The 144179-nt window shown below is 43.4% G+C and overlaps 7 protein-coding genes across 7 annotated transcripts; 5 read left to right on the top strand and 2 right to left on the bottom strand.

Annotated features, from left to right (window-relative positions):
* Window positions 1-558: 558 nt before the first annotated feature.
* On the bottom strand, window positions 559-3403 carry vash1 (vasohibin 1; the record flags this gene model as incomplete). The annotated part of the gene is made up of 7 exons (XM_079231452.1): window positions 559-687; window positions 846-955; window positions 1454-1835; window positions 1979-2053; window positions 2351-2407; window positions 2784-2872; window positions 3182-3403. The coding sequence occupies 7 exons, from the start codon at window positions 3401-3403 to the stop codon at window positions 615-617; spliced, it is 1008 nt and encodes a 335-aa protein (XP_079087578.1). The 3' UTR covers window positions 559-614.
* Window positions 3404-5636: 2233 nt separating this feature from the next.
* On the bottom strand, window positions 5637-7847 carry fcf1 (FCF1 rRNA-processing protein). Its single transcript, XM_079217123.1, has 7 exons — window positions 7788-7847; window positions 7542-7613; window positions 7295-7443; window positions 7107-7179; window positions 6892-6979; window positions 6020-6114; window positions 5637-5883 (listed from the first exon to the last, which is right to left on the bottom strand). The coding sequence occupies exons 1-7, from the start codon at window positions 7820-7822 to the stop codon at window positions 5835-5837; spliced, it is 561 nt and encodes a 186-aa protein (XP_079073249.1). The 5' UTR covers window positions 7823-7847; the 3' UTR covers window positions 5637-5834.
* A 1731-nt stretch (window positions 7848-9578) lies between these two features.
* Window positions 9579-18039, top strand: arel1 (apoptosis resistant E3 ubiquitin protein ligase 1; the record flags this gene model as incomplete). Its single annotated transcript, XM_079218613.1, has 21 exons — window positions 9579-9726; window positions 10157-10325; window positions 11603-11823; window positions 12431-12502; window positions 12768-12994; window positions 13160-13397; window positions 13512-13681; window positions 13876-14056; window positions 14155-14396; window positions 14523-14600; window positions 14691-14832; window positions 14916-15037; window positions 15140-15215; window positions 15314-15423; window positions 15513-15692; window positions 16011-16136; window positions 16574-16703; window positions 16812-16870; window positions 16957-17046; window positions 17137-17312; window positions 17937-18039. The coding sequence occupies 21 exons, from the start codon at window positions 9579-9581 to the stop codon at window positions 18037-18039; spliced, it is 3060 nt and encodes a 1019-aa protein (XP_079074739.1).
* A 19758-nt stretch (window positions 18040-37797) lies between these two features.
* Window positions 37798-109832, top strand: LOC306740571 (latent-transforming growth factor beta-binding protein 2-like; the record flags this gene model as incomplete). The annotated part of the gene is made up of 41 exons (XM_079222782.1): window positions 37798-38258; window positions 40807-40880; window positions 51258-51519; window positions 64574-64827; window positions 65775-65975; window positions 68763-68966; window positions 70162-70445; window positions 71537-71639; window positions 80703-80777; window positions 84195-84317; window positions 84403-84567; window positions 85907-86203; window positions 86873-86892; window positions 87127-87163; window positions 87600-87674; window positions 88496-88621; window positions 89147-89275; window positions 89436-89555; window positions 89802-89921; window positions 92193-92312; window positions 92497-92619; window positions 92751-92876; window positions 92971-93096; window positions 93288-93413; window positions 93550-93675; window positions 94190-94315; window positions 95290-95415; window positions 95686-95805; window positions 95957-96082; window positions 97773-97895; window positions 98560-98688; window positions 103770-103895; window positions 104151-104285; window positions 105277-105483; window positions 105600-105692; window positions 105964-106092; window positions 106270-106410; window positions 106584-106757; window positions 106851-107120; window positions 107740-107889; window positions 109576-109832. 41 exons carry the CDS (start codon window positions 37798-37800, stop codon window positions 109749-109751), a joined length of 6228 nt encoding a protein of 2075 aa, XP_079078908.1. The 3' UTR covers window positions 109752-109832.
* Window positions 109833-113189: 3357 nt separating this feature from the next.
* Window positions 113190-120051, top strand: pomt2 (protein-O-mannosyltransferase 2; the record flags this gene model as incomplete). Its single annotated transcript, XM_079215300.1, has 21 exons — window positions 113190-113491; window positions 113576-113660; window positions 113747-113851; window positions 113996-114104; window positions 114242-114350; window positions 114776-114935; window positions 115041-115147; window positions 115231-115313; window positions 115656-115765; window positions 115865-115931; window positions 116027-116087; window positions 116237-116315; window positions 116651-116802; window positions 117540-117631; window positions 117730-117806; window positions 117898-117969; window positions 118071-118130; window positions 118214-118319; window positions 118412-118552; window positions 119016-119127; window positions 119313-120051. 21 exons carry the CDS (start codon window positions 113190-113192, stop codon window positions 119416-119418), a joined length of 2295 nt encoding a protein of 764 aa, XP_079071426.1. The 3' UTR covers window positions 119419-120051.
* A 705-nt stretch (window positions 120052-120756) lies between these two features.
* lin52 (lin-52 DREAM MuvB core complex component) lies at window positions 120757-131212 on the top strand. The gene is made up of 6 exons (XM_079227486.1): window positions 120757-120802; window positions 121856-121930; window positions 122027-122064; window positions 122180-122246; window positions 122365-122448; window positions 130810-131212. The coding sequence occupies exons 1-6, from the start codon at window positions 120784-120786 to the stop codon at window positions 130863-130865; spliced, it is 339 nt and encodes a 112-aa protein (XP_079083612.1). The 5' UTR covers window positions 120757-120783; the 3' UTR covers window positions 130866-131212.
* A 5486-nt stretch (window positions 131213-136698) lies between these two features.
* On the top strand, window positions 136699-141199 carry vsx2 (visual system homeobox 2; the record flags this gene model as incomplete). Its single annotated transcript, XM_079226102.1, has 5 exons — window positions 136699-137122; window positions 137429-137513; window positions 137976-138099; window positions 140333-140513; window positions 140883-141199. The coding sequence occupies 5 exons, from the start codon at window positions 136699-136701 to the stop codon at window positions 141197-141199; spliced, it is 1131 nt and encodes a 376-aa protein (XP_079082228.1).
* Window positions 141200-144179: the final 2980 nt, after the last annotated feature.

Genomic DNA, 144179 nt, shown 5'->3' with positions numbered 1-144179 from the left:
ACTGCTTTGTGTTTAGTTAGACAATGAGAATAATGGGGTGATTATAAAAAGTTGTTTTCTTCTCTTTGAGTTTTCATACAAGGCACAAGGGTAGTGGTTTGCAAACTAGTCACTACACAAGCAATTGCTGCCCAGCAGAGCCTAAGTGGATTTATAAGTACATGACATGAATTTGCACACGTTACAGTACGACGATACAGATTGCAGAAGAGCATTTGTTTAACATAATAACACCACAGAAACCTATGATATGTCCAATAGCACATTTACACTGAGTGGTAGTCACATTTTAGGTTAAGTTACGCTTTCTTAAAACTGCAGTTATTTCAAATGTTTACAAAGTGCTGCACTCTTGTCCCCTTTTTATCAGTTGGGAACGTTGCCAGCACCAATTACTACGGGCAGTAACTGCTCCAGACAGAGCCTCTAACAACGTAGATGTAGGGAAGCTGAATGAGGCATTTGTTTTGAGAGGGAAAGTTGCTGGTGACCTATTCAACATTGCGCCCCGTGAATAGGACAATGTGTACATAGAATTGGGCCTTGGAGTAAACCAGTGGCCCCGTGTAACAAGTGTGTGGTACCTTGTAACTTTACAAGCAAGCTACAGTTCTTCAGACTCGAATCTGGTATCCGTTCATGTCTGCAGCAGATTTTTGCTCCAAAACCTTCTTCTCTCCAGAGGGACTGCAACAAAACAGACACAAATAGACGTTGAGTTCTATTCATGTAAGAAGGAAATCGTCACTAATTCATAAACTACTTATTTTCCAGTGACTAGGAAATTTTAAAGCCTGTATTTCTAGTGAAGAGCCAAGTAATCGAGGACAGAGGATCAAACCTACCGTCTCTCAACTCGGCTGATCCTGCGTATGGGGCTGCCTGGTCCTCTGAGGGGCGACCCCATGCTGTTCCTCCTATCTTTGGTGGGAGAGGGCGGCGCAGGCTTCCCTATCTGCAAACACACACACACACACACACACACACATCTTCATCAGAATGACTCGAAAACTCCACATGCAGCTGCATCCACTGCGCTCATGTCTTCGCTGTCAGTGGCTGAAGTCGATCTTTATCATTAATGTGATTGTGCCCGAGCACTCTCGCCGTAAAAGACCTGCCATCGATGGATGGAGCCGGCCACGCATGAAGCCCGGCCGAGCAGAGTCAAGCCATCGCATTAGTTTTATTACACACAGAGCTCAGCATCAAGGCTGCCTTCATTATGTCAGCACGAGAGGCGATGAGAGAGCATCGTTTGAGAGAAATCGCTCCTCAAATAGCCGGGTCAACATGAAGAGGCAGCACGTCAACAGAGATCTAATAAGCAGTTAAGCTGAGGACGAGTTGTATTCATCCTCCTTGTCTGTCGTCATTGCAGGAGCTTCTTCAGCTTGTACTGGTGTCAGTGAGAAAAGTAGACTTACAATGCTTCTGAAAACTCCTCCCCTACCTTCAGCCTCATGTCTCGAGTGTGTCTCTCCAGCTCCTTCCGTAGCTCCTCCTTGGTCAGCTTGTCTACGTCCAGTACCGAATGTTTCCATTCAATCTGCTCCACGCTGTGAGCGTCGTGGGACACGTACTGTCCGATCCTGACCTTGCGCAGGGTGTGCCAGTAGCCCCTGTAGGCGCTTTCGAATTCTTGCACCAAGTCCATCAGTGTCCGGAACTCCAGGGGCTTGAACATGAGGTCCTCCCTCCGGCTGGTGCCCAGCGCACCGAAGCGGCCCCCGCTGTGGACGCCCAGCACGATGTGGTGGAAGTGGTTCCCTGAGAACTGAGACTGAAAGCTGAGGGGGAAGCGCTCGACACCAGGCATGTTGTTGGTGAGGGAACTGTACGGGAGGTGGGTCAAGGAAACGGTGGACGTTTGGAGAGACAACGTACAGGAAGTCTGCCAAAAAGCAGATACAGTACAAGCGGAAGATATCATAGCATTTGAAGTGGCATGCAACATGACCTGCTGAAGTAAAGATACATCCCCAGGATCACCGCCTCCAGGCATTTGATTGGCAGAGCCTCCCGCGTCATCTCTTTAGCGATGTCCATCAACCTGTGCAGAACAATGGTTATCTGTGATATAATACACCACTGAGGGCGCCAAAATGACATGCACACACTGTTACTGAAAACAAAAATTGCACAGCTAAATCTAATAAAGCGAGATCAGGAAAATCGTTTCCTGCTGGCTTCTGCTTGACGTATGTTTCTACCCACAAAGCCCTGGGGTGATACAGCTGATCCACATGCAGCACATTAGCAGCACAGTACGACAAAACATCCTGTGACTATGAACTTGTGTATCTATCACTGGTGACTAGTGTTGGATAAAAGACAAAAATATGCTTACGCGGTAAGAGGCCGGCTCTTCTTAATTTCAAAAAACTGTGTTCCAGTGTGATTGTACCTGTAGGACACAGTTAAGGTCACACCATAACAGAGCAAAGTACTTTGGGGAGAATAGAAAACCACTGATAGGGTTTTGTGATATTCATAGGTTGTTGGTTAATTATGGATGAATTTTGTGCCTGACTGGAAGTCCAGCTTAATATAGAACAAAGTATCCAACAGTGGCCTACTTCCTTATGTTTGACACATATGTATCAGTGTGCCGAAACAGTGGGTCAGTAGGATTCATACAATTTTGTTTGGACACTATGTACATCCATTTGAGTATATACGATTGAGATATATCTTTCCAACTATTGTCAAACACATTTAGATACATTCAATAACCACTGTGGTACTAACCAGACAGTTTTACCAACTGAGTCAAAGGATACTGCAATTCCCTGATGTACTTCTGTATGGCTTCCAGGCGCTGTGGGGTAGTGGTGGTAGGTTGGTATGTAGGCACACTCGGCATTGGAATCTGTGGGACAGAGCATCCAAACAACTGCCTCATCCTTGTACAATCCCAACAGTCATTGCAACTCGAGAGTGTCGTGTCATGTGACCACGGTGCTATTTCTGCATGCAAGAGCATTCTTATTGCTCTTTGGTGCCTAAAACATCCGTGGCGTGCAAATGCTCCGTGCAGGGCAGAATAGAAAAAAACATGCATTGTGTTTTTTCCCTCTGAACACATAGGTGTAAATTGGTTTTTCACCTCGTGTGAGCTTCACCCGCATAGTGTGACTACATACTACAACCTACACATCAGACATATCAGACACCTTACCTTGGGAAGGTCAGTGGCACCCCGGATCTCCTTCCCCAAAGCTTCTCCATTGGGGTGTATTCGAGCCACATGGCGCCACATCCTCTCCCATGTCTCCTCGTCCACTGGGAGGCCTCCTCTGTTCACGTAGAAGGGCACCCCTCCATCCCTCAACTCTTCTTCGCCTTCCTCCTCCTGCTCCTCGTCTCTCTGCTCCACTGAGCCCACGATGGGCCTCAGCATCCCTCCTCCTCCACCAGGAAGCCAAGGCACAGAAACGTCCAGATTGACGCCTTGAACCTTTCACTGGTTAATCTGCTTGCAGGTTTAAGTAGGTTTCCACAACAGATGGCCAGCTCATGACATCAAGCAGAGTGTGCCTCAATTATAAAAATAAAAACTAAAAAAAAAGTCAATGGGAGTCTTAAATGTAAGGGTGATCTACTGTAATGAAAACTCAGCCTCGTAGTTGGAGCACCAATGATTTCCCCCGGTGAAGTATTACAAAATAATCCTTTTTGGAATAAAGAACGACTTTGCTGTAACTATTCAGCTCTTTGGTCAAATCTAGTAGACTGTCGTCCATCCAATAATCACACGATCATATAAATAAATACATTAAGACAGTAAGGCAATTTAGCCGTTAAGACGTGTCGCCTTTTTTATTGACGATACTGTGAAAGTTCAACATTAAGCATTGGCCGTTACAAGCCGGCCAATGTAACGCCACCGCAGCCTGTAAGAGGATTGACTCTGCAGACAACAAAGTATTAGAAATGACTAATTCCCTGTACCGTTAGAGGTCATTCACAGCCCAGATATGCAGCTAAATCTGTGCTGCCGGACAATCCCATCACCTCGACACTCCTCGTGCGTCCACTGCATCTCCGTTTCACCAAATGATCGCCTTCAGTCAGTTCATTGTTCATGCAGATGCTCCTGGGTTCAGTGGTTGCGGGTTGGGTTCGCTTCCAACGAGCCGCTCAGACACTCCCAGACCCCCGTCTACTGCGCATGCGCGGTACTGAGCGGATGATCTCAGCCGTCACAAATGCTGCATTTAGGTGCTCCCGGTAAAGCGTTAATCTGAGACCCGCTTTTGTCAGTTATTCACATATTTAGGTGCTTTTTTTGGCTGTTAACAGTCACGGTGAAGTGTTTGGTGCTGCCGTGGACGGATGACTTAAAGTAAATGCACTATTTATTTAAAATAAAATAAAAACTATAAAAAGGTAATAAAAAAAGCACATCCGGCAATCCAGCATGGTCTGGTCATGTCAAAGTTACTGGTTTATTTGTCATTAATTATTCATTAAAATAACTACAATTAGTTATTTTTAATAGTAATAATAATAATTTGCATTACCTCCTCCCTGTACTTTCATTGTTGGAAAGCCTGCAATTTAATGTGAATATCATAGACTAAAGCCTAGATTAATACTTTTCCTTAGGTACAAGTCACCAGATGGAGAACCATGTCTGAATAGGTAATACACAGGCACACATGTAGCAGTGTGCCATTAGGGCCTAGGGGCCTCATAGGCTGTAAACAAACGCATGTAACTGTGAGTCGTCCGGGCCTAATGGTAATGGGGCTCGGTGCATTTTACAATAAGAAAGAGCCCCCTGTTTGTTGGTGGTGTGTTTTTACGACTTTGCACTCCAAATGACTGCAAACAGCACACACACACACACACACACACATCCCACGCGCTGCGGAACAAAGCAGGGTTTATATATACATTTCTCTGCAATATCTATCTTTTATACAGAGGTACACCCCCTTTAGCCTGCGGGCCACTGTTGCATGTTTAAAGCAAGTCAAAATGACATGCTTGGCCCCTGACGGTCACATGTGTCTGATGCAGAGGGGCACTTGCTTTGTGCAACAGAGTGTGTGTGGAGATACACACCGGCCGAGAGCAAGATCTTCCCCACGTCCATCCCTGTGAGTTAAGGTAAGTCTCCACGGCTACACACACACACTGATATTAAGACACATGCCTTACCTAGACACACATTGGCTTAGATAAGGAGAGAAATAATACTGGGAGACTCCTGGGTTGATCTCTTTGTCTACAGGCAAGGAGAGATTCATAGCCGTTAAATCTCCTTGCAGGGTTCGTCACAAATTATCAATGCGAACGGGAAAAGAGGGATTCTTCCCTTTTCCCTCCCTGCCACTCCGCGAGCGAGAGGGGGGTGGAGGGGGTCACTCATCAGGCCCGAACGGGTTAACTCCTGTAGGGGGATCTTGATCTCAAATCAATAAATAAATAGCCTTGTAGGAAAAAAGAAAAATATATCTTCTGTAATTAAATAAAAGACCTCAAAACATTCATGAACACCAAAGCAACTGCGTAAAAATATGGACCTGAAATGACCTTTGTATCTTTCCCATAGTAAATTAGCATCATTGCTCATGTAACAAACATGCCTCTACATATGTGTTGAGAAAAACTGGAGATCAAAGATGTAGACATTGGATCAGTCGATTTATTCTTGTAACAAAAAATGTCATTTAGAAAAAACAAAATGAGTAATTTGCTGTTCCATCAAACACAGCCCATCCTCACCAAATCAAACCTCACACTATTTTCGATGGACATAAAAGGAAAGTCATAATAAACAGGAAACTTTGTCTATTTACAGGTCTAGCACAGTTGTAGAAATGTTAAAACCTTGGCGCACCATAGTCATCAGGCATCCGTTCAATATTGTACCTGGATGAAAAACAAACAAACAGATACAATCAGTTTAACTGTGTTTTTGATGAAGGAGTCCAGAATAACAATGGTATGCAAAAGAAAAAAGGCACACAGATGAAAGCTGCCATGCATTTAAAGCAAAAGTTGCTACCTGTGGTTTGAGATGTACATGATGGGTACGCCGGGGATCTTCCTGATTCTTCGCTTCAGATCTCTGTCCACAGTGGCCAGGATGTAACACTTGTGCTGTGGACATATATGTATGCTCTTGATATAACTGAAGTGCCAAAACGTAACATGCCATATATTTATCCACTATAATGATATAACGACTTGTTTTAAATAGTATAAATTACACCTGTGCCTTTTCTGCTATTTCAAGCCAAAATGACTGGTCTAGTGAAAAAAGACCATTACTTGTCCACACTGCTAATTTACACAGGTGGTGAAGATTCGCCATGTGAGGTGACTAGAGGAGGTGAGTGACAGTCACCATGGTTACTCCTATGCTCCAGTGAGCTCTGATACTTGCATCGGACGGCTGTTTACAGTTTGTCTGTGTACAGGTACAGTATGCTGTATCTGTCAATGTGGAACTAAACACTTAATGAAAACTAATGTTGTACTCTGAGATGTGCACCGCATTAAAGGATTACTGAAAACTATTGAAGCTCTGTTCTGCATGTTCTTTAACGCTAATTGATTATTTCATCAGCTGCTCCACAGCTGACCACGGGTGCCGGTAGACAGCGCTGATAAAAATGTGAAGCGAAATTTGATTTGAGGTTCAAGTTGGTTCTTTCCCACAGACAGCTGCATTGTCGTATACCTACAGTATTTGCTTATTATTAATAATCAGGTTTATAATTCCGTTCTCATTTCATCAATGGTTAGTCATAATGATAATAATAATAATTATACAAATAAATAATGTAATACCATGGCATTTTCTGAGACTGTTATCTTAATGTGAACATATCATAGCTTTAAAACCCCGATAGCAACAACTGAACATTATATTACCTGTGTTACCCTTTGGACTAAACAGTCATCGGCATATGTCCCCTTGTGTGTGCACGGCAACCGTTCAAACCGTGGATCCTTGGCTATCCTGCAAATACAAAACAAGCAAAATATGTAATTATAGGGTAACTTGTGAATTCATGAGTTCATACCCCAAGGGCAGTTATTTTTATATATATATATATATATATATATATACACACAGCAGCTTGTACCTGAGTGCGACTCTGTACTTCATCCCGAGCTTTTCGATCTCAGCCATCACACAGTCTGTGATACATGGGATACCTGGATTGGATAAAATTGCAGAAAAAAACTTAAATTAATATCTATACTGCATCAATTACATTGAGAAGATGGTTAAGATCATCATTAATATTTACTACTTGACAGCAGTCCTTACATTTTGCATACAGGCAGTCCATCATAGACTGAACAATGTCCAGTTTGGCCTTGATGGAGAAGTTGATGAAATTGGTGTCTATCAGAATGTGATACGGTGGACCAAGCTGAGTATTGTACTGGAAGAACAGGCACGACGGGTACTTTGTCCTGCAAAAAATGGTAACAGACAAATAGAAAAGAAATCAAGGAGCCACCCACTTCAAGTCTTTCATCGTGTTATTCAAACTGTTGTGTTGTAAACTTACACTTCTCTCTCCTTGAGCGCTGAGGGATCCCTCTTCTTTTTCTCCTTTTGTTTAGCCCGGTCTTTCTCTTTTCTACAAAGCAAACAAGGGGTTATAGTGGTCGCAATACTTCTGTAACTATCCAATGTTTTGTTTAGTTGAATTTGTATGCGAGACTTAACTGGATTAATATGAGGCACAGAGCTGAAGAATAAAATGGTTAAACTTACTGACTGATTTAAAAAGAGAGCAATTGAGAAAACGTACATTCTGTTATCCTTTAGACTTATCATTCTCTTCATTGCAGCAAACTTCTTTGTTTTCTGCTTCCCCTAGATTGCACAAAGCGACACAGAGAAATTCATTACGACCAACATAAAACAACCAATAGTTTTATAGCAGGAGAGAACACTGTTGAAACTCTCTAAAAATATGATACACATCAACGACCAAAGCTTCACGCTTAATCATTGAAAACACTAAACTAAACCTGACATTATTGAAGCTTTTCTTTCGGTAGGAATTCATCGTCTACTAACAGTAGTTAACGCTACACAAACAAACACTGAACGTATTAGCTAGCTAAACATCTAGCTAAACCTAGCTCAGGCTACATTCACGGTCGTAACGTTTTAAGGACAGCGATGCCATTTCAATTCCACTAATCTTGAGACCAAGATCTTTGCCCTGATAAATCAAAATTATACATGCAGACAAATACACGATTCCTTTCAGTAGCTGGTGTTGGAAGTGTAACGTTAGTTCAATTAAGTTAAAATGACTGTGCGGTAGGCGCTAGGCTAGCTCATTTAGCTCGTGGTTTGCCTGCTAAAAAGCTTCAACGCCAAATGAATAATACACACAATAACTCAAAAGGGACGTCAATTATCCAGACAGTCGCGGGGTAACGCAGTTAAAGATTACATACCATGATTTATATTTGAGCTCACAGATCTGAGTGGAACCTTCTCCTTTCCCCCCTCGTGTACTGTATAGACACGATTAAGTGTGACGTAATCAAACAGCGACACGTTTTCTGCGCATTTTCCGGCTGCTAAGCTAACGGTCAACAGACGAAGGTAGAAGCAGTGTTTAATATAATATATTATTGTTTTTTTTACACTCGCAATTTCGGTTTGTTTTTGCTGTGCAATCTCGAGCGGTGTCTTGTGACCGTGTCGTGTTGCGCGTCTTGATAACCGCCGTGGGGGTCGGCGACAAGCTTGTTGAAATGTCGCTGACATTGTTGGCTAACTTGGCTGCTAGCATTGTGCTCCGGTTGGCTGGTGACTGTAGCTGTGGCGGTTGGTCGGTACGATGCTAACGGTTGGTAACATTCGCCTCCAGCTTTACTCAGCGAGCCAGGTGACAATAGAGAGAATATATGATGTGTCCGTCCGCGGGGTTTATGTTCCGCAGCCGGTGTGTTGTGGTTTTTAAAAACGTCATCCAAGCGACACTCCGGTAAAGTTCCCCAAAGCTGACCTTTGTGGTCGCTCATTTAATTAGCTTTGTGGTTGTTTATAACGGTGGACGACATTTAGAAACGCTGTGACACATGAGCTCCCACGTAGAGACGGTGCATCATTCCGTCCCATCGCCATCCTCTGGACTGCTGGGCGGATTGGATTAAGACTGTAATTAGATTTTAACTGGCTTCTTTGACTTTTGATAGTTGGTTTGAACAGAGGCTGGTGAGAGTTGTGTGTCCATTCTTTCGCCAAGTTGTTCATGCATATTTCAGTGCTGTTGATTACATGTAATGCTATTCTTCCAACAGCCATCACTTATCCAAGGTGACACTTGAATATCCATGTTTTCTTGACAAAGGGGTTTATTGCGAAGCTCCTCCTTTGCGTGCTAATGTCCTAATGTTGACCCAATGTTCCTCTTTTAAATGCATTTGTTGAAATTGAAGCATTTTGTTATTTATTTTGGTCTGCTCGTTTTCCACCTAAGCAGTTTCTCTCCAATTGTAGGAAACTCGACTTGCCCCCTGGTGAGTGGCAGCTTTTCTTTGAGCACTGAGGGTCTGAGTGAAGGCTGAAAGATGGTCTGATGGACCGCCGCTTCTTCCTGACCTTCCTCTTCTGCTCTGTGTCGTGGATCTTCTTCTGGGAAGTGCGCTGGAAGAAAGGAAAAGAGAGTCAGATTGAGGAATGGCTCCAAGGACATAGCCTCTCTCAATACAGGCACCTCTTTGAAGGTCAGTGTCTTACAGACCTCTTCATTTGGGGATGTACATGGCTGGTAGCAGTTTGGTTGGTAGTCTGATCCTCGCTGAAGTAAGCAGTTGTAGCTTCAGTGACTTGCATAAGGACACTTCTCCTAGGCAGGTCTGAAACTTTCTGGTTTGGATGTTTTCCCCAACCATAAGTCTCATGTCTAACTTGACTTAAACCTGTTTAATGCAAGGCAATTGTGTTGCTTATTACAGAATTTGGTTTTGTCCGATTTTGGTTTTGTCTTTTTTAGGCTTATGAGATGCATGTGTGCATGGACAATCAGCCCAGGCTTAAATGTTTGTTATGCTAGACTTTCATCAGTATTTAAGCCTAAACTGGGGCATTACTGATGCTGATTTGTTGGCATGCATGTGATTGGGGATTTTAATGTGCTGTTCATGTGTCATCCAGATGTACAGACACTGGAGGAACTGAGTCTGAGTGTACTGAGCCGTCTGGAGGAGGTGGTGAAGGAACAACAGCGTTGGAGGGAAATTGCGAAGGCCCACATCCAGCTGCTGCGAGACTTTGCCTTCCAGGAGTGGCTTTGCTCCCAGAGCCTGGGGCACTATTATCATACGTAAGCAATATAAGGGCTTAACTTAAACATGAGTAGCTTTCCTTTTTTGGAAACAATTTTTTGTTTGCTTGTCATGAATGTTTGTTTTTCTCGGTGTGTGTGTGTCTTGAACTGGTTATGTGGTCATGTTTATGCCAGTTAACACAGGCTATATTTACACATGTCCACTTGAGGGCAGCCTCTCCATTCATGGCTGGCTGAGTTTGCTGACTCTGAGCTGTGGAGGCTGCAGTGTTTCAGAGGGTCACTGCAGTAAAAAGTATTCTTTAGAGACTGTTTGTGTGAGACCCTGCAGCAATGCAGGTGTTTATGTATGTGCGTTGGGCGCTCGCTATTGATGCAGCTAGAACCGGCTGTGATAAGTAGTTGTTGCGTTATAGAAATGCTGCCTCAGTCAACAAGGTCAACTGTGTTTCTGAAACACAGTCATAACATCGTCATCACGTGTCTCAGGAAAACAGTCTGATATTAGTAAAGGGACACTGTCACATTTCTGAAGGTTATGTCTCTCCTGCTATTGCTCCCTCCCGTTGCTGGACTTTAAACCTTTATTAATGACACAATTATGTCTTCATTCAGTGACGAACTGTGTATTAACATAAAATGACCATTAGATTAGATATTCCTTTATTAGTCCCGCAATGGGGAAATGTCACACTCATTTCTTGGCTAAAATAAACTGTGAATAGGGATTGGTTGCAGATTCACATATGCCTCGCATTACTTCTCAGATAAAATGTGTAATTATGAATAAGATGATAAAATAGATACAGTTCTATTAAAAAAAAATGAGATCCTTTTTTTATCATTACCAGAGTAATCAATTAAAAACACAGTGTAGATAAGCAACCAAGCCACACACTATGAACTGGACGGTTGAACAGCGTGCTGGTAAAGTCACATGTATCGATATACAGATAGTAGCTTCGCAACGCAAGATTATGTTTTTTTTTTATTGGTTACAAACATTTATCTGCTAAGATAAGCATTTTTTTTTTGCTGTGTTTATCGGGACATTTCCAATCCTTTGGAAGGGCTTGGTGGAACACGCCACATCGTCTCGCTACACTCTGTTGACATAACTGACGAGTTGAGCTGATAACATTGATGTTACTCTTGTAAAGAGTTTTCTATGTGGGAAAACCAGTTGTCTGCAGTCAATATAGGTGAAGTTAGCAGTCATGTTAGAGTTCTATTTATAAAGGCTGTACTTAAGGTTAAAAGTAATTAAACTTATATGTCACTTCACATACTTTCACTTTTGTTTTCCTCTGCAGACTAAAGAACTTGCATTGTATGAATCTGGATGATCTGGCTCAGTTTGACAGTCAGCTGCAGCTGTCTCTAGCTGGCTGGGGATACTACTACGAAGACTACATTAAGTTGTCAACAGGCATCAAGATCCTCCAGAACTCCAGGAGGAGTCGTGACCAGGACTACGAGATCCGGCTGGTGCACAGCCTTGCTGTGAGGCGTCTGAATGAGAAGTGGACAATCGGTGAGATCCTGATCATTTTCTGCCTTGCACTGTTTTTAGTTTGGGTTGCTTTCCACAGCTGCAGATAATTAAAAGGCATTTTGATTTAAGATGTAAACATAAGATGGATTGGACCATTGCTAAGTGTTGTCCCAAGTGTTGTTACTACAAGAGTCGCATATCATTTGAACGTAGCTTATGAGAAGTTCAGTGTTGCATCATCTCTGTGTACAGCCCAACATCAGTTTGTCTTTTTCTCTCACTAAACCACGGTATTCCTTCACATTGAGGATAAATGTAGGGTTGTATGAAACAATTTTTTTGTTCTCACTTTATAGCATTGTTTTTACTTTGTGTGTTACATTGGTAGTCTTGCTTAGGGCATGGATTTAAACATGCATATCACCATATTTCAAAACCGCCCACTTGAATTACACCATTTCCTGGACTTTGTGTCGATTCATTTGACACAGGATACCATGTAAAATATAGTGGTGCTGATGTCCATCCTGAGGTTATGTATTTACAAAGTTAAACCATACAGATTTAACCAGCAGGCTCAGAGCAGGAACTGTGTATCGTCTTAATTTTATTTATTTATTGGTACAATGTGCAATTGTCTTTTCAGCTGGAGCTCTCATATTTGGCTGTGCTGTGGCGCTGTGCTTCTTGATAAGGGACCTCATGTTTTACGTGATTGGTAAGTAGTGTTTTAGCGGTTTGTTCTGATTTGGCTGGCATGCTGGCACGTAACTCATTCTTTCAGTTTCTGCAAGCACCGTAAGGCGATACAACCGGTTTTACCAATTGCTTTAAAGTGTTTGTGTAGCCTAAGTATAGCCATAAACCTTAATCAAAATGTAAACTTTGTTTTTGTGATGAATCAACTTATTTCAAAAGCAAATAAATACCTTGCATGTATTGCCAACAACTTGCCTTCTGTGCTTCTCCCCTTCTTGCGACAGGTGGAATTACTGTTTCCATCATAGCGTTTGTCTTCACCATCAAGTTCCTGTGTGAGCTTGCAGCGAGGGTTGTCAGCTTCTTGCAGAATGAAGATCCAGGGCGACGCGGTGACCGCAGCATCTACGACTATGTCCGAGGAAACTACCTCGACCCACGTTCCTGCAAGGTGTCTTGGGATTGGAAGGAACCACAGGAAGTGGGGCAGACCATGAGCTTCAGAGTCCAGGTGATACTTGACTTTGAATGTGCCGAAGTTAAAGATGTGCTGTACCTCTTGGTTCTAGTCCAATTTACTTTCTAACAAGTGGCTTATGCATGCTGCAGTGTCAAGGATATTTGTTCGACGGAACTGAAACGTTCTTGTGTGGTCTCTTTTGTGCTTCTGTCTTAGCTGTTCTACAAGAATGGCCAGCCTTTTCCGGCCCACCGGCCTGTGGGGCTGAGGGTCAACATCACCCACATCGAATTGGCTCTGGAGATCCCTGTTACACAGGAGGTTCTGCAAGAACCAGAGTCCAATGTAGTAAAAGTTGCCTTCACTGTGCGCAAGGCCGGACGCTATGAGGTTGCTGTCAAGCTTGGTGGCCTCAATGTGGCCTACAGCCCTTATTACAAGATATTTCAGCCAGGTATTACTTCTGTCTGTGTTTTAGATCCAACTCGTATTTTTGCGGCATGTGATTATTGATTTGACAAGTTTGTTTTGCTGATGGTGCATTTTTCTGTTCTTTTATTCACTTCAGGTACAGTTGTCCCATCCAAAACCAAGATAGCCTACCATTTCTCCACCCTGGTTCTAACTAATGGCCAGCAGCACACTTTGCAGATTGAGCCCAGAGACGAGTATGGGAACCCCACCAGTAACTCCACATCTCTCACAGATGAAGCCAACTACAGTGTCCATGTGCACTCTGTAAGGGAGCAAACCCCTTTTCTATTATCCAGTTAATTGTAATTTGAAGATTTATTTTGTGATTATGATTATACAAATGAAAGCCAGCGTTTTGTTTCACCTTTCCGCTCCCAAATTGCACAGTCCACGAGCTTTACAGTGTAGCAGAACAGGCTCTGGGCTGGCATTAAGTTTGAGTTTTCCTGTTCTCGCAGCTGGGCATGGTGGATGATGACAGTCTGGAGGAGTACTACAGTAAGTCAGTGAAACTCAATAAGCAGCAGTGCCAGGTTCTGCTGAGACTGACTCTGAGGAAGACGGGCTGTTTCAGGGCCCGCATCTCCTACACGGACCAGCCGCTCAGCAACGGGGAATTTGACATTATTGTTCTCAGTGGTGAGCGGCCTATACATGCAGAAGGAAAACACACCACTATTTAGCCTGATAGCTTGTTTTTCAAAGCCTAATACGCATGCTCTCATTGCCTATTACAGAGAATGAGAAGACCTGTGTGGAGAAGAATGTGTCCACTCCAGGCATAAGCATCTACTTCGAGGCATACCTTTACAGCAATGGGAACTACAGTTCTTCATGGCAGTTACCAGCCTCCTCTTTACTGGCTCCCCAGAGGAGGCCCTCCATGGGAGAAGAGGAGGATGAGCACGACTCTCCTGTGGAGGGACAACCTGAGAAGGTCAAGAAACCAAAAAAGGTCTACTGCTACATATCGCCAAAGGTAAGTGGCCAGCGTAAAATGGAATGTTTGTGACCACAAGGAAGTAAGAAATGCTGTACTTGAGACAGTAGAACTCAAGACACGTTCATGTAAGGTGATGCTGACTTGGACTTTTACGCCAAACAGCAATTATCCGTGAAGGAGTTCTACCTGAAAATTATCCCATGGCGCCTTTTCACCTTTCGAGTATGTCCAGGAACGAAGGTAAGCAGATGTCCTATCAGAAATCCTGGAGAACTGGCCACTTTGATTGTTTTTTGGGAATCTCACCGTAATCTTCGGCTCTCTTTTCAGTTCACCTATCATGGCCCTGACCCGGTTCACAAGTACCTAACTCTAGTGGTGGATGATGGGATACAGCCTCCTGTGGAGCTCAGCTGCAAAGACAGGAACATCATGGCTGCCACATTCATTCGCTTCCTGCACAAGAACATTGGTTTGTTTCAGTCTTGAGCTGCACTTTGTAAATGCGGTCTTTTGGGGGCGACTGTAGCAGTAATTTGATGGTATTGTCCACAGGTGGCTCTGAAACGTTCCAAGACAAGGTGAACTTCTTTCAACGTGAACTCAGGCACATCCACTCCAAGAGACCTCGCACCAAGACCTGCCTAAAAATCACTCGACACTCCATTCTGGACTCGGTGAATGCTGCTTTACTGCACTATAACTCTGCATTATGAAAACAGCCATGTAATCCTGATGATTTTGACTCTCATTTGTCTGTCCCTCTTGCTGCTGCTCAGTCCCTGAAGGCGACGAAAAACTTCTCAGTGTCAGACTGGAGTAAGAACTTTGAGGTCGTCTTTCATGATGAGGAAGGTAAACGACACATCTGAATGTAGTTGCGGAAGCTTCATGGTGTCTTCAGTGTGAGTGTGTGTTAAGTCCATGAGTTTTAATTCAGTATTGAATTGCAGCTCTGGACTGGGGAGGGCCTCGCAGGGAGTGGTTTGAGCTGGTCTGTAAGACCCTCTTTGACACCTCCAACGAACTGTTCACCCGCTTCAGTGACAACAACCAGGGCCTGGTGAGTTAGTCTATGTGCCTCCTTCCACATGTAAAACCACTTATCTTATCCTATGAAAAAATAAGAGTGCATTCAACTCTATTTTACAGGTGCACCCGAACGCTGAGCGGCCACCCTACCTGCGTCTCAAGATGTACGAGTTTGCAGGCCGCGTCGTAGGGAAGTGCTTGTATGAGTCAGCTCTCGGTGGGGCCTACAAACAGCTGGTCCGAGCTCGCTTCACACGCTCCTTCTTGGCCCAGATCATTGGCCTCAGGATGAACTACAAGGTATGGAACACGGTACATTCCCACAGAAAATATGTTTTCCTCGGACGTTGGAAGGTTTTCATTGTTTACGCTATGTTGTCAGCTGGTCTGTCTCATCAACTTCTCAACATTCCTCACGAAGCCAATAAACCTGATTTGTTTCTCGGCATGATTTATTTGATGGAAAAACGTGTTTTGCTATTTATCCAACGTAAGGTTTCAAAGCTGAGAACTAAAGTCGACCCAATCATGTTTTTATCCTTCCATCAAGATGACGAAATGCCCTGTTTATTTAAAAACGCCATTTTCCTGTGTTTTCATTTTATTTTCCACACACAGTACTTTGAGACGGATGACCAGGAGTTCTACAAAACTAAAGTCTGCTTCATCCTAAACAATGACGTGAGTGAAATGGATTTGGTGTTTGCCGAGGAGAAGTACAGCAAGTCGGGACAGCTGGAGAAGGTGAGGCAACACTTTGGAAATGAACCTCCCCCTTTTCCCTGATGTCATTTCACAGGAGATAGGAGCAATAAACCAAACAAAAGAAACCATATTGCTCTTTTGGCAAGCGTTTTTCTTCAAAACAGGGAGTTGTGAGTTTATATAAAGGTGGAGGAGCAGAGTTTGATGCTTTGTTGCTTGTTATAAATTGCCACACAATAACTGGCTGAGTAACTTCCCATGTCGAGTTTGACCTACTTCTTTTTATTTAGATGCATATATATTGCTCCAAACTGTTAAATATGTGGCCATTAATGCTAATGCTGTCAAGTGTGTGACATCAATCACACAATCCTGTTTCTCCCATCTGGCCTCTTGTCAAAGAGCAACACTTGTGCTGTTTTGCTCTTTTACGAATGCTCTTTGGCGTTTATATTGTGCCTCATGTTCTCTTGCAGGTGGTGGAGCTAATATCAGGGGGATCTCAAATCTCTGTGAATAATGAAAACAAGATGCATTATCTCAACCTGCTGGCCCAGTACAGACTAGCCAGCCAGGTGAGAGATGAGGTGGAACACTTCCTGAAAGGTGAGGAAACTAGCACAGCTGCAGCCGGCCACTTGTTTTGCCAATTCCTCTAATTTGAGATCTCCGGTAATGTGCGCGTAATTAGTGTAATTTCCTGTTCAACTGCAGGCTTGAACGAACTGGTTCCAGAAAACCTGCTGGCCATATTTGATGAGAATGAGTTGGAGGTATGTGTGATGAATACAATAAAATCCAGTGGATCTGTAAAGCACTGCTGGGTAATAGTTATTTGTTTTCCTTTTAATCTCTTCAGCTGTTGATGTGTGGCACCGGTGATATAAACGTGCAGGACTTCAAGGCCCATGCTGTGATTGTTGGAGGATCGTGGCACTTCAGAGAGAAAGTATGTCCCGGGAACGGTTTCTCCATTTTCTTCCAACAGCAGGCCGGCGATTTAAATTGTCTGAGTATTGTCGATGTTCTGTCTCGACAGGTGATGAAGTGGTTCTGGGCCGTGGTGTCCAGCTTCACCCAGGAGGAGTTGGCGCGTCTGCTACAGTTCACCACCGGCTCCTCTCAGCTGCCCCCCGGGGGATTCAACACCCTCTGCCCCTCCTTCCAGATCATCGCTGCCCCGACACACAGCACCTTGCCCACTGCACACACGTGGTGAGTAGGAAGACACCGGCAGGTTTACGTAAAGGAGGCGGCTTGAGGCTTCAGGGATGGCAATGTCGGTCTGTTTGATTGCGTTCTCCATCCAGACTGATCTCAACAACTACTTTAATGGAAGTTTTCACAGACATGTATGGTCCTCAGAGGATGAAATATACTGATTTAGGTGATGGGCAACTTTTCATCCAGCCCCACCAGCTCGTTTTCATGTTTATGGTGGAATATCTTAACATTGACCGGATGATGGATTGGCACAAACATTCATGAAGAAACTCATGGTTCTAAGATGATGAACCCCTGACTTTTCTCTAACGTCATTATCAACTCAAAATGTTAAGCGTGGCCAGTTACCTTAATTGCATCTCTCTCTCTCTCTCTCTCCACTAGAGGCATAGAGGTCCAAAAGAATAATTAAAAATGTTTTATTTCGGCCACAGATGAATCATTACTCAGGCTAGGAAATATTTACAAGAAGGTTATTGTTCTTCATTTGATTCATTAATAGAAAAGTTTTAGAATATCACCATATTTTGTATTTTTAGATCTAGAAATGTTCCAGAAAATGCTTTATTGGGATCTAAACGTTGGCTTTCTCTCTGTTGTCCATTATCTATCTAGTTTTAACCAGCTGTGCCTCCCCACGTATGACTCCTATGAGGAACTGCACAAGATGTTGAAGCTGGCCATCAGTGAGGGCAGCGAGGGCTTCGGCATGCTCTGACTCTCCCATCACTGGCACTGTGTTCCACTTGTTCAGGAGGAGACCAGCACTGCCCGCTCCAGTGCACCGGTTTCCTGCATTCATCTGCGTTTAACAGTGGGCTTCCTGGCAGAGAATCACCCAGACTCCATATAGATACTCTCTCAGGATGAGAGGGCATTACAGGAAGTCCCAGAAGACGGTCCTGAAACTGGAACTCAACATATGAACTCTAGTGCTACTGTTTGTATATAAGATATCTCGCTTTTGTAAAAAAAAAAGGAAACCAGGAACAGCTGGAAGAAGGTGAGGTTTGGGCTAGTTGTATTTCTTAATGCTCAAGTTTGCTTAGTTTTATATGTTTGAAAGACATGTTATGCTAGAGCAAAGGCCGTGAGTATTACTTTATAACTGCTTCTTTTGCATTTTGCAAACTGAGGAACACTTAAGTGCAACAGCGGCCTCCATGTGATGTGGGCGACATGTACAGCACTTTGGCCTTAATCGATCAGGGACTGATGTGTGTTTGTAAATATATAATATCACTCTTTTATTCCAATACTTGTACATACTAGTGTGTATACATAGGTTTTCATCTTATTACCTTTTTGGTTTGACATTTAGGGAGAAGGGATTTCTTTATTGTTGCACGTTTAATGGATTCTTTTTTTTTTTTTTTTTCCTCAATGAAGGAGTGGGTTTTAAAAGAAGTCATTTCTATTGTTTATACATGTTTTTAACTTATTGCGTCTTAAAAACCATATTTGTGTTCACCCATACTGTTGAAACTATGTTTGTCTGGAGTTGTAAATGTTTTTGTTATGTTTTATAACCTGCCTTATTCATGCCCTTTGCATCTGAATGTATCCCGAGAGGTGCATAGCTGAGAGAAGCATAGTCGGCCATAGCAAGGCAAAGGTTTATAGCAGTTATTCGAGGACATGCAGAGGTCACTGTGGATGTTGGGGAGAGCCCATATATAACAAACATTTAGTTATGTATGCTGTCTCCTTTTCACGTTTACCTGTTATGGTTTACCTCAGACTCCTATGCCACCTATTCATTCATTCATTCATTCTTAAACACATATGGTGAAGCCTACTCATCCGGTCGGTTCATAGCTTCATAGCTGCCTCCTTCCTTTAGCCATATTACCCCACAGCTTCACTTAACTGAAGCATTATATCAGTGGAGATTATGTCCCAGTTTGTTTTTCGTCTACTATAAAACAATGTTGTTAGTGTTGTCAATATCCTGAGCCAACAGAGTTCTTTTTTTCCTCTCTTTTTTTTTGCTGTTCATAATTGTGTAACAATTTGTTTGCTGTCCCAGAGTTTACATGTTCAGTATCCATTTTGTACTATTGTATGCTGCCACTCATATAGTTTGTAGAACGTTTAGGTAAACTCATTGTTTAGATTCAGAATCAAAAAGTTAAAGGAGGATTCGTCTCAATAGTATTATGAACATTTGAATATGTTCACATTCCCCACAGAGCACTCTGGGTCCAGTTTCACTGCTCACATTCGTCTCAGCCGGCAGTAACAGCTCGACTGGGCCGCCGAGAGATTTCACTTCATTCTTGTCGACCGTAGTTGCAGCAAGTTGGGATTTTTTTCTCAACTCATCTTCCGCTTTGGATTTGATGAGCATTTGTGAGTGCTTTAGCTGAAAGGTTCAAAAGAGGATCTATGGCTTTGTGTTTATTTGGGTTGTGCAATGTTGACCTAATGTACTGAGAACGCTGGAAAAAGTGCTTATTAAAATGTTTCATGAAGGGTGTGTTTTCTGCACCAGTACTAATGGCTAATATCACATTCACTAGAAGTAAACCAAGTTTAAGCATTACACGAGTTCGCTGTTCCATTAGATATGTCCATTATAAACAAATATGAAGGAGGTCTGTCCTGTAGCTTTATGTTCTTGTTTAATGTTTTGATTTCCATGAGCATATGCTACTCCGTTTAATGTTCATTTTTTTTCTGGGTTAGATGACCTGAGTGACTTTTAGCACTGTAGATATTTGCCTCTGACTTTAAAGCTGGAATACTTTTTTCTTTCCTTTTTTTTAATGGCAAGCCTCTGCTGGTGATTTTCAGCACTGCAGGTCCTTTTGTTTATGGGAATAAAACAAATAATGGAATACATTCTTACCCCTTATCTTACTTTTTGTGCCTCGTGATCACACACAGCCTCCTTACACTTTCAAATTTAGACTTTGAGATAGTTTGTGGTCCTGAGCATGCAGACCAGTGAAACCTAAACTGGGGTCCAACAATGAAAAGACTTTGAGAGGGGACTAAAGGTGTACTGTATGTAGAAAATAAATGTATAGCTTGTGACGACTTAGCACTATTTTCTTACGTGGGACAAAATCTTTGAGTAAAAGACACATTTTTAAAAATGACCATTTGAATACATATAAAGAATCATCTAAACTAATGTGTTAAGGTTTCACTTCTTGGCCAGCAGATTGCATGTTTCAGCCACCAGGGGGCAGTGGCTCTACGCGTGACATTACCAGAGGATACTCGCTTCCTCCGCTGTCTTCTGGAGGGACAGCTCAGCTCAGCAGCAGTAAATGATGAGGAGCTTTCCTGTCTTCAGCTGACCCTCCACAATTTCAGTCTTCAACATTGCAGACGTTCTCATTTCCCCACGCACATACAATACATACCTCACGAACACACGAAAATAAACACGGTTCATTCAAACCTGCTGGTTTCACGGCAGCTGAAGGTCGAATCGGAATCAGTCTTTTGAGAGCTGTACTGTGTATAAAATGTGATAACACCGAACTAAAAAACAAGCTCCCTTTCCTCTGGCGCTCATGAAGACTAATGTGCCATGTTGGAGCGCTTGTCCCTCCCAAGAGAACCCGTGGGAGATCGCTCAACAACAATACTGTGCATTTTTGTAAATGCATCTGATGATGCTAATTCCCAGGGAAAACATGTTTCTCTGACAAATTTTCCATGTTCTATAAACATCTCCAGACCTGACTTGCAGCTCGGTTTTGGGGTTCGGGGGTTTCCAAGTTCCGGTGTGAGCCAACCAAAGAATTTAGTTGATCGAAAACACAGTGCCTCATTGCTCATCTCTGAGTCAGACACCCTGCCTCCGAGGAGACGTCCATCAGCTCCTCTGATCAAAGGTAGTCCTCAGACAGTAATTCACAGGGCAGAGAACACAAGCGTGGCACGCTTTAAGTATCTTCAGATCCTGACCGCTCTCCCTCCTTCCTGCTGAACAGCCATGGGTTCCCATTCCAACATGCAGGTCATCATTACCTGATTGGACGTCACTGATTAACTGCCAACTGGATTGGCTGCAGGTATTCATCATCTGCGATGATTTGGCTGATTTGGGAGCCAATCTTAATCAGCGTTGTTGAAGGACAGGAGAGCATCGCTCCAGCAGCAGGCCTGGCCTGACGTTTTCCCAGGACGTTTACCCTTCGCTGTGCAGTGTTCTGACTCCATCTATCATGTGAAAGGTCCTTAAGGCCTCAGTCCAAACACAGGCAACCATCAGGTTTTTGAGCGTGATCATGCTCAGAGCAGGAAAGAAGAGATCTCTTGCTTCTTTCACGAAAATGACTCTGACTGTCTGGCATTTTGGGGGAGGGGGGGACCCTACCAGGGTCTGTACTGGCTCCCTTTATGATTCTGCAGTCGATATTGTTGAGGATTATGGGGGAAAAGCGGCTGTGAGAAATGTGCATCACAGTGATGACATTGGGCTGGCGGCTAAGGACGGCAAAGGAATGTATGGATGGGATACCGCTGCTGATTAAAGAGAATTCCCCTCTCTTCTCTTGATATTTCACAGATTCTCTGTTGCTCCTATCAATCCTCTGTGATTTAAGTGCTGAGACCTGTCTCTCAACACCCGAGCCAGGATGCTGCAGGTCCACACTGAACATGTACAACTAGCAGCGCATAAATGAAAAAGGCCTCACATTCCTGGATCAGAAACAAGGACTGCCAACACATGTTCTGTTTTGAAAATGATATAAATGTCCATGCGTACAGCTGAGGTCAGACACAAGCAGAAGCTTACAGCCGCAAGCGGTCATGAAGAACTGCAAGCGTGGAGATTAAGTGTCCCCTAGCTGATGGCTGTCCATTGTTTTATATGAGAGAGGCTATTGATTCATGGGGTTAGTTATCCTGCTGGGGTTTGCAGCTGTTTTATATTCTGTGTGTTAGAAAACTCTTGTATTTCCTCTGTAAAAACAAGGCATCTAATGTAGTTCTTCAGAAACACCTCTGTGCCGCTCCGCCCTTGTTATCAGTAGGGATGGCAATCTAAAATCTGTCGACCCTTTTGATCCGGACTGACATACGTGAATGTACAGGTATTCACGGCCCCAAGAGGATGAGTCCTAATGGATGTTGTGATTCCTTGACTGTTCCTGTAGCGCCACAAAGAGATTTTGCGTGAAATGTGTCAGCAACGAAAACACATGTGTCCCTTCAAGTTTGATCAAGTGCCATCAACCTTTTAATTTGTCCAATACTGTGGTTTATGAACAAATACCTACAAAACTAATGACAATCATATCAGTCTCTGATGTGCTACATTGAAATAGCTGAAAATGAAGACAGTAGTATGCTGAGCATTTATCTCAAAGCTTGTTCCTGTATGTACGGCCTCACAGGACCGTGGGCCTGGAGACTGGCTGTAGACTCTTCTCTGCCCGTCTCCTCATATCCATGTCAAATTGTCCCTTTAACTGTACATGCATGTAAAATGCTTCATATAGGTCCTGAACCACAGAGAAGAACAGCATGGTTTACAAGACATTCTTCTAATGTGATGAAAAGCTGCATAGCTATGGTGTAGACTAGAGTCTCAAGGTCAGCACCAAAGTCACTGTCATTAATCCTGACTTCCACAGTAATAGGAATAGAAAAATAAGCCAGACTTGATGGAATGCTTGCCACCCGAAATGGTCTTGAGTGTGTCAAAGCCTGGCAAACACTGGCCAGTAGAGCCTGGCATTGGCCCCCTTTCCAACCACAGCTACTGGAAGCCAGTAGAGCTTCAGGCCACTGGGTTGATCCTGAACACTGAAAGTCTCCAAGATGGTCCTGCTCAGCCGAGCGGTCACATTTGACTGAGTCAGGATGCTGCGTTTGTGGCATTGCCCGGCCTGAAATAAACTGAAATGTACAGATTCTAAAGAGTGTATCTCTAAATTTAAAATAACTTTGCGTTACATTTCAATTTAAAAATAGATTTTTCACAAGCGTGAGGTTTATGTTACAGTCCTGCTGCGCCTGAACCTAATAAAGTAGCTGGACTTAGAGTATCCAAGAGCAACTGCACTGCACCTATGGTTCCATATTTGTGAATGAGCCACCGTATTGGTCTGTGGTTTTGGGCCACACCACAGCAATGTGGAAGTTAGTCATCTTTTCAGCGAAGAGTCCTCCCAGAGTTTGTCAACTCTAACTTTCTCCACTTAGAGGATGAGGTTTTCAACGACTTTCACTGACCACAGCCGTACAACCTCAACAATAGCCACATCTGGCCTGCACATTTGCCATTTCCTATTGTGTACAGATCAGCTTACAGTGTGTTTACAGTGCAGAGCCACATATCACCTCCACCTTCACTGTGCCATGAAGTCCAATTTGTTGAAAGGAAAACCATTTGACAGCAGCATCAAAGACGGGATGTTAATAGGATTTTGCATTTGCGTACGTTTTGCTTGGCTGAGAGAAGAAGTGTGTGAGAGTCTGGACACGTCACGGTATACACACTGTTGAATTTACTCGAGGGGAACTGCCTGAAACCAGGGAGTTAGAGATGTCTATGAAAAAGAAGAGAGGTAAGCACACCTGCTGGAAACTGCTGTTTGAGGGAAGCGTCTTCCAGTCCGATCTCTGCCAAGTCATCCTGAATACTAGGGATGGTCGGCAGAGGAGGGACCACCCCGTTGAGGAACAGGCGGAGGCTCTGTTTGAACTGACAGGAAGATTGACCGCATCCTATCAGCCGCTGCTTCCAGGACGCGTCGCTCAGTTTAGATAATGGCAATCTGCCGCCTAAACCCTTTGAAAAAGAGACGTGTTTTTATTTCAGCTATGTTCTCATGAATAGCAGATTCACACGACTCCTCTGCACAGTCATTGCTGCATGTAGAATTTGGATTCAGTGTGTGTAATCACGAGGAACGCACAGCGTGATATTTTTCACAAATCCTTTCTCCTGCAGGTCCCCGTCCTCATAAAGTTATCAGGTTCCAGGTGCAAGGCAGCCTGCAGAGGACATGATGTAACTCATCCAGGCTCCCCTCTGCTTTCTGTGTTAGCATTGTGGGTCATGGCGGGAGTCCCTTCCTGTCTAAGGGTGTCAGCCACCCAACGGGATGATGAGGAAACCATCCAGGACACTCTGGGGAGGACGTTAAAGTGAGGACATGAGAGAGGCCACGGACATGGCAGAGAGTGTTTGCTTTGCTCCGGGTGTGAGCTATGCGAGGATCTGCCTGTATATTTTTCTTTTTATGGTGAATGGTGGAAACTAGGCTCTGCAGAGGAACCCCCCAGCAAGGGTCATCACACTGCTACACTAAGAATATCAGGGAGAAACATGTATTTTTAACTGTCCTTTAAGGCATGTGAGTTTAGAGACCTTTTGCTTCTTCTCATTTGCTGAACACATGACTTCACACGTCTGTTTACATGATAATATATGACTCATTCTCTTTGAGTCATTTCAAAGAAAAGAGGGTTGTGTTTTATGCTATGACTATGTGAAGTTAATGGGGGTCATTGTGAGCAAATTATCCAGAGATAAGAGTCATCTGGCGCTAACAAAACAAAGAATAATTGCAGTTTACCACAGACACATCAAAGTAAAGTGAAACAGAACAGAATGCAACAGACTCAGATTGAGACCCAAAAGGGTATTAAATGCCTGCATGAGGCCAGTCAAAGAAAATACATATTCCTGGGCTGATAGACAGATGATAGACATGCTGATTTACTTCATTGAGACACACCTGGAGAACAGGAAAGCAGGCACACCAGTGATACTGCCCACACAGCAAGCCTTGATAGTCCTTGTATCTTCAGTCATTACTGTTATCATAATCAATCAAATTAGCTGTTAAGTGGTTGTGGTTGTGGAGGGGTGGGGGGCCCCCTCCAAATAAAGGAACGTAGTTCCTTTCCCAGCTTTACTCTTGTGAATTTGCCTGTTTCAATCCGTCCATTCCAGACCGCAACATTCAACATGTCAAAGCCAACCTGTTCTACAAGGACATCGACGTTTCATCAGATATACCCAGCATTGTCCACGGACTGTGGTTGGTTTCCATCCACTGGATTACTCTGTGATCTTGTTGCAGTCTTTAGAGAATGCAACAGCAAGATTTTTGTGGCAAAGTAAACATTACATCAGCAAAGAATTTGCCCAGAAAGACCTCTCCAAGGACGCTTTGCATGGAAATAAACTTCCAAGTAAATACAGTGTGTAACTCTTGAGTTTCCAGTCAGTTTATTATCGCATAAATATGAAAACCTTCCATTTTATGTCTTTTACTAAGCATTAAAATGACGCAATAAAGGTTGTTACGCAACTAGAGGAGTTCCTGGGTGTTTGTGACAAGGAGATTGAGCTATTTTCTGTTTAGGTTTGTGATTAACAGCCTCCAGGTTGTCTCCAGATGTGGCTTGGCCTCAGACACACACTGAGTACATTTTTTGATCAATTCCCCAATAACAGAGTGACCTATACGACACTATCCATCATAAGGGATGACGCAGTGATCTAATAAGTAGATCCGACTCCTCGCTGCAAACATGGAACCATTCTTTATGCTAAATGGTGGACAGATGGTTGGACCTTCTGCAAGCAATCACAGCCAATGATTACCAAACTTCTCATCACACACCATCAACTGGTGAGATGAAAACAATAGGGTGGTGGGAAACAGTAGGAGGAGGAATTCGACCATCGCGGCCTAATATCAGCCAGGCCTTTCTTTCTGTAGTGGCTGGTCCACAGAGGAGCCCTTTGTTGTTTTATTAGAACTGTTTAGGGAGGTTGGATCAATCTACTTACAACAAACAAAGGGTTGTTCACAACTATCAACTGCATTGTTCCATTCCTTTTTCCATTTGCCCATTTTTAAATCCCCTGCTGCCTTTTAGACAATTCCCAAACACGGAACCTGGTACAGAACAAGATGTGCAAGGATGCTAAGCTAAAATGTGCTCTGAAATCTATCTAAACCTCCCACGCAGTCTTATAATACAAGGCCCGTGATTGATTCCTCTTGGTTATCTTATCTCGGGGGCCAATGCAGGAAAGTAGAAACAGTTGAAGGACAATTTCTGACGTTATCACTTTGTTAACAGCGCTTGATAATTGTCACGTCTGTCATCATGTATTTTTCTATTCAGTTGTCAGACTGCTTTTATTCATTTTGTCATTTACCCCTTCCTTAGATAAACACTGTTCTGGACTGTGCCAAGACTGACTTGAGAGCACATATTACAGAAACAACACTGGATCCCTTATCATAGTCAATTCACTTCATAATGACAGAGTGAGAGTTCAACCTTCATATGCTCTTGTGTTTGCATGCTTCATTTCATAATATATTACTGGCGTCATGCATCTTAACATTTGTCAGAACAAACCAAAGCGCCCACTGTGGAAACCCTGTTCTTATCTTTGAATCTTTCGTATCTTTGTAATTTAGAGTTTTTTGGTGGCTGATATGTATAATACAGTTGAGTGTATATATCAGGTACAGTAGTCAAATGTATATTTAGCCACTCAAGTCACGTATTTCATTTCAAGTTGTGCTACTTATATTTCACTACATGAAGAAAATACTTCTTTGTGTGTGATTGAAGTTACGAGCTCGACTAGAAGCCAAGAATAAGTCTAGCAAACAACTTTTTCATACAGATTAAACAAACAGAACAGAATGTTTAAATTAATACAAACTAAATGTGCTAAAAGGCCTTCGAGTTGCTGCTTCCAGTCTTTGTGCTGAGCTGAGCTAATCAACTGTAACCATTTAAACACGAGAATAGTATCAACGTCTTAGCAAGAATGAAAATAATATAATTATTCTATATACCAACCTATTTAAGTTGTAGCATATGAAGCCCAATAGTTGAAAATGTTGCATTGATGCAGATTTAACTACCCAGAGTAAATTCATTTAGCCCAGCTACGACATCCTGCCTACATATTAATGCATCAGCAACAGTAATCCAATATGATAATATGTTGCTCACACGACTCTGCTGCATCATTGGCGCTTTTACTTTTTGTTCAGTATTTCTTGTAATAGGGTATTTTGAAATGATCATGTGGTTTATTTTACCAAAGAAGCTGATCTGTTTACTCCTTCCACCTCCGGGGTCGATAATATTATCTAGTTGCGGTTTACATCTCATGGCCTGCTGAGAAAATAACTCTCTTAGACGCCCTTGGGCAATTTATCCCTAACCCAGACTGTAGCTGCACTGAGCTGATGTGAATGTGCACAGCTGTGACGGCCGCTTTCACATCAATGAAATATTTAATTATAATATACATTGCTCGACCCATCAGTCTCGATTCAACGGCAATCCGGAAAACTCAGTATCTGATGCGTCTCACGCACTTCGCTCCCCGACCTGATGGTAAACGCTGTGCAGTGGGTGACCGTTGGGTCGTGGACGTAGATGCGTTGCTCATGATGCCATGTGAAATCACGAGGACCAGCAGGATAAGTAAACTCACCTCTTCTGGCACTTGAGGCTGTTTAGCAGCATGTCTGTCTGCGGGCTTATTAAAACTTGGCTCCCTAATGAACATTCGCCCTTGAAGCCCGCTGAGTGCTCAGTGCTGCTCAGGAGACGGGGCTCTGGACACACGGGGCCTCTCTTCCTGCTCCCTACGGAGCGCTCCAGTATAAAACTTAGCTGTACCGGCAGGCTGGGGTAGAGTCATATAAACACTTTTACATTACAGTGAACTGGAATGTTAACAAAAGACAGTCCACAGAATAAATTCATCCTACTCTGTGTTTTATTTTTTGCAGAAATTAATTTGAAAGCTGATGGGGAGAGCAGTTTTAACGGCTCCGCGACTGTTTTTGTTTAAACCTTTGTCATTGTCATCTTGTCATCTTTGCCTTTGGGTGATTCAAACCCCACTGCTGCGGTATGGGAGAGTGGGAGGAAAAGGCATGCTATGACTTCACACTCAACTGTGGACATGCCAGTTTCTGTGCGTGTGCGTTTGTGTGTGCGTGTACTCTGGACAAAACAGAGTGTGGTGTAGACTTGTAGACAGAGTTGCACAATAACACATCCAGCCCAACAGCTCCCTCAGGGGTGTGATTTAAGAACTCGACAGTGATGGTAAACATCCAGGAACTACTCCAAGGCCTACTTTGCAGACAAGGAAACCCCTTTCTGAATTATCAATCCGCCCATCTGTCCATCTATGACGAGAGCATCATCTATCTATTTCATTGAGCTCCTGTGGTGCTGGTACACCACAGTTTAAGTGACAAAATGTCAAAAGCAGTTCAAAGAGATTCCACACAAGTGTCATGATGAATGGGCCAATTTTCCCAAAACATCTGTCGGAGGCCTTGGCATCTGTCTGCCTGGGGGGCTCTTGCAGACAGAGAGGCTTCCTCCCTGAGCATCACACGCCTATTCTTCCCCGCAGTCCTGTCCCATAGATCCCATGGTCATAACAAGGTTTCATTGATGGCTGTCGTACCGGCTGGACTCAAGTTTGGTCTTTGTTATATGCTGCTGTTGGTGTTACCCTATTGACCCTCGCGCTGGAGGGAACCCCATCCAACACTGGTGACTGATAATTAGCAAAAGCCTGTGGCAGAAAACACTTTGAAGTCATCTCAGGTAATTGTTGTGTCATCCCCTCTTTCCTTGAAGCTTGCTCGCGTCAAGTGAACGTAGGTTACGGCGGGCCAAAGGTTTGTTCTGACTAAATGGACTATGGGGAAAAGGTTTAATGGATTGAAAAATAACAAATTTATCATGCTTAATAGGAAGCTATTCAGGTCAAATTGACCCCATGCGGGGGGTTAAATCGCATCATAACCTTCTGGTGCTCGACCTTCACTGTTAATTGGGGGCAATGAAGAAGATGTTTCATTCACCTAACTGTTGCTGAAGAGCACATGATTCTCTGCTCACAGCTAACCAAGCATGAGGATCGTCCAGCGGGACCAGCAGCCGTCAAATTCGAGCATTACATGAGGCTGAGCGCTTCATATAGGAAGAGGAACACTGCTTGAAAACACAACGGGCAATTAGTTTGTCCCAAACCACGGCACCATACCAAATTGATGTGCTGTCATGTCGGAGGCTGGAAGGCACGTGTCATCAGTGAGTCAACCAGCAAATGGGGTTTACATGCATCATCCATTCCCAGCAGCAAAGGTAAACAGACCTTAACCTTTATTACTCAACAGGCTGCAGTCTGATATAAAAACAACTGACAATTTCAGTCAATCTTTCCTTCATCCTGCGTGTGGTCGGGCTGTTAAATGGGAAGCCTAGGGGTGAAATGAATTTAAAAAAGGGCATTTAATTTACTTACAACATAATCAACATTACAAGCGGTTTTATTGATAGCTACTTGGTTAAAAATGTGTTGAAAAAGGAGAGACCGTCTGGAGGCAATTTAGCAATCAAGTGAGTGGAATCTAGCACTTTCTGTGTAAGTGTGAACAGTATTTTTACAAGCCCTGGTTAAAAATTAAAACCCATTTTAGAAGATCTGCATGATACTCAATAAAGTTAAGTCATAAAAACGTTGAAATCTGTGGTAAAACTTGGTAAAACTGGGAGTTTGTTTTCCAGTATAACCACAGTAGCTTCAGTAAATCCAGTTGCATGTCTGAAACACATCGTATTTAAATGGTTAACTACCGGAAAGTCATTGGCATTTTGGTGCCAGCCAGTTGGCATGAACTCAGAGGGGCCTGTCTCACCTTTGCCCTAATTTCTAAAACATCCCATCTAATATTGCCTCTGCATCACTAAAGTTGGGTTTTATGAAACTGTGTTGAATAGAGCCATCAGTTAGTACTTTTGGGAGATAAGTGTGTGAAGCAGTTTGTTTTCCCCGTGGTGGTTGGGAGAGGGGGGGTGGGGGTAGATAATTGGAGTAGATATCCATTTCTAACATCCCGGTAAAGCTACTAATGTGGAAAATGCTTGACCTTGATTTTCCATAGTCGGTTGGTCGAGACACCGTGAATGAGTGCTGAAGCTTCAGGACAAATAGCGGTCCAGCAGGCCTTGTGGCCAGGTCACAGCCTGGAGGACCAGAAGGAAGAGAGCCCACTGGGCCCTGGCCGGCGGCTAGAGGAGCTCTCTGAATCAAGTGTGATGGGCCAGGAAAATTGAAAGGGAGGGGAGAGAAAAAATGGGGAGAAGGAAAAAGAAAGCTCCGGGTGAAATGCCAGGATGATCTATCACACATACAATCCTCTCCCGCTGCTTTTTCTTTTGTCAATTATTCTAAGAGCCAAAGAAAACACGACGACTCAATACTCATAAATTTACAAGAATGCATTTTGCCAAGGGCACAATCTCCACCCCACAGTTATTTAGCTATTATGGCCTGTATTGATTCATGTTGTGATGGATTTCTGTGATTTTGAATGTTACATCTGGCTGGAAGGGCTCCATATTTTGTTTTCTGGAGAGTTATGGCAAGTTCCTATTTGACCTAATTGGCTACCAGCGTGATCCTCCCTCTGAGTCCTCTCCAGTGGCATCTATCATGCAGTAGCGTGACATCATGCTATGTATTGTGCATGGGAGACACTTTTAAATCAAACTTCAAGACACAGAAGGACCACATCACAAAATTCAAGGCCGAAGAGGTCGATTTAGAAAGCACTTACAGAATTGAGAAGTAGATTTTCTAACACATTAGTCAGGGCGTATTTCAACAACCTACCAAGGCTGCCATCGATAAAACAATTTGCATGTGATAAACAAAACCAGGAATTGTAATAAGGCCACAGGAATCTTCCTCTCTCAGTATGTCTGAATCAACTCCCTTGGTCCAACAAATTTCACTTTTTATTTACTGGGGAAGACGGTCGTGACCAGATTTCTTGGTTATAATGTGAAGCAGCTTCCTGGATCACATTTCAAATAACAGAGCTGGTTAACTTTTTGCTTATCTAGCCCCTTGATGGAAGCAGGAGGGCAGCATCTGCATTTCTGCTCAACTTTTTTTTGAATTCCTATCTCAGGAACCAGAGTCCACTCAAATATTCAGGGAGCAGAATTATTCAGGGTACCATCTCCATGAGAGTTCATGCACCAGCCCAGGGAATAACCTTGTCCACTACACAGTTTATTGCACTAGCAGAAAACACACAAATCTCTCCTCCGAGCCCCTGCTGGCTTACTGTAAACATCAAGGAACAAGACAAGACAATTTAGCCTGCATCAAGTCAGGTAGAAAACTCACAGAACCATGCTGATAACATTGGAGACTCCTTCAGTTCAACAACAAACCCTAAGACATAGGAAGATGAATTTAGTCTTTTCTGTTTCTCCAGGATGACCTCTGACATGAGGCTTGACTTCATTTGATGCAGTTGGCACCATGTTGGTTTTTCTATTGAGCCCATCTATATCCCAGACTGTGCTACAACGTATGATATAATGATTTCTGTACAAAAGCCAAAGCCGCTTGTCTTCTGGTGTGGCTTTTCAGAGGGGGCAGAAGGGTAATTTGTAAAAGGGAAGTACTTAATCCAATCTGTGTTACAGTTTTATTGCTGATTTCTTTTAGCACTGACATCCCAGGCAGCTTAAAGCCTTTGTTAATCTAACAACTCACACCCATAAACGAGTGAGCCGATCATTCAGCCATGAAGAATGCATGGTGGATGGATTGCCAGTGCTAGGATAGCTAATGGTGCTAAAATCTGTCGGACCTTGTTTCTGGATCGCTTCCCTATTTGAATGCTTGGATGGTGAATATTTTTGCTTCGTCTTCAATAATGTATAACAATGTTCTGCAAGGCTTACATGTACAGCATGGCTTTGAAGCACACACATTCAGTTCTCAGTTTTTTCCAAGTCAGCACTCGCAACGCCCATTTAAAAGAAAATGAGTATGAATATCAGTAGAAGTAGAAGTGCCTGTCTTAAATAACACCCATTTGACCTTCCTCTATTACCACACTGACAGCACTTCATTCATACAAGCTGGGAGAGACCCTGAAGTCCTTGGTCTAAGCACATTGCATGTTTCCTTCTCTATCTTCAACCATTTCCCTTTGTTGTGTGAATGCCTGTTTAATGTCCACTGCTCAATCTGCTATGAAGCCCGATGGAGGTCGTCTGTAACATTCCTTCAAAGGAAAAGATGTCATGTTCAATGAAAAAAAACTACATTAATAAAGCATATAATTTCAGCTTTTATGAAGCGCTTCTCTGCCAATTGAACCTCCCTTTTCCACCCCTCCCACCCCCAAAGTCCTCACGGAGGCCCAGTCTGAACAATGTTAGTATTATGTTAGCTGTTGGGCAAAGGGGAAGGAGAGCTGAGGGCTTTGATACAAATGGCAAAAGGTAGCTAGCGAAGTGATTGACGTTCCTTGTTGGTAGTCTCCATTGAAAGTCATCACAGAGACTGATTCACATAGATCACTTAAAATTCTGGAGGCGAGGCTAAGAATACTTTGTTGATACTTGCTCATAATGAGAGCCCTACATTCTGGGTGTAATGATACTGTTTGGCTTTCTAATGGGTACACTTGAACTCTGACCCTTCACTCGCTCAACGGTGACGAGGCAGTCACTTTCAACTGAATAGATGCAAATGTGTCTCAGTTGGGGTGTTCATGCTGACAGGTAAACGACTGGAGTTTTCATTAGAATCTATCAAACGTGTGTTCAGTAGCTTCATAACATTTGCCTGCAGTTATACACCGAAAACCATCAAGGAAATGGTGCAATTAAAAGCACTAAGTATCTGGATAGAAGTCAAATCCACCTTGAGCTTTCTTCGGCAAACAGACGCATGCATGCGAGTTGTTTGCGTCAGAGTAATCACAAGACTTGGAGATTGTTATTGTTACTTGACCCTGTGCTTTGTATGAAACTGTGCTCTGTAATGCAGTTATATTTCTGCTCTGCATTTGAAAGATGATAGGAGTGGCTTGGTTTGTCATGCCAGAGTTTTCAAAGGACTCTTTGTGTTGAAGCGTCGGTCATAGCCAGAGACATCCTCCTGGTATTTACTCTAGAGTTCCTCCAGATGCTGCAAATTGTATCAAATTGGGCCACGTTAAAGCCCACTTTCACAGCCCTGATAGCTGCGCCACACATCTTCAGTGATTCCAAACCAGGGGTTCTTGTGCACCAGGGGTACTTCTGCAGTTGCCAGGGGTTCTGTGAAAGATTGTTGAGTAATCAAGTACTTTACCTCTTAAACAATGAAAAAACAATGAAAATTACATGCTCAATATGAATCAGGAATAGCTTCTCATCCATCAGGCTTATATGCCATGTTTCTCGTCTCATTTGACAGATAAAAAGCTAAGGAATATAAATCTACTGTACGTAAACATATTTATATTTCCATTCCAGAGTAAATGAGATGCAATAAGGGAAATCATTTGATCTCTGCCTAGTTTCATCTAAATCTCATAGACAATATCACCATTATAACCTAGATCCCATGGATAATAATGCAACTAAATGTGCTAGTGCTACGGTTTACTACACCTGGGACTTACATTTGACAACAATACATTTTAAATAGGTATAATCGGGTGGCCTCCATGTTTTGGTCAATTTTACAGTTTGCATGTGGACTGTTTACTTCAAAACCCTATTTATGTACATATAGCCATGATTTATGTTCACGTAAAAATCCCATAAACATTGAAATAGTAATTATAAACACATTACATATTGATCATATATGACTGAATAGCTCCATGCTATACCGACAGATAAATGGAGAATGGAATCGCCCACAGTGCACTATGAGATATCCACAGTTTGGTCTAAGCGGAACAGTAGTGCCAAATCAGATCGCCAGTTTATAGCCCAATGACAACTTAAAACCTGAAGTCACGTTAACTAGGATCCAGAACATCAATAATATATAATTCATATGTCAATTAAATATTTCTAAAATCAACCCAATTAATCAAAAGTAGCAGTCCAATCTGGCAACACTGAATGATGTATTGGTTATTGGTGTCTGTTCTCTTCGATACCGCCACCAGGTGGCCATGAGGGGTGTATGAACATCAGGAGCCAGCAGCCAGGATCCCACCAGTGAACGTCAGTCAAACTTGACTAATGCCACTTCCCATCAGCCCACACTTTACTGTAAGAAGCCGGTAAAACCGTAAGTAACGTGAGCAGTGTCTCTTTGAGTCTGTCAAATGTAGGCTAATTAACAAGGGAGCAATAATCATGAATGAAATGTTAAATTAGTTAGCTGCATTAACTAGAAGAACAAGTTAGCTAACAGTAGTAGGATTTGATAAATAGAAGAAATAGACAGGTTAGCTAGTAAAGGCTAAACAGTTTGGTAGCTGATGTTGAAGCTAAAGGATAAACAGTTTGGTAGCTAATATTGAAGCTAAAGGATAAACAGTTTGGTAGCTAATGTTGAAGCTAAAGGAAAAACATTTTGGTAGCTAATGTTGAAGCTAAAGGATAAACAGTTTGGTAGCTAATGTTGAAACTAAAGGATAAACAGTTTGGTAGCTAATGTTGAAGCTAAAGGATAAACAGTTTGGTAGCTAATGTTGAAGCTAAAGGATAAACAGTTTGGTAGCTAATGTTGAAGCTAAAGGATAAACATTTTGGTAGCTAATGTTGAAGCTAAAGGATAAACAGTTTGGTAGCTAGTGTTGAAGCTAAAGGATAAACAGTTTGGTAGCTAATATTGAAGCTAAAGGATAAACAGTTTGGTAGCTAATGTTGAAGCTAAAGGATAAACAGTTTGGTAGCTAATGTTGAAGCTAAAGGATAAACAGTTTGGTAGCTAATGTTGAAGCTAAAGGATAAACAGTTTGGTAGCTAATGTTGAAGCTAAAGGATAAACAGTTTGGTAGCTAATGTTGAAGCTAAAGGATAAACAGTGTGGTAGCTAATGTTGAAGCTAAAGGATAAACAGTTTGGTAGCTAATGTTGAAGCTAACGGATAAACAGTTTGGTAGCTAATGTTGAAGCTAACGGATAAACAGTTTGGTAGCTAATGTTGAAGCTAAAGGATAAACAGTTTGGTAGCTAATGTTGAAGCTAAAGGGCTAACCTAAACAGTTAACTAGTTAGCAGGTAAAAGGTAGTGTATAGTTAGCAATAAAGTAGTAAGCTAACAGTAATGGATAGTACATGTAAATAGCCTTGCTTAATGCTTGTTTAACAGTTGATATAGAGAGCTAAAAGTAATGGATTTAGCTGAAATAGCTAGCGTTAAAAGTAATTGAATAAATGGTGGAAATAGAAAAGCAATGCATAAACTGTTGAAATAGTCCACCCTCCGAAAGGTAACATGTTTGATGTAGTTTGCTAAAGGTAATGAATATATGCTCATTTTTAGCTAAAATAAATGCAGTCTAATACAAACGTCCTGAAATAAATTCCATCTAAAGGTTATAATGTTTTTTTTAGGGAGGTTTATCATGTATGAGGCTTCCATTACAGAGTTTTGTAGTGAAAGTAATAGACATTTAGAGGTCCCGTTCCTGCCACTACAAAGAAAGAAGTAGTGCAAATGCAAACTTGACCAAATTGACAACATTTAGTGAAATAATAATTATTCATACTTTATGGAATTAAAAGCCTTGTGTTAAATAACATCCAGTTAAAAACCTGTTTAAATGAACACACTTGGAACAGACAGTGGTGTGGAGGAACGGGGGAGACTACTTGAGTTTGTCTGACAGGGCTGTAGAGGTACATCTGCAAAAAAAAAAAAAGGTTAAGAAAGTGCTCTGGCTACACATGTAAGACCACAACATGGGAAAACAGATTAAGGATCTGATTGAGGATATAGTGCAGGAACAGCTGAGCGGCATCCAGCTGCTTTCTCACACAGGTCACTGAGTAGAACTGCACAGATTTGTCCGTGCGTGCCCTCGTCACCTGCTGGGATGCTGGGGTCAACTGGCCATGATCTTTGCAGTGGGGCCATCGACACCAGCAAGGCAGCATGTCTGGGGGTGGAGTGAGACGGTCGGACAATCGTGAGACAAACGCAGCCTCCTTCTCAATTCGATTTCTCTTGGGTTGCAAGATGAGCTCTAATCCGCTGTGGCGCTCAGCCCAAGTCTCCACACACACACACACACACACACACACACACACACACACACACACTTTTACTTGAAGATCTGACAGGAAAGACGACAACTCAGTCTCTTCAAAGTGTTCATACAATAACCTAAACTTTCAGTGTTTAAAAAAAAATATAATTGTTGAGAGGTTTGTATAGCTCATCTGAAAAAGAGAATGAATGGGCAGACTACTAGTCTTACTCTCCGCTGCTGTGTGTTTTGAATGGCAGTTCTGTGAGTGGTTATGGAGCTCAGGGACCACTCATGAGAGAGACAGGCGTGTATCGTTGTGGGTTGAATGAGAGGAGAGAGCTCTTTTGGGGTTGTTTAAGATCTTATGGGAGAAGAGAAATATGTTGTTTCCAGACAGTCAGAGGGAAAGTGATGATGCAGCATGAATGAGAGGGGGAGATGAATAGGATCTGTTACGTAACCTGTTTTCCAAGATTTCAGGACCATGAGCTTCCCTACCTTTTACTACTATAGATCAAAGCATGTCTGTAAGCCTTCAAGTTGCCAGGACTCACGTTTTACATGCTGTAGTCTTCTGAAAGTTGAGCTGCTTCACACTACTGTGCCTTTGCACTATAAATGAAATAATGAATCCACACTCAATTAATTAAAAATAATTATGACAGAGGCTGCATTAACTCAAATTATCCAGCAATCAGTGCTGCAGATTCTTGACGAAAAACATCTGGTTTCTGCAGTTTTATGAAATTGTAGTAGCCTGCCAATTCAAATTTAAATGAAGGGTAACGATGAACGCAGCTGGCTTGAAGATAACTCCAATAGTCTCGTTCAAAGGAATCACGGGAAAGACACACGGCAACATGATGTAACTTGGCAGGGAGCGTGCGTGTGGGCACATGGAACCGAGCGATGCCGTGAGTGAAGCAACAATACAGCCGACGAGGGGGAGTTTCTTCTTGCAGAGCGCATGCAATCCCTGCACACACAACAAATCCCGGTGACTTCAGATCCAAGGAGGTGGCGATATTCATGGGAGCACGTTTCAAACTCTCTCACTTTGGAGCAGGAGGACAGCTTCAGCAGCCCTGGAGCCAGCGCGCGGCTCTCTTTGCGCCTCTCTTTGCGCCTCTCTTGGTTTCAAATAAACTAAAACAGATGGAATAATGTTTGCTTGAAATAACAGTTCTTCAGCGCTGGAAGGGGGAAAAGAAGCTTAGAGTTTCTCACTTTGGACTGTAGTTAGGTGTTGATTTGACAACCTGAAGACATTCTGCGTAAAGTCTTACCTGGGCATTATGAAGAGGTATCCAGGGTTTTTTCATTCGTGGGAGAGGATGCCGTCTTACTGAGCTTGTGTGGCTAAATCGCGGACTTTTATTTAATTTGCTCAAATTTGAGTGGCTCTCCAGAAAACGGTTAAACGCGATCTGCCCTTTTACGCGGTACCTTCAAAACGTCGCAATCATTCCAAAATGGACCGTGCAGGATTTGCTGTTTTGATGGTTTTGACTGTTACACTGCTGCGAATTGGTGACAGCCACAAGGACACAACAGGTGGGAGGAAAGCGGGTGCAGTGGCAGGCCGGGCGGTCTGGAACCAGCAGCAGTCCCGGGTGAGGAGTCAAGGTCACTCGCCAAGGAGACCAGAGGACGGCGCATCCTCTGGACCATCCGGGGAAAGTTCTCCCGGGACCGACACGTTTAGGGCTCTAGTCCGCGTGCCGAGGGCCACATCACCCCAGCGGGACGGCAGGCACATATCCAAAGCAGGTCCGGCTCATGCTGCAGACGCCTCCCGGGGAGACCTCGTCTCTCCGCCGCGGGATGGTGCGCTGCGCACCGCCAGACACCCGAGCAGCCAGCAGCACAGAGACAGAGTGAACCGCAGGCAGAGCAGCAAGCCCAACTCTGCCAGCACGAGGAGACTCGCTGGGTAAGAATGGCAGCCAAGTGCTGTACAGTCTACTGTATACAATGTTTGACTTTGCTGTTCAAGTTCACCGCAGGAGCAGAACGTTTTAAGGGATTTGTGTGGGCTATTTTACTGTACACTAGTCCATGTGGCTTACTGTAAAGTGGTGGTGGCCCATTAAGCAGAACCTCTCCAAACCAAGTCATGATAACATAAAGACCCGCAGAAAATGGCTCCAAAGTGTTGCTCCATATCAATACAAAGCTGTGTGGATATAGTCCATGAAACTGTCATTCAGGTGCAAGAGCTGCATATCAATTAATGAAGTATATGTATTTTGTCATCAGGGTCATGGCAGGACATGATGCTGTGCTGATTACTGCTGATAGTGGAGACGTTTACTGAACAGAACATCGAGGTTGAACTGTTTTGAGACTAATGCAACACTCCATTATCACCATGTCCTTCTATTACTACATAGCAGCATATTTAAATTAGAGTAGGAGAGTGGCTGCAGACTACTTCAATGTGTGTGCCCCAGTTCTGTGCCGTTGCCTGTGGCCATGCACTGTGAGTGGTTCCACCAGAGCCTTGGCTGGTGAGCATTTGAGAATTTGCTTAGTGATCACAAACACCTGTTTCCATGATGGCCCTCTCTCAAAGCTGCAAATACCTGTTAAACTCCAAACAGGAGGATGGGTTGTTTCCATATTAAATCGCTTTTCTTTTTTGTTAATTGAACCCTCGTGCATTCAGTCCTGTTTGTTCCACAGGGACAAAGCATGATGCACACTGCACACACAATAATCAGAGGGAGATTTTAATGGCTCACCATGTGTTGAGGACAAATACATTTTTTGTTTAATATCTCTTCTGTGGGTCATAAAAGAGGCCCATGGCTTGAGGAAATTAATTATTTATATGGACAATTCTTGGGTAACACCTAACAAGCAATAGGGGATTCAACAAATGGGTTCACCATCTGTATAGGCATACATATAAAGTGCACTCACCTGACTGAAGCCCAAACCACATAACACCCAAGTGAAACGATGAACAGGGATGTCGTCCAGTACTTGGGTGTATCTGCATTGTCCATGATATAAATGTATTGTGCACCTTCAATATGCCCTGATCCAACACACCTTAAAAGCCACATTTCTTATTATATCCGTCATTGTGAATTGAGGTCTATTTATAGCAAGGCATAAAGAAAATAGCTGCCTGCAGTATTGAATCCAACATGCTTTATTGCCTTTCTTGACAATGCCAAAGAAAACAAATCGTGTTGAATGAATGGGGTTCTTTGAGTTTTAAAGAAGCATAAAGGTGGTGTGGCATAGCTCTTCATGAACATGAACTTATAGTAGTCTGCACGGTGATTTTAATACTTTGATTCATGAGCTTCAGATGAATCATCCGGCGCTTGTTAGAGAAAGTGCGTTCATGACACATTTCCTCTTGGAGTTCCCACTCAGCTTATTCTTTTTTTGCTGTACCCGGAGGCACTGGCAGCGCTGGGTTCACTTAACTCTCCTTTACATTCATGTTGACTCAGTACAACTCCCCTTCTGTTTCCAGTGCACCTGTCAGACGTTTGTCTGACTCAGATAGCTCAGTGGTGAAATAATACTCCACCGCCTCATGTTCTGATTTTAAAGAAAATATAACTAGGTGTGAACACGGTGTTATCCACATTTTAACCCGGGGCATGATCCTAATTATGTTGTATAAAGTTCTCCATTACATACATATATCCCTTGATGGAATTTGAATGTGATGACTGATGTCTTTGGCACGAGCCTGGCCTGATGTGTTTGATTTATGACAAACCTAAGCCTGCCAGAGGGCCCAAACAACTGCATGTTATCCCTGTGACGCCTCAGTAAGGCTTGCAGTATCTAATGAGCGCAATCCGCTTGAGGTCAATGAGTCAATTCCCGTTATCTCCTCAAATCACCATGAGTCAGACATCCACTTACTGTAATATCTTGTGAAAAGATGATGGGGCACAGATCCATGCCAGCGCGTTGACTGTTGCCCTGAAGTTGCTCTCGCGGTCTGGTGCCTTTTCATCTATCTCACTGCAAGAATTGGCCTGTGCTGTAAAAGCGGATTAAAGAGTGCAAAGAATCCAGTTAAAACTGTTTAAAACTTGTCATCTCTCATTTGCTCAGTGATTTATAGAAGATGCAGGGTGCTTTTCATGTCCCGTGTGTCTCACATAATCCCTTCAAGGCTCAGATAACTGCATTTGTTTTCCCTCTGGACTCTCGCATAACAGAAAGAGGGACTTGTGGGTCCACATTCAGATAGAGTTTCGTGACTTGCCCTGAAATTTTTATCAAATAAAATGCAATTATAGCGTAATCTCCTAAGTGTTCATATCAATAGGCCAGCCACATCAGACTGATCTGAAACTATTACAGCCTTTGCAATCAGATCAGTTTGTCATGCAAAGGCCCATTTCTCTATGGATTATGGAGAGGCCCTGCTTATTAATGGATGCTTGAGACAGTACTGCCAGTGTCTTATTTCACCTTGTTTTTCTTGTATATCTTCCTTTCAGCCCCAATGTCTGTGGGGGTCAGCAGTGCTGCTCAGGCTGGGCTTTGGCATCAGGAACCAATCGCTGCATGAAACGTAAGTACTAAAAACTTGAATGTCTCACGTAAACATTTAATGTATATAATATGCCAAAAATATTCTTTCATTCAGCTACTAAGGACAACGATTTTATTCTTTGCAAACTAAGGTCATACATGATTGGGAAGTCTTGAAGTGGCACACAAACACACTCATGTGCATTATGTTTATTAGAGCTTTTTTAACTAGAAAGCTTCTCAGACAGAGAGGCTTTATAATAGTATACACATAGACTGAAAACCAACACAGTAAATGGCTACTAATGACTATCACGTTACGTGAAATTGCCCTATCAAAGTTTTCCAAGGGTGTTATTGCCCCCATGCCTTTTCTTTTTATTCAAGATCTTCACATTTAAATTGTCATCGCTTAGCACTTAGCTCTCTAAGTAGAGGTGGAGCTGCTTCTTTTATTTGACCGCAGCAGAATTGGATATCCTCACTGCCAGATAATTAAAAGAGAAATATAAGACACCGGCTGAGAATTAATAATTGGCCTCTTCTTTAAACAGTCTTATCAGGGTTTTATCATTGACCTATTCTGAATAAGGGGCCAAATTCAATACAGAAAGTAAGTAAGTAAAGTAAAATCTAATTATGTGGCTCTTTTTGCAGACGTATAGCATTAAAAAGACATTTTACAACTATACAAAATATACAGAAATGGTTACAACCTACACCGAATGTACTCTTAGCTTGTCATGTTTCAATTTCACATTTAAACCATTGTGTGCTGCAGACCGAAATAACAGGCTGCAATTGGAGCTTTTTTAGAGAGAGTTATCTTAAAATTTTACGAGTGACGTAAAAACCCACACGGCAGCTGGCATCTATCTATCTATCCAGCAGCTAGCTAGCTAAACTTCTGTTTGACTTGTTTACTGTTTTCTCTGTTCCTTTCTGCTAATTATGTCCCTCGCTCACAAACACACACACAAACTCACACACACACACACACAAACACACACGCACACTAAGTTAACACACATTTCAGCCAGTCGATTACACAACAAGCTGATTGGCTCCAGCAGCCTCCTAATTAGATCTCCTTCTCTCCTGCCATGTGCAAAACTTTCTTCCATTTTTTTTCTCAACTCCTAGCTAACGACACACTTACCAAGGTGCAAATTACATCTAACGTGGAGCTGCATTTACTCAAATTAAAAGGGTAAATACTTTTAATCTGCCAGAAAGTAACAGGTCCAGTCTAACGTGCCTGTGTTAAACAAGGCAGTGCATCAGAGCAGGTCAGGGATCTGTCCAACCATCTGGACCCTCTTACAGCTTGGCCCTCACCCAGTCTGACTGGAGGCTATGCTATCATCAGCTGCGTGAAGCCCCACGGCCGGCAAGGTGCCAACACAAAGGCCCCAGACTGGATCTGGGACTGGAAGCCCCCACGTAGAAGACCTCCGTGGAGGAAAACCGGCTCAGGCTATCTTTATTCTGTCCCCGCCTGAGGGCCGGCCTGCTTTATTAGGAGATGGCAGCATGAGAAAACATGTTCACAGTGGGGGAAAGAAAAGGAACAAACGTGTCGGCTGGAAGCAAAAGTAAAAACACATCACGGCTGAGCTGCGTCTAGGAAATTCTCGCTGAAGGGATTGAAGTAGTGTCCAATATGAAAAGTGTCAGCTGCAGGCTTCACCCGCGAGGCTGGATTGGGTGTCTACAGTTATGGCTTCCTAACAATACCTCCTTGTTCAATTGGGTTGAGCTCAGAGCAAATATATGACAGGAACTGGATCACTTGTTGTCCAGGGAGTGCGTCTACATGTCTTTAGAAATGTGTTTATAAAGCGGTCTACGTCCGGGTCTCTGTGGGTCTGGTTGGAGGTTGTTGTCTGGCTCTCTGAAGCCTCCGCTCTGCCCATGACCCGGCAGGTTTGGAACTGACTGTCTCTGTTTCCTACTTCAGGATGGATTGTTAACAGACTTGTTTTTGTGTCAAAGTAAATTCTGTGTGCTGAAAATAGCCGGCGTTGTGTAATCGAAAGCTTTGATCCATTAAGAAGAACAGAACATTGCTGATGTTTATAACTCTTCTAGTTAAGTTACCAGCTGTAAGCAGAGATACAACTTCATAGGTTTTACCCAACCAATACCGATTTTATTAATGATGGCCGAGAACCATGTGTGTGTGTGTTGTGTTTGGCTGGTAAAGTGGGGCCAGGTGTTAGCTTGGCTGTACATCTTTTTACTTGCAAGCAGGAGCTCCCGTCGAGATGAATGGAGCGTCTTGTTTTTTGGTCGCTACTTATTCCCCTGTGTTTAGAGTCACATCTGTTCATCAACAAGTATTGTTGCGGAGAGATGGAGAGCAGAACGTTGCCATAATGTAGCCTCGCCTAGTCCCAGCACACCAGTAGTCTCTTCTTGAGCTATAATACAAGAAGGTCTGTCAGCTGCGTTACAGTAACCATTAACACTGTCTTGGCACATGGGATTTTCACGGAATCTGATTCAAACCTAAGATGCGTCACCAGGACTTCAAAACCATCATTCATACTTCAATAGCAGGCCGTGGGAATCTTGTACACCTGACAGTAATTGTCAAAAAGAGAAAACAGAAAGTTGTTTCGGTAAATATGCACCATCGGGAAATCACGACAGAAATCTGTTTACAAAATACTAAGTTGCTTAGCTGTGTAATTAGGATGAGTGTTTGTATTGCTTTAGTGTAAATACAGGGACACCCAATAAGGTGTGCAGTACAGTGTAGAATTACTGTTTTGAAGTTTGGGTTTACAACGTTTCTTGGAAAAAGCAATTAAAGTGAGACCTCTTAAAGCCACTGGAGAACAGATTTGAATTGTATCTGCTCTCCTTTGTATCTGCTTTAAGAGGCTTCACTCTTATCTTTGCACCTTTGAATGTGTCTTCCACTCATACCGAGCTGTGAATGGATTCTTGGATCGGCTACCAGGAGGCACACAGACCATCTGAGATACCTCTAAGTTTTACAACAAGAGGCTGAGCTTCCTTTAGACAGTTTTCCTTTGAGCTAAAATATAAATTTCAGCACGCTAACCACCTCCCAATGGCCAATATGAGCACATTGTGATGAGCAGCACAGGAGTGCCATTTGTTTTTGCAGGACTTTGTTCAGAAACAAAGTATTGGACAAATTGAAATATAAAGATCTGTAGTTTCATGGAAATCCATCCAACAGTTATGTCACTAAAAACCACATGATCCTAGCATGTCTAAAAAGGAATGCTAGGTGTTGGCGTAGCGCCTACTGCCAGGGTCACTATACATCAGAGTTATGTTGTGTTGCTCAGGCTTCTCCAGCAGACATGGCTGTTTTAGTAATTGGATTAATGGCATGGTCTACCACACACAGAGTGTTCGGGATAATATAGAATACCTCTGAACAGACAGAGACTTCAGACTCCCTGCAGCACAGACAGGAACTGGCTTTACATTTAACCTGAGCTCACGGCGCTCCCTAAAGTGCACGCTTGTAGGTTGTGCAGCAGAATTCATTTCACCACGCTATGCATCACACTAATTTGGTGAAAGCACGCGATACATATGGCAACTTGTTGCAGCCAGCAGTGAGAGCACGACCCTCGAGAAAGAGCCCACGGATGGCCTTTGATGTGCACCCCTCGCTGTCTGAGAGCGTGTAGATGAAAGGTGCATCATTCCCATGGAGGAATACAGTTGTTGTCAGTCTCTTAAGCAGTTGGTGATTGACAGAGTGCAATGCGGTAGAGAGGAGTTTCTTTTTGATTGCCTTCCAGCTTTCTTTGGCCTGCTGTGCTGCTCAGGGCCCCATCCCAACCCTAAAATAACTCATCATGTAGAGAATCTCTCTCTCTCTCTCGCTCTCTCTCTCTCTCTCTCTGTTGCGCTTACCTCTCCATCACAAGGTTACTTTCCCTCTCTTACTAAACACAAGATTTAGCATGTATGTTCATTCCACTATGTTACCAGTGTAGTCTGAGTAGGATTGAAGGCCTCCAGTGTTGAAGGAGCAAGTAAGTCCTGTTCAGGGACTTTGTTATGTTAATTAATTAATGAAATAACAGCATGATCTTAGCCAATGTATAAAATCCACCTTTTTTAGTTTCTTTTGATCCTTAGTGTGAAACACATTTCATCCTCTTTTTTTTGCTACATGTGTGAAGCAGCTGGTAAACTATCAAGGACATCCACGTGTGAACGTTTTCTGACCTCCAAAACAGTACCCAAAAATGCAGGTTCACCATCTTCGCCTAATAGATACAAGCCCTCTCCGTTTGCTTTGTGTTAACCTCCCCGACACACAACAGAATATCCACATTGGACACGATCGAGTTAGATTTGCTCTCTGCGTCCAGACAAAAACTCATTCTGAACCTTGGCAAGTAGTTGTGGCAAGAAGTTGGCTCGGTAAGAGATGTTTTCTCTTATCTACACTAGTCACATGTGCGTGTGTTTTGAATGGTAGAAAAGAGATTTATTGTGCATAACAAGTGAATGAATGAACTGTACTGTTCTTCTTAGGATAGTGCAATGCATGCAGCTGAAGGTCATGAGCCAGAGTCAAGCACATGATGCAGCGTTTGCACCTTGACCCACTGAGTCACCAGGACATCCATGGTAGTGCTAAATGCATTCGTTTTTCAGCAGAGTTACTGTAGACATGATGAGTCTATAACCTGTGGAAAATGTGCAATTTTTAAAGGAAGCGAGGAGTTTACTTCTCAGTTTGTTTGATTAAGTTTATGATGAACACGAGTTATATCTCACAAACTAAATCTTACATTTGTCATGATTATGCAGCATTGAGGCATTCAAATCACAAAAAAAAAATCAACTATTTCCCCAAAGGGTGAAAGAAAGAGAGAGGAAAAAGAGACCGAACACCGATGAGAACCATTCCCTCTGAGTCCTCAGTTTTACAAGAACAGGAGGAGTTTTTTTTTTTTAAATGCGAGCGTTTCTGGTGACTTCATTGAGCCGGGGTTGAAATTACCGCTGCAGAGACAGCCACAGAGCCGTCCTCAGCTTCATATGTCGTGTGTGGATTTGTGGGGGTTGCACAGTTCACAGTTCAGGGGCATAACACTCCCTGGGCAGCCCTGCAGAGAGTAATGGTCCATTAGACAGACCCTGTAATCAATACACACCCCATAGGCCCAAAACCCATCATTAACATAGACGCTGGACAGCTCGCTCAAAGTTTGTCTCCCAGAAACCAGAAGTGCTGCTTTCTCCACTCCAGCTGGTGTGTCTGTTTGTAGGTTGCTATTGGGTCCTGTTTAGGCCTCCTGCGCCACATGTTTTTCTAATTGCTACCATAGACGAAAGTATGGTAAAAATGATGTACTCTCAGCGTCTGGACCGAGACGTCTTCCTGTAGAGTTTCTCTTTTGTTTATTTGAACTTCTTCATTCATGAGCTGTTATAATACAGAGATAATGAAGAAGTACATCAAAGCTATTTTTCAATAACGTGATGCACAACAGACACACAAGCTCTCGCAGATCTCTCAGCAGTGAGCCTAAAAAGCAAGACTTGACTTGATTGCCACTTGCAAAGCAACATTAGCAACCAGCACCCTTCTCCTTCAGTCACACACACGCTCGCTGAGGCCACAGCGTTGTTAAGGCAGCCCGTGGCCCGCCATATATCATGGCACCCTCCTGCTTTAAGACCATATGGAAGTTGTTGGGATGTGATCCCTCAGGAGGATGGGGTTTGTGGCTTTCTGGTGAACACCAGTCTCACAGAGTCAGTTTTACAAGTTGCGGGCGCACGCCCCCAGATCCAGATATCCTCCACAGAGCGACCCAGCATGTGGCTCATTAGAAGTTGAATGTGGGGGTCTGAGGGGTGCGGTGCATGGAGGCACGATATAGCGTGGCTAAAAGTAATGTACACAGCGTCATGGGTCAGCTGTGGGTTAACAAAAGGCCCCTACAGAGCTGCAACTCCAACTACTGTATTGGACCAAAAAGCTCACACTGATTCAAAAATGTGCATCAATGACACCTTAATCTGGTGAAATATTATCCTTGTAAGATTTACCTCAAAGAGACAATAAAGTATCAGTCAAACAGCGTCAGGCTCACTCCCTTCTGGTACTGATTAGAACAATAGAGAAGTTTCACTCTCAAGTTTGGTTGGAGGCAGCAGGAAAGGAGAGCACTTGAACTGGCAACCATGTGGAAATCACATGTTGTAAAGAGATTAACACTCACTTGAAATGATTAGCATCGAGAGGCAATTGTATTAACTGCTCAATAGACCAATTCTTACTTCTTCAGTGGATAGCGAGTGCGGATGAGTGGCGAATTTCTCAGCTTGTCTTTCCTCGCTGCCGCGGTCCTAAACACTTGACCTGTTTCATGAGATCTGTCAGGTTTTGTGGCGACTCCTAAAAAGAGGCTCCTGCTGTCATCACAGGACGTCTACCAGACTACTTATTCAGTCTGAAGGTTTTACAGTTATCTGCGTGCAGTTTTGTTGCAGTAATTCTTTAAGCCTGTTTTTAAATAAGTTGAGGTTTTAGGCTTTTCGCAAACATTGCATCCACATGGTTAGACACACATTCTACCTGCAGCGTTAACACCATTATAGTTTTGTGCAGAGATGACGCTTTGGAGGCCGACCCGGAGGTTCGCATTGCACTGGTTCCCTCGACAAAAAGCAAATTTAATTTGTCCATTTTGACTCTTTGGCAAATTGTATGATGCAGACACATTTTGTTCAGGAAAATAATCTTCAAAGATGAACACCACTTTAACTATAACTAAAGTGTTAGCTTAACTACAGTATACTATACATGTTAGTTTATCTATAAACAAATTACACCAGTCACATGAGCGCGGGTATTCACAACCAGGCTGCCAGGGCGGACTAGTTTATGTTTGTAATTTTGTAAAATTTTAAATAGTATATAGGTGGAGGCTTCAAATGATTTTTTATTTTATTGTTTGAATTGTACAAAATAAATAAACAATAAACAAACAAACAATAAACTAGTCGACGTGAGGACGCTTTCAAGCAACAGCCTTTTTTTTAGACACATTAAAGCTTTCAAATTGCCAAGAGGGATATTTACTGACTTATTTTATATCGTAGAACAAAACATGTTAACCACAGACGCTATTCCAGGCACCTAACCAAAAACCCATTTAAAAGAACATTACCTTTAAGACAAGGTAACCGGAGGTGCAAAAATGCTAAGTCATTTCCAGGGTTTAGACACATTCTTGCGTCACTCTATTATGACCTTCAGGAATGACCACACTGAAATAGCCAATTATAGCTAAGTTGCTGTTAGCATAATTTATAATGTCATTTAATCTCTCACTGTTATTTCCCAACTTCCTGTCTCTCAGTTACAGCGTTGAAAGGGCCTTTAGTTGAGCCTTTTCAAATTCTACTGAATTCTAATCTTCAGAGCAGCTCCCAGCCTCTAAATCTCATAATGGCGCATAGCTCAGCCTGTAGAGTCCTTTCCAAGATTATTGCGATTATGCTTTCATTGTCAATATTATTTTCAGAAATGTCAAGTTACCCCTGGTAGCACTGTTGACCTGCGTAAAGTGAGGAGATTTCGCTACATGTTTGAGTTATGTCAGATATTGGTTTCAAGTTTCCCCTTGTTGAATGAAAAGACTGTAAAGATTGGATGGGTTGTGTTACTCTGAGTCAGAGAGAGGGGAAGGTGAGTCTCTGGTGGATTGTATTGGACTGGAAACAAGCTCTAAATTGGAAATTAGAGTCCAGTGGAAGGGGGGGGGGGGGGGGGGTGAGATTTTTGAAATGATGGACAATATTTACCTCAATAAAGACCCTGGGGTTACTTTAATATACATGCAGAATTACTGTGTGATCGCCTCAAGTCCAACCAAGAACTTTGACGATGGTAATAACTTAGAAAAGTGATTGATTAACTCCCAAGTGAAGTTTTTGGAGAAGAATGGCTTCTTGGTTTAACCATCGCAGTCAGGCATTTATTTAGACCTTGTTAAACTGTCCTTATGTATCTTAACTTGGACAGGATTGGAAGGAGAAAAAATATTCAGACCTCAAACTCACTTAAATATGAAGTTGAAGATATTTTCGCTAAGCCCAAAGAAAGCGCTGGTTCCATATTAATAGTGTTTTATTACTGATTGGTTTGGAGGGTTCAAAGCTGCCAACTACAGTCTCCTATTTTCAGATGACTGGATCTGAACACAATCTCCCAAAACTTGGCCAGTCCGTCTTAGTCATAATTAAGGCTGAAGTGGCAATGCCAGGAATGTTTGCCGTTTCTCCTCTTCTATTTCCGATGGATTCCCATTTTATTATTACTCTCGCAAAGTAATAATTGCTGCACATATTTGTGAAATGGATGGAATGTGAGCCAATTAGTTTTAATGATGTGCAAGACAAATCTGCATGACAGCAATTACAGCGACAATGTGTTCAACAGCCCAGAGGCAGGGCCCAGAGACAACACAGACAGGCAGTGGCAGTGTGCAACGGGCTTCATGTGGGGCACATGTCTGGCCCAGAGTCACCGGCCTGTCTTCTCTAACGCCAGCGCCGACCAAATGTTTGTCTGGTGTCAGTTCTGGGCCTTCACAGCTGGGAACGGGTCACACGTCACTCGATCAAACACGTATTGCAGCGGGAGCCAGCCACGAACCTCCATTTGTTGGGTTATTGCTCTGCCCTGCGCTGTTTCTCATTTCAATTCAGACTGTTTATTTGAAGAATGTAGTTTCACACATTACTGAATTCTTCCCCTGGAGCATAATGTCACAGGAATCTGTGGCCCATTTGATCCACCGCTTCATCCCCATACTTGAAGTTGAACAGACTCCGGACAAGGCGCTGGCACCCAGCCAGCCTGTACTTTAGTTAGATGATGGATTTTACTCCTTGCCAAACAGAGCTCAGGCGACTCCTATTTTATCCCACGATGGAAAATTCGGATCACATACCAAGTTATACAAATCCACGAGCACATTTCTCTAAATGTGTATGCTTCATCAAAAATAAAGGGGGCTACATTTTCCTCAGAGCAGTTAAAACGAATTGCTTGAGTGAATTGGTTTGCTTCACCATAAAGCAGTGGAGTGGAGACCGTCTGATATATAATCCTCAATTTGTTGTTTTTCTCATTATGCAGCAGGCTTACGACGCGTAATGTAGTGGTCTTTCAATTAGCATGCATCACGATCTGAGAACTAAAACATAGCGCTTAATTTGGCCTTCTTTGAGGCCCGTGGAAATGAAAGTCTGACGCTCCAGTTGTTACGCAGCGCTGTCATGTTTTCTTGTGTCACTTCAGTGTTGAGCTTGTGTCATCAGGAGCAGCATTTCCAGGGTCCAGTGTGCTTTCGCTCAAAAGAAACATAAAGTGGCCCCAGAGTCTGCGCAGAATGGCAATAACAGGAAGCGTGCAGCAGGTAGAGCGCTGTTCGCACCCAGTGGGTCCCTCTTCGACTGCCAGCGCTCCTCACTGCCAAGAGCTGTGGCAGCGTTCCTGCCTGCGATCTGTCAGTGTCCACAGCATCTGTGTCAATAGCATTCCATTGCCCTGTTGACAGAGTGCCGCTGTTTGCTTTAGCCACCACCGACCAGTGGCCTGATTTACTGTTTGAGGACAATGTCATAAATCCTCAAGTGCCGTCTACGACATACATTTGTGCCACAAGATCGAGAGGTTGTGTACTTTAAATTTCAGTTTCATGTGGGGGGTGGGCTGGTAGAGTGACACAGATAATTTTTTCCATGACCACAAAATGACCTCAGTGCTGTGTATTTGCAGACTATTGATAAATATTATGCACACATTCATCTTTTGAGTACAGTAAGCCGCTTCAAATTTAGTTTTTCAAATACAAATACACAGGCCATTTCTTTGATGAAGTGTCAGCTATTTACCGGCGTTGGTCTTCACTTTTTCCCATTTGCTCATGTTTTTATGACCTCTTACTTTTATTACCGTTTTAAGCTTCCTGTGTTACAGTGAAAGCACACGCAGGATTCTAGATCAGTGACGAAAGATATCGTTAGGAAATCACTCCGTATAGAAACACCGGCAGCACTAAACTGAGCCATGAACCTGGAGTGCAGGCTTTACCTCAACAAGAAATTGGATAAGGATTTAATGTAAGTGATCATATACATTTCGACTAAACTGGGCAGTTAAAGACTCAAGCGAAATTAAACATGACAGCCCCTCCAGGCTCTCTGCTGAATGGAAAGGACAGGGGGGGTTGAAAAGTGAAACTAATGGCCCCATGATTGAATCAATTTAAAGTGAGCCCCGGTTTTGAGATCAGGGATCTACTACTACAACTACTGCTTCTTCATAGAAGGCGGGCACATCTAGCATGCCCTGCTGAAAACCTGATCTCCATCTGTGCTCTCTCTTCAGCTGACTGCCAGCCCCCCTGCCAGAACCGTGGCTCCTGCAGCCGCCCACAGACCTGTGTGTGTCGCTCAGGCTTCCAGGGGCCCCGCTGTGAGGAGGTGACTCCAGAGCAGGTGTACATCCGTGATGGAGGCGCCCTGAAGCGCGTTCAACCGGGGACCAACCCTTTCCAGAAAGACCAACCACGGAGAAGGCCCTCGGAAAGGCAGGCCATCGATACCACCAAGGTCCAGACCCCACGACCTGCGACCACCAGGCAGCCTGTGTAAGTGAACAGCTGTGCTTCCCTATCTCGTCTCTGTGTAGCCAGGAGGAGCCTCATAGCTTTGCCAAAAAAGGATGGGTCAAAAGATTACAAGCAAAATCTAACATCAACTTTAAATTCCAGCCATTTAAATTAATTAATTAAGCTGTTTCTTTAATCAACTTTTTAAACTTTTATTTTGAGCACTTTTATTTATATCTCCTGATCCACATTGTCACTCCTGCTGAAAGAGCAACCGCAGCTGGAAATGTTGGCCTGGTAACCTTGTGTTCTGAAAAAAAGCCTGCATTATTTCTGATGGCCAGCAGAGGGCAACTCCTTCGGTTGCAAAAAGAAGTCAGATTGTATATAAGTGAGGAAATGACCCTACTTCTCACTTGATTTATTACCTCAGTACATTTTGTGAATGCGAGTTTATGGTCTCAAACTGTAGTTTCAAGCCTTCTTCAATAAAGACTGATGTTCATTTCGTAAATGGTCCCATTTAGAGTAAAATAGATAAAGCAGGGTATTCGTTAGGGTCGCTACCAAAGCATTTACTGGTCTGGGAGTTTTCTGTGTTTTAGTCTAACAACTTGAACTCTTTCATTTTGTGTTTTCAGTTCATGAAAGTCAATCCGAACCTTTCTGGTCGCGTAAAAGTGTCTTGTTCAGCGTGTACTTCCACCCTCTTGTGTCTTCTGGTTGTAAAAAAGCAGATGGCGATGGCCAAAATACCAAACTTGAGGCTGATCTACGACTGTACATTTCAACATGTATAAGGATTTCTTTCATAGCTTTCAAAAAACCTTTTCGTTACAATATACAGTATTGTGTGGCTTTTGTGGTGCTCACTGGTTGGTTTTAGCTGCCATTACTGTCACACAGGAGGGCTCACATACAAATAAATTGACAAGCTGCGTCATTAGAATTGATCTAAATACTCTTGAACAAGTGGTTCATTAAGCTTCTGTTCAACACTGGTTATGTTTATCGTTGGAATAAATCAAACCAGATGAACGGGTTTATATGTTAAATCTTTAATACGCTCAAAGTAAAACAAATAAGCATTTTTCTGCCATTTGCTTGGAAAGGTATTACGGTAAATCTGTGAAATGTAGGAAAATATAACTTGATTTACCAGACAGGAGTATTAACCCATGCTATTTGCTATGACAATTGAGCTGGAGGATTATATCTTTCTTCAGGCTTTCACTTTGCTCTTTGATTTATTGGACTAACTGTGACTATAATGTATCCAACCAATAATTGCTCAGATAAAGGCCTGTTTCAGTGCATTCAGCAAACTCTCCATAGACTGCTAATCAGACAGGCATAATAGTCTCTTGGCTTTTAACGTCTGACTGTTTTAGTTCCAATCGTGTTGGAATAACCTTTTGGTTTAATTCATTGCTTTATCATGGCTAGAATTACAGTATGCTCTTGATCAAGGATGTTGAAAGGCAGTAATTGTTTCCGGGAGGAGTTTTGACGGATCGTTATTGCTTACAGGTTCAGACTTATCTTGTCAAATCCTGCTCCATGTTGGATTCAGGCCCAGTGTTTTTCTAATCCGCTCACAGTCTGTTAAAGTGCAATAATTTGTTTGGGTGCTGAGGTCATCGTTCACTTTGTAGCCAGTTTATCATCTGGGTAATTTCTCTCCACCAAACTGCTTAAACATTCTCAATTACATCTGACATTGATGATGCTCCTCATGCTAATTGTGAGGGTCTCTTTGCTGGTGTTATGGAATTACGCTGGCTGAGCCATCCACATGTTTGTGGTAGCTGTTAGTCTACTAAATGTTTTGGCAGATGGCTCTTGAAAGAGTTTTTGTATGTGTCCTCCTTCCCAAAACAATTATATTGGACTTGCCGTAAGTCTTCTAATCAACACAGGACCTTTGAGGACTGCACAGTTGCGATGCATGTGTTGTCTTTGTTCTTGACTCACAGGACATTTTTGAGTCCTGAGTCACAGATCTGGGACAGATCAAAAGAGACGAGACTGCAGGTTCAACGCAGTGAAGAGACAGACAGAGTGTCTGAGTCACATATGCCCCGCACTATGACTGTGTGCTTGTGTTTTTGCCGAAACTGACTAAGAGGTGCTGTTAAGTTCAATAGGAGCCATTTCCCTCCGGTGAAGTGAAACATTTCCAAGCATGCAGCTCAGCCCTAATCTAATTATTTGTTCTTGTAACCAACAGATCTGAAATCTGCAGGACAGAATAAAAGCTTCTGCCAAACTAGTAAAATGTCTTCCTTTTAACATTATTCAAAGAATTATTTGAATACTTGACTCTCTTTCATTGGCACGTCCAGCAGGCTATTTGAGTGCTTGTGTAATTCACATATGAAACTCAGCCCTCGTGAACTGCTGCAAATGTTTTGCATTCTCTCGGCCCAGAATGATCTTTTAGGGGTGGAACAGCGTTCCCTCTGGAGAAGTGGTGGATGCAACTCTTGGTTTCATGTGTCAGACCGAGGTTCCACTGTATCTAAAGCCAGGAAAGCACCAGCAATGTGAGGTCACAGAGAGTGAGGTTCAGATAGAGAGACAACACCAGTGCCAAAGCTCAATTAAGGAGTAATAAGAGGAGCGGGGAGGACAGACACATAGATCATGTTGGTCTTGCCCCCACTAAAACACTAAGGGAGCAGAAACCACCCTGTACATGCAGCTCCAAGGTCCTTTCATTTTCTCCAAGGTCCTTTTCATTTTTCTTTCTGGAGAAGGTGTGAGGTACTGTATATGTCTTTCTTGGAGCGGACTTGGCTTGTTATGTCAGCAGCACCCTGTTCCTGACCCGGCCTGTCAAGAGGCGCCAAGAACAAGAAATAGTGAGGAGAAGGAATGGGACAGACAAGGAGGGAGGGAACGAAAACAACGATGATAAGAGAAAACATCAATTAGAGAAAGAGAAAGTAATCGGTTCTGCTGAGCAAGGTGTAGTGAACAGATACAGTCCAGAAATCAGCTGTTGTTCACAGCTGTGAAACCCCGCTGTGTGCATAGCAGGCGGCAGACAAGGAAAGTGTCCGTGGTCAAAGTAGGCGTCAGTAACTACGAGGTAACACTGGCCATGATTTGAAAGCATGAGAACTGGAGGTCCACCATTTTGCCTTCCCAACAATGGCGCGGTCAAGTTGTGGTTCAGAACTCCTCCATCGCGCCAGACAAAGTCAGTGCTGGAGGAGGCCGGCATGCATAGCAAAGGTCCGCTGCAGTCGTGGTGAGCTTCACCGAGCAGCGAAAGGTGTGGTGCCGTCTGCAAAGTACTGTGTGTCTGGAGTTGTGAATGACACGAAAGACGCTTTCAAATCGGATTTGATTGTAATTGCATTTCAAACCACCTCACCACCCATTATGTATTTTGGATCTGATTTGCAAATATCGCATCATGTGTTTTTTCCTGTCCAAAGTATATATATATATATATATAGTTAATTTGCAGCTTTCTCAAGGCAAACCTTCGGTGACAAATCTGTCCATCACACTCGGATGGAATTTCTCTCTCTAAAATCTCATGATGACTGCCATGTTGTCAGTCCTGTGTGGGCACAGCTGCCTCCTGAAAAGTTATTTTAGAGAAAAAACGATTTCCTGACTTGTCCTCCTGAATGAATCCAGCACATTTATGACTGACAGCCTGGAATAAAAGTCTTGTTGGGATGGACAAAACATATGAGGAGCCAGTGGGTTTGTGGGACATGGGGATACAACTCCTTACCTCATCTTGTAATCCTGTCTCCAGTCCTCCACCTCTCCTCTGTCCATTTCAACTGTGTCCCAAATGTCCCAGCTGCCTGGATTAAAACCGTAAAATTTAAAATAGGTAGCGTTACATCCTATAAGCAGCTGGCAAACAAATATCTGTTTCCTCCTCTGACCAAATGCGATTTACCAGCGATTTACCAGCGTTTCCTGCGGGTGCTGAGCTCAGCAGCAGTGAAAGGCTTGTCCCTGTCAGCACGAGATCCTGTAGATCACAGCTAGTCTGTCAGCTCCCAGTTTGAAGGTCAGGGCCAGCCGTGCACACTCTTGGCTAAGCTGGAACAGTGATAGCGCACAGAGGAAGTATTCAGCACCTCCTATGAGTCCTTCATATCAACTCCAGAGCCACACCATCCCCGCTCTGACATCGGTCCACTGCAGGAAGCTGAGCAGGGCAGAGCAGGATATGTGTGCAGTAAGCAGGTCGTCCCTCCAAAGGTCATCTCTCTGTTACATAATCACACTAAGGACCTGGATAACATAGCTTTACTGTGATTCTGCATACATGTATTTTCTGTACTGTAACTTACACAGTAGTGGTACAATAATGTATTATAAAGAGAAGAGAAGGGCTAGAGTTCGTAGTTAGAGTTGTTATTTAAGTTATGTTAAAGCACAAAGGTCAAAGCCAAAGTTCCTCAGTGTGATGTTACAACTGGGAACGGTCATGATGTGAAGTAATAAGTCCACGTAGTGAAGTACACATAATTTGAATTTTTGGGAAAAGAGAGCATTGGTATCGGATAGGTAGTCGAGTCGGTATCAGCAGATGAGGTATTGAATTGGAAGAGAGAGCATTGGTTTGATGGTTCTCACCACTGGTTCTTTATTTCAAATGTAAGTCCAATGCCTCAATATCGTGGCCCATTAAAGTCATTGCTCTGTAAAAACTTTGCTTCAGGGATGATTACAAATGCGGTCACACCCAGTAACATATTGCGTTGTTGAAGAAAAACAAAAACACCCAGTGACGTGGAGCAGAACGTGCTTCCTCTGCATTAACTGTGCTTATATCCTCACTGTTTTGCCTGGTGACTAATAGGGCTGGCAGCAATGTGGCTTGTTGACTCAAAGCCTTGCACATAGCCACACAGCCGTTCATCATCGACGCTCACGGGAGCCACCGTCAAAGTCTTCTCGGTGACCTGTAGAAAAATATTGTTTTGCAATCATCACCAATAGCAAAAATCAGAGGTATTGACTGTAACAGAGCTTGAATAGGATGTGATCATAAAAGTTGAAAGGCGGAAAGAGTGGAAATTCGCTCAACAAGATTCTCGTAACTCACTTAAGAGAATAATAAATTCCCACAGTAGCTTTCCATCTCTTAATACTCTTTATGCTTTTGTCTTTGATCAGATATATGTGTTTGTAAGACTACAATATATATCTTAACGTTTCTGCCTGGGGAAGTTGTCCCACTGTACCACCTGGTCTGCTTTGCTACTCAAAGAGGACGTGTCCAGAATCATCCTCCTGCCTCCCTTTTTTTTTCCGCTGCCAAAACAGAGGAGGCCTGCAGATGGGGAGTCGGGTTGAAGTAGAGAAGAGGGGTTAAAGTGCAGGGTAATTCCCACAGGTTGTATGTGCTGCACTCTCTTGAATAGAGCTCTATTTCGCGTCTAAACCAGGCATATGACAGTGTGTCTCGAGCTGTGATTTGTATCCCTGCGTGGGGAGACTGGGAATGAGCTTGAACGAGGCCAGGCTAACTGGCTTTCTGCTTATGGATTGCATGCGTGTTTGCGTTGCGTTTTGGTGCTACGAAACCTTTCCTTTACCCTGATCCCTGGTCCCCTGTGTATTTTCACTTGTGATATGATTGGGATAGGGCTTTCCGGAGCACGGTTGGACATCCTCTGCCACAGTTTTGTAGTGTTAAGGGGAAATATTGTGTACTTCTGCTACTGTGGGTCAACAGGTCAAGTGCAAACTCAGCTGTGGAGGCCACTTTGTCCTCAGGTGAACTCTCCACATGCTACAAAAGGCGAAGAAATGGTGGATTTTTGCATCATAGATGACGGTAGCAAATGAACCGAGATTGATTTAGCAAACGTTTCGTAATAAGTGTGTCTAAATGTACTGGAGATTTGTGACTGTGAGCGAGCTTAACACAACGATATTGACCGTTCCAGACCAGGAAGGGTTGGTGTGTTTCTTTTCTACAAACACAGAGCCAAACGAGTCCCATGAGTGTTTGGCTTCCTGCTTGGCCAGAGGGAACAAAGGACCATAGAGAACTCAGCGTGGGACAGATATGTCTTTCTCTCCCTCCATCCCAACTCTCCAAAGCCCCATCCTGAAACACGCTCTCCGGGCCACAGTGCCAGCAGGCTGGGCGTCTGCAGCCAAGTGCTTCTCATCAGGCAGGACTGTGCAGATGCAGCTGTCGTACGGACAAATGCTGTACGGCAGCCATAGGAAGAGGGGCATCTATCCCCGAATGCACTCCAGCTCTGGAGCTGAGGCAGATGGAGAGTACCCCAGATATGGGGCGCGGTATTGAAAGCACGAATAAGCAAGCAGTATGGCCGTGCATTGCACCACTTAATCCAGTCAGATGTCAGTATTTAGGGTTTCTTAAGGGTGGTGGAGGGGACCCCCACAAGGGATAACCATACACATCACACATGTAAACGTCTTCTTTTATATCCAGACATCAAAGATCAACTTTGTGTTAGCCTTCTTTATGTCTTAATTTTTCCTTTTTGTTCCCTGTGTACCTCGGGTAAAGTTTGTATTGCTTATTAAATCCAATGTTGCAGACCAGGACAAAGATTCCTTTAGTCCCGCCTCTTATTGGAAACCCTCTTTGGCCTATCGTCAGAGCATTCTGACATGTGACCCTGACCAGCGTACAGGCATAACCTCAGTCAGCACTATTTAATGGCTCTTCCTGCTGACCTGTCTTGTGGCATTTTACGAAGTGAATGATCAGAGCAACTACAATAAACTGGAGAGTATTGAATAGCCTCTCAGCTCTCCATGTCTCCAGGCATTTTGATTCTGGCTCCTAAACCACAGCAACCACACTGCTTTGCTTCCTCCCAGAATCAGGCCTTTCTGGATGTCTTAGCGCTTGAAAAGCCCACATTATAAATGCTGAGGTGAAAACAGACAGGTTGGCAATGATGCTGGCCCCTTGGAGATGAAAAGGAAACTGTTTATTTCACAGCTTTTGGCCTGTGAGTGAGTGGACGGCCGTAGTCATACGTTCTGATCACGTAGTGTCTGAAGACCTCAGAAGATGTATTTTCAGGCAGGCGGGAAGGGAAGCTAAAGCTATACAATTAAATGGAACTTGACCTCTTCATTTGTCTGTGTAGCTCTTGATTCAAATAATAGTCTTTGCAAAATATATTTTTTCAGAACCGTTGCTGCTTTCAAATCTGCAATAGGCCCAGTTGTTGCTCTAATATAAGCCTCATCCCCTGGGGCGAGAAAAAAAAAGCTTTCCGAATCAATCCAACCCCATCGTAGTTCATTTCACTCAGGGTCTGGCTGCTACTAGCGGGATTCCTGGAAGGCCGTCCAGACAGAGAGAACATTATTTAATCCACCCTCAGTGGCTGGTGCGATAAGCCCTCAGACACACCCAGATTTTCACAAGGGGAAATATTCTGCCGGGACCCACAATTATCCAAGTCATAATGACTGGAGATGTTATCAAAGAGAGACTGGGCCTTAATTGCTCACTGATGTTTGGCTGCATGCAGCTACGTATATGAGAAGAACATGTCCTTGTTTCGGGAGAAAGGAGCTTATCGTTACATGTTTCTGTGACCAGGTGTTTTCCTGATATGCCTCGTTCACAGTATGGGACGCATTGGACTACTGGCAAATTTGCTTATTTGCTTGGTATAAATGTTCTCTTTTCATTCTGCAAGAAAGATAAGCAGTTTTTCAGTGAGTTTTAACAAAGTGATGCGAAGTTAACCTGCAAGCTTCACGATTATCTTGCTCAACAAGTTGCGAGAGTAGCCAGTAGAGATTAAAACATTTACTGCTGGAGATTAAGCATTCACGAAAAGATGTCATTTCGGGTGACTTTCATATGACAGAGGCTGGTGTTGAGTTGTTTTTCAATTCCCAACGTACACGCACTTCACCACCATGCCATTGCATGACCTTGTTGCTGTGTGGAACACACAACAACAGCATCATGAAAATGCCCTTGGGGTTGGATATTACGTTTATGGGTGCTTGCTAAGCGGTTCAAACCTCAGGATTTTATTGAAAGAAATACACAGGGACCTCAGTGGCGAATGATGAATGGATGAGGGCGTTCTGCATAAAGCCTGAGGCATGAGACGTGTGACCACAGTGGGGTTTGACCACTGGTGGTGCAGATGGTTTGGTGCACTGGGTGCAGGATTAAGACTTCTTTCACCTCCTAAAATACACCACGGCTGTTAAGACTGACCAAATTCTGATTTAAACGTTTTCCTTCTTTGCCCGTGGTCCATGATAGGTAGATCAAACATGGGAAAAAAAACTCAGAGTAAGAACAAAAAAGACTTAAAATGTGAAGATAGTAATTCATTTCTTATCAAATATTGGTTATAAAAGTTATACTTGGAACGTGAATTCTCCTTGTCAACCGATGACAATACTTTAGCTGCTAATCTGGATTGTTCTCTCTTTTCCGAGCTACATTATAGTTAATGTCTTCGACGTCACAGAGATTCATAACACTATTGGGCTTTGGATAGCAAAACATGAACAAGAGTCAAGTGTGTATCTCTCTGCTAATGTTCTTGAATAACATCTCCTGGGGCTAGTTTCAACAGTTTGCACTCTCCTTCCTTGTCTGTAAGCTTTAGTCTGTGAAATGTGGAGCACCATCTGTTGTTGAGTTTTATGCCGAAAAAACATCTCTCTATAAATTTAAAATCAAGAGCATAACGATATATATATATATATATAATCCAGTGCAAGGGGTTCTCACACACTGCAAAAACAGCCCTTCTAGAGAGAAGCAAAACATTCTTATATTCAATCAAATCATCCTATATCAAAGCAAAAAAAACTTAACCCATTGGCAGATTTTTTAGCTTGACAAGATTTCTTAAAATAAGCCAAAAATCAAGAAAAAGTAAGGCATACTTTCCTAAAATTAGATATTTTTTCTAATCAAAACATGCTTGACAAGATTAATATTCTTTTTTGGGGCAAATGACGTATTTTCTTGATACAAGGCTTTTTTTACTTTCTTGAAATTCCTTTTTTGCAGTGCAGTTATGTAAAAAATATAGTGTTTTTGGAAAGTCTTTGGGCTGCATGGATATTCTTAATCTCTTAACTGCTTTGCCATTTGATAGGGAACACTTAAAATGGTTTGGAAGAGTGCCAATATGCTTTGCTGCATCCAAAAGCGGCGTGTACCCCTCACTCAGGCCTCTCTCTCTGACTGCAAAAGTGCAGTTTGCAAATGCTCTCATAAATCTCCTCTCCCTTTGTTGCCAACGGTGTTTTCGGTAGTTGAGCAGCGTAACATTTCCATTGTTTCAGCAGCTGTCGTTCCCACCATTTAGAGTCAGACTGATGATCTGCTTGTCCGAACTTTAAAATGAGCACCAGTCTTCAATTATTTCTGTGAATGAGATGAATGTGTTTAAACTGTCATTTACTTTCTCATTTACCAAGTAGCATTCAAATTGCCCTAATTATGTGTAGTTCTTATCTAATAGGAGCGTTTGGCTGACGCTCCACAATGGAAAGGCGTAAATGGAACCCTTAAACATTTTGTTTAAATAAAAAGAATAATGACTCGATTTTTTCCGCAGCAGGCGAGATAGACTCTCGTGTTGATTGGTCGTAAAACCGACTGAGGTTTGCCACTCGTCACTCTGAAGGTCATGTTCAGTCCAACACAAAGAGGAGTGAGACGGGACAAAGTGACCAGGCTGGGAGCTATCGGGTTGTGCCGTGTGACCCAGACGGGGACGCTCATGCCAGACACCTCTGCCTGCTGTCAGGCTGTCTTGTTTAGACAGTCTGTTCATAGCCAAATGGCTACATCCAACAACCAGACGAGCTCCTCATATCAGTCTATTTTCTGCATTAGCTGCCGTAAGCCAGCAATTCAAGCCTTTAGATGCGGGTTCGGACTTTGGTATTCTCAAACAAATCAAAATGAAAAATGAGCTTTGCCAAGGTGGACTTGTGCTGAGCCTCAAGTGCTGAGAGCGCTGGTGAAAAAAACATTTAATTTCACAATCCTTTCCAACCTACTTGGCATCCGAAGCCCAGAAAAACTAGAAACGCATTAGTTGTAACTGACAAATATACTTTAATTCTTATAGAGATTTATAGAGAGAAGATAATGAAAGCACCTCAGAGACTGAACTGTTGGTGAATGAATCAGCTGTGGGCCATACGTTAACGTGCAGTGCTTTAAATAAACACTGTTCGGGCCTCGTCATGCAGAGTGGGCGTACGGAGATGGTTTGAGATGTAAACAATCCCTGAGGATCTGGGTCACTGGGCGTGTTTGTGGGTGAATGTTTTAGGTGAACAGGATCATCAGATAAATCCAGAATGTCTTTGTCTATACAAGAAAGAAAGACGGTCCCCACTAGCATCATGGGAAGTGGTGTCTTCCAAGCACCAGTGTTCGTGTAATCCAGCATCAGCAGACGCCCAGAGATCAGAGGGTTTGGAGCCTTTTTAACTATCCTCCAGTTCTTTGTCCTGGCTTGACTGCGAGCTGTTGGTGCTCCAAAACGGCCTCCTCTCCAGCTCATCTGGGTCAGGAGGTCGTCTGGAACCGCACATGATGCTGCCTGTCATGCCTTCATGAGCGTGAATATTCATGTCGTGTTGCCGCAATGAGTTCAAACATATGTAGCAACCGAGTGCCAAATAATACTTTTGCAACACATTGGACTCTTTACAGTTGATTCATGTAGAGTGTCAAATCTTGGCCATCACTGTGATTTGTAATTTCCTCAAACGTGATGAGGTTTGGTTCTAACGGCTTTCCGTACATGTGACATGAGTGATGATGAGTGGAGGTGGACAGCGCCAAAGGCTTTATGTCTTAGTTGGAGGCCTCCGCTGCTGTCAGATATACGCTTTGATCAAGTGTTTGGACTGAGACGGTGTAAAAGAACTGATTGCTTCTCTTTGAATGTAACTGTTGAGCACATGTTCTGAACATGAAATAATGCATGTCGTGTACTAGACCCAGTTAAGCATTGCATTGTATGCAAGGGAATCTCCCGAATGTAATCAAAGTGTCTAAATGGTTTGACTTCATGATTTCAACATGTGTTCATGATGATTTTTTATTTGGCCATTGCTAATAGATTTTCATAAAGTGACATCGTGGAAATACTTTCATTCACGTTGTTTCTCAGAGATCTGAAGCTGATATGAATGACACGTTTTATAAATTCAACATATTTCTCCTATCATTTATTTAATTTGCCTCAATTCTATCTTGCTCATCCAGCAAATCTCTTATCAGCGCCATAGATTATGGTAAACAAAAAACGTTTCCCATCCGATGTTCAAACCATGTTCCATGTGATCTTGGTAGAGGTCTTCAAAATTGCTTTCAAGTCCCCCAGAACAAGGCGGGGGAAGGGTTCCTTGGATCGCTGAGGCCTTGAAGTTCCTAATGATGACATCAAACGTGCGGAGTGAGTCGCTTGCCCTCGCCGCTCCCTGATCTGCAGGCAGAGAGGGCAGCGGTGAGCTCATGATGGGAGGAAGTCACTTTGCCATGGACAGTGAGAGAGATAGAAAGAGTAACATCTGGCCAGGCCCAGGAAGTGAAGCAGGATGCTTGCAGGCCAGGTGTCACAGTTAGTGATGGAAAAACCCAATCATAGTGTGGAGTGGCCGGTGTAGCTGGGTTAGCCACCTCGTGTACATCCTTACCACCTTGACACCAGCACCTCTTGTTTCCCAGTGTCACATCCTGTCCCCGGGACCTGGATCTGGGTCAGCAGCTGTCAGCTATAGTTGCTGCCTGTTGTCTTTTGAAATGATGACATGAGAGAACATAATCAAATGTTGTTCTCCCTTTTCCCCTTTTCATCGAGTGTCCTGTTCCCTTGGCAGCAGGAATGTGGATTGTGAATAAGGCGACATGCATTGGCTTGTGCTATATCTAGCACAGCTGGGATTGTGTATGTGTGTGTGTGTGTCTGTACACGTATTAATTTTTGTGCAGCATACACACGTGTTTATTTGCCTGATTATCGTTGTGAGTCTGCTCGACAGAGCTGATTTAGTGTGTAAATACGTGGCGTGCCGCTAAAAACTACACGTAATACATATTAATGCAGGATTTATATCCTCATTTGGGAGTTGGTTACAGCCTCTACCTTACAGGGCACAGGTGTGCTTTGTAGAGCTGCTCCTCTGATCTGCCCGACACGGTTCATCTTTGTCTTGCTCGGCTGACTGTCTGTCTGGGCAGATCAGTGGGATCCAGATGTCTTTTGCAGGGTTGAATCCACTCTCTTACACCCCCGCAGCCAAGGTAGGCCCGTCTGCCTGTCTGTCTGAGAGGCACGCGCCTCCCCTAGGTCGCTCACATGAGCTCAGCTTCCAGGTCGTGCAACACAGGCTCGGTAATTGACCCAAATCAAATGCTCACCGGTAAAAAAAAAAAAAAAAAAAAGTGCCCCTCTCAGTCCTGGAAAAGCTTTGTTCTTCGACCCTAGTTTTAATACTTCCTCTAGCCCTCTTGGCCACAGTCAGATAGAACAGGGAGTTCATAATCTAGTCAAGCAGACACGGTGGGCGATGAAATAGGTTTTGTAGTCCTGATGGAAAGATCTAATGTGTTTAATCCCACACTTTTCTCTGAGGAAAACTGATCAGACATACAAACAGACTCAGACCTGTGAGTCGTATTCCCTTCGGTTGCGTGATAATCTTCTCTTGCAAAATGGCTTTAATGTCAAGCAGAATCTTTTCATTAATTACGGAGTGTGACGGCTCTGTGACTTAACAGCCGACATTCGTTGAGAAATCCTTTGTGCTTAGAGAATGGTATGGTATAATTAATATGATTAAAACAAAATGACTTCCAAATCATGGTCTCTCATCTATAAAATCAATTAAGCAAAGCTATGACCTCAGACAGCATGTTTGTATCGCAGGAATATTATTTTCTGTTGCAGACACTGGCCACACTTAAATGGATTTCACAGTGATGCACATACGTTGCTGATTGTTCGTATATATATGTATACATATATATATATATATATATATATATATATGTGTGGGATATTAGCGTCATATGTTTATAGTCTTGACATGATGTGAATGACAGGACCCAAGTGAGACGGGGACCCCCTGACTCCTCCCCTCAACAGACTGGGACCTCCCGCACTGTGAAACGTTATCCATCATCCTCTGGGCCTATAACGTCCAACGCTCTACCAAATGGCAACGGCTACGGCAGTGAGCACAGGAACTGGCATGGACACAGAAATGGGCATCGCAGCGGGCACGTCAACACTCACAGGCCTAGCGGCGACAGCCAGCTGCACGGGCAGCAGTTCAACAATGCATTATCACCGGCAGGTAAGAACAAAAAGCGTGTCTATTACACTGTGAAATGAATATCACAAAACGTACATCTCCACTCTCCTTAGCCACGTCAAAACAAACACAATCATTCTGGCTCCATTAAAAGAGGCTAGCTCACATGCGTACACATGCATGGTGTCATCGTTGAATGGAACATTAACCACTAGAAAAAAATTGGCAGCGTCCCAGGCGGCACTTCCCTTCTCCCACTGTCCACCCCGCCCGCCCCCCTCTGTGGTCTGCATCACACCAGACAGACAGACGTTTGATATCAATGCTGCACACAGTGTGTGTGTGTGTGTGTGTGTGTGTGTGTGTGCGCTCTGCTGGTCCACAATCTGTTGAGAGGAGTGTGTGTTCTTGTGTGTGGATGCTTTGATATGTTTGGGTATCTGCCCTGTGACCTCTCTGACATTACAGACGCTGAACCCTGGCGCCTCTACCCACAACAAAAATAAATGTGATCTTGTCTTTCCTAATTTTGTATTCTCCCTTCACGACTTCATCTTCTTCTGAGCCAACATCCAGCATGCACAGCTGTCTGCTGTTCTAGCTTCTCTTTTTTTTTTTAGCCGTGTACCACGGCAACGGCTGTTGAACAGCTTCCCAACATTACACAATGTTAACTTGCACTCAAGCTCTCTTTGTCTCCTTCATACATACACACATCCAAAACACCTTCTCTGATAGATAAAGGGCTTGGAGGTTGGCCCAATACTTAATGGTATTCTTTCCCCCATTTGCCGGCCTGTGGCACTTCGCTCGTTCAGCTGCAGCGTGCCACTGCCCAGTCGTCAGCACACACCCTCGCACACTTATAAACCTCCCTTTGCCCGGACGGGGAGTGTGTCACAGTGAGGCTGAATGAGGAAGGATGCAGCTCGTCTCCAGCCGGTCTCTGCTGCTGCTCCTTCTCACCCAGGTGTGTGTGTGTCTTCCAGGGGCCAACCTCACCTCCAACTTGGACCGCATTAAGATCGTCTTCACGCCCATGCTGTGCCGGCGGGTGTGCAGCGCCGGGCGCTGCTACAACAGCTGTGAGAAGGGGGACATGACCACGGTCTACAGCGAGAACTCGCAGCAGCAACAGCAGCATCAGCAGCATCAGCATCAGCCGCCAAAGAACCAGGGCTTCCGACTCTGTGAGTGTCAACTCCGGGGCCTCTGATTATCATTAACCCTTATCTTTTTTGTCTTCTCGTCATCCATCTTCTTCTCTTCTCCTCTCCGTCACTGCCTCTCTTGCTCGCTTTCTGATTCTCACACACGTCCCCTGTGTCTCCATCCTTCTGTCTCATTCTTTTTTTTTATGGGGTGACCTTGACAAAAATGGGTTTCCAGTGGCATGCTGTCTGTTCCTCAAAGAGGAGGCAAAGTGGTGGAGATTAAAGCTGAGAGCTGCGCTTAAAAACTCTCACTGTCAAAGAGAAAGAGAGAGGGAAAGTTGGAGAGATGGGGGTAGACCAGATTAAAAGCGAGCCCTGTAATAGGGGGCTAATCTCCCCCTCGCACACACACACGTGGAGCTGGTGGTCCCACGCTCCCAACACTTAGCCCCATCTCTTTGCGGTTCACACCTCGCGGTTGGCCCTGCCGTTAACCATTTTACGTGCTCCCTGGGAGAGCAGGAACGTATGAAAGAGGAGAAAGAGAGACAGAAAGAGAGAAAGAGTAGCAGCATGAACAGGATTTTATAGGGATTACATTAAACCTTCTATTTATCCTGAGGGCTTTGCTCCAAATTCACACAGGAGTATCCATGGGAAGGGAAGGGGCGGTCAATGCCAAGGGTAAGGTCGTACCCCAGCATGTTTCTTAGTTTTCTCATCAGTTTTAAGGGTCCAGCTGAGGCTCAAACTAATTACTACTTGTGGATTAGAGGGTGCACATACCACACACACATACATACATACATACATACAAATCCTCTCATTTGCATAAATGCAAACTCGAACAGATACAAAAACATGCAACCAACCTTCACTTAAGGGCTCTAGGCTCTTTGGGGAGGACTTAGCTGCACTTTGAATTTATAAACAGGTTGATGTTGCAGATTTATGTGCCCATTAATGGGGTTTTAGAACATGGCGCCGATATTCCAAACACTTCAGCGTCCTGGCAGAGGAACCATCCCACGATTACATTCCTGGCACCTCCACGTCTTCCGTAGCAGCGGGTTTGTTTTCATGCCCAAATTTCAATCTCTAGAAATCTCGTGTGTTAAAGAGTGCATTAAAAGGAGATTGCTTTCTATTTAGGCTAGCATCCTGTTATTGCTTGGGTGTGCGTGTTCGTCGAGGAATGTCAAGTGGACAACAAACAGTTATCTCATGCTGTTGTTATGCTCACTACGCGAGGCAGTAAAATCTGGATGGATAATTATAACAGGTTCCCTTGATACGCACCCCGTTTACAACACTTACTTTAAAGCCTGATATTAGATTAGGTCAAAGTTTATTGAGTGAGAAGTGTGTGTGTGTGTGTGTGTGTGTGTGTGTGTCTGTTTGCTTGTTAGAGGTTGTTAAAGGGATAGGCAGACAGGGAGCGCGCGCATGTGCAGAGTCGACAGTAGGTTGTTTCTCTAAGAATAGTTCCTGCCCCATGTCGGTATAGGACTGGCCTGACACAGACCAGTGCAGGCCTGCATCCCACATTGAGAGGATTTAATAGCCTCCTTGAACTGATAATTTAGCTAGTATGTCTAATCACTGGAGGACTTCCTCTGGACCTCTTTCTCTCTCTCTGTCTGTTTTTTATGTTTTTCCCTCACATTGCTCTCTCTCCTCTCCTCTCTCTCCCTCTCTCTCTCCATCTTCTCTGTTTTCAATCTGTTCCATCCTCCCTCCTTCAGTCGCAATGTTGTTGATGCTATGAGCTAAGGAGCTCTCTCTCTCTCTGTTTCCTATTTGCACCCTGTTCGTGTGTTACTGTCTGTCTCAACGAGACAGAGAGGATGCAGTTTACTGCATGTTTCCATCCCTGGCGTCATCTTTCATCTCATAAGGCCGTCCGTATGTTTAGCTGCCTTGTAAAGTAGTGCTATCCGTGGTGCGTGGTGCTGCTGAGCCAGAAAGGTGATGTCCTTCACTTTTTCATCCTTCATCCAACAAATACAACATTTTCCCTTTGTTATTTGTCACGGTTGGATAGTTTATTCCCCCATTTTATAGTCTTTGATGTTTTGAGTTCGGGGAGGTCAGGTCAGAGCGAATCTGTAGATGGGAGCAGGCCCAAGTATGTAGTGTGCAGGGCTGGCACCCATCCTGTATGCTACAAGATAAGGCCAAGGAAAAGTCTGTGAAAGCAGTACTGTCAAACACCATCTGGCCAGTGCTGGCCTTTTCTCTCTTTTTCTCCCCATGGTAATTTTCAAACTGTAAATCGAGCTCTAGACTGAGCATGTTGTGTGGCTCAATTTACTGATATTGTTGAGAGCCAGTTGCCCTCCTTGGAATTTTTTTTCAAGATATGATAGTTTGGGAAATTCACCAAGCAAGTTTTCCCTACAGATATCCATGCACTTGCTATTTTTTCAGAATGAATGCAAGATGAATCATCACTCATCACCATGCACAGGAGTTACTGATTCGAGGCAAAACATGCCAATGAAGGAGGTGCAGCAGGAGGCCTTAGGACAAAGTTGAAACTGTTGACTGGTGGGGCCAAAATAGAGAACAGCATTAAAATGTGTTAACCATTTGAAAACAAAGCCTGTCCACATGAAGCCCCAGCACATGCCCTTCCTATTAGGAAAATCCTCTCTGTTTCTTATTACCGGATCCTTGTGCATGAGGATGCATAAATCTGTGTAATTAAATGTGGCGTGTTGTATATGCTAACGAGTCTTTCACTTCAGATAACCTCTTTATCTTTTTCTCTTTTCCTTTGAATCACCCAACCCTGTGTTTCTCTCTTCGTCCTCTCTGCAGTCTTCTGTCAGATCCCCTGTCTTAACGGAGGCCGATGCATCGGCAGGGACCTGTGCTCGTGTCCATCAAATTCAACAGGGAAGTTTTGTCACCTGCCAGCCCCGCCTCCTGCCAGACCCACCCCTCACAGCAAAGATGCCAGTCACCAGGGACCAAAATCTCCCTTCCACTCCATGTACACTCTACCACTGTCTAATCAGCAAGGTAATTCCCCACCACTGTGGCCAATGGGAGGGCAGGCATTGGCCACAGTGCACATGCTCAAATGTTCAAAAGCTGGAGTCATAGGGGCTTTTATCCCCTTTTTTTAATGCATAGAGACTACTTTTCCATTGCTGGCCAGCAGTGGAGGTCAGACTCTATTTTGAGCAGAATAAGTAATGGATGACTTATTGAAGAATTCGTATTGTCCACACAATGGTGCTTTTATCAAACAGAAGTTTATTAGAAGCAGAGCAAGACCACATCATGGAGTGATGAGACTGAAATAAAATGTTATTTCTCCTGATTTCCAATTTCCTCATTGCACCAGTAACAAGCAGAAGCTTAGCCTTAGATAATTAAAATTCCACTCAAAAGTCTTTTAAGCTCCATTTTAAATTAAATAAAATAATAATATGAAATGACATGAGTCCAATGTCTGAATTGTCATGTCACAACAAAGAAATGATCCTTCTTGTCTGTATGTTTTATATGTACGCTCAGTTTCACGTACAGGGCTCTTAATAACATCTTCTCCTCGGACTCTCGCTGCCATCTGTCTGTGCAACTATGATTCATGAGTGTGGGTCAGGATTCTGGGAAAAAACCCTGGCACTCCCTGAAGATAGATGCTTCCCTTCTGCGAAGAGGACAAAAGATCTCATTCTTTATATTTCAACATCTACTCAGTTACTTAATAAATCTGTTTTTGGTCTTCATGATGATTTGATTTAAACCAAAATATTTGAAAGTATTTGTGTTGTTGTTGTTGTTTGGTCGTTTCTTAATAGTGTCTTTATTGCCGGAAATTCCAGATGTAGATCTCATAACTTTGTTATGAAGCACAAGCTAAGTGTGCACAGCTTCTATCCTTTGAATGAGGATTCTTTCACACTATCCAAATTATAAACCAAGGATACTCAACTTGCTTTGCATGGGGGTTTTCCAAAATGACAGGAGGCCAGGGGCCAGTTAAAGAACACATGCATTCAGGGCTTAGCCCCTACCTCTGTGGCGTGGTCCGGGGGATCCTCCACCGGCACTTTATTAGTCTGTTTGATCAATTTATTTTCATTGTGAATTAGAAAATGTTCGGCGAGCCACCCAGAACCCTCTCTGGCCCTCTGGCTGTAAATCAAGTGTCACTGCTATACATTCTCCTCTATATTGTATAAACTGTGGGTCTCTTCTTCTCCAGTGTCTCTCCACCCATCCTTGGTGAACGTCCATATTCAGCACCCTCCAGATTCTGAAGTCCAGATCCACCAAGTAGCTCGAGTCCAGCCAGGACAGCGACCGGCCACCGCAGATGGGGCTCACTCGGTCCAGCAGCGCTCCCAGCCTGGGAATGGACATGAACCCACCATTGACCATAGCAGCAGGCACCCACACACCAGTGAAAACGAGAATAACCATGCCAGAACGCACAACCATCAGAACGGACATGTTGGGAGATGCTTTCAAGAGACAGTTGATGGACAGGTATTGTGTTAAGTCATTAGAACACACTATGTACGCTGTCATCACTAGCTGAGGTTAGCCACCTGGTGTGTCCTAGCCCATTGTGGGTGTTGACACCAGTGAGTGAAAATGTTGTTTCACCACAGGTACCGTCACGCTCCCATCCCATCCCCTTCTCTGATTGCTGCTGTCTCAAACAGGAAGTGGGCCTGTGGCTATGATTTATGTCATGTCCAGGATTTATGAGCTCTGACCACACACGTTATGAGTGTGGATGTGTTCCCATGTGGTCCTCTTTGTGGCTCAAATGTGACAATGTGGGCCACAGCAGGTAGCCCTCAGTCATGGTGTGTTTGGTACCATGCATACAGTATGACATGCACCACAGATTCACTGTAACGTACAAATGTCACAACAGACATTCATCAAAGGGAAGAGGAAGTTAGGAAAGGGAAGTACTTCAGTGGCGGTGTGTGAGTTTGGCTAATCTCAAGGCCTAGGACAGCATGTGTTTGTTTGGCTGTGATAAAAGGCTATGTTTGACTCATAGCCTTTCTCTTTGCAGTTGAAACAACACAATGATCTGCAGAAGAGTTGTTTTGCCAGCATTATTCCTTCAACAAGTTTGTTTGTGCTGATCTGCAGCTCCCACTTTATTTACTCTGGCTTCATCGAGAGCTTTGAAATCAAAGCCTCCAGTCAAAATGATTTTTCAAAACCTCAATAGAACTCCCTGAGGGATGGAGAGTACAAAAGCTTTAGCCGGTCGTTTCCCCTCTTCTCCTGCCAGTATGCCAGTTTGGTGCTCTCCAAAGGAATGTCCTCATAAACCTCTATTGGCGACAAAATCAATAAGGTCTGATAGGAATCTATCTTCACAATTAGCCAAGTGCCTCAAAAGGCTTGCCAGGAGGTTCATAGCTGTTCCGGAGACTCAGTGCATGTGTCCTCTTCCAACTAACTAGTCTCAGATGTGTCTGGTTCACTCTGTCCCTGCAGATAGGTACACATGCACACATTTGAAAACAGACAAGCATGCGTGCACAAATATGTAACATTCATTATTAGAACTTGTTTCTTAGATATAATGCAGATGTGTGTTGTTACTGTAGTGTGGCAAGCCTCTGCCTGGCCTAACCAAACAGGATGATTGCTGTGGGAGCGTTGGCGCTTCCTGGGGTCTCAACAAGTGCCAAAAGTGTCCAACTAAACCAGGTAAGCCTCTCCTGACTTGTGTTCCGCTCTGTTCCATTTCATACTAATCTATTTCTAATCTGGTCTAATTCTGTTAGTATTATTTTCTGTTGTGCCTTTGGTATGTTGATCTCTTGGTATTCTTGTTCTGTTTATTCACATTGGTTCAAAACAACAAGACGCAGCTGGGCTCTACTTCCATAGTGCTGCATGTCAAGGTGTTTCGTCAGAAATGCCTGTTATATTCTTTAGCAGCAATTGTTTATGCCTGGTGGATTTTTACAGCATTTATCACAGGTCTAAACATTACTGATGACTGATGAGGATTAGGATTAGCACGTAGCAGACTTCATTACTCACTCCTCTGACTGAGGTGGCTGTGTGACTCGACCATGCACTCCAATAAGACTAAAGCTGTTTTTTATAAAACCCAAACCGGGAAGTTAATGAAAACACATTTAACAGGAAGACGAGAGCCTGGCAGGAGTGCCACCCACCCTGCGGGCTGATTTAGCCAACGTAGCCTTGAAGGGGGAAATGAACACCCGCAGGTTCAGCTGCTTCCCAACCAGAGCTGCGGTAGGTTTGAGAAACAGTAACTGGGTGGTTGCACGCCGTCACCGCCAGGCAGGGTGGGTGGTGACACCCTTCACTGTAGATGGAGACTCTCACTCGGCCTGACAGGTCTGCGTGTTACATGGGCCTCCTGGGAAGCAGCTTTGGTGGCATGGGGCGACAGTTCATACATTACATACAATCATATTAGTGCCATGTCTGCAAATGTTAGTTGGCTGTCTAAGTTATCATACCCTGTTTAATGTCTGACTGGACCTTAATCAGAAGCAGATGTCATCTCTTTCTATCTCCTCCATCTATCATAGATGCCGATCTATTCTTTTCTCTCCCACTCTCCATCTGCCTCGGCATGCCAGATTCCTAAGTCCCCGGTATGATCTCTTTTGGCTCCCAGATGTTTTCCCCTGCTCCCTCCTTTGAAGTTTGTGGCAGAAACGGAGTGAATACCCCGTTTGCTCATTTTTGTGGTTGTTTTTGGGGGCAGCATACTGTTAGCTCGAGGTCCCAGGTCACACGCAGGCAGGGAAGAAAGGATAGAGAGAAGGAAAGTCAAAATGAAGTCAAAATGAAGTCATGTGCAGTATGTCCCAGAAGTATTGGAAGGAGCTTTAATAAGTGAAATGCTTTAAATCCCTCTAAGTGTTATTGTCCTCAGTATAGACACTTGGCGAGATGTTTTCACGCATTCCTCCCTTACTGACCGAGATGCTTTCTTACGCTTGACAGGAATGCTATATAACCTGGAGACAACAGTCCCTGAAAAACGATGCTGTCCTTTATTTCATAGTGAATGGGTCCGTTGTTGGCTTGCAGTGTGGCGAAAAGTCATATAGCTTTTAAGGAGCCTCCTGTGTCTCTTGTACAGTTTGTATTTAGGGGTGTAATGCTACCATTGGTCAGTTTATAGCAGGTTAGAAAATGCACTGTTAACTGAGAGGAAGCAATAGCTACTTTATTTCCGTAATACATTTCTAGATGACGCCAACATGACCACACTATGTTCACCTCTGCTTTAATAAGTCTTTATTTAAGTAGGTCAGTATATCAGCCCTACTCAATATAGTGAAGGATACAGTATAATCAGCACAATGCTTTACTCAAAATGTATTGCTGTTTGGTTGGGTCTCTTTGTGTAGTCGGAAAGTATACATTTCAGCAAAGCTGCAATATTGTAGAGCTATTTTTTTATTATTATACACAAAGGACTTTATGTCACTGTTGTGGAAATAAGGGAGGGTATTATGTGTGCTTGTAAGTTTTGGGTATGTGTGTGTATGTGAAAGAGGGCTGACGTTATGGGGGCATGAATGCCACTGCATTCTATCTCAGTGGGAGCCAAAGCCTTCAGGAGCCAGAGCCTTTAAAAGTCACATGTGGAGGATTCCTGGATCATAATGAGATCCAGATCAACCAGAAGAGGCTGTAGTCAACTCCATCCCTCTGGTTCGGATGATGGGGTGGCGTGAAAAAAAAACCCAGCACTGGACTTTTGTTTGAATTTCAAACTGATTCAATCTGGGATTATCTATATCTGATATAGAGTTGGTCAAAACTGTCCTTGAGTGTGGGAGCTAACCAGTGAGTCAAGTGAGAGTGAGAATGAGGAGGAAATGTGGATGCACAGGTCCAATAATGAGCACATGACAGTAACTGAGAGGAAGTGTATCCTTGAAAAGCAAAGAGGCAGCAGGGTAGTATTGTTTGTGCAACTTTGGGGATCATCTGAGGTCCCCGAAGCCAACTGAAGGCCATTTGCTGTGGCCTGAGTCTGACCCATTCTGCAGTGTTGGCATGACTCTCTATAATTGTACTGGCAGCCCCTCCCTCCTTGTGAGTTTCACGGCTCATGGAATTCCACAAGCCGTTTGTCTCCCAATCTGTCATTGCTGGGCAGCTTCCCTCTCCCTGACTCTCCCCGTCTGTGAGGCTGGGAGGCTTCCCAGGGAGCCAGATGAGACGTCCCCTGGGCCTAAAGTAACCAGCAGACCCACAGGAGCCTTGGCTTCCTCTAACTCTACGTACCTGGTTCATCAAGGTCATCATGATGTCACTGCCCTATGTTTTTGCCCCTTTTATCATACCTCTATCTGGGAGTTGTCGTTCTGCTCTCCCCTTTCTGCTCTCTGTCTCTCCGTAACGAGGACGCTATTCTTTATGAGGTTTAGATCAATAAAGTCAGATGAGGCAAAGAAGGAGGGGGCCCACAGAGCTCCACAGATCTTTCCACATGAACTCATACTCGCCCAAATCTCCCATCTATTTCCCAGACATTAAATCTGACATCCAACAAGGGGCCAAAGCCTCCGCCTAATACTTTTTATTAGCGCTGAATACTTCTTAATTACCAACGAAAACCAGAGATGCAATGACTTTGGCCTCAGAAATAGGCAGCGAGAGAACAGATGCACTGGAAACAGCTCCGCAGCAGCTTCTCATTGTGATTAGATAGAGACGTCACGTATCTTTGACAGCATTTGATTCATTGATGTAGACTTAGTGTTATTCTTTCACAACTAGAATGATGGAATCTATTAGCTGGCCAGCAGTGCGGCTAATCAGTGCTGAGCAGAACCAACCGCTACAAGACATAAATCCCTGTTAGAGGCAGACAGATTTGAAATTTGTGTTGCATTTCTTAATTGGATACAAGTGAAGTTAAGCACATTTTTATTGGGAATGTACTGGGGCATGCTTTCTTTTGGAACCAGCCCAGGTGGTTACTATACCACAGTAAATTGGAGATTATAGAGGAATGTGGGTCTCTTTTGATGAGGTTTCCATCGCCATCAGCGTCTTGGAGAAGGGCGTTAAGTGACATTTTCAAAGGAACAATGAAAAGTATGTTTTAAGTGAAGATTTAATGTTGCAGAAAAAAATGATAATCTCCCAATCACAGCCTTTTGGTTGCTTCACATTTTTGGACACAGTTTTGGATGGTAATGCTAATCTCTGTATCTGTGAGAGGATGTTCATATTAGTCCCACGTGTCCAAACTGATTAGCCTTTGCTTCTCTGGCAGGGACACATTATTTACAGAGCATGTGATATGGACCGTGCAAGAATGGCAAAGGTGGCGCGTGCCAAGGAGACCTTCTGTTTTCAAAGCAAATGACTTCCCCTTAAGCTGTTTGCTCCAATCAAGCATTGGCTCAAAGGCCAAGATGAGATGGCTTTGCCATGTTAGAGACTCAAAAGTCTCGAAACTCTCTGTGGTGATTAAAGAGCTCTCTTTGCTTATAGTTTTCTTGCGGCGGCACCAGTTTGTCCCGTGGCGGCATGTCAGAAGGTAAATTGCTGGAAAGGATCTTGGCTTTGGTGTTGATTTTTTTTCCTATAGAGATTGACACCCAATGAAGTGGAAAGGAATACTGTCTCCTGTTCCCATCCTGTGAATGGCATCAAGCCCTCCTACCTCCATCCTCCGTCTCCCACACGCTCTCAGGTTTTCCAGACAGCTAATAGTAGAAGCCCAACACTGAGGTTGCCTCCCAGGCAGATCCCTGGGGAAACTGGTGAAGGGCTCTGAGCCCTGTGATTGATGGACCAGACCTTTCAATCGTCTTAGAAGAACGGCCCCCGGGCCGGGTGGTCTACAGAGTGATTGTACCAAATTAGCAATTGAAGATTTCTGTACAGCCGAGGAGCCCATCTGACCATAAACTCTCTCCGTTCTCAGCCTCCTGCCTTTTTCTCTCTTTACTCTCTCTCTCATTTTGCATAAGCCGTCTTTTCATTTGAATACCCTCAGCTGGGCCCTGTGTGGAGCAAATTGTACTTTTATGTTTAAAAAAGAGATTAATTCAGATTGAATTTAGGACAGCACCGTCTATCCAAAAGCGCCAAGGAATTTGAATTGCACTTTCAGGTCAGGAAATTTGAGCAAATATTATTGAACATTTGCCAGTGGAATGCACAATGCCATTATATGGAGACGGACAATAAATTAGTAAGGGGTGACGACGTCTTTTGTTAAAGAGGGCTAAATGGATATTCAACAATTGGAAGCTTCTGTCTGTACCCTCCGTCGATACAGAGCAGTCTGGGTCTACAGTCTTTGTAACCCAGGGTGACGCTAATGATGCGCAGCTTGAGCTCACTCTTGCAAGCCACTGCCTGTGTAATGCCACTTTTCTACACAAGTGACTGTAGAAACAAGCATGAGAACAGACACACAATTAAATCCTCTTCAGGATACCGTAATTCTTAGCTTTTTGTACTTCACAAAACTTGCAGTGCCAAGTTGTCATGGATTTTTTGTTCTGCTGATCACCATCTTTTCTTGAGGTGAATGTTCAGAAGAGATGGTTCTGATTTGCTGGTACAGTAATCTAAGATTCAGACACAATGATTTATCAAAACTCGCTCTAAAATTGCTCAATTCATTAATAAATGGAACGGCCAAGACTCTCTGCATCTTATAATAAACGCCAGTTTGTGCTGAACGTATAGAAGGCTGTTGTCAACCTCTGTATGCTGAATTTCAACATCTGGTTCGTAAACCTGACTGCAAACAAATTGCCCCGAGGGAACAATAAAGATCTACTGAACTGAGCTCTGATAACAAGCATTTTCAATATCCAGGAGGCAAATGAGAAAAATGTTGAGCACAATCTACCGAATTAGATTCTATGTGCAAATAAAGTTTTATGAACATACACTGTAAATGTGTCTGGTACATGTGGAAACATGCCAACTTTACATCACATAATGTTTAATGTCTGTGCGGTACTTACATAATTAGGCTGCTCAAGACATTTACAACATCTCAATCTTTTCTCTCACGCCATGTTAAGACAGGTTTTGAAATGCGCTGTTTCTCAGATTCATGTTGTTACTGACTGCAGAGGTCCTCACCTCCCTGCTAATAAGCTTTATTGAGACACCCGGACCTCCCCTACTGGGCTTCCCTTGGCATGTGCGCCCTGCTGTCACTCAAGCCAGACTTTCCCTGATCCCATCGCTGCAGGAGGGCGTGCACACCGCCCTACCACAACAGCTCATTACTCAGAAACTTTGAAAGGAGGATTAGGAGGGTGCGGAGGAAGATGAGGAGGTGGGCCGACAGGAACAGGGGCGTCACTTTGACACAGTTCCCCCTTTTCCCGTTGCCCCCTTCGTACTGACCCACTTCTGCTTTGTCAACCCTCAGGTACATTGAACCTGCCTGGTCCAATGGGTCACAGCAGGACAAAAACATAACTCAGCTTCCAGGACTGTGTTCCCAAAGCTTCCATGTGGCACACATTCCAGTCACTCCTGGGAAAATTACACAAACTCATGACTGATTGCTGGGTTGTGTTTTGACGGTAGACGTTTACAGGATTGCTAAATTGGTATCCTGTGCATATTGAACGTTTCTACCATGTGGTACCTAATTCTTTCCATTCTTTCCACATCTCCACGCCATGGTTTTCTGAAGCTTTGGTCACAAACAGAGCAACTTTCCAAGCGCGCTTTCCCAGGGGAAGAGATGTGTTGTCTTTGCTTGCAGGGCTGTGACTGTAGTTTCTTGCATGCGTAACCTCTGTTTTCAACCCTTCGTCGCTGGGGCAGCAAGTTCAAAGCAGTGCGATACTTTGGTAAAATCGTTTTTTTTCTGGCCATGGATTAAACCCAAAGATTGTTCCGGTTTTCTGTGAGTGGGAAATGTTGGATGCCATGATTTCTGGCATCCAACATTTTATATATATATATATATATGTATATATTAGGGCTGGGCACGTTAACGCGTTATAAATACGTTAACGTAGCAATCCATTAACTCCAACAATGATTGTATCATGCGTTAACAGCATTTGTTTTCTTTTTAACATTGGGCTTAACACTGAATGACGGCATGTATGAGCCTCCCTCAAGACGCCGTAAGTAGAATACACAAGTTGTATGAAACGGAGCGGACTACGTTTCTCTCACTGGAGACAACTGGACAGTTCCTCGAAGCAAGTTTTAAAAAATCACCATAGCAACACAGCCAAAACATTAAACCTGCTCCCGCGCAGGCTTACTGAAATTCACTGGATAAGCTGGCCACTCCCACCGGACAGAAAAGGCAGCTCCCTTCCTCATTGATGAAGGAGCGATATTAGTTATATTAGTTTTATAGGGAGAGAGTTCTTCCAGATCGCCAAGATCCATTCTCACATCATCATGACTTCCTGTACGCGGCGATATAGATTCTGCCGACAAGAAATCATTTATTTACGAGAGCTCCTCGAGCCGCGGACATTGATCATTACAGGCGCAGCTGATCGCCCGTCTCACAGACAGAGACTCTCACCCGCTGCATGCCGCTGTTCTTAAGTTTATTTAGCGCTTAAGAAACGTATGGATGTGTTGAAAGCATAATTATATGACTGTTATTAGTACACCATACATATCATTATTGTAGAAAAGGTGGACTCGTGATAAGAATACAGAGAATCACACACAATTTCTTTTCACTGCTTCAATTGATTGTATTTCTGATTATGAATAATACATACATACTGATCCGCCTATACACATATTTAAACTCCTAGTTATATGGTAATCTATACCTACATGAATATACACATATATTGTACATGTATTGCGCATACAGTACATATATCCTCATAAGTATATATTTATTTGTATACTACTGCCAGCAGGCACATTTAAATAAATATAATCTGATTGATTTGGGTGATGAACCACTTAAAATTAGCCGATACATTTTTCCAACACTTATGCATTGGATTTGTCTAATATATTTGCGACGCTTATGTCTCGCAGCGGGGGCAGTATTAAGCTGCGTTCACACCGAAGAAGTTGCAAAAACGTTGCGAATATTCGCAACGCGTTTGCTGTGAATGATTAAGGTCTTAAATTCCTCATATGCTTTCATGATCATCTCCTGCTTGTCAGCGGAGAAAATGAAAAGGTTCCTCTGAGTGTATTTAGCATTGTACTGTTAGAACATCGTGGTGTCAGTGCTCCATTATTATGCCTTCTGAAGAGGAGTGGGCACATTTATCCAGATGACTGACGTCTGGTTAGAATTAACGAGACCGTTTCAGCACGGATCCTCCGTGGAGAAACCGAGTTAGCCTGACGTCAATCATCTCGCTAATTTAAGATGGATAATAGGACATTTGCTCGACTTATATACTGTTGTTAACTTGCTGTTGCTCCGAGAGTGCCTGTTATATTGTTCTGATAACATTACTTTCACATAAAAGTGTGTAATACACTAGTTTTTAATTCATTATTGAATTTTGCGCATAATGCGATTAATCACTGTTAATCACAAAAAAATCATGCGATTAATCACTGTTAATCACAAAAAAATCATGCGATTAATCACTGTTAATCACAAAAAAATCATGCGATTAATCGATCACATTTTTTCATCTTTGCCCAGCACTGGTATTAATATATTGAAATCTTGGCAGAAACAATATTTGGCAGAAACAACATTTCCCAGTGTGTTTATGTGCTAAAGCGAATCATGGCTATCAGGATTAGCTAATTTAAATCACAGTATGACCATCATTGCTTTAAGATGTCTGATTTATGACTGTAATCTGATTAGGCTGTAACAGTAAGACACAGTTCCGTCATGCTAATAAGCATGTCGTTATTCTTAAAGCTTTCCTCACCCAAACACATCTTTTACCCTCCAAAATCAGATGTTGGGTCATCTCTTTTCAAGATGATATGAAGCGTTCTTCATCTCAGTTTATGTCATGGAAAGATCTGCTACTAATAATCACCCTGTCTCTGTCAAACACTCTGACACGCTCAAACAAAAACAGACTTTTTTCTTGGCCACGTGATCGTCACATCGACCTCTCTGTACATTAACATAGTGCGCGGGTGCTTGACTGCGTGCCGAATGAGTAATGACATAATGTTTTCAGACTTCTGTCACCATGGCCACACTGGGTTATTTACTGCACTTCTGTGAACCTCTAATGTACACATCTGAAGCACACAGCCTATAACTTCCATTGCTTTGGGGAAAACAAGCAAGTAGAAGTTTTGAGACAATCCCCTTCCTGTGAGCCGTCCATGAATCATCCTTCCTAGTGTGCACAGTAAAGCATTAGTCTCTTGTTTAAGTAGATTCGCACTTCGGTTGATGATAAAGGTCAGGTCCGTCACGTAGGCGTCCTCAACATATTTATGATGTAAGCACTTCCTTCACGTGTCCCCTGGGGTTGAGGAGAGTTATAGGTAATATGATTATAGATGACGTCGAGTGTTATCCCTACATTCTGCTGGATGGCAGTGCTGTCTTATAAACGTGGTTGATGAGTATCCATTTCCATACACTCACTCTGGAGTCCCAAGGGGCCCGGCTGTGGGTCCCCTCATTTTTCCTCTTGCCAAGATGCTCACATCTGTAAATTATATGGTCCCCTCCTGAAGCCGGGCTCCTCCTCTTCGTCTCCCTGCGCGATGGACCCAATGCGCTGTGACAGAAAGGCCCGGCGCTCACAGATCGCTTTGCTCTTCTAAAGCTGTGCTTTCTCTTTCTGTTTGCAGCATATGCAGTGATTGCAAATGGACAAGTGGAATGTCCCAAAGGTTTTAAACGGATGAATCTCACTCACTGTCAAGGTAAGCTTTAAAATAAGTTGATGAATGTGTATGAAGTTCAATATGTTCTGAACGTTATCTTATGATTTAACCCACCACATATTTTAATAGGTAGCTTACCAAGAACAAAAATTTAGCTCATATTACATATAATGACATGGATCTGATAAAAAAAACTTACTGCCCATATGTTTCCATGTTTCCATGCATACATGGACCCTTGTGGACCCCTATAAAAGTATTGCTTGCTGTATGTCTGGCCCCTATGGGAACCAGGTCAAGACTACAATTAGCCTTGGTCCAGGGTCAGAGTTCAGCAGCCAATGAGCACCTGCGGCTGCTGTTTTAATTGGTCTTTAGGGTGCTCAGTTGAGAATGGTACAGCAGGCTGCGATTATGCTAAATGTAGCTCTCTGAGTATTTGGAAGCTTTAGTTGAAGGCCTGTTTGTGGCTAAGCCTCCCTATTTATGAGAGCAGAAGAAAACCTGTTTAACTGCTGGCTCACCCAGCCATCTCTATGTAAAACTGTTCCCGAGCATACACTGGATTTTCCTCTATTGCAGCATCCCAGAGGTGTCTAGTTGGCAGCTGGATGGTAGATCCTGAAGCCACTGTCCCACAACACTACTCAGACTATTCAGATGTGTTGCTGGTGTTAGTATACAGCACTGGCAATGCCATCTATATCATGCCTCATCCACTGGTTCAGCAGGTTCACCATGTATTCTGATACAGTGCAATACTGTTGGCCCATTGGTGTTTTCAGGTAAAGACTGAGCTGGGAAACATATTTTAATGAAAATAAAGACGTGGATCGCTTATTTTCCAATAGTGTGTCAACAAGCCAACACATGTGGAAATGTATCTTTCTATTATTCATGCTTGTCTTTTGTGATTGTTTCAAGATGGTCCTCCCTTTCAGTTGCTCATTTCTTGAGTTCCAAAAAAGCAACGCTGACAGTTACCCACAATATGTACTGGAGTGCTTTAAAGTCTCTGTCCCGTTCAGCTGCTGCTCCCTTCCCCCAAAATTATTTCTAATTTCAGGTTTCGCAGCAACTGCCAAGAAGAAAAAAAACATATTTTTCATTATTATCAGGATGGCGTCCAGCTTGCCAAACTGGGTCTCCTAGTCTGGGCTCTTTGTACTATATTTTATTGGAATAGAGCAGAGCGTGTCTCGTATTCAGTAATTGGCACGATTTACTGCTTGCATGCCCCCGACCCTTCAGTGACGTTCACGCTACGATAAGACGACCCATCAGAGCCGCGCAATGCTCTCTGACTTCAGACGATTGCTCATCTTCAGAAGCTGCTTCTCAGAAACTAGGTCATCTGAATTGTCCATTTGTAACTGTGCTTGTTATATGAATGGCACACATAGATGTAGTCTCTGTTGTGCAGTGTAGATCGGTGCTCGGAGCAGGTCGTATTACTCATAGGCCACAAGAGAGGATGGAAGTCTTACGTAGTCTCTCCTGACATTTTGAATCAACTTAATAAGAGTTAATAACAATTTGAAAACACTGACATTTGACATGTATTGTATTGAATACTGCAACTGGTTAAGGCCTCAATATATATTAGGTTATACAGCAGGAATTTGCTTGTGAAAGTGTACTTTTCTCAAAAATGGCTGCTTTGGCTGTATTTTCTATTCGCATGCTGAACGGATGCCTTTCTGGCCCCATAAGTATTGTCTGGTTTGAGACTTCCAAAGTAGTCACTAGGTACTCCCTTTAGCCATAACAGCCAATACATATTAAAGAGGGTAATGCTGCCAATTTCCTTTACAATGTCTGCCTGTGTTTATGTGAGTATTGATTTTTCCAGAAGTTAAGAGTGGCTAAGCTCAAGCAAGGTCGCAGCAAACTGGCTGACACTTGATGCAGTTGAAGTCATCCAAAATATATCATTGGACAATAAAAACAACATTGTCAACAAGAGCAACCAAGCATAGATTCAAAATAGATGTTGAGATTAGTGCTGATCATGACAGGTTGTCATGGAAGTCCGTTTCAATCCCAATCAACCCACCAGCAGACTGTAACAATAGCACTAATCTGGTACCCAACCGAACCATGGATTAAAGACCCCATGTGATTAAGGCTGAGCCCAATGCTGACCTGAACTCTGACCAGGTAGCATGCTGCTTAAACTAAACCCAGCTCCCACAGTACCTGTACAAGAGAGTTGTTGTTCCCAGCTCTGGAGAGTGTGTCTTTCAGCACGGGCTGCCATGCCATCGGTGGTCTGCTTCATTGTCTTCACAGCCTGTGCCTCATCCTCGCTCATCCAAACAGGTCGCTTTTGCTAACAGAGACACAGGTTTGTTTTACGTTGTCATAACATGAGAGGCTTTGGCATTCTAAGGCCAGCCTCAGCTTTAGACCCAGCTCCTCTCAAGAGAGATAGAAACGAATTGGAATAGAAAAACAAAGGGCAACGGAGATAGAAAAGAAGAAACAACAAAAAGAACATTGAGACATTCTCTGGATTTTCTTCAGTCCACATAATTTATCAGATTCACTCCCTTATAAACTCGTGTTTTCCAGCAGGAAGCAAAACAAGAAAACAAGAGCAGATTAATTAGAATTGGGAAAATCTGTGGTGGCAGGCTGTCGGGTTCCAGTCGTCAAAGCAATGGGAAAAGACCTAATGACGTGCTCTTTGTTTAACACGGTAGAACAACAAACTTTGCCTGGTCCCAGTGTGCTCGCAATCGCATGACTAAGCGCCTGAAATATGTCCCCCTATGCTCCTGGCACATTAACTGGCTTGCTTGCCTCCATTTGGCTTAGTGACTCCTGCGCTGTTGGAGCAATAAGAAAGCTCCTCTGGTCACTGCATCGCTCCAGCACACGGTTCAGGAGTCAGAGAGGGGAAAAATTGACGTAAGCGAGCGATGCTGTGACCTTATTAGACACTGCGATGGAAAGATGATGAGGAAGATAATAATCTTAAACATGCATCCATTTCCTCCATGTGACTGTGCAGATTTCAAAGTCAGGGTTGCCACAGCCCTGAGAGTTTATAATATCTTAGAAGGGTTCATGATTGAGTGCATTCTGCTTTACACTGGTCAAACTTATTATATGCTTCCCTCGTGCTATCACTCCTCCTTGCTTTCATACAATTGTGAAACCTGAAAGTGACCGTATGTCATGACCTCCCAGCAGCGGGCGGTTTTGAAGACATGATCTATTGCAATATTTTGTCACCTTTTAAGGTGTACATGCTTTACATCATCTCTGCTGGGCTGCCTCTCTGTACTCAATGAGAAATGCAGTACAACAAATCTGTTATATTATGCATTGTTTATTGAGAGTAAAATAAATAAAAGCACCGCTTGTCAGAGGAAAAACATGACTTCATGATATTTTACAGAGTGAGAATGGAACAGATACTCCGTGACTGACGTCCTCCATCTTTCACAGACATCAATGAGTGCCTGTTGCAGGGGCTCTGCAAGAATGCTGAATGTGTCAACACCAAAGGAAGCTACAGGTGCACGTGTAAACCAGGCTTCTTGTTGGATTCTGACAGGAGCCATTGTGTCTGTAAGTATCACTATCCAATTACGGCTGTGGTCATTGTCTCATGTATTGCATTGGAATAAGGAGGACCCATCGCTTCTCTCCCTAGCGGACAAGGCTGTGTCAGACCAGAGGGCATTCTGCTACCGATCGGTGTCATCAAGCACATGCTCTCTGCCGCTTGCTCAACACATCACCAAGCAGATCTGCTGCTGCAGCCGAGTGGGAAAAGCCTGGGGCCCTGGGTGTGATCGCTGTCCTCTGCATGGATCAGGTACAGCCTCCAAAAGTCACCCTGCTGCCGCATTTGTGCCAAATTCATTCATGTTTTACTCTTCTTTACGGGGTTAATCACTTTTGCAGATATAGCATGTCACATGTAATCTAACGCAAGGGCTTGCAATGGTAGTGAAAGCCCAGGCCACGGATATTTACCACCATTCTGCTCTTTGACAGGCTTGTACAGCAGTTCAAAATAACCAAATGTGCTTTGAGTGGAAAAGGACCAAAAGCGTTACAGTTTTCATATTTTGGAGGCTGCATAATAGTGGGAGTCCGTCTTGTATTATCACTCCAACCCTCAGAGAGAAACCCTTCTAATAGACCGCAAAGCTTCACAGCAGAAATAAACAGCTCGGCCAAGTGAAACATGGGAAGTAGTTGTCATCTTTTTTTTTCCCTTACCGATCTAATCTTCAAAGTCTCTGAGAGAAACAGGCTGGTTGTATGAAGTGTCTGTACTGGCCAGTGATTCATTAGGATTGTCATAGATCAGATATCACATACACAGACCTCCATGGTGCTGCTCAGCCAGGACTGACACAGTACACAGACACACAGCCTCTGATTATTTCGGATGCTGGCTTTGTATGGCCTGACAAGCTGTTAGAGCCATGTTCTGAACCAAGCAGCCAGGCCCATTACTTGTGACTTGGTAACAGGAGCCGGTTGACTATAATTCCATATTTACTGCAGTCGTTCTGATGTGGCTCTTGATCATATGTAGCCCCATTTCCCTCCCCTTTAAATTCATCATTCAGTAGCCTATCATACCAACATTTCCTGCATTTACAGCGGCCACATATCTGTCATTGCTCATATCTTTATTCCAGACTCTTTTGGCGTAGAGTTGCTGGTTTCAGGTCAGGTAGGGGACACAGTGCCTCTCACTTGTAATGGATTCACCATTGCTGAGGTTTGTTGGGCTCCGACACAAAGAGGTGCAGTCTCCGTTCTTTTATGTAGACTGCCGATCCTCCATTAGCCTTTACACCAAAGAGTTCAAAGGTCAGTCAGTATTACATGATCCTCTACTTCCCCCACTGGAAGCATTACCCTCTGGCATGACTGCGTCTGTTTTGAATGTGCAGATATCCCCCAAACTTTCCAAATCCCCTTGCTGGTAGCCCTCTGTGACAGCTGTCACTGGCCTGCCAGCTAGCTAGTTCTGCGGCTCGAGCGAAACCCGACCCCCCCTTGTTCACAGCACAGCATGCTCAACATAACAATATTACACGGATGGCTTATAGTTATTCTCTGAATATCAGACTGAAGTATGAGGCACAATTACACTCTGGCCTATTGTGTGCTGCTTTGTGTTTCCTACCCTGCAGACCATTTCAAGGAGATCTGCCCAGCTGGTCATGGATACACCTACTCGCGCTCTGATGTACAGATTTCTGTGAGACAGCTGGAGGAAGAGGATCTGCAGAGCACAGGAGTGTCACGGGAGGAGCAAAGCCCCACTTTCCCACAGCCTCCATCCTCTCTGCCCTGGGTGCCCCAGCCGCCACAAGTACCCCAATACCCCGTGTACCCAGAGACGCCACAAGCACCCCGGTACCCTCTGACTCCACAGCAGCCTCTCCATCCCACTCACACAGCCAGAGAGATACCTATGCAGCCGGAAGGTGAGAATAACAACATACAAACATGGTATTCACGTGGGAAGCTGGGTAAAACCCAATCTGATCTTATTTTCTACACTACAGGATGTGAATAGATCAGCTTTTTTTTTTGTGAGGGTTCAAACATCAACAGGATGTTTTTATCTCCATATATAAATACATGCTTGATGCAATGTTCAACATATTTGGAGTAGTATCTAAGTACCCCATCCATCAAAGTGAAACCCATTTGAGCATCCCAGCAATGCACACAAGTAATCCACTTTGGACATACATCTAAATCCTCTGGATTTCCTGTAAATGTATCTTCCTGATTTAATGCTCCTGAAATACTTTAATGGCAAGGCTACAACATTTTGATTTATAGGAGGAGACAATTCTGTAAATATTTATGGATGTTTGTCTTCATTATCCAAGATATCTTTTTCCTTGTCTCTCATTGCATTTTTCCATGGCCGGTAGTCTGCACTACTTTTGTGAGTCTACCTTCTCAGTCTGGCTTAAAGGATAAATGTGCCATAATCTTTGTTTTATTAGAAATAAAGACCTCCAAAGCTGTCTAAAGAGAACATGGGCTGTTGTGTATGTTGAGTGTAACCATAATCATACTCGTTAATGCGAACAGAATGTCAACTTTTTGCTACTGATAAACTTTTCCTCTTGTCGTTGCAGATGTGGAAATTCTGAGTCCGGTAAGTTCTCCCTCCCTGTCAACCTCTTGGCTCATATTTTTGAAATGTTTATCTTCGAACGATATGCTTTAGCTATCTCAGCTGGAGGGTTTGTTATGATTATATAACTTATTCAGACCACATTTTGGTCGATGGATAAATACACCTAATTAACACAGAATACGCCGACAAAAGCAGACAAACTGTATGAACATGAATATCTTTGACATGTAATGTCATTTGCTTGTTTTCTAGCCAGCTGTTGTGACTGACTCACCACTGAAATATCCAGGTATTTGTCTCTTGACTTTAATCATACAGATCATAAAACACTACCTGATCACTGTCAACAGGTGCCGCATTGCTGTTGTTCAAAGCCTCTCTTTTGAGCTCAAAGGCCAATTTTCAGTCAGGCACAGACATGTGATGTGTTTTCTATAAATGTCTCACTCAATTCTGGACTGCCCTCACGCCAGCGAAAACATTGACATTCAACTACATTCAATGAGTCTGCTTGATTTATTTTGGTCCTTGTACTGTTTTCAGCCTGGGGGAAAGCGTAGATCATTTTTATATAGCTGCCCAGTGAGTGACAGCTGGGGCAGTAGTGGTTGGGAAAACCAGAGAGTGTCTCGTTTAGCTTGTAAACAATAAGAATTTACTATGTGTCACAGTGTTAGCGGTTCACTGTGTGTGTGCACTCACCCGGTCTCAATCCGTCTTCACAGAGGCGTCTCCAGACTCCTCCATCATCAACCTGAGGCCAAATTCAGAGGACACAACCCACACAGACTCAGCCGCAGGTAACACTTACTTTTGAATGCACGTATTCTTAAAGCACTCAATATAAAAGCACAATGTCAATGTCAAATTGACAGGTGGGTAGAAAGACCATGCACAAGGGCAGCACAGAGCTGGACTCCTCATTTGTTGCGCTTTCAGTCAAATACTGGCAGACAGCAGCACATCTCGTAAGACATTTGTTCAGGCTTACCCAGAGTTAAACCGAGGAGCGCTTGTTTTATGATTTTATTTGACCCCTTTTCTCAGAGCCAATTTGGCCTGGAGATGCCGTGCTGCACAGAGGGTGAGAGGGTGAGAGAACAAGAGTGTTCCTCTTGGAAAGGGAAGCTCTCCGAAGCTGACACAGGCCAGATTTATGAAAAATAGAGGGGGGAGCGGACGGCAAGGTTAAAGTGTGTATTGGGGTGAATTTACAGTAATCCTTTAGAGAAAGACATACTTTAGTGAGGTTTCCCTTCCTCCATAGAACACAGGGGCCCAGTTCCCTGTCTATTTGTAATCCATTTGGACAGAAACATTTAAAAAAAACACCAATGTCAGGCTCTATTGTGCATGACCTGCTTCTCGTCGACCCCTTTGTGAGAGCTCCATACCACCTGTTGGATCACTACAGTGCTGTAAAACCTGTCCCCTCATCCAAGACCTCACCTATAAAACAGCAAGACTGGCTCCCATGGAAAACAACATGTGTTAGTGGAATGCACTTTTCTTTTTTCTTCTTCTTTTTAACAGTGCCTGTAGTGTTACATAACCCTAGGTCAAAAATATTCTTGTCTGCCTTCTGAGTTATGACCGTGCACATCTCTGTGACTTTTTGTAGGTATTGACAAGTGTGCCAACGCCCCCGCCATATGTGGCCCTGGTAAATGTGTTCCTGTGCAGACCGGCTACACCTGCCGCTGCGAGCCGGGGTTCAAGCTCAGTGCACTGCAGACCAACTGCATCGGTAAGCAACAATGGGAGAAAGGGAGACGTAGAGGGAGATAGACAGGGGTAACGGTGGGACACGCAAAAGGAAGGAGGGGCCCACGAACACACATGCCGCTGACACCAGAGGCCCCAGCGGCTCTGTCCATCATTGTCTCTGCGCAAGCAAGTCCTCAACACCTAACATTACACGGCACAGAAGCCTTGAGAAATGAAGCGAGCCAAACTGAAACAGATCAGTTTGTTTGTGTTGACCTGTTCCGTGATGCCTGACAACAGCGCGCAGGCCGTCCAAAGAGCTGCCACGGTGCTGTGACCCCCTACCTCACGGTCAAGGCCTTGGCTGCAGCCTCTGCTCTACTCGGCTGGGCTCAGGTCCATCACTGAGGAATGCCTGCGCAGTAGAGGAGCTCCATAGTCAGGGCTTGGAAAGTGTACAGTCTCTGCTGTTGAAATGGAACTGAAAGGCGATGTCCCATTTCATCTCTGGTTCTCACCTTCTCTGTCTTCTGCCTTTAATTTATTTCCCTGTCTCCCATTGCAGATGTGAATGAATGTGACGAGGACCCGTGTGAAGGGAAGGGCCGCTGTATAAACAGTTATGGCTCCTATATCTGTCAATGCCGCAGCGGCTACAGCCAGGTGATCACCCAGAACAGGAAGTTCTGTCAAGGTGAGCCACAACCCAAATGACAGCAGGAGACATAATGTTTCCAATCAAGTTCTTGTCTGTCAGCACTGTTAATTTAAAACGCATCCTGGCCTAATTAATGCTGCAGAGCACAAAAGTCACTTTCTTTTCCGTTGTCCTTGGTTTTCATTCAAACTGGCAGACATTAATGAGTGCAGCATGCCCAACAAGTGCCAGAATGGCAAATGCGTCAACACAGAAGGCTCTTACACCTGTGAATGCAGCAGTGGCTACGCCAAGTCTTGGAGAGGCCAATGCGAAGGTGACATGCATGCACAAGCTCCTACGCACACATTCACTTCATATAACAGCATAATCCTGGCCAGACCTTGATTTGTTTGCTGCCATGAGTAAATGTGTAGCTCGGTTTTCCTCGAGTCAAAGCCAGGAACAAAACTCTGCTCACGGAGGGATCTTGTGTTTGTACATATTATTTCCATGCATGTGCACATTGTTTTCGTAACAACTAATTCAAATTGTTATATGTCCCACCCTCCCCTCCGAGCAGATGTAGATGAGTGCGGAGATCCCAGCTCCTGTCCCAACGGTGTCTGCGTCAACACTCTTGGCTCCTTCCAGTGCCAGGCCTGCGGCCCGGGGTTCAGGCCTGCCGATGAGCGATGTGTGGGTAAGACAACCCCACATCCGATCACAGCAGCAGCACCACGACCCAAACTCCTACGGGGGTTTCCGACCGCTGCACGGAAAGAAGCTGGGTTTCCCTTTTACACTGTAAACGCTTCCTGTATTAGGGAACATTTACGTAGGCAAACGCGGCTGCTCCCAGTTGGCATCACCAAAAATAACCCAGGCGTCACGGCAACAGGCCATGCCGTTAATGACTTGCTGACAGCGCACGATGCGGTACAGTTTGCCAAATCGCACAAGCTGAATTAGTTTCAATGAATTGCGGCTTTTTGCTCAAAGGGGCACTCTGAATGTTGATGTGCACAAACAGTTTTTAAAAAGAAATTGTATTTTATGCTTCAAAATACTTTATATTGGGTGGACCACTTCTGGGCTCATAGGACAGCCTAAAACCACAGCGATGATGGCTATATTGTGTGGGCCGAACACAACCCTACATCCTTTCTCTCCATTCTATGCTTCCACATAGATTTGTTCAACTCTTCCACATAGCAGCCTCTGCATATCCCTCAATATTGTTTAAACACATTCACTGTGTTATTGCTGATCCTTTGATATCACTGCCCCCCCCCCAAAAAAGGATTGTTTAGAATACTTCAATTTGGGAGAGTCCAAATATTTTCTCTTGGTCACAGCCTTGAACAAACAGCGTATTATTTTTGGAGAGCTCTGGCCACTGTACTGTTGGGCCCAACGGAGGCTTTATTACCACTGCTGGGCGAGAAGGTCAAAGGATCAATTCCCCACAACGAAGAGGTCCCGACACGCAAATACATTCTCTCACTCACCCATAGTGTCTGTTAAACTCTTTATTATTAGATTTGAATACACAAATGGCCAACAAACTACATGTGGTGTGTGTTGTGAAAGTGTCCCTGTTACATAAGAGCCTGACTTAGAGAGTTTTACTTACCACATCCCCTCTCTATGACCTTGCACCCCACTAATTTGTTTGGAAACCTGATCTTCTGGAGTGAGTATTCCAGAAATGTGAAAAAAGATGAAAGACAGAATGATGGAAAATATGGAAATGAACTCGAGTGGTAATTTATTTCTTCTTTTTAATCAATTTCTCAGGAAGTCTGACGACTGATGCGTTTGTTTTAAGTCTCTTAAATCCATTTCCTGCAAAGAAAATTCCACGACAGTTTATTTATGTTTGTTAGTCCACTAATGTTGTGGTGTATAAATAGCAACTGAGAGGAACCCTGTAAATGAGGGATAACATTGGAGGTAAATATTTTTACTCCGAACATCCACCCAGGCAGCGCTTACAAGCCCAGAGTTTACGTCTGGCGCTGTGAGAGTCACATACAACATGAGCACTGGGTTTCCAGTATTTGCTTTAGTCAATTGACATGAGCGTAGTGATTTGGGCCCAATTGGCCGAATCGTGGATAAGCCTAATTGCTGGTGTGATAGAGAAAATAGCTCCATTCCCCTGTCAGGGCTTATCGCGGAGGCCAGAGAGATGTGGGATGATTGCAGAAACAAAGCAATGGGTCATACTGACAGACGTCTGGCAGTGCCCACTGCTCGGCAAACAAAACCCAGTCTGTGACTGTTTTCACTGTGTGGGCTCTCTGTTTCAGCATCTCTGTCATGTCCTCTCTCCACTTCCTTTTGTAGACAAATACATGGCCTTCCTTTCACTTCTTTTTCTGTCTCTTACACTCTAATGGTCAGGCTTTCTCTACCCACATCTTTACCGAAGCTGAAACTTTGCCACTGTTAACACTTCCCTTATAAAACATTCATCCTGCATACGTTTTTCCCACAAATGTAATTCCTGACTGACTCACGAAGTGGAAAAGACAGCTACTGCTGCAAATAGTGAAAAGCCCTCATGAATAAGGCACTGATGTCATGTAGTAATTGCTATTTTACAATCATTTAGCACATATATTATGCGGTACTTGCGTTCTCTTTACTGATGCAACCCTTATTTTGTTTTTATCTTCTGTATCTTACTGCTGTTTCCTGCTGCAAGGAGGGTAATTTTCTCCTAGACTTCCACACAATCACACTTCCTCAGAGGCTTCACTTTTCAGACCCTGAGGCTGCCGCCTGGTTGTTGTTGAATGTTTTCGATGTCATTTTTTAACGCTGTGAGCACCAGAGGTGAAATTCAATGTAGCGTCACTGTATTGGGGTGAACTGACCCTTTAATTACACAGCGCAATTGTGGCACAATGAAACCTTAAATCTCCTCCTCATATGTGTTGTGTCCTTTCCTGACTTCCTTCCTCAGACCTAAACGAGTGTTTGAACCAAACAGTGTGCGGTCGTGGTAGGTGTGTCAACACAGAGGGCTCCTATATGTGCAACTGTTTCCAAGGACACACACTCTCACCGGACAATGTTTGCCAAGGTAACTGCCAGTCAGACATCCATAACGTCCCATATAACGGCTATGAATACTTCAGCACAGTGCTACTACAGAAGCCTCACGGGTCTATTGAAGGTTTTTAAACAAAAAAAAAGCCTACAAAGAGTTAGTGGTTGTCTTTATTTTCTGAGGCCCTCTTCCCCCTCTCTCTGTGTCTTCCCTCCAGATGTGGATGAGTGTCGGCTCCCTGGAGTTTGTCTCCACGGCCGCTGTGTCAATTTGGACGGCGCCCACAAATGCACCTGTAACCATGGTTACCAAGTCACCTCAGACAGCAAAGCCTGTGAAGGTCTGCAAAGGATTATCTGGAGCTGTTGGGCGTAACTCATCGCTGCATACTTCTCAGCTTGCGGGGCTCTCTTGACAGCAACAATAATGTCTGCAAAATTGTTTTTTTTTTTTTTTTTTTTTTTTTGTTAGATGTCAACGAGTGCGCAACTGGTAATGCGTGCCCTGCGGGAATTTGCATCAACGCTGCAGGTTCATACACTTGCCAGAACTGCAGGCCTGGGTTTGGTCCGTCAGCTGATGGACTCAGATGTGAAGGTAGGAAATCGGCCGTTTAAGGATTTACCCTAAAATGGTAGATGGTGATGATCGGCCTGCACAGTTGTGGTGAACTTGTTATTCATGTTTCCAGATATTAATGAGTGTGCCCAGGGGGATCTGTGTCTTGGTGGAGTGTGTGCCAACACGGAGGGGTCCTACACCTGTACCAGATGTAAGGCTGGCTACAGAGTGTCTCAAGACCGGCAGAGGTGTGAAGGTAATCTCCAGCTGTGCTCCCTCATTTAGTAAAAACCATTAGTGCTTTTACAACTGTTAAAGACTTGCTCAACACATCTGGATAGTTTGTCACCTCGCCATTAAAACCCCTCTGCCAATGAATTCTATTCACATATTATTCGGTCTTTATAGTAATCAGTGTCTGTGCTGGTGTGCATGTATTTTGCCCAGATGTTGACGAGTGCCAGTCCCTGTCTACCTGTGCCAACGGGATATGTCTGAACTCAGAAGGCTCTTACACCTGTGAGAACTGCCCTTCAGGGTACGGAGTCTCATATGACGGGGAGCTCTGTGAAGGTCGGTTTATTCAACACCACTTTTATGAATTCCGGCATATGTATATAATTCACCCTGAAATTAGGAATGTGCGTCTTTTTTTTTCTTGGCTGTCCGGCAGTGAGTGTCTTAACAGTCTGTGTTGTTTTCACGCCAGATATTGATGAGTGTGCGCTGCCCACTACATGCCCGAAGGGAACATGTACAAACACAGAAGGTTCCTTCACATGTATCGTCTGTCAACCTGGTTTTAGAGTCTCTGACGATGGACAACACTGTGATGGTGAGGCTTTTGGCTATGTTTGTGCAGGAATGTCGTGTTTGTATACTTGAGCACAGGTGTTTGTAGCTGCTTCTTCTATTCAACCATGCCAGACATTGCCTTATTACCCAATAAAGGAGTCTAAGTGCCAACTCTGTTGATCATGTTACCCAACTGGTTGAGGCTGTATTTAAACAACACGTGAGACAGCCTGGACCCCAAAGAACCATCATCTGACTCCAAAATCCCCAAATACTCCTCTAGACATCACATCATAGCTGGATCCTGGACCCCTCTGCCTCTGGCACCGCAAATCTGATCCTTGCTCAACACAATGAGACGCCGGCCCTCAAATAGAAGATGATGTCAGGCAAATGATCTGTGGATAGCTCAGCTAAAAAGACGGATGTGTCGACATTTGTAATTCGTAGTTCCAGTGATTATCCATCTAACTGATTAAAACTGGCGGGCATTTACTTACTTGAAGCCAGAGATGGTAATCTGTGCTATGATGTGTCTGTGTCTGTGTGCCCAGATGTGGATGAGTGCCTGGTGGCAAACAGGTGCCCGGGCCAGCTGTGCTTGAACACCCCAGGATCCTACACCTGCAAGAGCTGTGGAGCCGGTCTGCGACTGTCTCAGGACGGTAACAGTTGTGAAGGTAAAACTACCTTTGTGTTCACCTACCTGCTGCTTTGAGCTGTCACTATGGGGAACATCGTACCAACGTTACAGTCGACCACAGTAAAAAAGAACTGCATTAGACCCAGAACACAATTATAGAAAATCTTTACAGTGCTCAGTAATTTGTCATGACATGATTTATGAGATCAATGCGGTGAAACGGCTGCTTTGACAAATCCAGGGAGGTTTTATCTGTCATGACTTCATGGGAAGCAGAAAAGGGATGACTGTTTAAATGGATTCAAACATTGCCTCAGTTAGTCATATATACTGTGGTGTGTTTTTGAATGGAAGCGTGGATGTAGCCCAAGAGGAAGATCCCCTACTGATATGTGTCTTTGCGCTGGGAAAACCTTTTTACAAAACAAGCCTGAGTCCAAGTCGGCCTCAGATAGGATTTTAATGGCTGTCTCTGATGCCATGGAAAATATTAAGGGCTTAATTTGAAATGAAGTCAACCACTCCCCTGCCTTCCACGTACTGCAGCGAGCTCACCCTGTTGAACTCGCTCTTTTCACCCAAAGGCAAAATGGAGCCGTCTCAATCACTTAACAATGGCCCACACTATCTTCTCCGTAAGAAATACAATCTGTAACGGCTCCAGGAATTTCCAATGATCACATGACAGCGAGCCAGTGACTGTTTGTAGATACAGTGCTTATGCGCCACCTGTAAAAGCTTGCAGTTTGGGATTCGATGACCATCCTGCATACTTATCTTTCCACCCTTTTTAATAAACGACTGTCAGTGCGATCTAATAAAGAAGGCTTTTCTTACTGTATGTTGGGCTGATTCACACACACACACACACACACACACACAGACACACACACACACATCATTTTTAAAAGATAAGACAGTGAATGGTCAAAAAGTGGAGGTTCCATTGATTTAAATGCTAATCCATATCCAACCTTTTCTTCTTCTTCTTCTTCTTCTTCTGCATCTTAGACATTGACGAGTGCCAGAGGCCAGGTGCATGCCCCACGGGTGTTTGCACCAACACAGAGGGCTCCTTCGCCTGCATGGCCTGTGACCCAGGCTTCACAGTGGCTCCCAACGGGCTCTCATGCGAAGGTACGTTACAGTGGGGTCCATTGTGGTCACTAAAATGTATGATTTTTACAGTCATCTGTTCCAGTCTAGTATGGCCCACTGTAGTAAGAATAAGTCATTACTTGCTGTTGTAGGTTCATCATTACTTTCCTGACATGTTCACTGTGGTCTGGAAGCTCGTCATCCAAATGACGAAACTTGGGCAAATTTGAAGTGAGACCCTGGGATTTACAGCCGGTGTTAATGTGTCATACTGATGACATATGTGTGTGTGTGTGTGTGTCAATGCAGATGTGAATGAGTGTGAAGACCCCGGCCTCTGTGTGGGAGGCCAGTGCACCAACACCATCGGTTCCTATAACTGCCTTTGCCCCGCTGGTCTGGAGATGGTGGATGGGACGACTTGCAGAGGTACACACACACACACACACACACAGTCACACATACACTCTGAGTCATCTGACATTCTGACACATAATATATACCATTAGTGGTTAACTGCTTCTCGTGGTTTACCTCATGTTGGCATCTTGACGCAGCTGTGATTGTATATTTGTGACAGATATCAATGAGTGTTTAACCGCTGTGGGAATCTGCGGAGAAGCTGACTGTCTGAACACTAAGGGCTCCTATATCTGCATCTGTCCTAATGGATACACCGCCATCGATGGAAGGACTGGCTGCCAAGGTACAGCAACACACTGCTGCAAGTGCAGTAAAAGCAATGGGAAATACTTTTTCAGATGATTTTATGGGCTTTGGGTAATTGGGTGAGGCAGAGTCCAAATTAATAATGTAATAATTAGCCCATATTACTCAAGTCATTTTACGGTAACCTTGTTAGCTTGTTTCTTCATTGAGTGCAGGCAGGGTAACAGACAGTATCCTCACCTCACTGCCCTGGGTGCTGACGCCAGGCCTGGGACACTTGGCATGGGATGCTCAGTCCAGCCTTTCTGTGTAATGGGCCGTGGCCTCATCCACTGTCTCGGCGTTCAGACATCAGTTTGATGTTATTCCAGCCGCACCCAGTGACCCACTGGTCACAGCGATGGGAGAGAAAAAAATTGTAGCCTGATCATCAGCTAAGGAAGGATTTTAATTTCAACAAACTGGAGCATTTGCTTTCAAAATACATGAAAGAACTTTGGCTAGGATGTCAGAATTGGATCAGTGTTATTTCTGGTGTGTCTTGCAAGTACAGTAAGAGGGGAAGTTAAGTAAATGGCAGGATGTCGGGCAGTAAAATATCCTGTCGGTAGGTTGGATCTTTGGGTCCAGGTCCCTGCAAGATGCTGGCATGATGCTGACTTATAATAGAGGACTAGGTTTAGTCCTTAAGCAGGGACATTCTTTCATTGAGGCTTTGGCCTTGGAATAAGATATCGTACACAGACTGAGCAAACTGTCCAGCCGGCATCAGGTACTTTGGCTGCCCGCCACAACAAATACTGGGCTCTAATTATCCTATAAATCAGTAGTTGTCGTATATTTTCTTGCAGCCTTCCATTGTGTGTACAGTGCTGACACAATAAAAGCCAGACCTCTCTAACATGAGCCTGCGGGAGGAGGAGAAGGGAGGATGAGGATATATACGTTTATGGGAATGAAAGATGGTTTTAGTCAGGTGGGGCCAAAAGGATGCTTGGCCTTGACCAGGCCAATCTTTCAGCAAATACAGAACATATTCAATAAAGGACTGAAACACATATAAATGGAATCCAAGTCAACCGGTTGACCTTGATGCGCCTTTCAATACAGGAGGAGTCCTTAAATGAACTCCAAAGCTATCGAGTCACAGCACATTTATGTATTTACTTATAGTATGGGCTGTTGTTTTCTCCCTATCTTTGTAAACGGGTATTTGCCTGGTTGTCTCTGAAAGATACATCTGAATATCAAAAGTTGGAGAGGGAAGACAGTCTTTTCCCCAGCGATGAATTTCCCCCAATTTCTAGCTTTTCCCCCAACTTTTACGACAAATCCAAGTGCTTTACAAGTTATGTTGTAATGCCGCAATTATACACCAATCTACAGCGAATCAAGCATGTCGCATTCATTATTTATTTTTTAACGAGTCGGAGGTAAATGTTCTCAGCCTGAGAGCCGAGGTAGATGTTTTCCTCCTTTGTTTCCTGTTTGCCAGTATACTGTTAAGTGCTCCAAATGGCCAATGCCTCTTGTGCTCAGACAAGCGCTTGATTACACATTACACATTCTTTTTGTGATACTTATGAAAAGGAGTGGTGTTCCCAGTGGACAGAGGATATATGGGGATATTTAGTGATAATCAATATGTAACAAATCCCGAGACCCACCCTTTCTCTGATTATCTCTCTTAATGCATCTGCCTTTCTTTCCCCCTCTCCCTGCCTCAGATGTGGATGAATGCAGTAAAGACAATGTGTGCATCATGGGCGAGTGTCTGAACACTGATGGCTCTTTCATGTGCTTGTGTGAGGCGGGCTTCAAGTTCAACACTGACACGGCTGACTGTGAAGGTTTGTGAAGACAAATTATAACTCCCTTGTGATGTTCTGTTGTGTGTGTCATCGTGAATGTTGACCCCTAACTCTCCTCCGAGGTTCATACTCTCTGAGCAAACCAACATGTCAGCATTAGCAGTTTGATCGTCACGCTACATTTAGGCTTAAGCGTACCCAGTAAAGCACAGTTGGCTTTGATTGATTATCTATAGGCAGTGGGGACTGGGCTCCAGTGAAAGTGTCCAATCCTGGCTGAGAGGCTTTCCTCCATGGTCTCAGGAGTGAGGGGTGCCTGGATTACATGGCTGGAGCCCTGAACTCCCTCTCCCCTGAGGGAAGAATGAATGACCCCATTGTGAGCAGGAGGTGTTTCTCCCACTGGAACGTCTCCCTTTAGCTCCTTCACAAGTTCTTTGGTTGCTGTGATAATATTGTTCTTGGCCATTCCTGTTGCCTGCTGCGTTTACTGAGGACAGCCACACCACAGGCCTCCTGGCCGACTCCTGCTGTACAGCCATTACACTGGGAGCAGAAGAGCAGTGGAGGGAATATGAGTGTGTGTGCGGGGGTTGCATGCGTCCTTGTTAGTGTCTGATTGCACATGTGGTTGCGTTTGTGCCTCTGTTTGTCAGTTAGTAAACCAACATCTGTCTCTCTCTCTCTTTATTTCAATGCACAGACCAGAATGAGTGCAAGGACTTTGGGAGCACAGTGTGTGGTACCTGGCGCTGTGAAAACACCATCGGCTCCTACCGGTGCTTCATGGGCTGCCAACCTGGCATCGAGGGAGAAGACGCCACAGACTGTGGTGAGTGCTCAAACCGCGTACAGTTAAAGGACTAGCACACCCAATTATGTTGAGAAAAAACAGGCAGATTAGCAAAAAAAAAAGTTGAATGCATTGTATGGACCTACGTATTTTTGTACCATTCGCCGTTTAGACTGTAGTTAAATATAGAGGAAAGCGTGGCCTCAAATCAACTTAGCACTCCACATACTCTACAGGGCTCTCCCTCTGTGCATAGATAATGATATCTGCTTGGTATGCAGACACAAAGAGGCTGATGTGAATCAAAAAGATATCAGGTGCTCGAGGTCCTGCGCAAGAGGCTTGGGGGAGAAGAGGAAAAGTGGCCTCTAAGATTGGGGCACTTTAGAAAGAGGAGTGCACTGTCATTGGAGGCAGTGTGTGAGGCCAGCAGCTGATAATGGTCTCATCCTCTGGACAACGGGGCTAATGGAGGGCCTCTGGCAGAGACACACAGTGGAACCTGATCCCTGCTGTTCTCCTTGTGAGAGGGAATAAGATTGTCTGAGCCTTACCTCTTCCGCTCCCCTATGTATAAATGCGCAAACCTAGCCAATCACCTGGATTGATTGGCTAGGTTTGTATTTATGCTACATCTGGGCCCACCGCTGGCCAACATCAACTGAAACGTCTCCTCGACCACCAGAAGACATGAAGCTTTCTGTATTTACTGGCAGGATTAGACACATTGGGCTTGAGATATTAATGTGGTTTGTTGCACAACATTTTGAGTTCATCACTTTTTATTTTGTAGCGCACTTAGCGTCTTTGTTGCTCTCATAGCACCATAAAACAAGAAGTCTGGTTCATGAGGAATATGCAAGAGAAAATAAATATTTTCAATATTTTGCCAAATATTTTCCGCATATCAAGACAGAATCCAAACAGTCATTGGAGAGTGACAGACTCGGACAGGAAAGCGGTCTGAGAGCATCCGAATGGAATGAAGTGTTGGCCTGCAGATGGAGGCTCTGGGTGTCTGCGGATGATTGTGTGCGTATGTGAGTGTGAATGTGTGTGTGTGTGTGTGTGTGTGCATGTGGTTGATTGTGGGTTTTGCACCCCTGTGTGTTTGTATTAGAGAAGAAGAACCAGAGACTGTAACCAATGTAGAGATGCGCGCAGAGTGCGGTGCACTTCACATATTCTCATGACCCTGAGTTTTTATTGGACCATCAACAGATGGAGTTCAGGGGCGAATATGCTGATTGGTGACAGATCAGACCTCCGCCCCCTCCATCGCCCTGATCCCGGCTACGTGTGGCTGCCTCCTCACTGCACTTTATGGCGTTGCCTGTCTGGCACCAGCTGAAGAGCGCCGGGGCCTGAGTGTGATAAGAGCAGATTGAAAGCAGCTGCTGACCTCCGCTCCTTTAGTGTCAGAGTCAAAACACTGCTAAGCAGCTCCTATCGGTTAAAATCAGGGCCGTGTTCTGTGCTATGAGTTACACATTTTCTCGTGGGACCTTTCGCATTGTCCCTTAAGGTGTCACAAAACTCCCAGTTTAACTATTGTGTATGGGTGGTCAGTTATGACCGACTCTGACCATCTTTCTCCTGCTGCAATGGTGTGACACAAACTGTAGTAAACACTTATACAGCTCGGCTTTCCCTGTAGATTGAGAACCAAGTCCTCTCCCCCTCAGAAGCCCGGCACTGCACACAATACTTGCTTGTTTCACATCACGATTGCAAAGATGCTGCCGTCACCCTAATAAAAGTCCAGGCAGGGAGCTCAATTACCCCGGGGCATTTTTATCTGCTTGTAAAAATCATCAAATATTTAAGATGCGGCTAGACACTGTAATTTGCAGTTTCTGTGAGGAGCATTTTATTTGTATTTTTACTCACCGGCCTTCGATGGGGCAGCGGTTGTCTTTGGCTCTACTCGCAGCACTCGTTGAGATTTAGAGACCATTACACAAAAGGGGAAAACAGGTTTTTTCCACAGCGGCTCGTCAGCTGCAACTGTGCTGTGAGGGCTGTCGATCTGCTCTGATGCTGTATATAGAGCTCATTTTGGCATGCGAAAAAGGCAGCATGTGTGTAGTTGCCGGTCATTGTTTTTTAGGTTTAATTCGCCATCATGCTCATAAACTCCCTCTAGCTAGGCCTCGTCTTTAATAAGGCTCGCCTAAAGGCGGAAATTGTCTGTGGTCACACTCTTACTAACCTCCCAACCCTTTAAACATATAGAAATCTAAAGACTTTACCATGTGTGTGTATGTGTGTGTGTGTGTGTGTGTGTGTGATCATACTCTTGTGCAGATGTATGTATATGTTTTTCTTCAAAGTACATGTGTAACATGACATTTTGAGGTGTAACAGAGGTGGTAGATGTAATGTCAGATAAAGTGCACAAATGCTTCTTTGAAAACAAATAACTCTCCTCATCTTCGCCCAGTCGCGTGTGAAGTAACCTCTGCATATGGGTCCACGAGGGGTTGCTCCGAGAATAGGGGAGTGTGGGCTGCGGAGGGTGAGCCAACAGTCACTGATTCCTATATTCTTGTTGCCTGCCACCATGTGCTCCACATTAACACATGGCGCAGAGACCCACACCATTTACCCTGCCCACCCCCCTCAACCGCAGCATCACCGGATCCAGGAAGCAGGTCCTCCAGGGTCCGATCATTAGGATAGGTGCCTATTGGACACCTCAGCTCCGCCCATTATAGGTGAACTCCTCACCCTCTTCCCTCCAGGCAATGCACAGCTCTGCGTGTGTCCTGACGTAACTGATTATTCCATGGAAAGACTACGAAAGGCAACCCCATGTCCTGCTGGTGTGAGCCGAGCTCTTGGTGGAGTTCTCTAAGTTTGTATTCTTCATTTTTTTTCACACAAACCATTAGTGCTGGGATCAGCTAACTGACTTTCTCCTTGGAGGACAGATGGCTGGTCAAGTCATGCTGCGACTAAAACTCGACCCACCAGATAAACATAAAAACAAAAGCCATTAAAATAGTTTTGGTCTCGATGCTCTCATTCCTCCCCGGGATGATGATCTTGATTGCGTCTCTTCACAACATGTGATTTGCAACAGATTTTGTTTCACGTTACACATGAATGAAAATCTGCCGGCAGACACTGATTATTTTATATATTAGCGGCGACCTTTCATCGCCCTCCTCCCAGACCTCCCAGCTTTTCGGCCGTTGTCATTCCAACATTCCAAACTCCACTTAAGCTCTTCACACTTGAAGGAAATGTTCCTCAAACTCTGATATATAAGACGTTTCCCCTTACTCTGAGAATTATCTTGATTATCCTCGAAAACATACATTTTTTAAAATACTTGTCCAAATAACTGCCACTTCTCCATCGGTTTGGCATCTCAATCCTCCGCTGCAAAATGCAAATCCAATGGGGTTGGCGGTTTTCAGTATGTGTCCATCCATTCTCCCTCTATCGTCTTGCAGCCATTTGAGCCCACGAGTCTATTCTAGCAATCCTTTTCAGCCTTTCCCGTGAAAGGTTTTACAAATGACAAAGGGAATTTTGTCTCTGCAGTTTTATGAGCTTGTGGGAGCCCCTGTCTCTGACCCTGGAGGCATGTTGCAGAAGTGGCCAAGCCAGGACAGGAAGACTGACAGAGAACTTGTCCCCCAGCAAGCCTGACAAAGTAGTTGCCTGTGTTGGAGGGGGGGACCGGACCCCGGCCAAGCACACTGTTCAAATCAAATGATTTGCGGTTTTTCTGGCCCACTTTCTTCAGTTGATGCATCCTTTATGAGGGCTCAGAGGCTAAATAAAACTAGTTTAGACAATATGTGAATGACTGTGCTTTGCACTCCATAAACCAGTTCGCTGTAATCGATGCCATTGGACTTAACTTGTCTGTTAAGTTGTTGTGATTTTATGTCTGCATGTTTTCCCTGTTTTTCTTTAACTCCAGTGGAATGACTCTTAGTCATGGAAACTTTGAAAGAAAGGGTCATAGAGAGCTGTGATGAAACTAACTAAAAATGTAATCATGCTTTTTATAAAACAGACACAGTTGTGTGCAGTTCTTATCAATTGTCTGTCATAATGTTCCCAATTTAACAACTTTCATGAAATATACATGCACTTAATTTTAGTTTAGTTATTTCTGAAGTGAAGAGAACAACTAGTGGTTTCTAAAATGAGTTGTGTAACGCCTTTCTCCTTCAAATCATGGCCAAAACATGTTGTTGCAGACCAACGATTGACACTGATAAATAGGACATTTAGTTTCAACACTTATGTGCTGAACAAGTAAACACAATGAACAGTTCAGCAGAACTGAAAAACAAATGTGACCCTGAAACCGATTTAAAAGGTTAGCATTGACAGACGGCAAAGCAAACTGAGAACAAATTCATGTAACTAAAATGTGATCATTAAACTCAGCGATTGTTTTTTCAGCTATTACAATCAGACTCGGCCTCCAGCAGTCGTTGGCCTCTCTGCTTACTCAACACGCCAAGAAATAAGAAGTTTGTGAACAAATGTTTCTTTTAAACAGCAAGTGGCAGGGAATCAGCACTCTCTCTCACACACACACTGACATGCAGCATGTAGTCTCTTGACTCATGATTTATTGCCACAAACTATGCTCAGAATCATTTCATAGTACCATGTGAGATCCACAGCTACAATCAAACACATTAAAATGGGTTTATGCATGTTCATTGATCAGGATGAGAAGCAACTGTCAAAACATCTCTTCATGCCAAACCTGAACTGTCAGCCATCTTTCCTCAACTGCTTGAAAACCGTCGTTGTGAATGCTGGCTGTCTGCTGTGAAATCCTCCGACTCTTCCACTTTGCTCACATCCCAGTGACCTCAGGGTCACTTCTCACTGATTAGTTGTGGAGAGAGAAGTGATTGACAAATATTCAAGTTTGAAAACCCTTTTAATGAATTGTCTAATCTGGCATGTTATGATGGCAGTGATTTATGTTGTTACTGCAAGGTCACAATGGTAGCGATGTTTATTTTGGAAAAAGTAGCGCCGTGTTTACAGAGTCAGTTTGAAAGTCTGTTGCGCAGAGGGTGACGTTGTAAATATTAATGTTGTGCTCACCTCTCTGTGCGCTCTCTCTCGCCCCGCAGATATTGACGAGTGTGTTAACGAAACCATCTGTGGGAACGGATTCTGCGAGAACACAGACGGCGCCTTCCGCTGCCAGTGTGACCAAGGCTACATCAACCCGCCAGGAGACATGAGCAAATGTGTCGGTCTGTAACTGCTCTCCGATAGATAATTATTATGCATTACTTCTTAAAAAATAAGTGTCGTAACACAATATGTTTTTCTAAAACTCCTATGAAATCACCAAGACTAACAATGAATTAATCATACTAATAAGTACCGTCTGTGTAGCCGAAGCCTGATGAAATTCATCCCGCTTATGACCATTGTTGGGCGCATGCCTGCGCGGAGTACGTGCCTGATCTTACTGACCTCACGCCCTCCTCTCCTGTCTCTCTCAGACGTGAACGAGTGCGAGATGAGCCTGGCGCTGTGCGGGGAGGCCCTGTGTGAGAACTTCGATGGCAGCTTCCTGTGCATCTGCCCCAACGACAATGAGGAATTTGATCCCATCACCAGCCAGTGCCGCTCCCTGGGTAATGGAGCAGGACTAGCGCTCACTGTGACCCACGGGACTTAATTCTCCATCCCATCATTGGGAGACGGAGTTTTCCCTGATTTAATGAGCCGTCTCTCATTATCCAAACAAGGGTGACGAGGCGGACATGACTTACTCCACGTCTCTTGACCTGGCTGTTTCCATTTGTTTTATAGGCTCGGGTTATGGCTGGGTGGGATGCCTAAAAAAAATTCTATTAGTCTAATCCCTCCAACACATGATGAAGTAACTCCTCCAGTAGAGCCAAGTAAAGTGCCTAGTTACTGTCAACCTATTTCCTCACCAAGACAAACAGGGATAAGGTATAGCCATTGGCATAGGAGCTAAAGTCGCTCTCTTACACGCTAAAATGATCTTAAGTGCAGAAGTTACAGATATGCAACGTATTGCGATTTCAGAAGGACAGAAAAGGGCTTTTGAGTCATGGAAACACCATCATGTCTCCATCTTGATACGCGTATGTGTACACGAATTGGGGCGTATTTACATTATTAGGCGGCGCGCCCTCAGCGGGGATGTTTTTTCTTCTACCCGGGCACTAAACCCCAGCTATGCCTCTGTGTACCTTTATGCCACATTCCGCTGTTTGCTTTTGACGTGTGTTAATCAATCATGTGAGAGTGAATGGTGCGTTGACTCACATGCCAGTGTTTCCATTTGGCTAAGCCGGCAGCTTAAGGGTGAAATGCCTGGGCCCATGCCTTTGGACAAATGAGCCCGCTCAGCAGTGGCAGGCGAGGGTAACGCACTACCTGCTGGAGGCTCGTGGACACACTAGATGCTGTTACTTTGTGATGAGGTACCACCGACGGGATGCAGCGACTGTAACATATAGGGAGATTTGGGTCCAAGCTGTTTGCCTTCCTTGACTTATCGAATCCCAACCACCTGCACAGGTGTGTTTTTGCAGCTAGCTGTGACCTCTGACCTCCCTCTCCTAAAGAAGTTCTTCCTTTGTTCATCTACAGCTGATTTGGATCCGACACCCTCCGCTCGAGTCCCTCCTTCCGCTGCCTCCTCTGAGGAGAGGAAAGAGTGCTACTATAACTTGAATGACGCCAACTTCTGTGACAACGTCTTGTCTCGCAACACCACCAAGCAGGAGTGCTGCTGCACGGTGGGGGCCGGCTGGGGGGACGACTGCGAGATCCACGCCTGTCCTCTCCAAGGAAGAGGTGAGATAATCGGTATTGGCGCTGTAGAATGAAGTGCGTTGGAGATTATTCAGTGCATGTTATATTTGTTTCATCTTGTCTTTCACTAATGAATCCAATTTCTTTTTTTTTTCCAGATGATTATAACCAGCTGTGCCCGCATGGCAGTGGATTATTACCGCTGCCTGTTCCCTCTACACAGAATCTGGGGGAACAGCACCCATACATAGGTACTTTCTTGCAGAAATACTTATATTTTATTGACATCCATGAGCTTTTATAGCTTCGCTTCACACCCACATTGACACAGACAGGTGCAGGTGTCAGCAGTCCATTCTACTTACACCTGCATACACTTTTCAAGATATTTACGAGGCACTCTTTACAGTATACCTGCCTTCATACTGAGTAATTACATTGACCACAGTGGGCCTTAAAGCTTCGGTGCCAATGTTTTGACTGCTGTTACTTTCCATGTGACTTATCTCTGTCTCCCCTCAGATGCAAACGAGTGTGAGATGTTTGGATCAGACATCTGTAAGAACGGGCAGTGTTCGAATCTCTTTTCTACCTTTACCTGCTACTGCCGCTCTGGCTTCTACTATGACAACATCCGGCTTGAGTGTGTGGGTAAGAAATGGCTTCAATTTCTATTTGAAACAGATATTCAAGATAATTGGTGCCCCATGTCTGATGCTACTCTTATGATTAAAATGCTGCATCTTGTACCTTTATAACTTGAACCACATTTTGAATGATCATTACTTCATTTTATTGCAATTTCTGTGTCTTTCAATGTGTTTTTAGATTACGATGAGTGTGCGTTTGGAAACGCCTGTGAAGATGGAGCGTGTGTTAACACAGCCGGGTCTTTCAACTGTTTCTGCAGTCCTCCATTAGTCCTGGACGGCACACGCCGGCGCTGCATCGGCCTCAACGCCACAGAAGGTGTCTAAAATGAAGTTTGTTTTCTAAAATGAGTGTTTTGTGGTGGATTGAGGTCGAGTTCTGTCCGGTCCTTACAGTTGAACAATAAGGGACAGTTTAGAAGTTCAGTTTTCTACGATATTTAGGTGGATCTTTAATTTACGCTTCTTCTCCCCCCTCATTCTGTCTCCCAGAAACTCACGAGCCAGATCACGATGTGCACATGGATATTTGCTGGCAGCGTCTTGAGGGGGACAACATCTGCTCAGAACCCCTGCAGGGACGCAGAAGCACATACACCGAATGCTGCTGCCTGTGGGGCATCGCCTGGAGCGGACAGTGTGCCTTCTGTCCCAGGAAAGACTCTGGTGAGAAGCTGGATGGCATGAGACAACATATTGACACATCACTGTTATTAACATCCAAAATATAACGCCACTGTGTGCTGCTGCTGCATTCAGATGACTACGCAGTGATGTGCAACCTTCCTCGGAGAGGAGAATCAGACAGTCTGCGAGAGAGGCCGGGATACGAGTACGGTCTTGAGGGCCCAGAGGAGCCTTTTGTCCCTCCGTACTGGGACAGTTATGGCGGCCCTGCAGGACCCTATGACATTCCTGAGGGCATTCCTCTCTTTAATGACAACGACTACGGCGTTCAACAGCCACCTTCCCGCGTTCCCATTTCACGACCACGAGAGCAGCAGCCACGGCCAGTGGATTCCTATGCTGGTGGGTAAATGCATCCTGTATAATATACAGCATTACATACGCTGTATTGCATTGGTCAATACAAATGAATTACTTCCAGTCATGATAATTGGAAATCAAAAGATCGCCAACACTGGTTCCCTTAAGACGGCTCATAGCTGACCAGTGATTGGCAAAGTCATCGAACTCATCAGTAGCAATAGAATAATGGAAGATTACAATTGAAAGTACAATATTGCATTCAAATGTTTATTCAAGCAATACTATATGAGTATTACCTCATATAGTGTCTATCATTGATATGTTTTAATTAAAATGTATCAAATGACAATGGGAAAACAATTTGAAAAGATGAACCTACCTTTCTGTTTGCGAAGCTTCATTGGGATTTTCAGCTCAATGTCGCAGCTCTCACAGCAGGCAGCTGTTTTCAGTGAACTCCCACTGTTCATTACTACCAGCAGCAAACAGCAGACAGACAAAGGAAGCATTTAGCAGCTAAAACAGCCTGATATTTCTTCCAGTAGTTGGTCGAGAACAAACACAAGATAAGTAGAAGAGAGTGAATATTGGACTTTCCAGAAAGACAACTCCAAATGAATGATGATGTGCTTTCTTCCATATTTCCGTGTCCAATCAGATCGCTACGATGGCTTTGAGGGCCTCCGAGCGGAGGAATGTGGAATCCTGAACGGGTGTGAAAACGGCCGCTGCGTTCGTGTGCGAGAAGGCTACACCTGTGACTGCTTCGACGGCTACGAACTTGACCTGAACAAGATGGCCTGTTTAGGTGAGTTCCTTCCACCCGGCATCTTTGACATCTTCCTCGACAGACCACCCACATGTAGGCTCTGTGCTCCCAAGGTAAAATGTTCAGGGGAATTAACCACGTCATTTAATCTTGTTTTAAAATGTGGTGTTGAGTCTCAAAATCCAACCGCAGTGAACTTCTGGTTTAAGACTTTTGGAGCCAGGACTTGGATTAATTTCAGTGAGGTAACCCTTCATTGCAGTATATCATCAAGCACAAGGAGAAGCTTTGACTTTAACAACTTTGCATTAAGATATGTTTTATGGGAAACTAATGAAAGCAGTGTACTTCTCAAAACCATCATGTTACCCTTTGGTCACACTCTGCCAAGAGTAAGGAGACCTTGAACCTCTGCCACTCAGCGTATTACATGAGATACTATATCTTTTAAGTGTACTTTGTTTGTTTTGTAAGACAGTGTAGACTGTCTTGTCGTGAAATGCTATGGTTACAATATTCTGTCTGTGTACAAGCTTATCAGCTCCAAGGCCAGACGTTTTCCCAAGGAAAGTGATTGAATTCCAGCCCAGTGGAAACATGTGGGAGCTGCTCAGCTCGTGCCATGCCTCCTTTTATACAGATCACCACGAGCATTTCGACCAGCAGATCATGACATAAACAGAAGGAGGGTCATTTGAGATGGACTGCGATGAAATGACAATCAGACCTCCTGTGCTGATAGAGGGAAAGAAAAACCACTCGAAGGCCAAGAGGAAACCAAATCCAACGCGTTGTTAATCATTATATTTCTCAACAGTTCAGCGCTCGAGACGGCCGGCAAATCAAGTTCAGACCCATCGAGCCGACACGCAACATGACGTCCTGTTTGATTAAAGATATACAAGAGGACATATTTTTGCAACATATTGTGTCCGTTGAGTGAAAACTCGGTACCTCCAAATGTGAACTTTTGTGAAACTAATTAAAACACTCTGCTTTATTGCTCACGATATTGCGTAACGATTTCAACAATCCCAGCTCATTTAAAGGCTGTTAAGGAGCTATTGATCGTATCACATGATCTTCATCAGGATGTGAGGATGAGTTTGCCAAGTTTTAATGGAATTGTACAATAATACAACTAATGGTGTATTTCATAATCAATGAATCTGCTGATTATGTTCTCGATTATGTGTTTAGTCAAATCTTCGTCTTGTTTTGTCCGACCGACATCCAATTTACTCAAATGTAAGAAAATCCCCATATATAAGAAGCTGAAACCAGAGAAGGTTTGGCAATTGATGGATTATCAAACTAGTAGCACATACATTTTCTTTCCATTAATCAACCAATCATTGCAGCTTTAGGATTATAGATATTCAAATGCAAAAAAAATGTACATGCAGCAACATCATTTTGACACAAAAACATACATACTTTGACCAGATTTTTTACAGAATTATATGAAAATCTAAAAAGCAATGGACTCTGTTAGTTTAACATGTTTTTTTTGTTTCATCTCTGCTGATGAAAGCTAAACAAAGAAATAAAGTTAGCATGGAAGGAAAAAGAAAAAAGAAGGGAAGTTAAAGTGAAATAAATATTATTAATGGTTGTAGCATTCCAGTATCCCACTCCTCATATACCCATAAGGCCACTCAGCAGCAGATGTGGTGCTGTGAAATCTCCTTGCTGACGACCTCGTCATGTCTCCTTTCCTCGCAGACATAAACGAGTGTGAGGACATCAGCGACAAGGTGCCCTTGTGTCAGAACGGCCAGTGCACCAACACAGAGGGGTCGTATAAGTGCACCTGTTTGCCGGGCTTCCTGGCCTCCGCACAGCCACACAAATGCATCCCAGAGATCCCAGAGTCTGGGCTTGTGGAGACAGGAAACTGAGACAGACTGCTGGCTGTTCCTGCTCCCTCAAAGATCACCTTACACCCTCTGCCCTTTTCCCCAGGGGCCTGGCACTAAACATCCAACAGCAACGCTTAGACGTCCAAACTTGTTTCCCTACACACACACACACACACACATTCACATTCATCACACCACATTCAAACCCCTTCATAAATGTTCAAGAGGACCAGGAATTGTGCAGTGAATGTATTACATGGGATTTAGTATTCACCAGATATCCATTTGCCTTAAAGGGATTTTGTGGACTGATCTTTTTTACTCAGTAACCCCGGGCAATTTGATACGCAGATATATTTTCCACCTTATTTTCTCTGTCACTTTTTTTTTTGTTGTGTTATTTATTTTCATTTACATGACGGGCCTCTGCGAACATAATAAGCGACCTATTTCAGAGGGCATACTTGATTCCTCTTGTTTTATTTGTCTCAATAATTGACCTCAGAGACAACGTGGGGAGATAACAAATGTCTTTTGTAGAAGAAGGAACGTCAGAAGAAATCAGCCACTCATAAATCAGTTTGTGCCTCGCTGTCAAACCTCTCACCAATTGTCTCCCTCAGTCATGTTATGAGCATTGGCCTTGGACTAAATGGACGCCAGGTTTGATAAACATCAGAAATTCAAAGAACTTTACCCACAACCGCCTTTTTATTCTTCAAGATTAACCACAAGCTGAAGAATCTCCGGACCAAGATGTGAGAAGTCAGCACAGCCAAACTTACCCTAGCCTTCACTTGGACCTGGAAAGACTGCAGATGTATATGATGATTTATGTAACGTTAACAAAAAAAGGTTTAAGGTGCAATAGGTACAACCTGCCTTCCTCTCTTTGACACCATTTTTACTTCTTATCTTAAAACCTGCTATTAATTAAGTAGGGAAACATGGACTCAGTTGCTGATCCCGACAGTCGTTTTATACTTCTGTAAAAAACGTGTTTTGACTTATCAAAGTTTGTTGCCGGGCTACATTCTGGTTAAACGTCTGCAACCACAGATTGAAATTTTCCTCAAACGTCACAGCTCATATGTACCAGTGTCTCACAGGCAAAATGATCCCAGATCTCACATCAGACCATTCCCATGTTTGCATCTCTGAATGCATGTAAAGACACAGGCTTCGTTGGAGAGGTTTGGTATATTTTGTACAGATCTAGTACTATGTATTATTTTTGTTACATATTCTCTTAATGCATTATAGCACAACCAATATTTTGTTTGACATAAAACATAAAATGTAAGAACAATCTGGCATTATAGCTTTGTAGATTTATACATGTCTGTAAAAATGTGTTTTTTAAAGCATATCTTTTTATGTATGAGGAGAGTGGCTGACACTGTACCAGAGGAACTGTGTGTATACCCTGCCCTGTGGAGCAGACAATGAAATATATTTTTGGGGAAGTGGCAGCACTGTTCTAATTACAGACATGTTGTCTCTTCAACTTCATTACAAAGACAATGCTTTTGAAATGCAAGCACCAACGTATGTGTGTCACAACTTTAAGGCTAAATATTAGTAATTGTGAACATAATTTCTTTTAGTCTTTGTTGGATCCTAATGTCATGAATGTATCATAGACAGTATTGGCCGACTCATTTGGTTTGAACTCTCACTTATAGCTTTTTGTCTTTTATATTCAGGTTTAATGGCATTATCTGTCTCATGGACTGAACTTCTCAGTAACGCAGAAACATAAAAGTCTAATTCCAACGTTGGACAACGACTATAAGTTCATGACTGAAGCCCTTAACATCCATTCATAACCTATTAACCTACAGTTTTACAAATGTTTCCACTTGATGTCCACTGTACTTTACCGTGCTGTTCAAATTATCGGCAAGTTGGGATATTTAAAGTCTTTCAAAACCGAAAATAACTTGATATAAATGTCTGGTTGTAAAGCTGTGGTCATTGGAAATATCATGTTCATTCATTTTGTTTACCTCTTGACTGTAATCGCTATCAGTCATCAAAATAAAAACATAAAATATATCAATCTCTTTGACAATTTACTTGGAGGAAAATGGCACCAAGCACACCTTGCGTTTACCATGTGTGTGCATATTCACTGCTTGGGAAGTTTATTTGTTTTAAAACAACACAAGTGGGTATGTTGTTTGTAGTATGTATACTATGACTACTAATGAGTTCAAGCAGTTTGGTTTGGGTATGCACATGCACAGCTGGCACATTAGTGTTATACCACCAAATGTACTTTCAGCTATCAAATGTATTTCTGATGCAGAAAGATATTAGTAAACACTATTGTTGTTGTATTATTGAAGTATTCTTTTTACATACTAATGTAATCAGCATTTTAATGGTGCAGTTGGTAATTTAACCTGAATAATTTACTGTTGTATAATTATTTTTTTGTGAAAAATCTTAATCCTAAAAGTAACTACAGCTGCAACTATAGTGTATTGCCGTTAAGAGTACAATAATTTCTTCTGAAATATATTAAAGTAGAAGCATTGCTTAACACAAAATGGAAATATATCAGGGCACCTCAAATTGTACTTACAGTATAAATTACTTGAGCAAATGCACTTAGTTTCTTACCACTGGTGTTTTGGGGTATTTGACTCATATCAAGGACAAACTTAACATTTCTGGTGACCGGAAATTCGGACTATTCATTTTTAAAGGAAACAAAATGTGTTTATTCTATGGTTTGAGCTGTTTATTTCTATCTCAAAATGATGTATTAAGCTACATCTCTCTCTAGTGGCCAAATATCACATCACATCACATCACTGCTTAACCAGGGAACTATCCCAGAAGGATTCTGGGTAATTGTGTTTACCCTTCAACGGCCATCCTCACACACAGTAAACAGTAGACTACAGCTCCCAGAAGCCGCCTCGCTTCATACGCGTTCCGTTGACTCGCGCTACCAAACCTCTCGTGCTCGAACTGTGATGCTAATGTCAACATTTTAATAATAAAACGGTAATTTGAGGCGAAAGAGGCCGCTAGTAATTTGTCACACATTATTGTGCGGAATGTCGCCTTTTGCCGAGTGGACACTTGGTTAACAAGCGAGGGAAGTTGTGTTATCGCTGGGAAAGTCGAGTAGCTTGGCTACAATGTAACAGATACTGTAACAAGTGACCATTTGTTCACTCGGGAAGGTGAGTCATTCACTGTAATGTCGCCTTTTTATATATATATATATACATATATAACGTTAGTGTTCAGAGCTGATACCTAGTGCTCCCGTATTTAATCTCACGTGAGCTGTGCTAACTGTTATTTACCCCAGACAGCACAGTTACACATATTCTACATGAAACCCATTAATTAGCTCATTGTAATCTATATTCAATCGTTAGGTAGTGCCACCAAAATATTATACTTAACGTTAGGGGGTTTGTAGAGGGGTCAGTTTATTACAGGTCTCGTTTCTTAATGGCAAAGGAAGAATGCATGACACAATTGAACACAACAGGGGACACCTCGACACTACGAAACAGGAGAATCGTTCCCACATCATCGGAGACCCTCCAAACCCTGTCGAAGGACAAACACAGTCAAACTGCTGGACTCTTGCCGGAAGATGACACTCAGTCTTCTAATGGGACATCTGCTCAGTTTTCGGCTGGAGGTCATTTCAGCCGGGATGCCCAGAGCAGTCGAGTGGTGCTGATGCTGGTGGTGGGGCTGTGCTTCTCCACACGCCTCTACAAGATAGCAGAGCCCCCTCATGTGTGGTGAGTTAAAAGTCCTGCGCGCGTGTCGATTTTGTGCATCTTAGCGTGCCATTTTTAACATGGTGACTGGGGTTGATGTTTCAGCTGGGATGAGACACACTTTGGAAAGATGGGAAGCTACTACATCAACAGGACCTTCTTCTTCGATGTCCATCCTCCTCTTGGAAAAGTGAGATCACGGATGATCCCTTTTCATGTCGTGCCTTTAGGGAAACCAATCGAGTCTGAGTATTGAACTCCTTTAATCTGTTGCAGATGCTGATAGGTCTCGCCGGTTACATGAGCGGTTATGATGGAACCTTTCCTTTCGGAAAGCCAGGAGATAAATATGAGCACCACAACTACTGGGGAATGAGAGGAGTATGTTGTTTTTCCACACAATAAAACCCTCTTTTCTGATTGGTTAACAATGCAATTTGAATTTATATGTATGGGCTTGTCACAACTTTAAAAGGACAAGACATTATGGCTGCTGATATGCCTGTCCTGCCTCTTGCCCAACAGTTGTGTGCCGTGTTGGGCTCCTTTCTCCCAATCTTTGCCTACCTCATAGTGCTGGACTTATCCCAGTCGTACACTGCTGCTCTCATCACTGCCACCCTGCTCATATTTGGTGAGTAATCATCTTACTCACACGTGAACATTTATTTAAATGTCAAATAACGAAATGCATCTAAATGTCTTGCAGCATTAAATGATCCTTTTGTAAAAAGGAGAATGACGGTGTGCTTAATTTCCTCTTCCTCACAGACACTGGCTGCATCACCATTTCCCAGTACATCCTGTTGGACCCTATACTCTTGTTCTTCATCATGGCAGCTGTGCTGAGCATGGTCAAGTTCAACAAGCAGAGATTCAGGTAGCACTTTTTCTACCTTGTCCTATGCAATGTAGTGGTGAAAGTATTCGTTGTTTAATCAATTCGTTGACCAACAGTGAGTTAATCCTCTTTTGTTCTGGTAAAAAAAAAAGCCACACATTTGCTGGCTGCAACTACTCGTGTAATGACTTTCCTGTTTCCTTTTCAACATCATTCCACATTTAATACTGCTGATTTATTTATTCATGACATTTTGTTGACCAACTAATTAACTGATTGCTAGAAAAAAAAGATTAATCAGTATGAGAAAATAACTGCAGTTACAGTCCTTAAAAAAACACCAACAAGAATGAAATGTGCCTGCTCATACTTTATACTGGGTGGGACATAGGCTTAATATGCAATGTGCTCATTCTTGAACTTTTCAAGCAGTTTATTTGTTCCGCATTTGCTGTTGTTTTCAGGCCTTTTACCTCGTACTGGTGGCTGTGGCTGTTACTGACTGGTGTGAACCTTGCTGGGGCATTGGGGGTGAAGTTTGTGGGTCTGTTTGTCATCCTGCTGGTGGGGCTGAACACAGTCTGGGACCTCTGGAGACTTTTGGGAGACCTGAGCCTCTCACTGGTAAACAGCAGCACACGTTGAATGGTAGTGGGAACTGATTGTGTTGATGAGCAGCGCCATATGTTGACTGTTCTGTGCTCCTCTCTCCTTACTGTCTGGCTCCAGGTGGAAATCACAAAGCACTTCCTGGCTCGGGTTGTTGGACTCATCCTGCTTCCACTCTTCCTCTATGTTACAATCTTTGCCGTCCACTTTGTTGTGTTGAACAAAAGGTGTGTCTGATTGCTATAGCTAGCCTGTATTGCATGAAGACAGACACATAGTTTGGGTTATCATGATTGTTTTCTCTCACCAGTGGACCGGGCGACGGCTTCTTCAGCTCTGCCTTTCAGTCCCGTCTAATCGGCAACAATCTCCACAATGCCTCCATGCCTGAGTGTGAGTCCTGCACAAGTGTGTGAATAAACCACACGGTGCTGCAGCTGTGTTTACTGCAACACCTGTAAGAAAAGGAGGGCAAAAATAAATGTAGGCATTCCCTCGGTGTTGATGTGAGCCAGATGGGCGGAGACGTTTGCTTACATTTGACTGTCTTTACAAAGTAACATCACAGATTTACTATTACAGTTTATTGTTCTATTTTTTACCCACTTCCATAATTGGCTATTGCGATGGTTCCTTGTCAATTTAAACTACGTTTCAAAAGTTATTTTGTATTGAATATCATTGTTTCTTGTGTTTAGTAATAATTTGGGGCAATATCTTGTTCCTCCGATGTAGACCTGGCTTATGGCTCCACCATCACTGTAAAAAACCTTCGTATTGCTGGAGGCTATTTGCACTCCCATTGGCACTTATACCCAGAGGGAGTGGGAGCAAGGCAGCAGCAGGTTAGGCTAAAGGTTCAATGGAAATCATTCTCAAACATAATTAAATGTCTTAATATTAGCGATCATTTTATACATTTTTTCTCTGCTATTTGCTTCCAGGTGACAGCCTATCTCCATAAGGACTACAACAACGTGTGGCTGGTTCACAGACAGGATGATAATGAATGTGAGAAGATGCATTTTATTTGCTGTTAAGCGATATCAGTGGCATATATTTAAGTCATAAGGAAGTCATGTACGAGCCTCTTGTTTTTTTTTAAGCTCAATCTGGGACACCTGACCTCGTTCGTCATGGTGACATCATTCGACTGGAGCACAAAGAGTGAGTAGCATGCCTCCACACAGCAGTGGCATTAAAGACATATTATATGATGTCCACTGATTCAAATGATGTCTCACTTTTTAAAAGTCATTCCAATCCAGATTCTGTGCATATTTTTGCAATAATGTAATTTTTCCTGCTCCCTTTAGAACCACCCGTAACCTTCACGGTCACCTCCAGGAGGCTCCTCTGACCAAGAAGCACTTCCAGGTTACAGGCTATGGCATTGTGAGTAGACCCATGACATGAAGCTGCACTGAAAGAGATTCATTTTTGCACTTTCCTGCTCTGTACAGTTGACTGAAGCCATTTAACACGACTTATGGGTGAAGTTTGTTTGTTTCCTCTGCTTATTGACACTGCATATTGATTAAAGATCATACTTGCCGTAAGTCGGTTGTCAATTTTACGATAATTAAAAAAACGGTAATGCTGCCTTCTTGACCAGGATTCATGCGACCTTATCCCGCATGAATAACATTAATCAAATTCTGATTGCATGTCGTCATGTATTTGAATGTCCCCAAGCTTAAAACACATCTCCACCTTTGTCCTGTTCTTAGAATGGCACCGGTGACACCAATGACCTGTGGCAGGTGGAGGTGTGTGGAGGCCGGAAGGGGGACCGGGTGAAGGTGCTGCGTAGCAAAGTCCGCTTTCTGCACCGAGCTACCGGCTGTGTGCTTTACTCGTCTGGAAAGACTCTCCCAAAGTGGTAAAACTAGTCTTCTCTGCTCCTCCTCTTCCGTTCAAGAGGCATTATGTAATGGTGTGGGAAGTATGAATATCCTCTACTTAAGTTAAAGTACTAATACCACACTGTCAGAATACACTGTTACAATGAAAGGTTCTGCATTGGAAATGTGTTCAGTAAAAGCATCTTAGGGTAATCAGGAAATGTACTTAAAATATTTACATAAAAGTACTCAATGCAGAACAGTTTCCCCTGTGGCTGTTATATTGATATACTATCTATTATGTATTATTACTCATGCATTATAGTAAAAGATGGATTATACTGTTGCAATAGGCTTAGGTAGAGTTTTAACTGCTGTTGTCAATTGCTTTGTTGTTGTATTACAATTGTTTAGGACTGCAACTCATGATTATATTCTGCATTACTCGTTAGATTGTTTAGTTGGTAACAATTCTGAAAATATTGAGAAATGCTGTCACAATTGCCCAACAAAAGCTCTTCTAAAGTGTTTTATGCAAAATCTTGAGTTGTTAAGTAACGACTAACTAATGCTGTCGGATCATTTTAGCGAAATAAAAAGTTTGGTATCTCCCTCTGAATTGTAGCGGAGTAGAAGTAGAAAGTGCAGTGAGAAGACAACAGTAAAGTAAAAGTACTTTGCACTCAAGTACAGTACTTGATAAAATGTAGTTGTTGACGTTCCACCACTGGTTATGTGCATGGACAATCAGAGAACACGTCTGGTTTCTGTCCAGGGGCTGGGAACAGGTGGAGGTGACCTGCAGTCCCTACCTGAAGGACACTCCAAGCTCTCAGTGGAACATTGAAGATCACATCAACCCCAAATGTAAGAACCGCATTCCTTGTGCTCCTACGCGTCTGTCTCCACCTCATGATGTCAGACACTAACCAACATGTCCCTTTTCCTCTCGTATGTTCTGGCAGTGCCCAACATTAGTTTGTCTGTGCTGAAGCCCCATTTCCTGGAGATCCTACTGGAGTCCCACGTTGTTATGATAAGAGTAAGAAACAATGAGAGAAGCTGAGGATCCGTCTGTGCTTAAAGTGAGTTTCATCAGAAACAATTTATTGACATGAGATGTGTCTCTTTAGGGTAACAGTGGCTTGAAACCCAAAGACAATGAGATGAACTCAAAACCCTGGCACTGGCCCATCAACTACCAGGTGCTTTGAATAATCTACATTATGAAGTGTATTTTTGTCAAACAAATTAAATGCATGAGCACTTTTAACTACTAACTTGTTCTTGGTTTATTTATGTAAAGGGCTTGAGGTTTTCCGGAGTGAATGACACAGAGTATCGTGTTTACCTGCTGGGGAACCCTGTAAGTCTGTCTTAAGCTTGCTTCATGTTTCCTGTTGTCGCTCTTCTGACCAACGCATATTAGCATGTTTTTATTTTTTTCAGGTGGTCTGGTGGATGAACCTGGTCAGTTTGGGATTGTATCCCATCATGGTGGCAGTGGCGTCTATAGCCGTCCAAAGAGGTTTCTCATTGGGCCAAAAAAGAATAGGTATGTCTATTGACTGGTACTGACTGATCAGCAGCAGCAAATGGATGATTTAAACGTCAAATAAATGTTCTATACTCCCCTCTGTCATTCAGAGCATTCTCTTGTGCTCATGAGAGAAGGAGGACTGCTGCTCCTCGGTTGGCTGCTGCACTATGCACCTTTCTTCACAATGGGTCGTATCCTCTACTTCCACCACTACTTCCCTGCAATGCTCTTTAGCAGCATGCTAACAGGTACATGAAGTGAAAGGCAATTCAAGTGCTTTCAGCCGACTGCTGCAATTTGTGTCACAAACCCATGTTTACATCCACTCATCCACCTAGAAATCTGAGAAAAAAAGATCCAACTTTTATCTCAGAACTTGCTAGAGAATCGTCAGGTTTTTAAGTTTTCTTAAGTATCAAAATAATCCGATGATGGTTGTCCGTACATGCATGGGAACATAGCAAACAGGAGCTGCACCACACTTTTATAGGTGCCAATTTGCCAAAATGTAAACAAATATAGGACAAAAATGTGTAGTTTTCAGCTCAGTGACTCAATGGCATAATTGTACTTCCTATTTGGATTCCCTAGTTTAGATCCCCCTGTAGTTTTTAATCATAGAGCATAATCAGGGTTATGTTTTCTAAACTCCTGAATAAACAAAGCAGTCGTGTTGGTCACAGTGTTATACGTTCTGTTTGTTTTTCACAGGAATTACATTCGACGTTCTGTTGAAAAGCACCGACCTGCTTCTCCCCCCACCTTATTCTGATTGGCTGCAGCGACTCGGGCAGATGGTGCTTCTGTTTAGTGTTCTTTACAGGTGAGATGACCAGCAGAGTAACTGCTGTTACCAGCAGGCGTGTAGTTTAGCACAAAGACCAGAAGCGGGGGGAGGGGGGGGAAACAGCTAGCCTGGTTGTAGATTACCTCATAACTCATTTTCAATTTTAAGAGTGCTGCTTTTACATTGTATAAATCACTGTAATCCAATTTTCTGTCTGTTAGTTTCTACCTGTTCCATCCGCTCTCCTACGGCATGACGGGTCCTCTGGCACACGAGCCGGGCAGCGCCATGGCTGGCCGGAAGTGGATGGACTCCTGGGAGTTCTAGTCAGCTTTGCACGAAGAATACACTAATATTGTTATGAATATGAGGGACTTTAATCAATCATGTGTCTCACAGACTTATGGTTTTACAGTGTTTACATAAAAGGATCATTTTCATAAGGTGCTGTCTGCACACACTGCTTTCAAATCTCTACCTGTCCACGTATTTATGTGTCTCAACATTTTCAAGTATTGTAGTCTAAAATGTGTAAAGAATGCTCCGTGAAACAGACCTGGATGAGTGCAATATGGAAGCCAGAGTGTTGAGTATTAGAGAGTACAGTTCTCAACACTTTTCATCACCAAGCTGCCTTAACTCCTAACACATCTTACACCTTTGACTTATATGTGGATACTTTATGTCACAATGATGTAAGCTAAAGTGCCTGAAAGGAAGTAATGAAATAAATCTGAAAAGTGCAAGTGTTGCATCTCTGTGTTGGTACGTTTTACAGAAAACACATAGTCAGTTATAGGTATCAGAGACTGTATTTTCATTTGAGATCGTTTTGGTCTTAGTGCCCGGTATTTTATATTGTATTTAGACTTCAGTGCTGTCCAGTATTGGCCTCTGTTTTTACATCATAAGACTAGTGACTCTGTCATGTACATTTCAGTATGATCATTAAACGGCGATATTCTTGTAGTCTGTGTATTATTTATGTTCATATCAATATTTCTTCTTAAATGTATTTTATTTAACCAAGAGAGCATCTTGAGATTGAACATCACTTTTTCAAGAATGTTCTGGCCAAGATATGCAGAAACAATGAGTGACAGACAGGTACAGGTACAGTAATACAAGATATGCCACAGAATAACTAAGGAATACAATTACAATTGTACAAAAGATTTCAATGGCACCTAGATTATTTTAAAACAACCCAAAAGCTGCCTAAAGTAGAAAAGACCAATTGTGATTGTCATCTGTGATTTTCCTTTATTTTACTGCTCTCATGTTTTATATGGTAATGTGTAGGAGATTAATACCATAACACTTAACTCCTTGAAGATGTCATAACTTCTGTATAATACTACAGCAGAGGCAAACACAATATTACTTTAATTCACTTGAAATAAAACCACTAAGATGTCTGAAACTAAACTGCATTATTTATAAATATGGAAAGTATGTGTTTCCCATAGTAGGCGGTATTAGATGTTAATGTAGGAACTGACCCCATCCAGCCAAAAAGCAATGTACATAATGTATTTGTATCCCTCTGTCACCCCCTTGACGCTGCATTGTACACTTTGACAGTAAACCACTGGGCCGCCCGGTGGCGTGTTTGTGAACTGCACCGGCACGCGTCAACTCTGAGGACGGCTGCTGTGATTGGCTGTCGTTAATCACGTGATAATTCTGAAGATGGCGTCTCCAAATGGAGGTAAATTCTAATTCCTGACCCTGCTACGCCGTGTGTAAATTGTAAATTGTCCATGTTTATGTATTTTTTTATCGTTAGCGACTCCTATGGTGTCTTACACGAACATCCCGAGACGACGGAATACACATGTTGGCGCTGTATTTGTACTGTTTGGAGATGTTTTCCTTCCGTTGGCCAAAGCATTCACTAGCCCCGGTGTAGTGTGTGTGTGTGCGTGTGTGTGTGTATGTGTGTGTGTGTGTGTGTGTGTGTGTGTGTGTGTGTGTGTGTGTGTTCAGTGTAGAGGAAGCCCTCCTGTCTGCGGCTTGAACCCCAGAGCTGAGTCTGTGGCTGCTGCAGCTAAAAACATGGCTAATGTCGCGAGCTTGCCGCTACACTTTAAACGGGTCAAGTCCCCAAAAATACTTCCTGTGTTCTGTTAACAATACCATGAGTAGTTATAACGTTACTCTTGATTGTATAACGTTATTGTTATTACTGCTGCCTGTAACGTCACACTCGAGCTAGTACAAGTTTAGGGTTTTTGCAGTAAAGCATTAATATACAGTTTACCACCATTACGAGCTGCCCTCCTTTGTTACAGTTTTTAGTTTTTCCATGATGATGGTCACTTTCATACATCTTGTAACAACGTAGTTCCTTTAAAAACACACACACACACACACACACACACACACACACACACACACACACGTTTATACACGTGTAAAGGCACTACATTGTTTTAAAGTGTAGTTCGGGTCAGAGGTTAAAGACAGCAATGGGCCTATTTGCAATATTTGGTACAGTTAAATCCTTGGCTTGTTATATTGATTGAACCCAAGTACTGTAGAGACATTTTAACTCCTCCACTTGTGTTTATTCAAAGTTCCACATGCAGCAAAACATGTACTAACAATACCTAGTCATTTATGGTTAAAACAAAGTGTTCATCTCAACTTTAAAATTATTTCTAAACTCTGCCATTACTATATTTACAAATATGTAATATATGCATTTTCCATATAACATGTAAATTTTTTTTTTTAAAAAGTACATTTTGTGTCGTGATAGGTGGCGATTTTGAGAGCTCTTTGCTGAGTTTTGAGAAGTTGGACAGAGCGTCACCAGACCTGTGGCCAGAGCAGTGTAAGTGTGCATTCTCCATGCTCTTGTGTAATTAGTCACGATGGGAATGTGTTTTATGTTGCAATAATCTTGATCAACCTGTGATCTCTCATACAGTGCCTGGAGTTGCAGAATTTGCTGCATCTTGTAAAAATGTGAGTTAGCTTCACCGTGGCGCTTTGATTTATAAACTTGATAATTAAATAGGCTTGACATACTGTGATGTATAGGCCTGATCTACTTAAACCTTTGTTGTGTCTTCCATCACAGCCCATCAATAATTCACCCCCCAAATGGATGGCTGAACTAGAGAGTGAGGACATTGAAATGTTGAAAGGTAATGCACAAAACAGTAGAAATGGTGTTGTTTTTTTTTGTTGAAAAGGGAGATTGTGGACTTCGCCTTTAATCCTGTCAAATGGGTTAACATTGCGGGTCCTGTTGTCCTTCTGCAGAGCTGGGTAGTCTGACCACAGCCAACCTAATGGAGAAGGTCAAAGGACTTCAGAACCTCGCTTACCAGCTGGGCTTAGAGGAGTGTAAGTACATGCACAACACAAACTGTTAACAATTGCCTTTATATTCAAATGTTTTTGATTGTTACCTTTACTGAAAACACTTGATTAAAAATTTATGTGACAAATGCTTAGCGTCAAGTAAGTCACATATTACCACTAGATGGTGCTCATAGCCTTTCTGTAGCTAGCTAATGGATTACTGGTGGTGGAACATCCTTGTGAGCTTTCACTTTAAAACCATCACATGTTGATTTGACAAAGGTGTGAGAGTGTTTATCCTAATCCAAAATGGATCATGTTGAAATTGTAACTTTTTAAATTAGAATCAACTCTCCTTTTCTGTGAAACAGCAGAAATAATTTGACTTTGAGGTCTTGAAATGATAGATTTCGGTCAATCTTGTTAAAATGGAAAACGTAAGAAACAAGGACATGCTCACAGGAGCCCACACATCAAGTGCTGGAGCATTTGATTGATGCCAAATCTAGTTTTTAATCCATTGTCCACAGCCTCCATTGTCATAATCCGTGTGGATTAGAGAGATGTAGCTCTAAGTGCTCCAAGAGAAAAATGGGTATTTATTTCTCCAGCGAAAAAGAACATAAGCAATGAAGAATTGTGGCATAGCCTCCCTCTTAATGGGATGGAAGATATAAATAAATGTACATTGATTTTTTTCTTATCTAAGTCGGTTACATTTAACCACCATGTATATACCACACAGGGATATACAAAGTGATGGGATGCAGACAGAGCGGCAGTGCAGCCTGCTTGTGGTGGTTTGTAAAACTCCATCAAGACAAAAGCCTGTACATATGAATCAAATTATCCAAACATAAATAATGACATTTGAGAGATGCAAAAGGGGAAACTACATTATCTGAAGAGCTCTTCTTCTTTTTGTAGGCAAGGGAGGTGATGGTATAATAAACAAATATCCAAGTGAACATACTCATGAAAGAAAGCCCAGATGCGAGTGACCTATAGATTGTGTAGCATGTGTATATTTGCATAAACCGTGAGTCGCAAATTAATTTAGTTGTAAAAGTGTCTCATCTCCCCGACTCCCCTAAACCTGCAGGAGCATGTAATCTGGCTGGTATAAAGATGTTAGCTGTCACAGGTGCAGGCCTGCGGGCTTCGCAATCACGCCGTGTACCTCGGGATGACGGGACACAATGATGGTTATTATTGGTGTCGGAGCAGCCTTGTAATGGGCGCCTGTTTAATGCTCTCGGGTTTAATTTTCTCCTTTTCCTGGCTGTCAGGGGAGGCCTTGTAAATCTCAGCTACTTTTTCATCATGTTTGTGCACTCTTCAGTACCCGTAAACGAGACTTGGTGGAGAGAGGGGCCGGGGGGGGGGGACAGGATTTACCGCCCCTCCCCCTTCAGCATGTGGACCATTAAAGAGGAAGCTGGTTAATGGGCAGAGCACAATCAAGCAGTGAAACCGCTGCAGCCACCCTACCGCAGTGAGAAACGGGAGCTGGACCAAACATTATTACAAGAACACCATCCCCCTATGCCTAATACACCTTAGCAGTACTAGTGTTCTCATGCATGTTGTGTACTGTGCACATACTACTGCATACTCATGTTCAGATAACACAAATGTGAAGGGGAGGGGATCTACCACTCCCATAACCCCCGCCCACGCCTCCTCCTGCACCAGCACCCCCAGTAATGGCTGTGTGACGCTGGCCTGGTCCAGTCCCAGAGGGGCTAGACGCGTGCCTCTTCCTCAGGCCACAGCTGTTACTCCACCCCGTGATGAATGCCCCTGTCGTGGGCCGCTGAGCGCGGGCGTCAAGCCCGGAGTCTCTGGGGAAAGCTGAGGACGCTGATAAGTGCTGTTATTGGAGGTAATTGAAACCTGAGTGTTCCCTTGGGATGCACTGGAGGGCCTGGGCTACTGGGACCCAAACTGCTGGAGTTGGTGATGGTGCTCTATCACACTTGTGTGCTCAAGGCCACGGAATACCATTCAACACTTGTCCATTGAAACCAATCACAGGGAATTACTAAATGTGATTGTCAAGTCCCTACAGAACCTGTATGGTTGTGTCACATTTTTGAGTGAATACCTTTATTCTGATAATTAGATTATATTTCCAAGTTGGTGCTTTTAAGAGATATTCACACATAGGCCTCCCAAAACATCGCTTGGCAGAAATTTTAGAAATACGTACGTCATAGAGATTTTTAAGAGTTCAAGTGAACCGTGTCTTTGACAGAGTCACATGGGAGTCGGATAAAAGCTGACAATTGACCCTTTATAGGTTCAAGATATGAGATTGGGAGCATTTTGATTGCCTCTTCACGGCTCACAACATGTCGAAGGCGAGCCAGTGGCTCTCAGCTAACGGTGCTAACAACGGCGAAAGTGGTGACAGAGCTAACAGCGTTTAACTGAGGGGTAGCTGGAGGCTGAGTGCTACGCTTCCACAGCGACACGGTCGCTTGTGGCGGCCGTCTCGGCTGTGGTCGCCGTAGGAGAGCAGAGCAGAGCGGCGCTTGACGCACAAGCATTAAAAGCAAGAAGAAGCTCTGATAACAACACACTCCCTGTTCAGGTAGACACTACTCCACTATGTCTTTGAATAGCAGATAGTTGTTTGCTGCTATTTTAACGATGACGACAATGTAAATAGAGTTCCTTTCAAATGAAATCAAACATCTTTATAGTAAAAGATTCATCAAACCGGAAATTAAATTGAAAACATGTGAATAGTACGAATTCATATTAATTCACGGTGATTGAAAGCTTTGCTATCTCGGTGACAGCATCACTAAGTGCATTGTGGGAGTAGGAACACCTGTAGCACCGCCGAGCGCCTCTCCTCCGCCGTGATGCCGCATGGCGTAGACCCCGGCTGACCTCTGCTGCTTCTGCCTGTGTGAAGGTGAGACTGAAGGTCGCCCTGCCCTGACAGCTCCTAATGGGCCCACATTCACCTCAGCCTCCTCCTCCTCACCCTCCGGATCAATCTCCGGCCTATTAGGAGCATGCCGCTGCTGAATATGATTGCATTCACTGGGCCCCCGCTGGTGCTAATGTGCCTCCATCAATCCATCAGGCGGGCTGACCGCGGGGCGGTTATGAAGTGCCGGAGCTGACAGCAGCGGTATGAGGAACAGGGGAAGCCTGCCCACCGCCACTACCCTTCCTCCTCACCTCTACTCCGCTCTGCTTGTTTGTTCACCTCTCTCCTGTGTCTCCGTGGGCTCGTAGTTGCGATGAATGGCAACATTGTGATGCGTCTCTTTTTGAAGGTGACACCTTCTGTGTCAGCTCAGTTTTTATCATGTTAATGTTCAGTAACCTTCGTCCCCTCAGATTGGCTGTCATAGAAATGTATTTGTAATTATAGGGGGTGCTGTTTTATAATAGTGCTGCTACTACAGTGATTGTCCATTGTTGGAAAATCTTTCCCAGTTCCACACACAGTTTACGACAGGATGACGTGTGCGTAGCAGGTTGCAGCTGTATCTGTAAGAGCCTGTCCATATCTCTAGCAGGATCAGTGTCGAAGCTGTGTGAAAGCAGAGGCAGGCAGAGCTCAACACACACACACTCTCACACACACCGCTCCTTGGTTCTGCCTGCCTGCCGCATCCCTGAGCAGATCGGAAATGACACCTCATTTCCATAAAGGCATTAGGAATTCATTGGATTTTCTTTCCCAGCTAATCATAGTGCGAGTGTAAAACCTTTTAGGCTTTTTAATGAATGATTTTTGACTGATTGCCTATTAATAAGGACACCTCTTGAACAGGCATAGGCTGGGGCAGGGGTTGGGAGGTGCAGATGTGTTTGTTTTGGTGTGTGTGTGTGTGTGTGTGTGTGTGTCAGCCAGGCGAAATGCATTGGAGGAGGAGGAGGAGGAGGAGAGGAGGGGCGGGCTCTCTCGGTTGGGACATAAAGAGGAACCAGTGGCTCCCCTGGGAAATCACAGCTCGTGTCTGCATCTTAAATATCCCTGTGAAGTATCAATAAGTGGGTAATTGAATTTTGAACACAAACATGAGCGCCAGGTGTATGTGTTGCAAGACGGGGGTGCTGTGGGATCGCAGGCTGAATATGTGCGCCTCCAAGTGTTTCTTTGCTTGTGTGTATCACCTCCTCTGTGTCTCCCTCGTCCCCCGGGGAGGAGGGCGGTGAAAGAGGATGTTAAATCCATTAAATAAAGCTTACAGCCCGTAATAGCGGAGCAGCACTCAGAGATGGGCAGCGAGGGTCAGATAAGTCCTCTTAACTCTTAATGAAAGTGAATTGGGGCAGTCAGGGCCGGGGTCCAGGACTCCAGTTAACCCAGGTGGTCATCTGTCTTTGGAGCTAACAGGGGTCCAGGGGCTCTCTGGGATTGTGCCATGGAGAGAGGCAGCCAGGGGTGTGTGTGTGGAGGGGGGGGAGCGATGATTACTCTCATTTTATACACAGGGGAGTCGTGGTGGGGGCTGGGAGCGGACTGTGACAATGACACCCAGATCACTCACCGTAAACGAGGGGAAAGTAAGATGTTACACCACCGCGCTTCCTCTCGCATTTACATTCGAGCCACCTGGGATTCTCCCAATGAAAATGATTTGCCAGAGCGGAACAGAAAATTGCAGAAACATTTGGGTTGCACCGCAGAATCTCCTCCAGTGTAGTTTGAGCTCGATGGTTAATTTTGCAAAACAACATGCAACATTTTAGATAGCCACGAAGCATATTTAGCTAGTGGCAGATATAGGTTAATCTCCATTGTTGCAATGTGCCCTTTGCAGCATTAATCAGGACAAAATCTACAGCCAGAGGATTACTGGGCTGATGTGGGAAGAGGCTCTCCTGTTATCTGCTCCATACTGGCTTCTCTGCCAACACATCCTCAGCCCTCATTCTGATGAAAACCTGAGTTTACATGCTGTGTCTATTTGTGGAGACAAATATTTCAAATTGCTTTAATGGAAATTGATTGCAATGTCGAGTATCTAATATGGGTCAAATTATTGTATCCAGTATGATGTGGCTGTGTTTACTAACTAGCACGGTAAGCTGTGATGGAATCTCACACCAGATATCGGGCTGAATGACAATTAGATGGCAACAAATCAACAGGGCGAGGAGATGGCCACACAATCTATAAGGTGTCATTGAGTATGGGTGGCAGTGGGAACAAGATGCTGATTAACTTAGTACAAAATTAGTAATTGACCTTTCTAATCAACTAAACAAATTTCTAAGTCCCACTAATCAGTATTGATCTACCCCGTTGTATGACAAAGTGTGTGTGTGCGTGTGTGTGTGTGTGGCTTTCTAACTGTCACAGCCCGGCTCAATAGGCTGCGACAGAAAATAGGGGACCAGACGAGTTTACATGAAAACAATAAGAATATTTATTTAAATGAGGTCGCTACACTTCACCTGTTTATGTACAACTTACATGAACCTTAAATGAACTGTGGTAAAAATAACTTCTTTATAAAGTATGTGTTACTCATTCTCACTTATTACTACCTTTTTCCCTGTTAGCTTTGGCTTTTTTCACTGAAGATGTTTTTGTGTAAATGATGAAATTATAGTTTTTTTTTTAATTTCCATTTAGCTGCTTCAGTTTCAGTTCAAATGTAGCAGAAACTATGAATGAATAGTCGGTCACAATAATCCAGATGATCAGCAAAGCAAGGTGGAGGAATGCACGGCACCGCCTACTATCCAAATATTGGAAGTTGGGCGGTAGACATCAACAGCTGTTGCCAATATTTCTCAAGCCGTGTGTCATTAAACCACTGAAGAAGAAGTGGGCGCAACAACGATGACAGTCAAACTTCACACACACAAAAATGAAGTAGAAAACGTGATTTAAAATATGGCATTCATGTTTGTATCGTGTATTTATTTGAGAACGATAGATCACACATCTGATGATTTTGTATCTCTCGGTGTGGAAGGTTCAGAGGACATTTAAGTCACATGTTTTATTTACATTATGCTTTATTAGCTTAATCTGCTTCCATTCCACTTTGTTGCATTTAGCTTTTATTGATGCACAAACTTTCCACTTTCCAGCCAAACATGGAAACTTCTGGATGAGCAACATAGAAACTGGTGGATAGAAATGCACTAATACTGCAAGACTTGAATAGAACAGAGCCATCCTTATTATTAACTATTGATATGAGTAGTGTCCTTTTCCTACTACTATATACACATCCCATTGCAGCTCTTTCACTGGTCCCACTGCTGCTCGTCCCAGTTACCTGTGTGGTGTATCCTTCCCCACCTGTCATCCTCTCTAATACGATGCTGAACATTTTCCTCCGTATTTTCTTTTCATATAAAGCGAGCCACACATCATAAATTGAGCACGGATTTATGTTTAATGGGGTCTTTAATGTGATTATTTCAATGATATCTCTTTCTGAGTAGGGCAAGGCAGAACTGAACCGTAATTAATAACACCCTCAGTGGGGCGAGGGGTCTCGGGGGTGGCAGAGCCATCCTTGATCCATTTTACAGTTTGTCTCATCAGGAGATGGGAGAGAGCCATGACACCTTTAAAATCTAAAATACCCTTTGCCGTTCCTCGCGTATCTGCTCCTAATTCGAACGTGACATGGGTGCACTCGCGGCTTCTGCGGTCACCTCAATGTAATTGCTTTCTCCCGCCTGATTTTGATGGCTTCATTTCAATCTTAAGCATCCTACGCATGTCCAGGGGTCCTCTGATGACTTTGTTTAGGGTGATTTGAAGAGACAGCAAAGTGCAAAATGAATCCATCCCATTCCAATTAGCATCATCTTTAACCTAATGAGGGACACCTCAAGGTGATGTGGCCCCCACGCCCAAATGCACCATTATCATTCCACACCGGGCGACTCATTTAAATTACTAACTGGCCCGGCTTTTTCATTACCCGGCTGTGGGCTGGGGGAGGCGGGGGCGGCTTCCCACCAGCGCACAGGCAGCCAGCTGAGATCCTGATCATATTCTTATTGCAGGCATCATGAAGCAGGATGACTTTCTGCTAAATGCCCATTTGGAATCAGTCCTCTCTCCGCCGCTGTCGTCGTCTTATATTTGCGTGATGTACAATGTTCGGTAGAAACTGAATAGAGTTGCTGAGGTAATCTTTGCAGCTCATAAAAACCGTAATGCAGCTGAGACTGTGATCCTCTAGTCATCTTTAAGAAAGAGTAATTACTGAACCTGCATGGTGCATCTCCAGGGTTTATAATGATGCTGCAGGAACGTCCCTGCAGTCTCTTCAGTCACACAAGTCTTTGTCTTTGACGGAGAACGCTGTTCCAAAGCCAGTTTGACAAAGGGGCAACTCTGTTGTTGGACTCTTTTTGGCACAGTTAACACTCTTGTGTAAAATCCAGGTGTGTTTAACAATTTTAAAATGAGTAAAGCTGGGAAATATTTGCACTCAAACGTTTGCATCAATATGTAACCGGAATTTTGGTTTGAATTATTTGTACATTTATTTACAGTTGGGGATATAGTCTCTGAGAAAAAACCTGTAGCCAGTATTACAATTATATCATGTTATTGTAATGCACAATCCAAGAGGAGATGTATAATCTCATCTCACATAAGTTACAGTTACAACTGTATCTTCTTTCTTCAAGCATCAGCCCGGGTCCCAAACTTTTAAATCTTTTATGTGACTTTATGTCACAAAACAAAAATGTGATCTTCAATGTATTGATTTTTTTTCAGTTTGGAGTAATACAATTATCCCGAATTTCAGAATGATTACAGACATGTATTATTATTATCATCACCTCAGACCCCTTCAAACCTGCGTCCTCGAGGTTTAATTTAAATAACCGTATTTAATGCCTTTTGATACTGCTGAGATGAATGTCGCTGTGTTGCCTTTAAAGTGGTTCCCTTATTCTTATTTTGTTCGTCATTTGTCGCTTACTTTATACATGACCATGTTCCACAATCACAAGTTGAGGTTAATAGAGACATTTTGCATCCACACAGATGCACACTTTCATGCATGCGTAGGTCTGAGTACTTGTGCCTCACTACATTGAGACAGCAATCAAGCAAATCACAAGACTCTTTGGTAGCTACGCTTCCATTTTATGTTGTTTTCCATGTCCTGAATGAACAGATGTTTGTATAAATTACCTCCTACTGTGACACTGTAGATATTAAATACATGCCTTGCATTACTAAACAAGAGTTCTGAAGTGGTTAGAGCTGCAGGCAAATGTTGTGGAAGACTGGCTGATTTTACCAACTTATGACAGATTGTTGGAAGGGTGTTAAAGCAAGCTAGAGTCTCGGTCTCACAAGCATAATACTGAAATAAAGCTCTCTTCACGTGAGCAGTGGTTCACCTTGAATATGTGACGTTGTGTCTTCTTGTCTTCCAGCCAGGGAAATGACCCGGGGCAAGTTTCTGAACATCTTGGAGAGGCCTAAGAAGTGACATGTTTTGTTGAAGTAACAGAGAACGTGTGGCTGCAGGGTGAATCTGATCTATGTGTTTACCGATATGCATAAACAACACAGTTCAAAGACTTTACTCTCAAACCATTAATTGTGAAATTGCGCTCTACCCGATGCTTCTACTCGGTGCACCTGTTGTCCTCATAGATAAAGATGCCTTTACATTTACAGAAAATGTAGAATGATTTATTTCTTCTCGTTGAATTTCTCTGTTGCTTGTAGACCTGCCTTGAGGTAGTGTTCGTTATTTATTCTTATTTCTATTTTCAACATGATTTCCTTTTATTTTCATATTCTTTGCAATTTGTGAAGGTGTATAATAAAGTTTTAAAAATATTTAACAAGATGATTGCCTTTCATTTCACGTGTTCTTTTGCATGATTTAAGTTTAGAGACCGGTCAACTTTTAATTAGGGCAGTGACGTCACGTCGAGCCGCTGCAGCGCGTAAAGGAGCCCCGACGTGAGTGTTCAGCCGGCTTTCCATTTAATGAGCATTTGAAGCAAGGTTCCCCTCACACAAAACATTGCGTAAAAATAATATTGCGCATTGTCATCGCCTTTAATGAGAGCTGACATGATTACTAGGACCATTTCTTTTCTAATTAGCACACTTCAGCGTTGTCGGAGCGAGCATGCCGGGCCGAAAGAGAATCAGACAGGCATGCCGAGAGGGAAACAAAAAGAAGTCCATCCGCCATAATTAGGTGGGACAATGCCTCGGACTGTTCTCGGCTGGAGATGTCGCTGGGGCTCTGGCCGCTCACTCCCAACCGGCTACACGTCTCCCCGGGCCGCTAATAAGCCGCTACTCGTCTTTCCGATTCACACGGACAGAGGCCGCCATTGCCTCAGTGGCTTCGACCCCTGCCTCTCACGCGGACCCTGGCTCACCCCTCCTGGGAAAAAGAGGAAAAACAGCCTGTATGGAGCAGGAAGGTCGGGGCCGGAAGTTACATTACATTTTAGCTGTGTGCAAATATTGGGATTTAAAGTTGTTTTTACATAGTCACTGCTGGAGGTGATCAGAATAGCATGATAATAAAAAATAAAACCTGCAAATAAAACCTTTATGAATGACTTATTAACATGAATGCATGCGTGCAGCCTATTAGAGCGTGAAGGCTCACTTTAGTATTGATGCATTGCACTGCATTGTAACCAGGTGATAAGTAAAAACATAATCAAACCTGGCAACCCACACGTTGTAGGTTGTGAAAACATAACTTACACCTTACCAGGATAGGATAGAGGACACCGTTCAAAAGTGTGGGGTTACCCAGACACTTTTTCAGTTTATTCGCAAATCCTGGCATGGGATAGCCTTCATTTCTAAGAACAAGAACAGACTGGTGAGTTTCACATGAAAGTTCTCTTTTTCTGGCCATTGTGAGAGAATAATGGAACCCACACATGTGATGCTCCAGATACTCAACTAGCTCACAGGAAGGCCAGCTGTATAGCTTCTCACCCGCAGAACTGTTTTCAGCTGTGCTAACATAATTGCACAAGGGTTTTCTAATCCTCCATTAGTCTTTTATGTGATGAGCAAACACAATGTACCATTAGAGCACTGAGTGATAGCTGCTGGAAATGGGCCTCTATACACCTATGTAGATATTTCATTAAAAAACAGACGTTTCCACCTAGAATAGTCATTTACCACATTATCAATGTATAGTGTATTTCTGATTCATTTAATGTTATCTTCATTGAAAAAAACAGTGCTTTCTTTGAAAAATAAGGACATTTCGAAGTGACCCCAAACTTTTAAACGGTAGTGTACATTCAGTAAACAAATGCGCTGTTAGGCCTACAAGTAAAAGTCCTGCATTGAAAATGTTACTCAAGTGGATTATGAGCAAAATTTAGGCAATAAAGTAAAAGTACTCGTTCTGCAGGAAAAGGCCTATTTTAGAATAGAATAGGCCTTTATAGTGTGATTGTGTGTTGTTTGATTGTTGCTAATGCATAATGTTAATTTTGGTCAAGATCTATCTGATTTTAACTATTTCATAAAGACACTGTTGGGCAGTTTATTCTACAACAGTGTATCACATGTTTTGTAGGCCTATGCACATTCTTTAAATGGGCTTTTCAGTTCCTAGGGGTTTGTTTTGGTAATTATTAAGCAATGGCGGTGACTGCTGTCACTACGCTGGTTCCACACTTGTTGATGCTGACTTGATGAACATTCAGTCTGCTGAGGGTTGACGTGTAAGCGACCTGACATCCACAATATGCTCCCTCAGCCAGACAGCTTTTTCAAGAAACGGGTCAGTCCCCACAGAGCTGGTCATCCATATATATATATATATATATATATATATATATATATATATATATATATATAGAGAGAGAGAGAGAGAGAGAGAGAGAGAGAGAGAGATCATAGCTCCTCCATCCATCCATCCACAGTGCATTGCCTTGACCTCACATAGCCTCTGCGCCCCGACAAACGTCAATCCGATGTGCCCCGAGTCCTTAAATTAGCTGTCAATTAGTGCAAATTAATCAACTCCTCGCCTAATTAAGCAATGCCGACGGGCAGCTACCAAACATGCCATTGTGGAGGAGCCATGAGAAAGCTGCGGGGCTTGCAAACTCTTTCTACTGGAGAGAGGGAGGTGGGGGCATCGCCTCACATCATCCAGTGCTTTGGGAAAGCAGAGGCTCTGACTGTGCTTTAGTTTTTCCCCTGACTCGGCTCCACATGTGTGCTGTCATCAAGTTGTCCTGCACCGGTTTCAACACCGAGGACACAGCTTGATTCAGCACTAGAGACCGAATCACGCCTCAGAGGTTTCTATCCTTATGTTTGAGGGGAAACATTTGCTTGCAATCTGTTAGTCTTAGAAAGCAGAGTTTTACACCACTTTGATGAACCCAATAAAAAAGGCACATATTAGACTCATATTTATGTGCAAAAATCTATCTGCTGTGGACGAGTTAATGCATTCAGTTGTATTTCCAGTGCTGCTGTGACCTTCCTGAAAAAAGTTGTCTTCTCATTCAATTTCACAAATGCATTTTTAGCTTTCGCAGTCACATCAGCAGGATATGATATTCATTACAGTGGGCGGCTTTTGCTTGCAGCTGCTTATCAGTTTTTGACCTGCTGCAGAGGTGCACTCGTTTGAAGGTTATACAGGCTGCATATGTTTATCATTGCTTACTCATATGAGGCCGCTAACATCATTTCTAGAGGTCCGAGGACACTTTGTTTCTCATTTTGCATTACCTGCCCCAAAATGACACATGCAGAATCAGGAGGATGTGAAGGGAGCAGAGAAAGGATGTGGGGTGGAGGTGGTGGAGGGGGCAGATAAACAAAAAATGTCCAACAGCTGTTTGCTTTTTAATCTGCAGCCGTCAGATCCTGCAGGTCTTTGATGGGCAACCCAATCTACACGATTGACTGAACTAGATCTTCCCTTAATCTAGAGCCTTATTAGGCAGCCGCTCTGCTGCATGTAAATCAGTGTGCAGCCATTTTCATAGGAGATGGATTATTAAAAGCCATACACAGAGGAGACGTGTTGCAATATCAACAGACCAAAAAGGCCTGCATAGATTGCAGGAGCGATGAGTGGAGTGGAAGGGGGCAGTGACTTGCCTGTAATAAACGGGTCATCCTGACTCACACCCTTCCTTGTTAATACATTACTTGATCCCAACAGGCTGATGTGTCATTAGCATGTCCTAATAACATTGATTTCTTCATTAGAATTTCCACTAAATAGACCTTAATTAGTTTTAACTGGTCAGCCACTGATTGCAGCAGCAATATTTCTCTTAATCAGCAGCTCATTTCACACTGATATGAAAAAGGATGTTGCAAGGCAAATCTGTTGAGGCTCCGTGTGCCTCAGGTCATAATGTGTGTATTCTTAAATTACATAAAATCAGAGATGAAATAAAATAATCCTTTTTTATTCCCACAGCGGGGACATTTGCAGGATTACAGCAGCAGAGTGGATGCAGACGAACCACAAAGTGACATACGTAGAAACAAGATCACAACAAGTACAATACATCACACAGTATATAAATACATAGAACAACTATATATGTTAAAGTCAGACTGAATGCTTGTTAATATTGCACAGTGGATTGCACAGATTGTAACTAACATTAAAGCCATGTCATATTTATTATTTCACTTGAGATCGTATTGCAATAGTTTTGCATTAATGCAGATGCAAGCCATGTGTGCAAAGTCAATATTTTGGAAGCCTATGTTCACCAAATTAGCCAACCTGTATTATTATTCTAAATGATTTGCAATACAATTCATGCCAATGTAAACAAATAAAAATAAAATTATAAGCAGGAAATTTAAAAACATCATGTATTCATGAGTTTAGATTGTGGCACAACATAGTTTAAATTAGCTTCATGATAATGAGAGTATTAACTCTTTTAACTCTCAACTCTCTCATTATCTGATTGACACTGAAACACCAAGAATAAAGCTGAATTTTGTCTGCATCTTTATTATTATTAGAATAAATTTGCTTATTAAAATAATCACATGACCCACAGTAAACATATGTTTTTTTTGCAATTCAGTCACAAATCAACCAAATTCAATAAGGCCTAAGACCATCAACTAAAAATGCAAATACAAAAAAATCTAATTGTCTAAATTAATAAAACTGAATAATGGATTAATTTCCTGTCAACAATTTTCTGCCATAATGTCAATATGTGTTGGGCCTATATGACTCAATTATTCAGCTAATGTTCAAATTAGTTGTTGTTTTTTGTTTTTTTGTAATGATGCATACGTTAATCATTAATAACAGGTCAGGAAATTATTTAATAGTCTTCCATTTGTGTCCTATATTCTGTATAATTCCCCCTCTCCTCTGGGGAAATGTTGCTATGATTTAATCTGCTCTGTAGTCTGTGCTGCTGCTGCTGCTGCTGCTGCTGCTGCTGCTGCTGCTGCTGCTGCTGCTGCTGCTGCTGCTGCGGGGTGAACGCGGCGCAGGACCGCGCAGCCAGAGCGGGTCCATGTCGTCCAGCTGGCGTTTTTGGGAGGGCCTTTGATTTGCGTGTGATGAGTTTCCCACAGCATCTGGAGATCAATTATCCATTCATGTGAGCCAGTGGTTGCACAGAGACATCATAGACTGTGTGTGTGTGTGTGTGTGTGTGTGTGTGTGTGTGTGTGTGTGTGTGTGTGTGTGTGTGTGTGTAAACAATTCACAAAAAGGTAATACATACTGATTTACTCTCGGATATTGAGGTAATTTTACAGCATTTCAAAGGTAAACAGGAGGTGTGAAATAGGCAATTGAATTATTTCTAATTAAAACATTTGAAATAATTATCTGCAGTATATACTGCCGGCCACAATGTTTGATATTTGTAATAAAAATAGCGTGTAGAATTGTAGTTTTACATCCCCTATCTTTGTCACTTTTAGTAAAATAAAAGTAAAATATGCTGATGCTGTATAGTTCCATTCTCATTTCGCCCCTCTCTCTCCCTGCAGCCTTGAAGAGTCCTTTTGTTCCATCCTTTCTCTCTGTAGCCTAAATCCTTTCCTCGCTTATTCATATAGTCCTGAGGAAATGCAGATATGTATCCGAGAGGGCGTATAATGCATCCTTGATCCACAGGAATCCTGAATCCTTGCAGCTGATTGGCTGCTGCGTCCTGCCTCTTGTTGGGATGGACCTGTTGGATAAAAGGACCATTTTCTAAAGGACACTTGTGTGTTATAAAGACGATCATGCACTGGGGACCATCCTGTAAGACGCTATAATAAGAAATCGGCCTTTTCGAGTCGCATCCGAAGACACCATGGCGGGGAAACAAGGCGCCGTGCTGTCGGAAAGTTTACATTTATCGGAGAAAACCTCTCTGGGCGCAAATGGAGGGAGTAACAGCCACCAGCCGAAGAGCAGCGCGACCCATCCGACGCCCAGGTGCACCGGCTTCGGCATCCACGAGATCCTGGGGCTGAACAGGGAGCCGTCCGCGGCCCCGAGGAGCCCGCTGAGCTCGCTGCCGGCCGGGGCGCACCTGATCGCCGCTCGGTCCTTCCTGGGCCCCGCCGGCATGGGCATGGGCGTCGGGATGGGATTAATCGACCCCGGTAGGATTCCGTCGTTTTACAGACAACCAGTGTTTCTGGAGTCCATGCTGGCGAACGCGCACGACGTGCACCTGCAGCAGCACAGCAGGTCCGCGGGGCCGCGCGACACCAGCCAGTCAGCCAGCTCAGGTGATGAGGCTGTCTGTCTGTTCATTTTAAATACGGATCTCACTGCTACATGCAATTCTTCTTTCATAATCCCGACCTACTTCTGTGCCTGTATTGCCATTTTTTTCCAATTGTATTATTATTATTATTATGGCTGTTATGGATATTATTACTATTATTATATTGTGCGGGATTATATGAAATGACTGAAATTAAATACAATAGCAGTGCTAGTGTCAGTTATTTATTTTGAAAAAACGAGTTCTTGTTTTTTTAACATAATTTCTTGCATTAACTGTAATTTTTCTGTCGTTTTTTTTAATCCAGACTCAGATGATTTGTCTTCAAATGAAAGGAAACTCTCAAAGTCATCAGTAAGTCAAAGCAAGAAACGGAAGAAAAGACGCCACCGGTTAGTGTTGATGTTTTATGGCAAAAGTTATTTTGTTGACGCTGAAATTCACATGACTGTTTTCTTACAGTAACGAGTAGCATAATTATTTAGGTCGACAGAAATCAACGCGCAATGCTTTCTATCGCCGTCTTTTTTAATTTTGAGGCTCATCGAAACATAATAAACTAATCACTGATAATAATTTTACTATAAATTACACGAAGATTGCTTGTGTTTTCTGACATCCAAGGTTGCATGCTCTGTTTGGTTTGCTATATTTCTTACACCCCTGCACATGGATAATACAAGTCTTCGTTTATAGAAATTAACTCGTATTGATATAAATATGTTCAATGTTGCTTTACCTTTTTTATTTTATTTATTTACGTCTTTATTAAAAGCAGACTGACTTGATTCCTGCAGGACACACTATATGCTGTCCAATGTGTCCACAGTTAAAATGATAACCCTTTTCCACAGGACGATCTTCACCTCGTTTCAGCTGGAGGAGCTGGAAAAGGCCTTTAATGAAGCGCACTACCCGGATGTTTATGCCCGAGAGATGCTGGCCATGAAGACAGAGCTGCCTGAAGACAGGATACAGGTAACACCATCAGGCACTCTGTCTTTAAGGTCATAATAATAATTTAATTTAAAAGTTTGCCCTTGATCATGACCATCATTTTATTTTGTAACATATGTTTTTCACTTAATTGTTCATTTTCAGACTTTATGGTTCACTTCAACTATTTAGAATGACGCTTTATTTAAAATATATTAATTATACAGCCTACATCAAGGTGTTGTAAGGCACTACGCCTACTTTTAGACACCTTCAGTCCAATCAAAATGCTACATTTTAAGGAAATGCTGCATTCTGTTCCTTGGAATTTTCTTTTCTTTTTGTCTATCTCATCTATTATAAGCAGAATACTCAAATAGATTCGTGAAGTTTTTTTATTTATTTTTTTAAACACGTGTTTCTTGTGTGTTATTCTGCCTATATATGCTCTCGGTCAAAAGCTCAGCATGTTGCCTAATCAAAGCAAAACAAACGTATTAATCCAAAGCATCTTCCTATTGCTGACATTATTGTAAAGATTCGATATATTTCTAGACTGACACTGCACACGAGACCATTCTTGCAATAAGCAACAGTGTCATTAAAAACTTGGTTTGTGTGCATATTACAAGGTACACATTATGGTCTGCCTGGTGGCTGTGCACCTGTAATGGTTCGCCTCCCCATCGGCGCTAATAGCTGCTGTAATACGTGAGCACGTGCCGCCATGCAGCCGCGCGGCCGTTTAAGGGGAGATGTGCGAAGTGCGATCGATCAGAGAAGCCCCCTCCTGCCCGAAGAGAGGCTCTCCTGCTGCATTCCTCTCCAGGACAGATGATCTCTCATCGGGCGCAGTTGGATGTGAAACAATTTGTTCTCGGAGAAGGAGCCGCTAACGACCTAATCAAGCTATCAAGGCGGAAGAAGATTGCAGTGTGACCTGGACCATCCATCTGCCGGGGCGCCTTTTAATCTCCTTCTCATTACGGGCTGCGACGCCACAGCCGCAAATAAATAATAATAAAAAAAAGAGGAAATAAATAAATAAGCCCTGCTCCGATCCTAAACAACATTAACACCCAATTTCTCATTGAGTGTAATTAGTTAAATCAGACGAGCTCTGGAGGCTGGCTGCTGCTGGAGGGACGCAGGGAGTTCAAATGAAATAACTACATTGAATTTATTAGCACGGGTCAATAGCGCTGCTCCCCCGAGTCCCGGTAGTTTAATTTCCCGTGATATTTGCCCGCCTGCCCGCCATCGATTGGGCCTGAAATTAACTTATTTTTCAATCAGCCGCGCGTGCCCCTGGGTCACTGCTCCTCGCAGCTTGCGCGCGGGGTTCTTTTGAGGGGCAGAGAAGCAATTTCTCATGAAAAAAAAAGGGTTATCATCAGAATTATCAGGAGAAAAAAAAGAAAAAAAAGCATAAAAACGGGTTGATCGTTTTTTTCTGTTTAATACCCGGCTGTCTTCACAGAGCATCAGAGGTGCTAAGTGTTTAACAACCCTGCGTTGTGCTATAGCTATACTGTCACGTGGCCTCTCTCTGAGCTGACAGACAGCCTGTTGTTGGCCGTGGCCAAGTGAAGTGTCATGATGTGTCAAACCATCTCTGATGGGCCACAGGTAGCTGCAGATCGGCTGTGACAGGAGGCTCAGATCCTTCACACCTGTAGCAGCAGGTTGTGGGAAAGCAATGGCCTCAATCCAAACGCTGCACTTGTTATCTTAAATTAATACGAATCACACTGGGTCATCTTATGAAAATATGCTTACCATGCACAAACAAAGAACAGCTAATGGTTCATAAGTAATGTACTATATCAAAACCCTTTCTAAAATGGCAGCAGAGGATATGGACCAACAGCTGCCACATGGACTTTTCAGAATAACCCAGAATGTATCGTCTTATTGAGTCTTATTGGCTTTTAACTTATACATTATTAGTAAATACTTTGTTAATTATTGATATAGCCCAAACCTTAAGGTGCTTTATTATAGTGTGGTACCAATAGTTGCATGTTGCACATGTTGCACAAAGAAATGCAAAATGCATACTGCAGTTGGAATTTTTGCAACCCTTAAATGAAACCACTAATCAGCCATTTCCAAACTATTCATCATTATAGATTTAAAAAAAAAACATAATTTGTTTGTTTCAAGCGTGTACATGTTTTATAGCCAAGCTAACCTGTTCCAGTACTCCAAATACATACAAGGTATTTGTCTTATCTGGTGACTAATAGCTGGGCGTTTTGTCCTCCTGCTACAGGTATGGTTTCAGAACCGCAGAGCCAAGTGGAGGAAGAGGGAGAAGTGCTGGGGCCGCAGCACTGTGATGGCCGAGTACGGGCTGTATGGAGCCATGGTGAGGCACTCCATCCCCCTGCCGGAGTCCATCCTCAAGTCTGCCAAGGACGGCATCATGGAGTCCTGCGCCCCCTGGCTGCTCGGTGAGGCCGATGTCTGACTGTTTCCCCCGCATTCAGCGTCATTGTCTCATTGTGTCAACAGCTCAGGGTTGTTTTAATAGATGTGGAGCGTATGTGTGGCAAAGGATTCAATGGCAACATTACGACCACAGTGGAGTGATGGCCTGACACAGTGTGCAGGAACTTAATGCTCTCATTGAAAAGCATGCACGTGGCATATAGACTTTGCATTATAGCATTTCCATCCTTGACGCTGGTCACGCCTTGCCCATCATCCTTTCAGACATTAAATTCTAAACCGTAACTATTTTTGCTTGCTATTTTCAGTCCAAGATGGCTTACCAATCAACAGACGCTATTCTAAATCTGAATACCCGCAACTCTTTGCAGGGATGCACAAAAAGTCCACGGAGGCGACCGCCCCCCCGGCAGCAGGACAGCTGGACGCGCCCCAGCAGCCGAGCGCTCAGAGGGCGGAAGAAGCCGAAGCAGAGGAGAAGAGGTCAGAGGGCAAGTCCACCATTTCTAAAGAGGAACTGAGAGAGAACAGCATTGCTGCACTCAGGGCCAAGGCACAGGAGCACAGTGCCAAAGTGCTGGGGACGGTTTCTCAGGACAGACCGCCGGAGGGCAAACCGGAGAGACCGGCGGCCGAGGAGAAAGCCGCTGATCCCCTGAGTCCTGCAGAGGAGGAGAACGGTCCCTAGAGGCCGACCGCGCTCCTGTGGACGATGTCATGAGTGAATGCAGTGGGATGCACTTGCCCAACGTCACTCACTGTCCTGCAGGAGCTCATCCCTCATTGACTTCTCTATGACTGGCCCGCTTCTGGACTTCTTTAAGAAGAAAACTCATCTGGTTCACTGCTGCACAGAGGATGCAAAATGCACTTTTTTCTGATTTACTTCCAAATCCACAGTTGTTGTTGCTTATGCATAGTAGAGACGATTTGACTGAGTGGGAGTAACGTGTTAATATGGGTGTATATAGATCCCACAGTTATATAGAGAGTCAGATGAGTGAAATTGAATTAAGTACAACCGTTTTATCATATTAATCAGGACTACCAATGAGCAGTCAGGTGCATTTTATTCTTGGCATTCCTTTACATGTTGCTTGCACAGTTACTGAATGGTGACATTTCAGATAAAAACCATCCCACCGACAGAAAGTCATTGTTGTCCTACTTCACACTGTACATACTTGATATATTAATCTCTCTCACTGAGGCACAATTTGACATATGTTTACTTGTAGTCTTAAAATTGTCCGTGCTTTCATTTCAAAAATATGTATGACTCAAAACACAAATCATAAAATAGAAATAACCTTTTATTAAATGTGTCTTTTTGGTGTCCATTTGTTCTGCTTTCATTTCAAACAAACGGCCAGCTGTGACGGCGTCACTGGAACCCAAAGTTGCTGTTGAGAAGCAACTTGTTGCCACTTGATGCTCCGCTGGCCGGGCTCATTAGCACGCGGTCTCCGCTGCATGCTCGGATTAGCCCCAATAATCCGTCGCAGTTGAGAGCCTTCCCTTTCAGATTAAACTGAGGGACCAGTGCTTTTGGGACAGGAAAGAGAGAGAGAGCAAAACCTCCCTAGCAGGATGACCTCCGCCTGATTTCAAATGACTTTAATAGATGCTATCACCAGCTGTTTCATCCTCTTAGCGAAACACTTAGACAAAGTCCAACAGCTTTACTTGTTGGCAATCTTCATTTTCCAAACAAAACTATATATCACGCCACTTCCTCTCAGCTTTACGGCACGCCTACGCGTCTGCATTAGCTGTAATCCATATCACATTTTAAACTTCATCCTCAGATGGGGTTCCTAATGAGTTGAACAATTGAGTTCTACTCCAATTAAACAGAGGGCTATTTCAAAGGGCAAGGGGCGGCTGTTATCAGTATGCTGCTGATGTCTCCGCACTGAAGGGCTCTCAGATTGGAACCATAATGTCACCCGATGGGGAAAAGGTTGCTAATTATGTTGTTGACAGAGATAAGTATATACAGAATAACTAATGATAGCTAGCAAATGGACTGGAGTGTGTCAGAGTAATCAGACATGTTGATAGAATGAACCTGGGGCGTATGCAAGGAGGGAAGGCCATTGCAAGTAAAAGGACGTGTGCAGGAATGACCATTCCTCATTCCTATGGAATGCATTGAAGGTGTGCATGAGCCTTCACAGTCGAGGTAGAATGAACCTGGGAGAAGCATTTAGGAAGATGCTTGACGTGAATAGTGTTGGAGGCATATATAGAGGGGCATGCTTGAGATTTGAAGGGTAGATTTGTGATGGAGAGCTCATGCAACCACATTCAATACGTTTTGTTTTAAACCTTAAAAGGTAGATACACTTCAGACATCATGGATCCTCAAATATTAAACCATTCTCCCTGAGCTGACAAAGTATTCTCAGTATGTCCCTTAACACCCTGTGTCTTGACATCAGTGTTTAAAGGTGAATCTTATGGCCTGCTTCTTTCACCATTCTGCCGTTTAACCACATATGGTGCCATCAACAGGTCGACAATTACATTCGTTCAATACTTAGGGGAGTTCATGTTCTTTAGTCTTAACTTTCAGGATAATTCAACTCACATTATAAGCAAGAAACATAAGGAATATGATTGTGCACATCCTCTTCCAAGGTGGAATCCTCATTAAAGCCAGCAGTCATGTTGTGGTTTGCAATAGAGAGTCCTCACCTCCACAGACCCTCCACCCAATTCAGTTATTGAGGCCAAGACATAGAGTGAGGATTATTCCTCTAAGTGCAAAGCTATATTTAATCCCCTGAGAGTGGAATAGAAGGTTTCGGTTGTGATAAATCAGATTTGCTGAAGATCAAGCTGTTTACATTGGATTTGAGGAGGTAATTCACAGTGTGCCTTATGATGGGCAGTCTGCTTGTCGAAGACCATCACAAGATCATTTCAATCCATGCAAAGTGAGATCAGAGGGAGGTTTATGGAAAGATTTCCACTAATGCAACATTAACGTTCAATGTATTTGTGATGGGGCCGTGAGGAATGTGCTTTCATTGGTGAGATTAAGTGCATGCTGATCATTTTGGGAAGACTGTGAGCTCCAGATGCTGCAGAGTGGAGATCAAACACAAGATGCACAAGTGGACCTGAAAGCGGTGTTGTTCTGCCCTCTGCTGGCCAGACAGTGTAACTACACTCAGAATTACTCAGTCGGCTTTTAGAGCTCGAGCGTTCAAAGAAATACATTTTTAAAAAAAAGTACTTAATAATAAGGCTATTCATGCATCCTTTTCATGCCTTCCATGTGTCTCTATGGGAATTCATTTGTAATCAGCTGACAAACAATTCTCACCACAAGGTCCATTAATAGCTGTTCCTGAACTTTTGACCGTATCACATGCTCTTCATCAGCAAATGGAATTTTCCCAGTTGTCACAGAATTGTACTGTAGATATTCTCCATTTGTGTGTGCACTTAAGGAAGTAACACATAACACTGTACTCTCGTCACGGTAACGAGGACGTGTTTGTGTACTTTTGTGTACTACTCTGGAAATTATGATTATACATGTTTGGGTTCACGGGACGCCGAGTTCATAGAGCGACTGATTAAACTGGAACCAAATATAAGTTTTGACACAAGTATGCTTTTACTTGATTAAAATGTCTATTAAAATATTGTCTATT

Source organism: Taurulus bubalis (assembly GCF_910589615.1).
Source record: "Taurulus bubalis genome assembly, chromosome: 1".
Classification (NCBI taxonomy): Eukaryota; Metazoa; Chordata; class Actinopteri; order Perciformes; family Cottidae; genus Taurulus; species Taurulus bubalis.
This window is presented reverse-complemented; position numbering and strand designations above follow the sequence as displayed.

What these genes read in the sequence shown, in the direction of transcription:
- lin52 (XM_079227486.1), top strand. An exon ending in AGACCTGTGGCCAGAGCAGT is followed by an intron (nt 121,931 to 122,026) that starts GTAAGTGTGCAT and finishes TCTCTCATACAG; the next exon opens with TGCCTGGAGTTGCAGAATTT. An exon ending in TTGCTGCATCTTGTAAAAAT is followed by an intron (nt 122,065 to 122,179) that starts GTGAGTTAGCTT and finishes CTTCCATCACAG; the next exon opens with CCCATCAATAATTCACCCCC.
- fcf1 (XM_079217123.1), bottom strand. Translation starts at nt 7,822, where the DNA reads ATGAAGAGAATGATAAGTCTAAAGGATAACAGAAT. An exon ending in GCGCTCAAGGAGAGAGAAGT is followed by an intron (nt 7,444 to 7,541) that starts GTAAGTTTACAA and finishes CATTTTTTGCAG; the next exon opens with GACAAAGTACCCGTCGTGCC. An exon ending in ATGTACATCTCAAACCACAG is followed by an intron (nt 5,884 to 6,019) that starts GTAGCAACTTTT and finishes TTTTTCATCCAG; the next exon opens with GTACAATATTGAACGGATGC.